The 110,245-nt window shown below is 42.4% G+C and overlaps 1 protein-coding gene across 8 annotated transcripts; it reads right to left on the bottom strand.

Annotated features, from left to right (window-relative positions):
• Positions 1-25,416: 25,416 nt before the first annotated feature.
• Positions 25,417-92,102, bottom strand: NKTR (natural killer cell triggering receptor). Of its 8 annotated transcripts, none has more exons than XM_067530465.1 (17): positions 91,982-92,102; positions 87,773-87,868; positions 76,653-76,727; positions 71,775-71,882; positions 70,443-70,487; positions 68,450-68,537; positions 58,795-58,824; positions 53,436-53,581; positions 51,006-51,228; positions 50,157-50,312; positions 48,574-48,661; positions 43,595-43,740; positions 37,044-39,989; positions 36,666-36,761; positions 30,978-31,037; positions 30,190-30,294; positions 25,417-28,058 (listed from the first exon to the last, which is right to left on the bottom strand). In XM_067530465.1, exons 2-17 carry the CDS (start codon positions 87,828-87,830, stop codon positions 27,980-27,982), a joined length of 4,449 nt encoding a protein of 1,482 aa, XP_067386566.1. In that variant the 5' UTR covers positions 87,831-87,868; positions 91,982-92,102; the 3' UTR covers positions 25,417-27,979. The 8 variants fall into 8 exon arrangements, with proteins under 8 accessions (XP_067386566.1, XP_067386568.1, XP_067386570.1 ...); XM_067530467.1 differs by having other exon boundaries at positions 30,190-30,291; XM_067530469.1 differs by having other exon boundaries at positions 51,033-51,228.
• Between the last annotated feature and the right edge of the window lie 18,143 nt (positions 92,103-110,245).

Raw genomic sequence — 110,245 nt, 5'->3', positions numbered from 1 at the left:
GATCAGTGAGGGGGCAACCTCCTCGCTGAATTCTTTCTGTCTGGCTGCAGTAGGGTGGGGGAAGCGGCTGGCGGAAACTGGTGGCCCTTCAGGGTTGTAAAAATGCCATAGCCCCTGCTGATGCCAGCCAAAATCGGCCCCAGCGTGCTAGGTGCTGCACAAATACAGAGTGGGAGACAGTCCCTGCCCTGAAGAGTTTACAATCTAAACAAAGGGCAAGTGGGCAAATGGAGGTGCATACAGGTGAAGTGACTTGCCCAAGATCATACCACAGTCCTGCTTCAGTAGCCTAGCTGCTAGACGAGTCCCTTACCGCCTTTACAAGGCTATTGCAGTGCTTCATTGGTAAAAGTTGATAAAGGGCTTTGAGATCCTCAGATGGGGAATGCCGTAGATGTGCCAAATACCGTAATAGGAAGAGCTCTGGTCACCTTGCATTGTTGACAAGGCTTGCAGGGAGAGTGCCTTCTTTCCTGCCAGTCATGGGGCAGAGGCATGAGGGCTTTCAATCCCATCTTGCCTGTTATATCGGCTGTTGTGTCCCTGCAAATGCAGCTTTGACTGCACCTGCTAATTACAAAAGGCCAACAGTGACTTTGTGTAACAAGATTTAGAGCATGTCTCAGAGGGATACGCTTGCTCACTTCCCCCTCCTCTCATTCCCAAAGTCGGAGGTGGATTTTTTTTTTTTTTTATTTTGCATCTCTTGTTCTGCTCTAATTTGTATGAGACTGAGGGGGCGGTGGGAATTTTTTTTCCTTTTTATTGTTGTCATCTTTCAAAAGGAACAGGTTATGAAAGCAGATTTTATCCTGCGTTATCTGTAAAGTGGGTCGTAAATATTCATACACAGAGATCCAGCATCCAAAGGCTAAGTGAACGGCGCTGAAATGACCTGGGGCCCAACTCTGTCCCGGGGCTACACACACTCATTGATCTCAGCACATAATCGAAGGCTGAATTTGGCCCTCAGTGAACCACTCGTGCACCCCCTGTATTCTGCCATGAAGAAGCCTGCCTGGCCACTGGTGCACATCAGAGCAACCTCAGGGCTGCTCTAATTTACCATCTACTTCCCAGGGGACAGCTGTAATGCAGTGCACACCAGCCACCCCTCCAACAGGTCTGGGAGCAGCCGAAAGTGTCTTTAGTGGAATCAAGAATCAGGCCCTATGTCCTTCCACCTGTATCTTAGTTCCCTGCTCTCCTAGCTGCTCCGCTCTGCTGGCCTCATGCTGGCAAAATTCCCCTGGTTTTCAGGGGGATCTTCCCTGGATGCGGTCTACAGTATGGGGACCTTTGGGAGCAAGCAAGCTCAGGGAAGAATTCAAACTGAGGTGACATTCTCCATAGGGGATTGCAGGCTGCAATGTGTACACAACAAATGGCAGGCAAATCTGCATGCTCATCTGAACAAGGGCAAAGGAATTCACCTTAACCTCCGCCCCGCCCCCTCCCCGCCCAAAACAGCCCGTCGATCTAGGACAGAGTTAAAGACATTTCTGAAGCTCAATAGGAAATGGTTAACAACACAAACAGTAGGAGCTGGAACAGACTGTCTGGGCTAACATGCTTGCCCGTTATTTGCTTTATCATAGCCCCACCTTCCTGTTGTGTTTTAACCACGCCCTTCTCTGACACAAACATGGTTATGTCTTGCATTTGTTGAGATTCTGCTTCGCTTGCCTGGTGCAGTAACTTATTCCAGATGTTTATTACTCTTTACATGTCATTCTAGCCACGTCTTGTACTTATTGTTTCCTGATTTTATTTTTATGCCCCTTTGTTTGTTTTTTTAACTCTGCTCCCATGGGGGGGGGGGGGGGGGGGGGGGGGGGAAAAATCCTCCTTAGCTTTATCGATAGCTTTCACCATTCAGAAAACTTTACTGAGTCTCCCAATGAGACAAATTGTTTGTATGCACTGTTTTTCACTGTGAAACCCCCCCAAGGTGCTTTGTAAGCTACATACAGACATATCATTGAAATGCAGCCACCTCTGGGGTGGAGGGTGGCAGCCAATTAGCACAAGTGATGGTGAAGGTAACTGTTAATGGTGCATGAGCCACAAGGGAATCCAGCTCATTCTGCCATGGCTATATGAGCTCTACAGAGTACAAAGCCAACCAAGGGGTATAGAGAAGTCCAACAAAATAACTCTCTTTGCCTCTTTATTATCACACTTTCGATTGGAAAGCATGTAGCTACAGCAAATAGAGGAAGATGCAGTCCCTGCTCTGAAGCATTTTCAGTCTAATCTCTCTTTTGTGCAGGAGGCAAAAAAATAAAAATGAACTCATCAGGCACCCAGATACCACCGTGTTGGGCATCAACAGAGTGAAGCACTGACTTCCCAGGGCTATGGCCCTGCCTGCCACCAACTTTTTCTGAGCAGTGGATCATCAGAACATGCAACGCTCCGATGTACTGGCTGGGCCATGTGCCTATTTTGTCTCTCGCCCTTGCTGCCCTGGTCAAGTACGTCATGGTTTTACAGGCATGGATGTGACACATACAAAGCTCAGGAGAGAGCCCTGTGCTCTTGAAAGCAGCGAGGCTCTGAGGAAGCGGTGTCACAGCCCAGCACGGGGAAGCGGGAGAGCTTCATTCTGTCCCTGGCAGGCTGCTACTCTGGCCACGTCACTGATGATCACACACTTCCCTCTCTCGGAAATGTTCAGGTCTCTACAGCGCATGTGGACCCTCAGGGGAGAAAGGCAAAGCCCTGGTATCAATGGGGCAGCCTTGCTGGGTTATTCAAAGCCCTTTAGGATGTGGCTGAGGCAGACTGAGGTGACGCCCACCCCTATAGTCCAAGGCCTACGGTTTATAATTGCCTCTTACTGCCTTCCACTGCTCCCTGCCGAGGGGTAAGGAAAGCAGCTGCCTCAGAGGCCGTTGCCAAGGCTGGTTCCCAGGAGCCTGACAGCAGGAAGTGCGGATGCCCCCACTGCACAGAGAAGACGGTCGTGCCCTGAAAAGCTCTCCGAGGATCTGGTGGTTTCCATCTGACACAGCGAGGGTGACCAGATGTCCTGGTTTTATAGGGACAGTCCCAAGAGTCAGGGCTTTTTCTTATTACCTATAAGCACCTATTACCCCTCTCCCCCTTTCCCTGTCCCAATTTTTCACACTTGCTCGCTGGTCACCTTAGCCACAGCCAAGTTACCTGAATCCGTTTTCAGAATCAGCTTCTCGAGAGCCATTTCAAGACCCAGCCTAGTGGCCTGGGCAGACAGGGCTTCAAGTGGCTGGCACCCTCCTTCCCTGCTGGGTGCTGGGGCACAGAGCGGCGCCAGCCTGAGCTTGCAGGCACAGGGGAGTAACCGCCAATGTTTGTACAAACGGAAAGATTACAGCCCAAGCACGGGAAGAGGTCATCACGCTGCAATCTGAAAGGTGGCCATGAATGTCAAGTCTGTCATCCCCCTGCTGCTAATCACAGCTCAGGCTGGCCCGGACTCTTGCTGTCTGAGTAGGTAGCTGTGACCGCCCAACGCTGCCGAGTTCATATCTTATTCCAGGGGTTTATCCTACCTCCATCAACGTAGGATCTGAGCGCCTGCCATGTAAAATCAAGTGATGTCCCCAGGGGACTCCATGGTCTCAGACACGTCTCCCTTTCTGGGGTGAAAACTGCTTGGGGAGAGTTTTTCGTTTTGGTTGGTTGCGGGTTAGCGGTGGAAGGGGAGCGTCACGGTCGTGAGCAAAGGCCTGATTCGCAGATGCACTGAGCACCCATGACTACCCTCAACAGCCACGAGAGCTGGAGGCGCTCAGCAGCTCCAATTTAGTTTTAAGCGGCTGTCATGTCTAGCTCGTTGTGCCTGGCACCTGGATCCTGGGGCGGATGTGTCCAGTGAGAGAGTGGATTTCTGGGAGGTTTTTAGGATCCCAGGTTCTCTTTCCTAGCCAAAGAATTTGTAATGATTGTTTGTTGACGTCTAAGACGCCAGGTTCAGGAAACCCAGGTCTGCCTTTAGGCACGAATCCACAGGTCACAGCAAGAGGCCTAGCTCAATTAGTTGAAAAACGGGAAAGTTTCTTGCCAACATTTTGGCTCTTCTTTTTTTTGCCATAGAAAAATTTCTACATGGGAAATCTTTCAGCCGTCTCGAAGCCCAGCCGCCAAGGATCCATCTGTGAAAGTGGGAGCACGAACAGACCTCTCCCACGCCCGGACTGAAAATTAGCCCAGCTGTTGGATTTCAAGGCCATCATAAAAAAGCTCAAACTCAAGAGGGGTTGGGAGCCTCGTTTCTCTCAGCCACGCAGCTGTTTGGTGGGTTTTAATCTGGGGCTTGATTTAGATATTTAATATTTGCAGGACAGGAGGGCACAGAGGTCCGAATCAGGAATGGAGTCCCCCTTCTGCTCGGAGCTATACAAATGCAGAGGGAGAGCTTGTGTATTTTAAGGATTTTTGCACCAACCTAGCAACACCAGCATCCCGTGATAGATGGGTTGCATCATTGTAAAGTGGGGCTTGTACTGGTGTGATTTATCCTGCTTTCAGACTTGTGCCTGCTTGTCTCTGGGGTAATTCACACCACACCAGCACCGCTAGGCAGGGGGTTGCACCAGTGCAAATATTCTCTGATGCAGATGAGGTTCCTGCACTGAGGAAACAAGCTTACTTACCGGTAACTGACGTTCTTCGAGGTGTGTTGCTCATGTCCATTCCACTATAGGCATGTGCATGCCTCCATGCACGGTTCTCGGAACTTTTTTCCCCTTAGCAGATCCCGTAGGGCCGGCTCCGGTGCCCCCTGGAGCCCCATGAACTTGCCGCGGTATATTAGGTGCTGCCGGCCCTATGTCCCCTCAGTCCCTTCTTTCTGCCAACTCCGGCAGCGGGGATAGAGGGTGGGTTGTGGAATGGACATGAGCAACACATTGCGAAGAACATCAGTTACTGGTAAGTAACCTTGTTTTCTTCTTCGAGTGCTTGCTCATGTCCATTCCACTATAGGTGACTAACAAGCAATACCTTTGGAGGTGGGTAGCAGTTACCGGTGAGCTGCCTTCAGCACCGCTCTGCCGAATCCCGCGTCCTCTCTCGCCTGCTGAATGATGGTGTAGTGGGACGTGAAGGTGTGCACCAATGACCAGGTGGCAGCTTTGCAGATATCCTGCAGAGGCACTCTCTCCAGGAAGGCTGTAGACAAGGCTTGAGCTGTGGTTGAGTGCGCTGTGATGGTTCCTGGAAGCGGCACCCTCGCCTGCTCATAGCAGAACTTGATGCATGATGTAATCCATGAGGAGATGCGTTGGGTGGAGACAGGTGAGCCTTTCATCCGGTCAGCCACTGCGACGAAGAGCTGCGCCAATTTCCGGAACAACTTTGTACGATTGATGTAGAAGGCCAGGGCTCATCTCATGTCCAGTGAATGCCGTCTCCTCTCCTCCTCCGAACCGTGCGGTTTGGGAAAAAACACAGGGAGAAAAATATATTGATTACAATGAAATTGGGAAACCACCTTGGACAGGAAGGCTGGATGTGGCCTCAACTGCACCTTATCCTTAGAGAATACTGTATAAGGGGGTTTCGAGGTCAAGGCCCTAATCTCGGAGACCCTCCTAGCTGAGGAAATGGCCACCAAGAAGGCTACCTTCCATGAAAGCATGAGCAGAGGGCATGAAGCCATGGGCTCAAAGGGGGGCCCCATGAGTCTCGAGAGGACCAAGTTGAGATCCCAGGGAGGCACCGGGTCACGGATCTGCAGATAAAGCCTCATATACCGCGGCATGTGAGCGGGGCTCCAGGGGGTGCCAGAGCCGGTCCTACGGGATCTGCTAAGAGGAAAAAAGTTCCAGGAGCCGTGCATGGAGGCATGCACACACATATAGTGGAATGTACATGAGCAAGCACTCGAAGAAGAATCTTAGATTCTAATTTAAGCCAGGGTGGAACAAGGAGACGTGACAGGCAATCGAAGGGGTGGAGGGAAGATGGGTGTAGCAGCAGTAAAGGTGTGTGATGGCATGGGCCAACTAGGTGCATGACTTGACAGTTCTGAAATCCTACCGGAGTTGTGGTATCTGCAATCTCGCACTGGCATCTGCAGGCTTTGGTATCTGCAACCTCTATCCAGCTATTAGGAGCTACAGTTGTTTCCTGTAGGAATCACTTAACTTGTATCATGTTCAAAGTACTTGACAGATGTTAACGAAATAAACCCTCTGACCCCCTCCCCATCAAACAACATGTTCATTTCATGTTATGTATACTTAATCCTGCCTCAGTGAGGGGGCTGGACCAGATGACCTCTCGAGGTCCCTTTCAGCCCTACATGTCTATGATTCAATGATTCAAACCGAGGCAGAAAAATCCAGTGACTTGCCCAAAGTGTCAGAGTCTGAATTAGGATTGGTTCCTAGTTCTTTGCTCCGAGCACTAGATCATGCCTCTTCATGTCTGTAAACATCTGGATTTCATTCTTCTTCATTATGATTGCATTGTTATTGACTGTAAAGCACGTTAGTGAAAGAGTAGGGTGCTGTACAAATGGTATTGGGGGACTCCCTGGGAATCAGCCCTCCTCCCACAAAACAAATTTCCCTGTTGACACTTCGGAACAAAGACCCAGATTCTAAAAAGTACTTAGAAGCCTAACTCCTACTGCTATACATGGGAGTTAAGCAACTAAATACATAAGGATCTGGGCCAAAGAATGCAGGCCAAACTTACAGGGCGAGGGATCCTAGCATGGGAAACCGTGACTCTGAAAACGTCATGGAGGGCAAGGTGGATGATCAGCTGAACGTGACTCCCAGTGCGATGCTGTGGCTGAAAGGGCTAATGCCATCCTGGGATGTATAAACAGGAGAGCGTTGAGTAGGAGCAGAGAGGCTATATTCCCTCTGTATTTGGCACCGGTACATCCGCCGCTGGAATACTGTAACCAGTTGTGGTGTCCATGCTTCAAGAAGGATGTTGATAAACTGGACAGAGTTCAGAGAAGAGCCATGAGGATGATTAACAGGATTAGAAAACAAGCTTCCTAGTAAAAGACAAAGGAGCGCAATCTATTTAGCGTACCAAAGAGAAGGGTAAGGGGTGATTTGACCACAGGCTATAAGAACCTCCAGGGGGAACAGAAGTCTGACAATCTAGGGCTCTTCAACCTAGCAAACAAAGGTGTACAAAGAACCAAAGCTGGACAAATTCAGACTGGAAATGAGGTGCACATTTTTAAGTGAGGGTAATTAACCATTGGAACAACTTATCAAGGGTTGGGGTCGATTCTCCATCACTGGGTATTTTAAAGTCAGGATTGGATATTTTTTTAACGATGTGCTCCAGTTCAACCACTGCTATTGGACATGAAACAGGAATTAATTCTTGGAAGTCTTATGGCATATGTTATGCATTAGGTCAGACTAGCCAATCGCAATGCTCCCTTACGGCCCTAAAATCTATGAATCTACGAAAAAGTCATCTCCAGGCAGAAAGAAAATGAGCTGGAATTAAGCTCTGGGTTTGGAGGAGTGCCTGTTTGAACATTAAGACATTTTAAAAATATTTTTGTTCACATTTATAGCTGTTTTGACATAGCTTTTATTTGCTGAGCTTTTACTGTCTTCTGCTTCCCACTAGTTCAACTACAAAGGAGACATCTGTGTACAATATCGCTCCTTCCAGCACAGAGCAAATCAGAGACTGCGCCATGCTGGGGGAGGGAAGACACATCACAAAAGAGCTTGTTATTTTATGTAGCTTCTCACTAGTTCAGGTCCCCAAATTCACAATTGCTGACCAAAAGAAAGGATCTTCTTTCTCTGCTTCTATTTATATGGCCCTTATCTCTGTAGTATCTGAGCACCTTGCAGTCATTAATGGATTTTATCCTCACAGCATCCCAGTGAGCTGGGGAAGTGTTATCCCCATTTTACAGATGGGGAACTGGGGCATAAAGTAGATTAAATGACTTGCCCAAGGTACCACAGGAAGTCTGTGGCAGAGCTGGGAACTGAACCTGCATTTTTAATTCCCAGACACACACAGATTATTAGATTGTCTCCTTGACAGTTCGTCATCTTGCTGTTTAAAATGAACAGTCACTTAGCTGCTGTCATGAAGAGGTTTGATCGTTTCCTTCTTTTATGCCCCAGTTCAGCAAAGCACTTAAGCATGTGCTCAAGTCCATCCATATTCAGCAAAGCAGTTCAGCACATGTTAAAGTCCCACTGACTTCAATGGGACTCGTAGCATGCTTAGGTCCCATGTTTTAACATTAAGCGTGTGCTTAAGTACTTTGCTGAATTGAGCCCTCAATGGAAAGGCCAATCATGCTCACAGGCAAACCACAACTTCCCTCTTTTTATGTGTTTAAAATACCTCCCTGAATGTCTCTGATAGTTCCTGACAGCTATCATGTCCACTACCATAACAAGCCACTAGAAAGAGCCATTCATGGTGCTTAACAAGATTTATTGGTCCTACAGAACTCAGGAGATATGCTACATATTCTTAAGTGGCACCTACTGGCATTTTAGCTAACTATTTACATATATATATATAGACATCTCTTTTCCAGAGCACTGCTGTAATGTAGTGACCGCTATAGTTAAGGTTACATAGCAGTTTCCATTCTAAGCACCTATCTTTGGTCTCTTAGGGCTTATTGAAATGTTCCCGTCAGGCTGAAATTTTTCTGTGTCAAGGGAAACACAGATTTTTGTAGGTTGCTTTTTAGAAAGTTGGAACAAAAATTCTTCAGCCATTTCAGAACAGGGGAGTGGGGAAATGATATATATTATACATACACACATTCTCCATTATAAAATAATTCTTGCAGCTTCCTTTTTGAACAGCTTTGCAGCTGAAGTGAGATGGGAGTAAAAATCTGAAATTTAGGCCCTGACCCTGCCATGAGATGATTGCAGTCATACCCTTTCACTCATGCAGAGGTGCTGGGAAATCGTCTCATTGCAGGACTGGGGCCATAGCAGGGAAACAGCCCCCCACTGAGAAGTGTCTTTCAGTGCTGTGATAAAAATTGGTCTTGATTTCAATGAGCGATGACCTCGTAGAAACTGCACTGTGCATACATGCCATGTATTTTGTAATAGATTTTTTCGCTGTGTTTAAGTATGTGCTTAATTATGTTACCCACACCTACTCAGTGTGGTGCTCTGTCCCCCTCTAGTGGTGGCCAGGCTGACTACAACCTTGACTAAGAGAGAACTGAGTCTTTTAGCTCACAAATAGAGAGGCTCATGCTTTAAGATCCAGGGTACCAATGTGATCCCTGCTGCTGACAATCCATGCAGGGGCATGACATTTAACTTAAAGCAAATATTTACGTGCTTGACTGAACTGAAGTAGCAAAACAAAGCAAAGCTGTGGTGTATGCTCAGAAATGTAGATGCACTGCTTCTGTAAGGGGTCTATTAGCCCCTTACTGAAACTTGGTGGGTCTTTTTGGTTAGCATCTCTGGAGGAAGCGGGACCCTCAAACAGACATAGCCCCCAGGGCCAGTGGGGAGAGGCCAACTCAGGTTAGCTTGATTGACAGGGCGGGCAGGCCAATGAGGGAGCCAGGAGGGTGGGGGGAGCCCCGCCCTCCATGTGAGCTGGAGCTGCCTGCCTGGGCATGCCTGGACAGAGCAGGTCAGAGCTAAGGACAAAGCAGCCAGCAGCTGGGAGGCCAGAAGAGGAGCACAGAAAGCTGAGCTGAGCTGACCCACAGCAGCAGAACCAGAGGGGCATCCCAGGGAGCCGAGCAGAGCAGAGCACAGCTGCATGGAGCAGAGCAGAGCAGGAGCTGGGGCTGGAGCCGTCTAGGGCTGGGTGCAGAGGCCAGAGAAGGAGCCCAGGGAACTGAGCTGGCCCACAGCAGCAGAGCCAGAGGGACATCCCAGGGAGCCGAGCTAAGCAGAGCCGAGCACAGCTGCACTGAGCAGAGCAGGAGTTGGGGCTGGAGCCATCTGGAGCGGGTGCGATGAGCAGCTGGGGAGAGCGAGGGAGACCCTGGGAGTGTGTGGCTACTGCCAGAGCAAGTGTCTGACTCTCTGCATCCCTGCAGCGCAGCCAGGGCCTGGACAGTGGGCCTGCGACGTGTGACAGACTGTGAACCTCCCTTACACCCCAGAGATGCTGTGTGTGGTGCCCCCAGGCCAGGGGGCAGTGTTGGGTGTTTTCTTTAACCTTTCTCCTCTTTTCTTATTTTTTTATTCGATGTTTGATTGCTGTTTGTGTAATAAATGGTATTGCTTTGCATGGTATGCAGTGATCAGTGGGTCAGGGAAGCGCCCAGTGCAGAGTTAGCCCCCGGAGTGGGGACACCCTAGCCCTGCCCTAAGGGACCATGGCAAGATTGAGAGTTGAGCCCCAGGAATCCTGGGCCCAGCCTTGTCGGAGTTACAGGGACCCCACCACACAGGAGAGTGGAAGGGGAGCCCTCGAGGTCAGGTGGGCCTCTGGATAAAGACTGTGGGAGCAGGGACCCAGATCCTTTTGCTAGCCAACTCCACCGCGGTAGTGTATAAGCAAGGAAAGTTCCCCACAATAGCGGGCCCATTGCCCCGCTTACACTTCCTCCATTAGGAATTTCTGCAGCCGGAATTCTCTCACCTCTCGGGTTTTTGAAGGGAAGGAGCGACGGATGGAGCATCGTGAGACTATGTGGGTCTCACCCAAACAGTATAGACAGCGTTGGTGCTCGTCTCTTACCGAGAATGACCAAGGGCCTGTGGCACAGTTCTTAATACTGGCTTGTCTTGGCATACTCCCCCGCAAACAGTGGGGGGAGAAACTTGGATAACTTCATCTAACTATTATTTTTTATATATTATATATATAATAGACTTTAACTATGCTCTAACTACTAACAAAAAACATTTCTTTTCTTTTTTTCTTGCTACGCAGGTTCGAACTATTATTTTTTATATATTATATATATAATAGACTTTAACTATGCTCTAACTACTAACAAAAAACATTTCTTTTTCTCTTTCTTTTCTTGCTACGCAGGTTCGAAGGAGAAGAGGGATGTTCCGACTCTAGCCATGCGGCAGTAAGCGTAAGAGTAACAGTAAGAGTAAGTAAGGCTGAAAAGGGACAGGGACGGATAGTGGGTGGGGGGAATGGTTATGAATGGGATGGTGTATCCTGAGTTGATTATTTCCAAAACCCATTTGTCTGTTGTTATTGCTGACCAATTGGGATGGAACGGTCTTAAGCAGAATTCGAAATTTTTCTTTAGTGGGGCTGGCACTGCATGCTGATTGGGGTTTCTTAGACCCTCGATTAATTTCTCAAAACTGTTGCTTAGATGGTGTGGGTAGAGAAGTGGCAGATGACTGTTGTGGCTGCCTGTGTCGGTGTGATCTTTGTCTTCCTCTTTGAGGTTCGTACTGTTTATGCTGGGGTTGGAAAGGATATCTGCGAGCATAGGGCTGAAACGTGTGTTGTTTTCTTTTTGTTCCAGGTGCATATATGCCCAGTGTTCTGAGGGTCACCCTGGAGTCTTCCACTGAGTGGAGGACTTCATCCGTCTTCTCAGCAAAAAGCTGTGTTTTGTCAAAGGGCAGGTCTTTTATTTTTGTCTGCAGCTCCCTTGGAAGACCTGCGGAATGAAGCCAGGAAGCCCTATGTATGACAATGGCTGTGGCTGTTATCCTAGCCGTGGTATCTGCCATGTCTAAAGCGGCCTGCAGGGATGTCCGTGCTGCAAGTTGTCCTTCATTAATCAGTTTTTTAAATTGTTCTCTTTTAGTGTCTGGGATGTCTTTGGTAAATTGTGACAACTTCTCATAAGTGTTGTGATCATAATTAAATAGGAGTGCTGCATAATTAGAGACCCTCGTTAACAAAGTAGAGGATGCGTAGACTTTCCTGCCTAATAAATCAAGACATTTCCAGTCCTTGTTGTGTGGTGTGGCTTTATAGTTTGTCTGCTTTCCTCTCTGATTAGCAGCATCTACCACGAGTGAGTTTGGAAGTGGGTGAGTGAATAAAAATGCCATCCCTTTGGCTGGAATGTAATATTTCCTATCATTCCGCTTGTTGGTAGGAGGAATGGTTGCCGACGTCATCCACATATTATTAGCAGGTTCCATTAAAGCCTTGTCCATTGGGGATTGCGATTTTGGACGGTGTTGCCATATGCAATATTTTCAGCAACTTGTGGGGAGATTGTGTTATTTCCTCTAGAGGGATCTCCAGATCTTGAGCTACCCTCTTAAAAAGATCGTTGAACTGTTTGGGATCATCGACAACGGTTAGGTGCAGGGGGAATCACAGCTTCATCTGGGGAAGATGATGATTCATTTGTGAGAGGAGATGTATCCTGATCCACGGTGAAGCTTGCCGTTTGAGGTTCCTTCCCCACTTCAGCCACTGTATATGAAGTTGATGGTCTGACATGGGAGCTAGTAGGTCTCTCGTATGCTCTTGAACGGGAGGACCAGGCATCCCAGCTATGCCATTGCCCGTGATATGGTGTAGGAGGGGCAAACCATGGTGGACCATAGCAGGATCTGGCTTGTGTCCTCTATGGTAGACACAATCAGGAGGCGGTAGTGAGGCTTTGGTAGGGGAGGTGTGCTCAGATGAGAATTGAGTTTCCTCCACATCACTATCATCTGCACTGAGGGACCGTACTGGTGAAAACGCCTCGTCATGTGCAAAATGTATCGGAGACTCCGGTGTGCCTTCTGATCTTGGAGACGAAGACGGCACAGGTTGTATGTGCTGTTGTTTGCAGCTCCTTTTGCCTGAAGGTGCCAGGGTCGGTGCCATGGTTCCCACCGGTTCCGCAGTGGTAGTCGGTGCCAAGGACAGAACCGTATCAGAGGTAGGTACAGTGAGCAGTGCGTCACTAGCAGTCGGTGTCGCTATCAGTGCCTCCCTGACCATTGGTGCCGCAGTTGGTACCTTACTGGTGATTGGTGCCGCAGCCTGTATATTGTCTATTGCCGGTGCCGTGATCAGTGTTGGTGACGGCGTTGGTACTGATGTGTCTCTCGGCATCGTACTTTTCTTTGGCCCCACTGAGTCTGGCGGTGCCACCGTTGCCGTTAACCGTTGGTCAGGTGGTTTCTGCCCCGTGTTTGTATGCGGTGCTGTACTGGAGGAGGACAGGTTTTATAAGTCGCTTGACTCCTCACGAGGACGTTTTCGGCACTGACCGAGTTGTATCTGAGGATCCTTTTGCCTCTTTGGTACTCAGGTTGGGGGACAGCCTCTTAGGGGAACATTTTCTTTTTGCCGCACAGCTAGAAGTAAGGGAGAGACCCTCTTATCTGGTGTTCGTTCTGCTTCAGGCTTGTCCGGTCCTGGGTCAGATGAAGGTCTGAGGGATTTTTCCATTAGAATTAGCTTCAACCTCAGGTCTCTGCCTCTCCTGGCCCTTGCTTTGAGGTTTTTGCAGTGTGTACATTTCTGTGGTACATGGGTTTCGCCCAAGCAGCGTACACAGAATGAGTGTCCATCAGACACTCTACATAGCCTCTCTACAAGAAGTACACCTCTTAAAGCCAAGGGAACCTGGCATGTCTTATTCCTTATTCATACAAGCTCCGCAACTCGTAGGAAAGAAAAAAATAATTCTTTAATTTTTTTTTTTTAAGAGATAAGTAACTGACTGACTAAATTAAACTTAACTAAACTAATAACTAATTCTAAAACTGTTAATGAGGAAAAAATGTCTGGCTCCTGGTAACGCTCCGTCTCGGCCTGTGGATGGTTGAGAAGGAACTGAGGGGGTCGGGCCACGCACGCGACAGAAGATGTGCCAATGGCGCCGTGAGACAAGAGCTGCATACACGCGGCCCGAGTGAGTACTGCTGAGAAGGTCTCTGACAGAGGCCCCGGGAAGTGATGACACCTAAAGTGGAGCACCCACAGGGACATCACTTGAAGAATCACTGAGTTCTACATTGCTGTCTCATTCTATGTCTGTAGGGTGCCTAGGACAATGGGACCCCATTCTTGGCTGGTCCCTGGGCATGAACATAACGTCAAAGCAAGGGACTAGTATTATACTGGTAGAGGTTCCATCTGAAGAACTCAAGGTTAGACCCATATTCTCATCACTGTTGTAAGTGGAGGACAATTTTAGAACAAGTAGTTGCTACAGTGATGACAAACCCTGCTGACATCCTCCACTACAATGATCTTAAGAAAATGCTGAATTGGATTTCCTGCTTCCTAATACTTGTTCTTCTGCACATAGGGGAATCTATGGTCCTAATCATTAAATAACATTTACTGGTTCTCTTTTGACCATTCTATTTTTTGCTATTTAATTGTCTCTACTCATCCTGATGGATGGTATAAGATGTAAAAATTAAAGAGTTAAAATGTACATAATGAATACTGTGAGCACTTAGTTTTCAAGTCTGTATTCACATGGACTCCAAAACTGGTAGAAGTGTTTGCTTGCAATTAAAAAATTCAGAACATAGACTAAAAGTCCTTAGAATCTATGCTCCAAGTGACAATGTCTATGACTTCATCAACATGCAAAATAATAGCAATGGGGCAAGAACTTGATGGTTAATGATTACTAAAAGTAGACTGCATTATGGATAGGGCAAACAATAAAATCCAGGCCACTTAGATCGATTTTTTGTAAAAACAGAGGCATTAACCTCAGCATACTGGCCATATTCCAGTTCAGATGACATCTAAAACTGCTGGAAAGGAAGTATTTCTTCACATAATGCACAGCAACTTGTGGAACTCCTTGCCAGAGGATGTTGTGAAGGCCAAGACTACAATGGGGTTCAAAAAAGAACTAGCTAAGTTCATGGAGGATAGGTCCATCAATAGCTATTAGCCAGGATAAGCAGGGATTGTGGTTTGCCAGAGGCTGGGAACAGCAGATGGAATGGATCACTTGATAATTATCTGTTGTATTCATTCCCTCTGAAGTACCGGGCATTGGCCACTGTTGGAAGACAGGACACTGGACTAGATGGTCCATTGGTCTGACCCAGTATGACCATTCTTATGTTTTTATGGTATTCTTCATGTCCTGTCCTAAAATGTAGCATTGTGATGTGCTGTTAAATGCTGCTGTGTTCCTCCCTAAATAAGCTGCATTATAAAGATTTAATAGCTGAAGACTACTCACTTGATATCCTATTTGTCAATGTCCTCTCTTCTTCCCTGCCACCTTCCCTTGTGAAGTGTTGCTTGGAGTAATTTAATCTAATTTTCTATTATTCCTCATTTGGAAGTTACTTCACAAAGAAGAGAGATGAAGAAGGCTTATTTAGTACCTCTGACTGACACATCTTTTCTTCCAGCTTCTGGAGTTGGGGAGGCAGGCTGGTCCCTTTAAAGGGGAGTTTGCTTGATAAAATGGAAGAAAAAGGCTATAACAAACAGGATTATAGATAAACAATCTTCACTCATTTTTATACTTTCACACTTATAAATTATAATCCTGAGCTGCTGTCAGCTTTGGTGCTGGAGTCATCAAAGAACTCTAGAGGACATCCTACAATATCCATAAAGATGACATCTCTAGTGTGTTTCCTTGGGAACTCTGATCCTTTATGCCAGATTATCCACAGTGGTTCTAAAAGAGATATAAACCCTCATGAATCAACTATTGCAGATTATGAGGCTTCTCCAAGAGCAGATCATTTCATAACTGCCTATATCTGGGCTTTGTACACCATCCTCTGAAGCACCTGGTGGTGGCAGCTGTCAGACAGGATATTGGACTAGTTGGATCAGGGTCTGATCAAATATGTTTCTGAACTCAGATGCATGGTCAGAGACATTGAAACTTATTCTTGTCACATCTGTGCATATTGTTGAGTGTAGTGAGCTGCTCCTTGTCCTGGTTTAATTATTACAAGGCCTTCCAAGCACCCCTCTGCATTTCGAGATTTATAGATCCTGCTGGACTCCCGAATTCTCTAGGGAAGAATGTTGACCAGCTCCTGGAGCAGTGAACTGATGGGCTGGAAGGGCCTTAGAAACATCAGTTGTCTACAATCAACAAAATATTAGCTCTTAGATGTCCCTTTTCTTGATGTTGTTTTCACAAAACATCTTGATTTATAGATGCCCTGAGACAGGTAAAGCACAAAAGGAAGGATGGTGTGGTGCCATTGCCTGGGACACTGACAACCTGGTTTCAATTCCTTGCTCTACCACAAAGATTGTGAGGTGCTCAGATACTACAGTAATAGAGGCCATATTGATAGAGAGAGGGCAGGAGACAGGAGTGATGGGAGGAAGTTTCCAGATCACAGGCCCTGGTTTTAATGGGGGACTTCAGTCACCCTGATATCTGCTGGGAGAATAATGCAGCAGTGCAGACAATCCAGGAAGTTTTTGGAGTGTGTTGGAGACAACTTCCTGGTGCAAGTACTGGAGGAACCAACTAGGATCCATGAGCATCTTGACCTGCTGCTCAGAAACCAGGAAGATTTGGTAGGGGAAGCAGAAGCCTCAACTGCACTTTAACCTTATAGAATACTGTATACGGGGGCTCCGAGGTCAAGGCCCTAATCTCGGAGACCCTCCTAGCTGAGGTAATGGCCACCAGGAAGGCTACCTTCCATGAAAGCATGAGCAGGGGGCATGAAGCCATGGATTAAAGGGGGCCCCATGGGTCTCAAGAGGACAAAGTTGAGATCCCAGGGAGGCACCAGGTTACGAACCTGCGGATAAAGTCTCTCCACCCCCTTGAGGAACCTGACTGACATGGGATGGGAGAACAGCAATCTCCCCTCTAGAGGCTGATGGAAGGCCGAAATGGCTGCCAGGTGAACCTTCAACGAGGCCAGCGCCAGACCCTGGAGCTTTAGCTGGAGCAGGTACTCCAGGATTGCCTGTATAGGAGAGGCTGGGTGGGATACCCTGGGACTCCGCCCAAGAGGTAAACCGTTTCCACTGATACACGATCTGTCTGGAAGGTTTCCTGCTGCTAAGCAGGACTTGTTGGACCTGCACCAAGCAGGCTCTCTCTCCATCAACCAGGCTCTCTCTCCATCAGCTCCAGAGCCTCTAGTCCGTCAGGTGCAGGGAGTCCAGGTCTGGGTGCAACAGGCGACCGTGGTCCTGGGAGAGAAGGTCGGGTCATCTCGGGAGTTCCATGGGCAGGGCGATCGAAAGGTCCAGCAGCATGCTGAACCAGTGCTGTCTCGGCCAGGTCGGAGCGATGAGTATAACATCCACCCTGTCCCTCTTGATTTTCAGCAGGACCTTGGGCAAGAGTGGAATGGCCGGAACGCGTACATGAGGGTCCCCGTTCAGTCAATGAGGAATGCGTTGGAAATGTACCCAGTCTCGAGATCCCAGAGCGAGGAGAACCTCGGGCACTTCATGTTCCAGGCCGACGCGAATAGGTCCAGTTGGGGAACGCCCCACTTCTGGAAGATCGTAGCCACCACCTCTGGGTGCAACAACCAGTCGTAGTGGGGTAGAAACGACCTGCTGAGGTGATCCACCTAGTCGTTCCTCACTCCCGGGAGGTGAGAGGCAGTCAAGTGGAAATCGTGCCTCACGGCAAAGTCCCACAGATGGGTAGCTTCCTCGCAGAGTGCCGAGGAGCGCACTCCCCCCTGCCTGTTTATGTAGAATATGGCTGCGGTGTTGTCCATCAGCACCTGCACCACTCTGCCTGTCAGGAAATGGAGGAACACCTTGCACACTAGGCGAATGACCCTCAGCTCCTTCATTTTGATGTGCAGGCACCTCTTCTCCCCCGAGCAGAGCCCCTGAGTGCCTACGTTGGCGCTGATGTGGGCTTCCCATCCTACATCCGAAGCGTCGGAAATTAGGGTGACCGACGGGACCAGTTCCCTGAACAGAACACCCTTCATCACTGCCCTGGGAGCCCGCCACCAGTTCAGGGAGGCTAAGATGGGCAGGGGGACTGTGACTGCCTGGTTCAATGTGTTTCTGCTTGGCACATATACCGAGGCCAACCATGCCTGAAGTGGTCTGAGCCTCAGGCGAGCTAGTCTCACTACAAACGTGCAGGCTGCCATGTGGCCTAACAGCTGTAGGCAGCGCATGGCTGTTGTCATGGGGCATCGGTGCAGTTGGGAGATGATACAGACCATCGCCTTGAAACGTGGCTGAGGCAGGAAGACTCTGGCCTGGGAAGGGTCCAGGGTGGCCCCAATGAATTCTATGCATTGCACTGGGGTTAGTGTGGACTTCTGCTCATTTATGAGCAGTCCCAACCTGCTGCACTTGGAGTAAGTGAGGGTCACGCTCTCCTGCACTTGGGACCTGGACCTGCCCCTGATCAGCCAATCTCCAGGTAAGGAAAAATTTGCACACCTTTTCATCTCAGGTGGGCAGCCACTACCGCCATGCACTTGGTGAACACCCTTGGAGCTGAGGATAGGCCAAAGGGGAGGGCTGTGAACTGGTAGTGGGAGCCAGCCACCATGAAATGGAAAAAATGCCTGTGGTTGGGGAGGATAGACAGATGAAAGTATGCGTCCTTGAGGTCGAGGGCAGCATACCAGTCTCCTGGATCCAGGGAAGGAATTATGGAGGCTAGGGAGACCATGCGAACCCTGAGTCGTTTGATGTATTTGTTTAGACGACACAGGTCTAATATGGGTCTCAGACCCCCTTTGCCTTGGGGATGAGGAAGTACCTCGAATAGAACCTCTTCCCCCTTCTGCCTTGAGGGACCATTTCCACCGCTCCTATGTTGAGGAAGGTGTCCACTTCCTGCAAGAGGAGTTGCTCATGAGAGGGGTCCCTGAAGAGGGACATTGGGGGAGGGTTGTTGGGTGGGGGTAGATGTAAACTGTAGGGCATATCCCCCTGAGACTATCCCAAGGACCCAACGGTCTGAACTGATCTTTGCCCATTCGGGATAGAAGGGTCTTAACCTGTTTAGGAAGGGGCGGGGCAGATCCAGGAGAGCAGTTGGGGCGCCGCCCTCAGGCACACCATCAAAACTGTCTCCTCCGATTGCCCGACCCCTTGGGGGCCCCTGCTGGGGAGCTGAGGATGAGCTGGGGGGCTGGTTTCTCCTTCTAAACCCCCTATTCCTGACCCTATTCCTATAGGGTTGAAAAGGCCTGGGCGGAGGCCTTGACTGCTGCTGCGCCTGGGGCCATGACTGACGCCTGGAAGCCTGGGGCGTGTACCGGGCCAGGGAACGAAGAGTGGCCCTGGAGTCCTTCAGACCATGCAGCTTCGCATGGATCTGGTCGGAGAATAGGGCCGACCCATCAAAGGGGAGGTCATGAATGGATTGCTGCACCTCCTGGAACAGGACCGAGGATTGCAGCCACGAGTACCTTCTCATGGAGGTGGCGGAAGCTATGGCCCTACCCGCCAAGTCAGCAGCATCACAGGACATCTGGAGCGCTGCCCTAGCCACCGTGGTTCCTTCCTCCATGATGGTATTAAAGTCTGTGGCCTGGTCCTGGGCCAGGGCCTCAGCGAACCACCTTAGGGAGTCCCACAAGTTGAAGGGCTTAGTGCCGGGGTGCGGGAGCTGCGTGCACTGCACGAGGCGGACTTGGAGCGGTGCTGCTTGAGCGCAATGCCTCCGGTGCTGGGGACCATCCTCGATGTCGCGTGGAGGAGGAGCTCGATGACTCAGAGTCGGAGCTGTGAAGGGAGCTGCCGTGCTCTACCCTCTCTGGCCATCTGGTGGGAGACCTCACCCCTGACGGGGGTCTCGACCATCCACCGGAGGCACCCAGCCCGGGTTTGCCCCGGGACACCGGTCCCCGCACCCTTGGCCAAGGGGGGACGGAGGCGTGGGCATGGTCAGTAGGGCCCGTGCCGCGTGGAACGCCTCCGGTGTCGACGGTCCTTGCAGGGGCGCTCCCCCACCCCCAGGAGTCGGGGGACGCTCCGTGCTTAGAGATGCAGGCACCGGAGCAGGCTCAACGGGCCGCGGCTGGTTCATCTCCTCACTCGACCCTGGTCGCGCAGGCGGTGCGAGGGAGCCTGGGTGCTCCGTGCCCTGGCGCCGTTTCTTCTTGGGCGCCGGAAACGGGCGGCGTCGGGTAGACTCCGGTGCCGGTGGAGCGCTCCGCACCGAAATGATGCTCAATGCTGAGGTGGAACGCGGCGGTTCGGAGGCCGGTCGGAGTGCCGCCTCCATCAAAATAGCCCTCCGCCGAATATCGTGCCCCTTTTCAGTCCTCGGCTTGAAGGCTTTACAAATCTTGCACTTATCCCACCGATGCTGCTCTCCCAGGCATTTGAGGCAGCGATCGTGCGGGTCACTCACGGGAAGAGGCTTGCCGCAAGCGGTGCAAGACTTGAAGCCAGGTGAGCCGGACATGGCCCGGCCCTAAGGGCGTCTATTCTAATTCTAACTAACTTAACACTACACTTCACACTAACCTATTCAAACTATTCAACAACGATTAACAGAGTCAGTAAGGGGAATGCTACTTGCGAAAGGCAAGAGGCAAGACGTTCCAGTAACCGTCACGGGCGGAAAGAAGGAACTCAGGGCCCGTAGGGTTGGCAGTACCTCATATACCGTGGCATGCACGCGGTACTCCAGGGGGCGCCTAAGCCAACCCAATGGGGTCTGCTAAGGGGAAAAAAGTTCTGGGTACCAGTGCACGGTGGCATGCACTCAGCTATATTGGAATGGACATGAGCAATCACTCGAAGTAGAACTGGGGGTAACAGTGGACAAGAAACTGGATATGAATCAACAGTGTACCCTTGCTACCAAGAAGGGTAATAGCATATTGGACTGCATTAGTAGGAGCATTACCAGCAGATCAAGGGAAGTGATTATTCCCCTCTATACGACATTGATGAGGCCACATTTGGAGTATTGTGTCCAGTTTTGGGCCCCCCACTACTGAAAGGATGTGGACAAGTTGGAAAGAGTCCAGCGGAGGGCAATGAACATGATTAAGGGGCTGGAGCACGATTTATGAGGAGAGGCTGAGGGAACTGGGCTTATTTAGTCTGCAGAAGAGAGGAATGAGGGAGGATTCGATAGCAGCCTTCAACTACCTGAAGGGGGGGTTCCAAAGAGGATGGAGCTAGGCTGTTCTCGGTGGTAGCAGATGACAGAACAAGGAGCAATGGTCTCAAGTTGCAGTGGGGGAGGTCTAGGTTGGATATTAGGAAAACTTTTTCACTAGGAGGGTGGTGAAGGATCCAGAGAGGTGGTGGAGTCTCTATAGTTTGAGGTTTTTAAGGACCGGCTTGACACAGCCCTGGCTGGGATGATTGGGATTGGAATAGATGACTTCCTGAGGTCCCTTCTAACCGTAATCTTCTGATTCTATGAGGGAAAGGGTGGGGCAACACTGATTGCAGCACTGAAAAATCTTACAATCTAAGGCCAGGGCTGTGGTGAAAGTTCAGAAGTCTCTTCTCTCCTCTGTTACATAACATCCGTCAATTCCCTAGCAACAGAACAGCCACAGATGTGAGCCATCTGATTAAGCTAGGCTGTCTTCCCCAGGTTTTTGCCTAAGGTTTCCTGCCATCAGGAGCTTTCATCATACTCTGCACAGAAGATAGACAGGGTCCTTGCTGTCACTGAGGGCCAGCTTGAGGAGCCCTTCACTCATATTAGTGAGCTCTCGGTTTGAATGGAACTACACGCATCCGTAAGTGATCACCGACACATCATAATTTAGCTGTTGGAGCAAGCTAGAGTAAACACACTGAACAATTCGGTGGGAGTTGGAATTCTAAACCCCATCTGCTCCTTTAATAATCCCAGCCATAGTTCCATCCCATTTTACAACAGGGTAAACAGAGAAAATCTGCTCTCCTGTGTGTGACGATCTATTGCGCCATGAGTGCTGAAAGCTAACAAGAAATGCCTAGGGGCAATGCAGGGGATCATCAACACTTCCCTTAAAGATCGTTTAAAACTTTTTCACCTTTTTTTTTTTTTTTGGTGAACTGCAAATTCAATGACAATTAACACTTTGGAGAAATAAATCCTTTGTTAAAGAATCAACCCCTTCATTACAGTAAGATGCAAGCACTAAAGGTCTACTACATTCTCCAACATCCCCAACAAGTCTTCTGGAAGACCAGTACTGCCATTCTTGATACCCTTAATGGGCAAATTAAACAACAAACCGAAACAAACCAACAAAACAAAACACACCTTAATAAACCCCAGATAGTACTTTGTATATCATGGGGAAACATAAAAAGGGCCATTACCATGTCTCCCCCATGTGCTTGCTTGCCTCAGCCACCTGTTATATCTTGTCTTCTGGATTATAAGCAGTTTGTAGCAGGGACTTTCGTTTTCTATATCTGTATACAGCACTTAGCATAATGGGAGCCAAACAGGTCTGGCCCCTGGGTACTATCACACTCTAAATGTTAAATAAGTTCAATTTAAAAAAAAAGTAATTTGCTGATCACCTTCTTGGGCTTTAAATATGATAGACTGCATAACAGTAAGGACTTATATATATATGAATATATATATATATAAATATATATAAAAAATACAGAGGTATATAAAGCTAAAACACTTGTACACATTCTGACTGGCTACACCCATGCAATTCCATTGACTTCAAGTTGCATGGGTGTAATTAAATGCAGACCTTGGTCCCTTTAGTTAACTGCTTATGTTTTAATAAGAGATTTAACTTCCTATAAATAAATAGCTAAAAACCATCCTAAAATGCAGGTGGATAAGCATCACTGTTTCACTACCACATTAATGTAAAAAGTTATTTATATTGGTGTATGACTGTCGGAGGAGCATTTGAAGCTTTATCTTCTTGTGATTTGAATCCTAGGCAGCCTTCATGTTGGAAATTACAGCAGATGGGTTCCAGCACTGCAGCTCAAGGTCATCTACATGCTGTGTTCTGCTCCAAACGGTAAGCATGATCATGATGAACCGCATAAGGCCATCAACAGAAATTTAATACACTGTCAGATCATGGGTGATCTTCAGCGAGAGCATTTTAAAATGCTTCTTACAACCATGGACAAGGACACAAATAGCCCTCGTGTAAGGGGGATACTGGAGGAACTAACAACCTTTTCATGTGCAAATTATTTAAAAAAGAAAAACTGCATTAATGTCGCTGCTCTTTAAACTGTCTATAGCACAAGAGCTAGTGATGGATGTGATGGATTCCATTATGCTCACCAAAGTTATTTTCCTCCCTTAGGCATATTAAAGGAGAAATTGCTTACTTGTAATTCTAGATTCCTGAAGATAGTATTCTCTACAGAGCTACACTGCTGGAGCATTCTGGATGCAATGTAGCTGATAATCTAATAAAAACAGCCATAAATACAAAGACGTAACCCACTTAACCAAATTTGTTTCTCTAAAAAGGGGTTCTACTATATTTGAAACATAGGTACTTTGTAAGACTGTGATAGGAGTTTAGATTTCAATTTTATGGAATGATGCTCTAAACAAAACAATCCTGCATTTTTTAGCTGTAACACCTGCTCTTTCTGTCTGCTCTGCACTGACTACCTGTTTATTTCCAGGTACAATTCACAGTGTTGGTTGTGAGCTATGGAGCAACATGTCCTCAGCATCTTTGAATATCAGGGCACTTATTTTGGTGCCTAAATAGAGACTTAGGTGCCTAATTTTAGGCACTTGAATTTGAAAGTGTTGGTTTAAGTATTTAGTACCCTGAGGAAAAATATGTTCTTGGGAAATTAAAAAAAACCTCTGCATGCTGTATTATTATAAAAACAAAGTCCAACAATGTTATTAGTTTTTCAGATTTTAGGACCATCAAAGGGACCATAATGATCATCTAGTCTAACCTCCTGCATAAAAGGCCATACAATTTTGTTCAGTTATGCCTTCAAAAAGACAGATGTATCTTACTAGTAGACCCTGGAACTAGAGAAAATTGTCTGTGTGTTTTTTAGTAGTGCCTATCTACAAAGTAGTGTCAACTATAGTAGATTTGTAAATTAATTTTATATTATGAAGTGTCCCCTTTCCAATAGAATCATTAAATGCTAATTTTATAAAAAGTAGTTAAAGAGAAATAAATATGCAGGGTTAGATTTTAGTTTTACAGTGGTGTAATTTTCAGACAGGGAACAAGAGGTAAAATTTTTAACAGCGTAATTAGCCATTGGAACAATTTACCTATGGTTGTGATGGATTTTCGATCACTAACAATTTTCTAATTAAGATGGGATGTTTTTCTAAAAGGTAAACTCTAGGAATTATTTTGGGGCAGTTTTAGGGCCTGTGTTATATAGCAGGTCAGATAAGATTTGCACAGTGGTCTCTTCTGGCCTTGGAATCTGTGAATTCCATTGACTTCTGTTTGTGGGTTACACCAGAATAAGACAGAGATCATGTTTCAGCCCACAATGTAGAAATACAGGTTAGGCATCTTGTACCAGAGACTAGATCAGTGGCTCCCAACCTTTTTGGCTGGAGGGCCACAGATATAATTTTTACAACCCTAAAGGGCCACCTTCTCCACCAGCAGCCCCCCCACTGCAGCGAGACAGAAGGAATTCAGCGAGGCTGCCTCCTTGCTGATCTCCCGTACCCCTGGCTGCAGCAGGGAAACCGCATGCCTCCTGTAGCCCTGTGTGCTCCACCAGTGGCTCCCTTCTGCAGCCAGGGAGATTGGAGATCAGTGCTCCGCTCCTTCTGGCTCCAGCACAGAACTCAGTGCCTAGGCTTTGCCGTGATCCCTGCTACAGCAAGCGGGAGGGGAGTGCTGATCTTTGGCTGCAGCAAGAAGCCTGCACCAGTCTTGTAGCCCCATGGTAACACACTCCACCTGGGTCATCAGGCAGTGCTGCCTTCTGCAGCCAGTGGGAGGGGAGGGGCAGGTCACTTTGAAAGAGCCCATGAGCCTGTTGGGAACCACTGGACTAGATCTAAAAACAAAAGTGTGCTGTTATTTGCTCCTCCCCCCAGGAAATCCATTTTTCCATGTAAAATGGCAATTAGCCTTTCCATTAAGACAAAGCTAGGGTGACCAGATAACAAGTGTGAAAAATTGGGATGGGGTGGGAGGTTATAGACCTCCATATAAGACAAAAAGTCCCCAATATCAGGACTGTCCCTATAAAAAAATCGGGACATCTGGCCACTCTAGACAAAGCCAATATTTCCAATGAAATCCAGTTTTTCTGGAACAGAAGATCTAAAAGACTAATAGCTTAATCTGCTATGCCATTATATTTGCTGATTAAAACTAATATCACCTTTTCCAATGTTACACAAATTATGAGGCAATGCGTATTTGGGAAAGAATATTTAGTTCAGCAGTTAAAGCGAGACAATTTCAGCAACGATCTGTAAAGTATATCCTTTCACAAAGAATATGTACCTTTTACATATCTTGATTTGGTGTCTGACCACCTTCCTCACTTCAAAACTCCTCAAAATATTTGTTCCTCATGCAGCTATTATGTAATCTCACTACACAGACATAGGAATCCTTTCCTATATAGGTCAGGAAGAGAAAACAACCTGCCATCTTTTAGAGAGAAAAAAACACAGAGATGGATATAGAACTTGAAGTATACTTTTAATTTCTTTAACTTCCCCTCTTAAATACTAGGGGAATTTTTTCAAATGTAAAGAAATCAGTGTTTGCAGATATGTACAAAACTTTCATGGACATTTTTAACCACCATCTGTTTCTGAATAACAAATTTGCAATAAGTAAACAGAACATTATAAAAACACTCAATAGTGCATTCTCTATTAGGAGGACAATTCAACATAATACGGTATTTAAAATAAAAATCCTAAAATACAGAGTGAATCCCTTTATAAAGCTGACAATTGCTGATGTGAACCATAAAAATATCATAATATTCTAGCAGTATGCTTTGGACTATTATAATTATTAGTTGATCATAATTCTATTGCACCCCATTTTTCTACTTTTAAAAGTCAACTCTAGTCTGAAACACAAGTTATATCTTGGGAGCACTTTCTGTTTTTATCCCATGTGATATGGCAATGTAAGTTTTTGGATGCCTTATTTTATGTTTAACACTCAAAACAGTGAAAATTTAACATGGATTAATCCCTTCCAAATAAGGGGAAAAAATCCACTTACTTTTGCATTTAATATTATGGATCTACACCAAATAACATTGTTGTTTTGAGTTAGCAATGACCTATTCATTCATATTCTGATTAGCAGGTTGCAACTTTATTAGAAACATTTCTGTAAACACGTATGACCTGCTAGAACACAACTATTTATAGCTTCAATTGAATATGTATTTCAGGATGTAAAATTTGGGTGTGCTTTATTTTTTAAAGCTACCACAAGTGTTAGATGGTTTAATCCTAATTTTTGGAATTAAGAGCCTGATTTGGACCTATGTTTGAAAGCTGGATATTCATATCTCAATTAATTGAGTTCTGGATATCCCCGGACCTTGCAAAAGAAATGCCCCGTTACCTATGCACGGAAGGTAAGTGGAGTATGACATTAGATTTTCAACCTTCTTTTTGAATTTCCTTTGCATGTTTCAATTGAGCATCTAAAGACTAATTTTTAGTAATTTAATACTATCAAATAATAACTGAATTAGACTACTAAGAAAAAAATTACAACTTTTATACTTCAAAGCTCCTGGCTGATAAGATACAAAAATTAATTTTCACTATTGCAAAACATTTGAGAAAAGTAAACCATCTCAAAAAATTACAGAAAGTTAATAAAGCAAGCTATTATATTACATTGCCGTACTCATTAGCACTGATAAAGCTATATTAGTCAGCTTTTCCATTAGAAACCCAGATTTCTGGAGTTTATTACTGCTATTTAAATAAAAAAAATAATTTCTTAGTATACAAATTTTTAAACAATGAAAAATGTATTTATTTACAAGTAATTTTAAATCCATTGAATCAGAGTTTTGCAAAAATTATTCAACATTCAACTTTTGCAAACTGTCCTTAATGTGGACTCATTTTTTGGTATTAAACTTCCAAAGTAAAGTACTGTCGATACCTTTTATTAAGCATATCAATTTTTTATAGCAATGCCATATTACAGATTAATAAACAGTTCAATAACTGAACAATGACATCTCCCAAAGACAGAAGGGATACATCCTAACTTAGAAGACCAGGTTTTACCTACAAACAGTTTGGAATGGGCCATTATGATTCATTTCCGTCAAAACTCCTTTTCATGTCTATTTTCACGGACTCATAATGTGACTCAAAGATTTATAATGTTCAACTTCAAAGTAAACTGATGTGCTCCATACACAGCAGCATGAACTGAAATAGGACTGCCTAGAAACATTTTTTCTCGAGTCTTAAAAACATTGGGCAAATTACCATGAAGAAAATCAATTAAAAACATTTAAATTCTTAGACAAGTTGAATATTAAGAATCAAGTCCGATTCATCACCCTTTTCTCTGCACATTGTGCTCAAGTATTACAATCTACATGGTGTACAATATCTCACCCTTTTTCTCATACCTCTGCAATATCAAGGTATAATGGGGTGAGAGTTAAGACAGAGTGGCAGTCTTTGTTTTCATCACCTCGCTATTGTTAATCAAAACTATGTTTATAATAAGTATGTACAAGACACCACTGACCTGATGTCCAGCATTTAAAAATAAGCATTTTAATAAAATACACAGATGGCAGCCTTTACAAGTATTTTTCTTCAAAGTTTTATAGTTATCAGCATTTATTTCAAAATAATGGGCTAAGAGCCCTGCAGTATTTATAGGGATACTTTGAGACAGTACAGATTGCTGCACCCAGAAATGGGATACCAGCAAATTTACATAAATGTAATTTCATGGCTTGGAAAATTTGATTCAATGAAATAAAGTTAGTCTTCATAGTTTGTTACAGCAGCATTTGGCATAATTAAAAATACCTAGCTGAGTTGTGCTCAAAACTTCAGTTCGTGTATATGCAGCCAGTCAAATGAATCCACTGCTAATAAGCAAAATTTCACCTCACTCAGTAAACATCCTTCACTTTCACTTGTGACACTGATAGAACAAAGGTATTTTACAACATTTACACAGAATTACTAAATACAATCTACATTGCCAAGGAGACATTTTCAGCTATATCTGCTGCTTTCACTGGGGCTTCGGTTGTTAGAATAACTGCGATCACTTTCACTGTCAGAGCCATAAGATCTACAATAAAAAAGAAAAAAAAAAGATTAAAACTACTTGCAAATCAGATTTCAATCTTTTTGTTTCAAGTTCAAAACTGTGGCAATCCAACTCTTAGGAGGTAAGTATAGGTGAGAAGAAAAGAATCTGTGGAAAGTTCTACAGGAACATAATGTATATCCATTAAAATTGTGATTATTTTCATAGAGGTTCATCATTTCAAAGCCTATTCATTACAATCCAAAACGTGTGAAATTTCCAGAGTGAAATCCTGGTTGCACTGAGGTCAACAGGGGCTTTGCTACTAACTTCACTGTGACCAGGATATCACCTACAGTAACTAAATTTTGGAAGCAGAACTAAAAAATATGTTTTGTTTTGCTTGAGTTCAGTGAGCTAGCACAGACTGAACAGGCAGTGTCTTCTTGAATGGATTCCTAGAGCTGTTTTACTTGTGTTTTCTCCAAGGGCCTAATCCTGCAAAACCCTTACCTTCTGTGATTAGTATCAATTCAACAGGTGAGTAGGGGTTTGCAAGACTGAGCCCCCCTTGAAATGATATAACTAGGTTCTGGAAATATTAACTTATCAAAATGTGCATAGGTGCTTCCCAGCTGTGTAAACCAGAGGCGTTGAACACTTGGCCAATGGGCAAGATGCAGCTCACTTGATGTTCTTTTTTGGTCCTCTTGGTTGTGAAGAAAACCTTCCAAATGAAAACAAGTGTACCCTGATCCAATGTTGTTTTCCTGATGTTTGCAGGCAGCCTGAAACAATGATTCAGAAGTGTCTACTTTCCATCCTCCATTAACTTCATGAGGGTGTCAATCTTAATGAAAAATTAAATTTGGCTTTATGGGCTTGTCTTCATAGTGTGGTAATGCACACCAGTGGGATGTCAATTCTAAGATGCACCACTGTGTTGTACGCTAACTGACTGACGTAGAGCCGCTGGTGTACACTCAAAGTTCCCTAATGCACAGTGGGAACTTTGAGTGCACACCAGTAGGTCTACACAGGCCAGTTAGTGTGCAACACACTGATGAACATTAGAATTCACGCCTCACTGATGCGCATTACTGTACTGTGTAGACTAGCCCTATGTCAGCAATGGAAGGGATGGGAAAGGAGTTGGGAGTGATGTCCACAGGCTAGAAACTGGGAGTTGCTACAAGGAGAGAAATACAAAGGAAACAAGAAAACGGGGGAGAGAAAAAGGGCAGAAACAGTGATGTTACTGAAAACTGGCACATTCTCCCACCAAGTGATACTGATTGAGAGAATAACTAAAATATTCCACCCTGCGCTTTGTGCAAATCTCCCACAGGCATTAGGGAATTCTGTTGTGGATTGAGGGTGATATATAGTTCTAAATTTATACCATGGACCAGACTGTAGACAGCAACACCAGCAATGTACTAGGTTTGTAGATAATGGTTCTTTTTGAAACATGTGCTAGGAACATAACCTTTAAAAGCAGCAGGACTCTGAAGAATGTAGTCAAAGTCTGTAGAAGTGTAATTGTAATTACACTTAAGTTACTTTCATTATAGCTGTAATTACATTGGAGGAAGCATTTCGATTGTCACTCTTGTTAGCATAGTTATTTTTCATCTTCCTTTTCACAAGTTTTTCGGATTGGCACTGAGGTCTAGATAAAAAAGATCTACCATGCAGTGGAATCTTGACACTCAGGGGAGTTTTCAGTCCTTTATACCATGGCATTTAAGCACAACCATGATCAAATTTAAATCCTGCAATTACTATTCATGATTTAACCAGTAGGAATTAAATGACAGATTTTTTAAAAATATGTATGTGCATGTGTAGAGATGGACATATGTGCACATGCACACACACACAGGATTACATATAATAGTACAATGTTTTCTCTCTCTTCCCAAATCCCTCTCCCCTCCTCCTTCCTTTGGAATTCTTGAACTAGGGATTGTGTGTGTTTGTGTTACTCTCTCTTTATATTTCTGGTTCTTGATTTACTATAAAACAAGCTTGCTAGTCACAGTACATTTTATACTAGAAAAAGACTGCATATGTTGAAATATTGTTCCTTATAAGCTTCCAATAAAGTATCTACGGAAATTAATTGTGTACAGTTAAGTTTATGAAGTTGTGAAACTGAAAAATTACATACCTAGACCGTCTGTCATAACTTCGAGATCTGCGGTAGCTGTCACTCCTCTGACTTCTACTTCGGCTACGACTTCTGCTATAGTAACTATCATAAGTATATGACCTACTTTTAACAGGGGAAAAATAATTGAAGACTTTGGAAAGTTCTTTTCTAAAATGATAAAAACTACAAGAAACAGCCAGAATTCTAAAGACATTTATGTAAGGAAAGATTTTTGTTGTAGTATTCCAATTACTACTTGAAGGATTTAACAAATAAGCTAATGGTAAATTTAATAAAATGTTTAACTGGAAGAGTATAAGTTTCTTCACAAAGCAGCAGTTTACCCAAATAAGTGGTTTACTTTTAAAAATAACTCATATTTTAAAATCAAATAAAGAATACTTTACAAATCTGTCTATAAATTTTGCACAATGTATGAAGAATATCAAGCCTGGACTTCCCTCCTTGCCCATACTCTTGCAAAATAAATAGCATGAAAATGGGGGGCGGGGGGAGGAGGAGGAGGAGCGTTTAAAACTGCGGCAAAAAGCAGAAAGCAGCAGTAAAGGGCACCAATCCATTAAATGCTTTTTAAGGTCCATCATTATGGTATCTAGATACTTAAACTGCTCTTTTAATCTTTTAAAACAATTTGATTTAATTTCAGGAAGTTAAGTTTGCTATAATTTGGCTTACTATGGTGCTACATTTTAAACAATATCACAAGTTTATTACTTAAGGCACTGTCATAAGATATTTGCTCATTTTTATAAAAATTACTTTGTTCCCAGTATCGTAATCCATACCTGGATCGACTGTGATGACCATATGAACTGCTTCTGGACCGACTTCTACTATAGGTTCGACTGTGACATAAGCAAACAAGAAACACATTCTTATCATTAAATTAGGACCAAAACCTGAACTAGAAAAAATTTCAAAGTGACTTGCTTGATATTCCCTGTCCACACTGCATGATATAATTATTTTCCAAGAATGAGCAGTTACCAAAGTCTGTTTCTATTCTTAAAAGCATACATATTTCAGAGTAGATTGCTTAGAGTATGCACTTGAATAGCTACAACTCAACATCTCAAAACCAAACGTCAAACTAAATTAATTTACTAGGATGTATCTGATTTGCTACTGTTTGTGGTGAACACATATGCAGGGTGTTATCTCAATCAAAGAAAAACAAGGTTACTTACCAGTAAATGAAGTTCTTTGAGATGTGTTGCTCATGTCCATTCCATTATAGGTGTGTGCACACCTCCGTGCATGGCTACCGGAACTTTTTTTCCCTTAGCAGATCCCGTAGGGCCAGCTCTGGTGCCCCCTGGAGTCTTGCATGCATGCTGCAGTATATGAGGCACTGCCGGCCCTACGCCCCCTCGGTCCCTTCTTTCCCCCAACTCCAGCAGCAGGGACGGGGAGTGGACATGAGCAATACATCTCGAAGAACATCAGTTACTAGTAAGTAACCTTGTTTTCGTCCTCAAAGTGATTGCTCATGTCCATTCCATTATAGGTGACTAACAAGCAGTACACCTTGAAGGTAGGCCGGAGTTAGCGGTGAGCTGCCTGCAGCCCAGCTCTGCTGAAGCCTACTCCTTCCTGCGCCCTGGACAGAGGCGTGGTAGGACGTGAAGGTATGTACTGCCAGCCTGGCAGCTGCTTGCAGATGCCATGCCCTAGCACTTCTGCTAGGAAGGCTGTAGATGGAGCTTGAGCTCTGCTGGGAGAGCTGTGGCATCTGGAAGTGGCACCTTCACCTGCTCATGGCCGAACACGATGCAGGAATTTATTCGCAAGGAAATTGCACCAGTCGGCGACCAGGGAACCTTTCATCCGGTTGGATGCTGCGAGGAAGAGCTGCGTTGCTCTCCAGAACAGCCTCGTGTAGAAGCCAGGGCTCCACTTGCATTTTAGCGCATGCTGCCTTTCCCTCTCCTCTGAGCCATGTGGTTTGGGGAAACCTGGGGAGAATATATGATTGGTCCAATGAACTGGGCAACAACCTCGGGCCAGAAGGCCCAGTGCGGTCCCATCTGAACCTTATCTTATAGACTACAGTATGAGGGAGGAGCTTTGAGGTCAGAGCTCTGATCCTGGAGACCTTCCTTGCCAACTAATATACCCCCAGGAAAACCACCTTCCCAGAAGGCCCGAGTAAAGGGCATGATGCCGTGGGGTGGGGGGGCATGGGCCGGGAAGGACCAGGTCGAGATCCCAGGGAGGCACTGGGTCGCGGGCCTATGGGTAAAGCCTCCCACCCCCTTTCGGGACCAAACCGCCATCTGACGGGAGGACCGCGATCCCCCTTCCAGCGGCTGATGGAAGGCCAATATGGCTACTAGCTGCAGCAAGCATTTCCCGGATCGCCTATACTGGCGAAAGGCCGGGCAGAATGTCTCGGGACTGCTCCCGGCAGGCCACAGCCACTTCCACTTAGCCCGGTACACGACCTGTGTGGAGGGCTTCCTGCTACTCATTGGTACTCACTGGGCTTGTTATAAGCGGTTCACTCATTGCCTCTCGGCCACCGATCTATGACCCATTGAGGTGCTGAGGGTCCAGGTCTGGGCACCACAGGTGATCGTGATCCCTGGAGCTGGGATTGCGCTGGCTCGGAGACTTCTGAAGCGGCAATCGAGAAAACCAGCAGCGTGCTGAACCTGTGCTGGCGTGGCCAGGCCAGAACAATCAAGATGGCATCTGTTTAGCCCCTCCTCACTTTCAAACAAGGCTGTATGCAGAAGGGGGAAGGCGGGAAAGTGAATATGAAGGCCTCTGACTGCTGCAGACGAATGGCGTTGACGAGCGCACCTGCCCCTTGACCAGGAAGAGGGCAGTACTGCGGACCTCGTGCTGCAGTCCGATACTGACGGATTCCCTTTGGGGAACACCCCCCAGATGGTTGTAAATGCCCTTAGTTGGCGCAGCAACCCCTCGTGGTGGAGAAGAGCGACCCCTTGACGTAGTCCGCCTTGCCATTCCTCACCCCCGGGAGGTGATCACAGCCAGGTCCTATGGACTGATGAGTTCCCTTTATAAGGCTGACGAGTGGGCTCCCGTGAGGACTCTGTCCCACAGCCCGGCTGGGGCAAGAAGGTCTGGTTCAGAAAGCAACTGGTCACACTGATGCATTCCGTAGGCTGCACTTGCGTTAACATGAACTTGTGTGTTTACCAGCAGGATCTGCCAGCCGCAAGACATGCCTGACCAGCTCACACTGCTCTGGGCTTGGGACCTGGGCCTGCGTGGGCAGATCATGCACCGTCAGCACGTGGCTACCACCGCCAGGCCTTCAGTAGACACCGTCGGCCAAGAAACAGACCGCGGGGTAAGCTGTAAAGCATTAGAGGGAGTCGATCCCTACGAAGTGAGGGAACCTTTGAGGATGTGCATCCCTGACATCCAGGTCGGCATGCTTCCACTACTGGAGCTCGGGGAATCATGCGAGAGTTGAGCCCCTTGTTCGGTATTTGTGAGACGACATAGGTTTGCCACCATCCTCAAATCCCCCTCTTCTCTTCTCTTTTCTTTTTTTTTTGGGGGGGGGGGTCGGGGGTAGGAGAGAACGAGGGAGTACCTCAAGTAGGGCCTCTTCCGCCATCGCCTGTGGGATCTCTCCTGCTGCTTGTGGCTGAGATGCCCTCAACCTCTTGGATGTGGAAATGCCACTGAGAGAGAGGAATGGGGTGGCGTCAAGGGCCCGGGGGGAGGGAGACGACCAGGGCCCCTACCTCACCAAACTATCTCAAGGACCCACTGGTCCGAAGGCCTTCTGGCTCACCCAAGCATGCAGGAGGATATAGGCTAGGGCGCTGCCCTTACATTCACCATCAGAAGGGCCTTTCCTGATCGCTTTATTGCCAAGAGGACCCTTACTGAGGGCTTAAGGAGCCAGTCACAGGGCAGATGGTGTCTCCCAGACCCCCTGACTCTGTTTCATTGCCTGTAGATCGGGAAAGAGCCGTGGCTAGCAGCAGCAGGAGTGCCATCCCTGGAGACCTGCCTGACACCTGAACATCTGTGGCATGTAGCGGCCCAGGGAACAGAGCTTGGTTTAGGAGGCCCTGAGACCATGCAGCTTTGCCTCTATCCAAGCCAATGAGAAGGCTGACTCATCCAAGGAAGGGCCCCGGATAGGCTGCTGGACCTCTTGGGCTAGACCGGGATTGCAGTCACTAACCTCTGGGCATGCCAGTGGCGGGAAGGATGGCTCAGCCCACCGAATCAGCAGCGCCTGAGGGTGCCTGGAGCGCTGCTCAAGCTCCTGTGGTACCCTCTTCTGCAACGGCATACAGGTTCTGCACCTGCCGTCAGGCAGAGCCTCAGCAAAGGGGCTCACCAAGTCCCCCAAGGACTCCCTCTCCACTTGCTGGTAGCACTACTGAATAAAATTTTCTCCAACAAGTCTGGCTTTCAGTCACCCTTGTTCTCTGGAGAACAGCCCGTCCGCCCTGCCCGTCCCTGTGATCGGCGGCCACCACCACCAGGGACCTGAGGCGGGGTGGTGAACAGTATTCATACCCCTTGGATGGGTGTAATACTCTTCCCTCTAGGCATTGGGCTACGGAGGAGGAGGTTGCTACGAGACCTTCTCTATGCCTGGCACCCCTCTGTAGACCAGGAGGGCTATCATCCTGTGGAGCCCACCGATATCACATTAAAGGTAGTCCGCCGCCCCTTTTTCCTCCTTGGCCTCGAGCCCCAAGGTGGGGGCCGCCTCTTGAGCAATTCCCATTGTGCCCTAGAATCAACCAGGGCTCGGGCACGTGCTTCATCTGGCGGGGAGGAGAGAAGGGAGGGGGCTCTGCAAGCTGCAGCCCTCTTCTGCCAACAGGCAGTCCCCCCAGGAGCCTCTGCCCATGGGGCCGAGCCATCATCTGAGGGCGCATGGTTGTCTTTCCTTGTACTCGAGGCACTGACTGCATCCCTGAAGAGTTGACGGACCATGGTCCCGTCCCCCCTGGAAAACCCCCAAGGTATTCAGCCATTGGGGTGTCCATTGCCTCTGAGGCCATCCGCCTGGGGCGCTGGCACCTTCTGCTGATGGTTGTTCCCCCAGGTACTGCATCCCCAAAGGGAAACTGAGGCACCGTTGACAGACCACTGCTGGGGCTGCCCAAAAGCCTCTTAGTGGGTGGTACCGTCACTCCAGAGAGCGACCCCTTGGCGATGACGACATTGACTACCACGTTCGTTGTGGGTGCCGTGGCCGGAGCAGGCGTATGAACAACGCTCCGGCGGGCTGAGATGACCTGAGCATCATCCCTGCATCGAGAACTTTGCGTTCTACATGTGTCTCATTGCTGAATCAAGCTCTGGCGACCAACTATGCCCGGCCTCGGTACGGGGGCGAACCCCTTCAGTGCCGAGGCTGTCTCACAATGCTGGGTCCTGCACTGCCTAGCGAGCTCCTCGGTGCCGAGTCCATCTCCCGACATCCAGGGTTCAGTGTTGTCTCAGCGCGGGGATGAACTTCTCGGCACCAAGCCTGTCTCTGGCTACCGGGTTCTGTACCACCTGGCGAGCTCCTCGGTGCCGAGACCATCTCCGGCATCCAGGTTCTGCACCGCCCAGTGAAGTCCTCGGTACCAAGACTGTCTGCAGTGACTGGGATCAGCTCCGCATCTTTGTGGGCGAACTCCTCGATGCCGGGGCGGTGGGATGGACCTCACCAGGTGCCGGGGGATCGAAAATGGTGTCAGGCGGGCAACTTCGCTCTCCGCCTCAATGCAGGTTGGTCTGGCAATGCGACCTGGGATGACTTCTAGCAGAGTGTTCCTGTTCTACCCTAGGGAACCGGTCTGCAGGAGTTCTTCCTCCCCATACTGGGGATCTCCTGAGCCATTCAGGAGGTCCCAACACAGGCTTCCCCTTAATGCCAGCTCCTTCTCCCTCGTAGAGGCATGGGCGGCGGTGGCGTATGCAAGGCCAACAAGGCTCTTGCCGCCCTTCGGCCACCGAACTTGACGGTGCCGGTAGGTACTCCACCCCACCTGCTCGGACGGTGCGGGGGAGTGTCCGTGTTCCATCTTTGCGGTGCTGAGCTGGGTCGGGTCGGTGCCGACAGTGCCCTCTGCACCGGTGGCACGCTGGATACCATGGTGAAGCCATGACACTGGAGCATACCTGCACCCAGTAAAGTCTGAGCTAGACTATCTAAGTCTCTAACTACCACTACAGCAGTTATATCTAACCAACTAACACAAAAAACCTTGTCTAAAGTTTAAACATGGGGAATGAAATACTTGCAGTGCAAGCACAGGCAGTTCCAGTAACCGCCACGGGTGGAAAGAAGGAAATGAGGGGGCGTAGGGCCGGCAGTACCTCATATGCCACGGCATGCACGCAGGACTCCAGGGGGTACCAGAGCCCACCCTATGGGATCTGCTAAGGGGAAAAAAGTTCTAGTAGCTGTGCATGGAAGCGTGCACACATCTATAATGGAATGGACATGAGCAATCACTCGAAGAAGAACTTACCTATGACTCTTGTAACTGTGATAAGATCTACTTCGACTTCTTGACCGATCTCTACTGTACCATCCTCTGCTTCGGCTTCTTGAATAGCTTCTTGATCTACAATTAATAACAACTGTGAAAAGCATATACTAAAATATAATTAAAATGAATAGTGACAAAAATAGAATTAACACTTCAAGATAAATTTGAAAAATAAAGTGCTTTATTGTGAACTAGTTAGAGTGAAGAGAAATTGCTAGTTTCTAGCTAGCACGTTACTTTTGGAAAATGAGATCTCCTGTCAACACACAACTTGCACTTCTATCTTGTATTCGTTTTCTTACTGTGTAAGTAATACTATAGATTATTAAAACAGAGATTACATAACAAATTGCTAACCTATATGAGTAAGTGGAACTTCGTGATCGACTTCTTGAGTGACTGTAGGATAGAGATCTTGTTCTATGTCTGGATTTAGATTCAGATTTACTTCGTGACCTACTTATACTCCTGGACTGGCTGTTGTCATCTCTACTTGGAGACTGTTCATCGCTCGAGCTCTCTTGGTTCCTTGGTCTCCGATTTAACCGTGCTGTCTTTCTAACTTCATCAAACAGAGATCCTGGCCTGACTTTATTTTTACTTTTTATTTCTATTCTTAAACCTTGTGGCTTAGAATCAGGTGCTGAAGTACTGTTTTTAACTTCTGCAGCACTACTAGTAGTAGCAGATTGTAGATTACCTACACCCTGTAAAGGTTTCCATTTATTATCTATCATACTGCTTTGCATATTTTCAGTTATTTCAGTTTTCAAAGTGTTTTCCACAGTAGCGACCATGGTGACAGATCTACTGTCTTGTATTCCTATTTTTTTGACTTCTTTAACATTGATCAATTCTCTAATACTGTTTCCTTGTTCGACAGTGTCCGGTCCAGGCTTCTCATTCTTTAAATCTTTGTTCACACGAACATTTAAAGTCTGAGATTTTGCACTCAGGATGACAGGAGACAAAATGTCTACCACCACCTTCCCAGGTGAGTTACGATCTGGAGTACATATCTCCATGTTGTCGTCTGTCTGCATAACATCCTCTGATCTATTTTGTTTACTTTTTTCCATATGTTTAACATCTTCCTTTGAAGTAGCCACATTTATTTCTGGGTTTAATGTATTGGTTGAGTAGTTCTGATCACTGTTGTCTTTATTAAGGTGACTATGATCTGGCGATGTATTGCATGTAGTGTTTTTACTTGAGAGGTTTTCATCCTCACAAGACTTTTCATCATTTCCAGTTTTATCTTTGCAAATTTTGTTCTTTTCATAAGCTTGTTGGTTTTTATCTTTACCGTCTCTGGTAAGTTGCTTTTGTTTTTTATCATCTCTGATAACAGGCTTTTCATTCATGTCCTCATCTTCCTCCTCCCCAAACTCCAGTGGTGGCTGCCAATGAAACACCTCTTTTCGTTTCTGAACCTTATACTTCTTCTCTTTTTTCTCCTTTGATTTCTCTTTGGATTTTTTGGAATGTGACTTTTTGAGGTTCTTTTTGGACCCATGTTTGTGTTTTTTTGACTTTCCTTTAATATTTGCCAAACTGGAGTGGGACTTCTCAGATGCAGAAGAGGAGGATTGTTGCTTGCTTGTCTTCCAAGTATGGTCAGAAGAATCCAGAAAACCTTCTGAAGAATTTGATTTAGTTTTCATCCTGCTTTTAAGACTGAGCTCGGTATCAGATCCTGATGTGGCCTCACCTTCCTCTTTACTGGAGGAGGGTCTAGAATCTTCTCTACCATTTCTAGTCTCTCCTCTTTCTGAATTTGATTCGGAGTCCCATTTACTGCCTGAATAAGTCTCTCTTTTAGTCTTTGTGCCACTTCTAGGCTGCTCAGAAGTTTTCTCCCTTAAAGTTCTCTCTTTTGAATGGTCACTGTCCCAGTCAGACTTGGATTTCTCCTCACCTCTGTCAGCAGTCAAATTGTTTTTATTCTCTTTCTGATTGTCTCCTTCTGGTTGAGAATGTCCTACTTTTTCTGAGACTCTCTGTATTTTAACAGAACATTCACTATCTGTATAAAAGTCTAAAGATGATCTACTTTCACTCTCTTTTTGTCCTTGAAGAGACTCATCAGAGGCTTTACTCTTCCTGACAAGCGTGCTACTTTCAGAGCTACTCTCTTGCCTTTCCTTCAATGATTGGAAATTTTGCTCCCTAGATTCAGATTTCCTTTTGCTTCCATGTCTATCGTCATCACTAACAGAATAATAAGATGACGATCCACTGTAACGTGACTGATCACTGCGGTATCTATTTGGTGACTGAGATCTGCCAGTTGACCGAGATCTTGATCTTGAACTAGATGGACTCCTTGATCTTGTATACGATCTAGAGTATGATCTGCTTTGAGAGGACCTGCTTCTTGATCTTGGAGAACTATCTGAACTTCTCTCACTATGATACTTTGAATAATCACTTCGATCACTATCTGAACTCTTTTGTCGCTTACGGTGGGAGGAGGAAGTACTAACCTCTTTAATATTTGCTAAATTGTAGTTACTTTGCATAGGCATTAAATGGGTTGTGTTAGCTTTCATTTCCTGAATTCGCTCATAGGATGGTTTCCAGGGCTTTTGTCCAGGTTTCCACCTGGAAGGTGGAGGACTGTCACTTAAGGGTATAACCGGAATATTTTCAGCTACAACAGGTTGTACTACAACTTTATCACTCTGTGGTATTGCTGCTCTTACAGGTTCAGTCTTGTTTGGCTTATTTTCATTCAATTGTGCTGTAATATTCTGTGGTGAATTTGAAACTGTTCTGTGGTGGCTGGAGTTAGAGCTAGATCTTGATCTGCTGTGAGAATGTGACAATTTAGATGCTGTTCTTGATCTAGAACTTCTTCTGGAATAAGATCTTGATCTAGATCTGGATCTATGCCTGGACCTGTAATATGATCGAAAGTCTCTGCTTGATAGAGTTGATGAACTCTGGTCATCTTTGTCAGATTTAGACCAGTCTCTTCTGGATGAGCGTATAGAAGAAAATAAGGAAGACGACTTCCTCTCACGATCACAAGATGACTTTGTTCTCCTGGTAGAAGAACGAGAGGATCCTACCTCTGATGAGGGTGATGTTCTCTTTTTTTTAGTTTGTTTATGCTTCTTGAAATGCTTTTGCTTTTTGGCTTTCTTTTTGTGCTTTGTCTTCTTTTTTTCTTTTCGGTGCTTTTTGTGGTGGCTGGTATACCTCAGAGTACTGAGATCAGAATAGCCATTATGTGACCAAGATCTTGATCGCAGGGACAAATTTCTTTCATCCCATCTGCTTGTACATGGGTCACCCAACCTTTTAAAAAAAAACAAAAAACACACACAATATTAAAGGAAATTCCCTAAAACTAGTTTGCTTGATATCTACATCCAATATAGAATATCCATGCAACTGGTTCTCCAGAAAGCTGGATGAAAACAGGTTAAGGAAAAAGTTATATTTGATAATAAAAAAATTTCTGTCACAAGGGTACATATACATCTTAAAAAACACCCTGTTATACTACAAAAACTCCCTTTCAGATGTGAAATAGCTTTACTAACTATGAAGTTATTACACAGCTACTTCTCAACTGGGAGATATTAACTATCAAATATCAGTTAAAACCATTAGTTTTACAGCATGTAGATAAACTAAATGATGTGATTGGCCTACAGACTGCACCATCTTGTAGCTTACCAGTACAGTAACTGGTGTTCTTTGAAATGTGTTGAGCACATATACATTCCATTGAAGGTGTTCGTGCACCCAGTGCACTCGAGTTATACGTTTGCCAGCAATACCACTAGGTGTGTTGGTAAGGAACTTCTGTCACTCCCAGTTCTATAAGAGACTGGAGTTCTTGAAGTATCAGTCTTGTGAGAAGGGTCCCTGAAAAGTGACGAGGAAGGTGAGTTGGGAAAAGGAAGGGAGTTAAAATGGAGAACATATCCCTCCTTCACTGTGTGCTGAGCACCCACTTGTCTGAAGTGATGCTTTCCCAAGCACACTGAAAGTGGGACAGGCGTGATCTGGGGAGAAGATATAGTTGGTGTGGTGTCCTTGACCAAGAAGTCAAAATGTTTGCTTGGAAGATGAAGCTGTCCTGTGAGAAGAGCCTCCCATTGATAGCTGGTGATGGGACTTGATAGCAACCTTCAATTAACTGAACGGGTTTTTTCCAGGGGGGATAGAGCTAGGCTGTTCTCAGTGGTGGCAGATGACAGAACAAAGAGCAATGGTCTTAAGTTGCAGTGGAGGAGGTTTAGGTCGGATATTAGGAAAACTTTTTCAGTAGGATGGTGGTGAAATACTGGAATGTGTTACTTATGGAGGTGGTGGAATCTCCATTCTTAGAGGTTTTTAAGGCCCAGCTTGACAAGCCCTGTCTGGGATGATTTAGTTGGGGTTCATCCTGCTTTGAGCAGGAGGTTGGACTAGATGACCACCCGAGGTCCCTTCCAACCCTCATCTTCTCTGATTCTATGAGGGAAAGGGCTTGACCTTCCGTTAGACGCATACTATGACCTCTGTTGCAAAGAGGATCTGGAGTAAGATTGGGCCTATGGGATACATAAGTGAACAGGATTATGGTAAAGGCCAATTTAGGCTATATCACTGCTATAGTATTTGTGCATATATAAAAATAAAAATAAAATATATTGTGACAGGGTCAGACTAGATGGTGACTGGAGAGTGCTAGAAGGCCAGTATATCAGCTCCAGGCTCAGCAAGTCCCTTTTCCCCTAGTAGCTGAGCAGGGGTTACTCCAGGTTAATTAACACACCTGGAACCAATCAAGGCCCTGCCTAGGATTTATTAAAAGCCTTCCCTCCAGAGAAAGGGTGTGGCTGGAGTTGTGAGAGTGAGGGGAGCTACCAGAGTGTGTGAGCAGGCAAGACGTGGTCAAGAGCCTGGAGGGTTTAGGAGAAGGAGCAGAACACTTGCAGACGAGAACCCTGCAGGTACAAAGACTGGGGGAGGGAAAAACCTACCCGAAGACAGCAAAGGATCTTTCCCAGGACTGGTGGTCTGAGGAAGAGACCCTGCCAGAAGGGAAAGATTGAACTGGATATTTGGTTTGGCACAACAACGCCCAGTGGGGCTGTCAGGGGTCAAGAGCCTTCCCTGGCAAGAAGGCCAGGAAGAACCCCTATCCGAACAGGGTGCGGCCATTAAGTCAAGAGACACAGAAGAGTAACCCAGGGAAGCTAGCAGCTTTCAAGAAGCCACAATACGAGGCTGCTACTTCTAGGGTCCCTGAATTGGGGCCCAGAGTTGAGAGTGGGACCGGGCCCCCCCAATACCTACCAGCCATTCACTGGAAGGGCAAGAGCCCCAGCTAAGAGGCAAGGGCCTATGAGAATCAGAGATAGGACTGGGAGCCAGCAGGGAGCAGCCATTTAGAGAGGCTGTATTACCCTCCCCCACCACTAGAGGGTGGAAGAACACTAAAGGGTGAAGCAGTTCCTGATCTACCACTAGAAGGAAGCACTGGACCCTCGGTGGACCCTCAATATATATATGGTGCAGATAATACTATTATTGATATATATTTACATGCTAGCCAGTTTATATTAGTCAACAAGGATGAAGAACCTGTCATGGGTGAAGACACTGGTCTGGACAGCACCAAAGGAGCTGGAGTTGATGGTGCTGCCTCAGATGGAACTGTTGAGCACTTAGGTTTGTGAAGCCTCAAACAAGTACCAGAGCACTTACCAGGAGATTTTCTGGGGAAAGTCCAAAACTTGTTAGCACTGGAATGCGCCTAAGTCACTTTGATGAGACTGACAGGGAAGACAAAGTGTGACGTTTGTCACCATTTTAAAACAGGAGGAGCTGGATGGAAACTTCTGATTGAGTTTGAGTCCCCTGCCTCATGATCAGGGCTCAACTATGATGCAAGATGCATCGCCTCTTTCACAAGGTGGACCTTAAGTCAGAAGTCCTAGGTTTTTTTGGTCCTGGTGGGGAAGGAAGTACAAATAGAGCATTTGTCCCTCACCTGACCCTCACCCAGACAAAATCAAGCAGCTCTTGTGCCTATCTGTGACTGGGATAACAGTCCTGAAGGTGGCACTCTGCTAAAAACCTAGGGATTTTCCCCATACTAAAATCCACCAGGATAACTACTAAAACTATAACTAACCAGCTAGTTAGATTGCTCTTTACTATATACACTAAACTTTTAGAGATGCTGGCTAACTGAAGCAACTGCTACATGGAGCTCCAATGCTCACTGTGGGCACTGAGAAGGGAGTAGGAAGCCTGGCCCCTTTTATGCTTTTGCCTGAGAGAACAAGGAGAGCAGAGGCACATGCAATGCATAGTGGTACTGCTGGCAAAAGTCTCTGATTTGAGTACACTTGGCACACTAACACCTGCACTGGAATGTGTGTGTGTAAATCACTGGAAGGAGAACTGTGAATTCATAAGTTATGTTGAAATCCAAGCTTAATCATTTTCTCATACTTCTTTGTTCTTTTCTACCAAACATTCTTACAATATATAAACAGGCAGAAGGCGTTCCATAGCAAATGGGATGTTTTGTTTATGACTAATATGTTACTACTACTCAATAATCATCAAATACATAAACGTAGAAATCTGAACAAAAACTATACGTATGCTTTGATGGGATAACAAGGTTCATACCACAGTTATCAAATCATCAGAACTTCTTGATAAGAGCTGCTTGTGTTGAAACAATTTATAGCTGTATAAGGACAATTTACAAGATTTGATATATTTCATTTTCACTGTGCTCCCAGGAGAGACCAGTGGTGTAGTAACAATATGGAAAAGTTATGGAACAAGTCTTTTCTATTTTTATTACTCTGAACTTGAAGAAAACATCTTCTCATTTTACAAGACAAGTAACTTATGTAACAATTTTACATTTGTAGTAAAGATCTTACTTATCTCCTTTACTCCACTTCTCTCCACTGGGTGGTCTGTATGTTCTTAACCTCTGCATCTCCTCTTTCCAATGAGGAGGGGTTTCACTGCTCTCATCATCATCAGATTCAGAACAGGATCGTGATCGAGGTGGTGTGTGGTATCGCTGGAAGAGTACAAAAACAGGATTAAACAAAGGGCAAAATGCACACCAAGCACCCTATATAAGAGAACAGAGGCAAAAGTATTATTCTGCAGGTCTCAACAACACAAGCAAAGTCAGAAGCCTCATCCATAAATTCATAGATTTTATGCCCACAAGGGACCATAGTGAGTCTTGTGAATAACATAGGCCAAACAACCTTACCCAGTATCAAGCCCATAAAGAACTCTTACCCTACAGTAACTGTGGTTCTTCAAGGTATGTTGTTCACATAGGTTCCACTCTTGGTGCGCATGTGTCCAAAGTGCATGATATCTGATCGCTTGGTCAGCAGTACCCACTTGAGGGCCCCCACTTGAGGACATAATGGTTTAAATGAGCCCAACTGTCCCTCAGTTCTTTTGCCAAAACAGAATCCCAGAGCAGCAGGATTCCATAAGAGCAGAAAAAGAGGGCAGGCTGTGGAATCCATGTGGACGACACATTGCAAAGAACCACGGTTGCTGCAGGATAACATGTAGATTCAGTTGTATATTTGCTTGGAGGAGGGTAATAGAAGTCCTATTTAAATCTGACTGCAGTACACCTCTTCCAAAACGAACATCCAATGTGGAAGCCTCTACTAAGGAATAGTATCATGTAAATATGCAGACTGAGCTCCATGTAGCTGTCCTACAAAATTACAGATACAGGGACATTCATCAGACAGCAACAGCCTGAGCTCTAACAGAATGATTTCTAATATGGCTAAGTAGATCGAACCTGGGTAACTCATAACATGTCCTTATACAGTTGGAGATCTACCTACATCTGAGAGTATATACAGGTTGCTCCTTAACTCTATCAGCAAAGGTTACAAATAGTTTGGGTGGTGCTCCTAAATGATTTTGTCTTGTCAATGTAAAGAGACAGCGCCCTTTCTATGTGAAGTTTAGCTTCTCCCAGGGTTGAGTGAGGATGGGAAAGAAAACTGGGAGGTGAATGGACTGGTTTATTTAGAATTCTGATAGTACCTGGAGCAGAGCTCTAAAAACTACCATGTCCTTATGAAATACTTTATGAAGACCTGAATCTCCCCAACCCTTCAAACTGATGTAATGGCTACTAAAAAGGCAGTCTCCAGTGATAGGTGGCATAGAGAACAAATTGCTAAGGGCTCAAAAGGAGAACCCATCAGCTCTGCTAATACTAAGGTCCCTTGCAGCAGGGTGCTCCAGAGCTGGGAGAAAAACATGAATGAGGCCCTTAAAGAATCTTGTCCTTACAGAGTGGGGAAGAAACAGTATGGCCCTGGATAGGAGGGTGATGCTGATAAATAGACACTTATGGAACTGAGGAAAGCCCAGATTGTTTCAGGGCTAGCAAACAGTCCAACCATTGCTGAAATTATTCACATCAATGGAAGAAGCTGGTGCAGAAATGACCCTATACAAAACCTCTTCCATTAGCTTTATAAGTCTGTCTGGTTGAAGGTTTCTGGCTTTGGTGCAAAGTATTCCGAACCTCAGCTGAACAGCTTCTTTTGATGTGTGTCATGCAGCCAGGATCCAGGTTGTCAGATGTAATGAAGCTAGGTTCAAGTGACTGTTGCTCCAGAAGACAACATCAGCCAGCTGGGTGATAGGGGACTGCACTGAAAGGTTCATCAGATCCAAATACCAGAACTGCCTGGCCCATGCTGGGGCTATCATAACCAGATTCTTGCCTCAGTTTCCTCAGAATCATGATGATCAGTGGAAAGGCATAAATCAGTTTCAGTGTACAGGGGGTGGGGAATGCATCTATTAGGGAACCTGGGCTTGAACCCCTTCTGGAGCAAAATGTCTGACATTTCTTGTTCTGGCCTGGGACAAACAGCTCTATCTCTAGGAATGTGAAAGATGTTTTGCAGGATGAAGTCTGAAAGAACACTCTGGTTGCCTGAGAATGCCTTCTGTCTTGATCTGCCAAGGTGTTCTGAAGGCTGAGAAGGTGGAGAGCCACCGGTGTGATCTGAATCAGAATGCACCAACTCCAGAGACAAATGGTCTCCTGACAGAGCACAGACACAATCTTTCTCCCTCTGGTCTCTTGACATAATGCATAATTATGGTGTTGTCTGTCAGCACATATACTGGGAATCCCCATAAAAGAGACAGGAATGTTCTGCATGTGAGATGGATGACTTTCAGCTCTAAGATATTTAAATAGAAGCAAGCTTTCTGAGAGGACAATAGGTCCTGAATTATAAATGACCTAGAGGAGCTGCCCATCTCTGAATGATGGAGTCAGCCATCAGGGTTGTGGGAGACAGAAGCGTAGACAGGATACTCTGTTGCACACCTGAAGAGAATCTCTTTCCACCAGCTTAATGAACAGAAGACTTCTTGTGGAACTGTAATAATTATGTCCATGCAATGTCTTTTGGGTAGACAATTATTTCAATCACATGTGCATAGAGCATATGTGAAGTCTGGCAACTGCTTCACATGGGTACATGAGACTGCATGTTTCAGAAGCCTGAGGCATGTTTCCACTGATATTCTCGGATGACCCAGAAATTGGTTGATGACACCTACTAGTGTTTGGAATCTTTTTTGTGGAAAGTACACTATCACTTATCTGGAGTCCAGTATGATTAACTCTATGCTCTGAGTCCAAGTCAGTGTGGATTTTTGTCTCTTGACCATGAGGCTAGTGAGGCAAAGAGCTATGAATTACTTGAACTGATGACCAGTTGGAGTGATCTGCCTCAAATTAGCCTTGGAGTTGGATTCCTTGTCTTCTTAGATGAGCTCCTATAACTGCCAAGCACTTAGAGAACACCCATAGTGCAAAAAGACCAAAACAGAAGGACCCTGTAGTAATGTGATGTTCTATAGGAAATACCTCAGATTTCTGGTAGGGCTTGCTGGCTATATGTAAATAGACATCTTGTAGGCCAAGAGCTGCAAACCAGTCCTGAGGACTTAACCAAGAAATCATGGACATTAGAATCACCATCCTGAACTTGAAATGGTGGATATACATGTTGAGATATCAAAGATCCAGGAGGGGCCACCAATCTCCTTTATTATTTAGGATAAGAAAGGAATGGAAATCAAAACCCCAGCTCTGAACTCCAAGGGAACCTCCTTCAATGGTCTGAGTTGTAGAAGAGAGTCTACTTCTTGTTTTAATAATCTCTCAAGAGAAGTGTCCCTGAAGAGAGATGTGGAAGTGGGGGAGGAGAAGGAAATGGATTACAACTGAATCCTAGAAAGTAAAAAATCCTTTAGTGGTTCCATTAGGCTCTCAACATTGGCACCAAACTTGATGTCCGGTGGAAGCCCTAGACTGTGGGGCAACAGAAGAGGAGGCAGAGGGTCATCTACGATGGCAAGTCTCTTCATCAGAGATGGAGCTCTTCTGTGATTAATGGTAATATTGCACAGAGGAATGCTGTCTGAAGGATGGCTGCAGCTGTGACTGCTTCCTTCTTGGAACTTGGTCATAAAGACTCAAAAAATACTGAGTCATCTTTGAATCTTTCAAGCAGAGGGCCTTGTCAATTCCAAGGTTAAAAAGCTTGTTGCCCTCAAACGGGAGGATCCCCAAGGACTGAAGCCATGACGATATCCTCATAGCTAGGGACCTGGCCAGGCTCCATGGAGGCAGGGAAGCGCCACTCTGGCCCCACCCCCCAGCTGTAGTTCCCAGCTCGGCCCCCCGACCCTGCTTCTAGATGACTCAGGCCCCCCCCCTGACCTGGCTGCGGCCTCAGTCCCCGCCCCCCTTCCCAGCTCTGGCCCCACCCTGCTCACAGCCCCAGCTGGAGGGGGGGGAGAGGGGCATGACCAAAAAAAAGTTAGGTGATCACTGTTGTAGATTGTGATCAAGAGACCTCAAACTTTTTGGATAAAAATATTTTGAGCTTCTCTCTTTCATCAGAAAACATTTTTTTTCTAGACCGCAAACCATTTCTGCAATTCTCTGAATCCTTTCCAATTTTTCAACTTCCATAACTAAATTATAGATGAATGTGACTATGAGATATTGACCCTAAACAACATTACACTTCACCTCTGGCTCATGTTACTTATTGCATCATGCACCTAAGATGAGACCTATGTTGACCAACTGACTTACAACTACATCTCTTATCTGGACTATCCAAACCCATCAAAATAGAGACTGAAGGGCTAACACATCCAAAGATCCCTCCACTGGACCACTGAATCCCCAGATCCCAACAATGTCACTCTATTTTCTCAATCACATATATGCAGTAATCAGAAAGGAACAGTAACTACAACTTGAGACATGAGCAATAGCCCTCAGAACAAAATGCAAAAGATATTGTACAACTTCCTCATCTCTGTGCCTTACAATCCTGGGGTTTGATGAAGGCTATTGTAGGGCACTCTGGCAAATGGAGAAGGATAGCAACTATTGTAATTGTGTCTGGCTGCTCCTGTAGTCTATTGTCAAGACGCCATAAATTTGGTCCAGTGGTGATTATGGGATGAATCTAGCTGGCATTATTTCACCCTCTAAATACGTATTTCATCCTTAAGTGATTTTGATATCCACTCACGACTAAGGGGTAAATATCCTGCTTTTCCCATCAATCTTATAGGTAAGCCTGTTTTTAGTGTGAGGGTTGGAAAAATGTGATGGTTTTACAAATACACTGTTTTAGTTTTGCTGCAACATTTCAACACACCAACCAAGTAAGCTATGATCCTTCAACCTCAGTTACAGTAAAATCTCATACAAACCATATGAATCTTAAAACTCTGGGGAGTGTGTGTGTGTGTTGGGGGATACGGGGTAGAAGAGGAGGAGGAGAGAGGGAGGAGAGAAATATGCACATACTATTGTGCCTCTTCCTTTAATTTTTCTTCCAGATTTAGAGACTGAGGGCTTCTGGTCAGTCAAAACTGGTGCAGCATCAAGAAGTTTTCTAAAATAAGAAAAAAAAATGGGTTTAATGTAACACATTAATAAAAATATGAATTTGTTCCTAATGTATCATTGCTAAGCTAATAATGTAAAAAATATTTACCAAAAGGTCTGACAAAACAAATAGAGAAAGACACAGTCAATGTACTGAGAAAGTGATACTATTTTGAGGAGAAAAAGAAAAAAATAAGTGAGCAATGGATATCTTCCCTATGAAAGTTGGGTTACTATCATAGTCTAATCTTGTTAGTAATTTTCACCCACCTATCTACAGTAATTAATGCTGACTTAATGAACTTGCAAAATGCTCCATTAGAACAGTTCACCTTTCTTCTAGGACGCTGTCATTTTTATCACTTGTCTGCTAACCACATGTATCCTGAATAATGCCAAGATCCCTGCATCTGCCAATATATTACTTTAAGGGCTTGTCTACACAAACATTTAGTTCACAGCAAACTGGGGTGTAAATCTACCCCACATTAGGCTTGTCACGCATTATGGGTCCATGTAGACCCTAACAATGTGCACTAGAGAACTGTAAGTGCACATCAGCAGGATTCATATTAACCCTTGATGTGCAGTAAGCTAGCATGGGGTAGATTTACACCCCAGGTTGCCAGAAATTAAATATTTGTGTACATCACTAGATTACCAGCTATGGATAATCTACCAATTCTAGTGATTTTTTTAACAATAGGCAATTCAAATTCCTGTAAAGATACTTTAGTATGGTCAACAGAAATAAGTAGTTGTCAAAGCCTGAAGAAATTATTTATTATTTCAAGCAATGCTTTATCTGATACTGTCAAATTTATTACATTCATGAATATTGTATGAATGTAAATAGGTTTTGAAGATGATTGACCAGTAAGCCACTCAGCCCACTACACTGAGAGACTGCTATAGGAAAGAGCATTAGAACTTTGTATAAAACAAACATTTCTATTATATTTAATTTGAAACTATTTTACAAACCCATGATTCTTTGGTTTCTCTCAAAAGAGGGCTTTTTTTGAAAGTAGAGAGAAGCATATTAAGATCAGGGTCTTGACCAAATTCCAACTGATCAAAAGACTGAAACCAAATTCCTCTTACAGTTTAAATTGGAAAGGTAATACTTCATTTTCCCTCCTAAACTACTTTGTAATATTGCTATGCACTGCTAAATAATGACTGCATTTTATCCTGAGGTTTCATACTGAAGCAATGGATGAAGTTATCTATTCGTATTATTTGTATTTCAGTTTAGGTTGGTAACACATTTGGGATCCTTCATGATGAATGGCACAGTGTAAAGTTATTACATTAGATTTGATCTGAAGAGATTAGACACACAGGTTGAAGTAGAAATTCCTGTGGAGAATGTTACAAGCAGCTAAGTTACTTAACATTAAGAACCCTACTGGGTGTCCCTCCGAGAGTCAGTACAGAAAATCCTTTATTAATAGAAAGAACAACTGCACTATAATAAAAAAGGTGAAATCTTTGCTTACGGCTCAGGCTCTACAGTGACAACAGGCACATCTCTTCTCAGCAAAAATCTGTTTTCAGGCACTGGGGGAATTTCTTCAGGTCGAACCACAGGTTTGTCCCTTTTTGTGCTCAAGTCAACTGACCTCTCATTTGTATCACTCTTGTCAGAATGGTTGCTAGAGGGAAAAAACAATTTACAAAGCAAAAGTATTATCTAAACCTAGGCTGAAAGAGGTACAACTTATCAAAACTGATTTAAAAAAAATATGCCTAAGTGACTTACCCAACATTACGGTGATTGGGGTAAGACTTGTACCATATTGTTAACTCATTTAATTTTATGCCAACATCTAGAAGTCAAGCTATCACAGAACTAGAGAAACAAGGCCCTTTTCACATTTAACACCCCAAATTATATTTCCTTCTTAGATTATCAATTACCTGTTGACACTGTAATAAGTTATCTTTATATTCTAAAATATAGAAACATCATAATTGAAAATAAATATCACGTTTTAATACCAGCATCAGTACAGTAAATTTCCCTTTTTTTAAATTATCCCAAATAATTAAATTAAATCTTATCTCCAAGCATCTTTCTCCTTCCAAATGTATGTAAATATATTATGTCCCAAACGGCTTTGTGTGCGCAGAGATGCAGTTTATTACTTAAGTTATTAATGGCTTCTCTATATATTGTTTATTTAGTAAAAACCTTTCATTAAATCTACAGTAAACTTGTCTTTAATTTTAAAGGATGAACAAAATCAAACTTCCAGAATGGAATACACCTTCATAAAGTTTTCCTATTTGACTAACATGGTAATTTCACACATGATTTCTTTGGAATTCTTAACAGGATTAGTCACCCTTTTTGGTTTGGTTTCTGTTTGCACCTTGGCTCCTCTTTCTTCCTCTCTTCCCTTCTTCGCTTTCTTGATTGTTTAGTTTTAGTTCTTCTCTTGCGCTTTCTTCTTCTACTTTTATCATTTTCAACTTCACTTTCAGATGAGGATTCTGAAGAAGTTGATGAGCTAGAGGACGAATCTGAAGCTTCTGAGTGAGCAGACACTTTTCTCTTTTTCTCTAAAACTTAAAACAAGATTATTATAGAAACCTTATTCTCCAAAAGAGCACCGAGTATAAACTATAAACAAACATGATCAACTCCCTTATCTCCCATTTCATCACTTTTTAAAAGACACAGAACACTTAAATGTGCAATTACATAATGTACATGTTCAGACTATACATATTAAGTGACTAAAATATCAATGAACTGATTAACCTGAAGTATAATTTTTTAACTAAGGTAACTATGGGTGTGGTAAAATTCTTCAATTTCTACCAAGTAAACAACATGGCTTTCCAATTTACATCTCTGTAACCTAAAAACAGATTGTACCATTTTATAACTAACATTTCAATTATACATAACAGGAGAATTTTTTTTACATTTTAATAAACAAATCATAGTACATGAACAGGACGAAAGACTTGCCATATATAAAAATAAGTGTTTTATAAAGAAATTTTGGTAAGTAAAGGTGTGGATATTTGTTCATATAAAGAGAACTGTTAGACAAATTAAACCCTGTTCTTGTAGTTACTTTAAAATATGTTTTAGCTTGCAATATTGTGACTTCATATCTTTGGTTCTTGCTAGAACAAACAAAGATAAACAAGGATCATACACTGTCACCTGATTTTCTTTTGATTAATTCAGTGGTTCTTAACCTATTTACCATTGTGGGCTTGTGGGCCACATCCACACAACGCATATACCTGTATGGCTCTGAGGATGTCACATGAGTTGCAGCTGTATGCTGACTGGGCCGCAAGTGACTTGCAGGCTGAGAACCACTGGACTAAAACATCTTAGATGAGCAACAGACAAGTTGCATATGAAAATGAATATCAAGACTCTCAGACTCAATCCCAACGTCCATCTCTTCTCTTAGAAACCTCCCCAGTCTGCTCTATCATTCATTTTCATACGTGTATAGGATTTGTCCACCACCCTCTTGGACCACACTTAATCAACTAGGAAGAAACCTTTACAAAAGAGAATGGCACTTTAGTATACCACTCTCTCCGCACACCTCCTTTCCTACTGCAGCAATGCTGTAAACTGTCCCTCAGGCAACAAGACCAAGGTCTCTTTGTACTACACCCTTTGAAAATGAAATTTAAAGAGAAAGTGTTTCTTCCTTTATCTCACTTCCCACAACGACTTGGTGTTCACTTCCCCAACTAAGCCAGGAAGACTCAACAAATCCCTGCTAATTTTCACAAGATGACAGAAAGAAGCTGCTGAACCAGTAGTCAGATAAGAAAGACTTCCCCTCCAATTCAAAGAACCCTCCATCTCTTTTCCTGGGGTCAGTAGCAGGTGCAATATTTTTTGATACATCATCATTTTTTCAAAATAATGGAATCTTATGTTTCACGCAACAAAATTTAAAGGGTTCAGTTTAAATACACACAATCAGTTTTGTCCTTTTTCAATTTGGCAAGCTTACTATTGTTATTTATTGCTGGTAATTCAGAAACCTATGCTGACTGCCTTTAGTTTACTTAGCATGTAAAAACAATTTAATTGATGTCAGCAGGAATGTACTATGCACATGTGCTTTGCAGAGCATTGAGGAAAGCCTGCATATTATATTTTGGTATACTCTTAATAAAATGGCAATTAGTTTTGGTTAAGTTCAATGAAGTTGTGGAGAATTGGTTGTGGGAGAGGAAGAGGATGGATGGATGGGAAAATATTTAGAACCCTATCTTTTAACAATTTTGTAAAAGGTCAAATCTTGGCCTATACAAACTTACAGTGATGCTTTGGATACAATTTTTACAAATGATGGAATACCTAGTAATGTTTGGTTCTCATACATTTTCCTCCGATGATTTAAGGGGAAAAATTCTGTTCACATAAATCTAGTCATGAAATTAATATTAACAGTTGTTCAGGTATCCTGAAAGATCTATAGTTTGTGCAGTATCCAAGGTCTATATTTAGATCTCCATCTCTCAAACACTGGAAAATAAATTAGTGTTCAAATTCAGTATGGCAGTCACCAAAAACAAATGAAAGCAATCTTGACAGGAAATAGGCATGCCTTTTTTCAAGTGAAACAAGTTTCAGTTTAGAAAAAAGTATCCAATTCTCAGACATTCTTAAATCCAAATTAAAATGCCAGAGATCCATAAATTTCTAAAAATAAGTACTAATTTTGTATTCTTTCAACACAATGACAACTTTCAACTTGTTTCAAAGCAACAACATGTTGACTTACCTTTTTTTGCTGATTTTGTAACAAGCACCCCACAGTCAATAACTCGCACATCTGCATATGGCCTACTTGCAGTATCAGTTTTCAGATTTTCTATTTGTTCTATTACTTCAAAACCAGAAATAACCAGTCCAAAGACAACATGTACTCTACAGAAATACAAGATTCAGAAAGTACAATTGTTTAAGTATAGCTAGGATTCTCCTTCATTGACTTCTTCATAGACAAAGTCATATTCTTACATGGAAGAATTCAGTTCCATCTATACCACTAGGTTATTTATGTCCAAAATTTAGGATTAGTAAAAATATTTCTTTAAAAAAAATATCCGCAACATAAGTAATCAAAAGTGTCAGGATTTCATGCACCATGTTATGCATAGCTTCTTCTGGAAGTCAACAGCAGCTTTGGCACATAAATTCACCTTTGCATGTGTACTTACTTTCTTAAGGCAGAATTTGGTTCCTAATCACCATCAGGGGCAATGCCAGCTTTTTCCTGGTGGGAAGGCTGAGGTGGGCTAGACAGAAAATTGGGGGAATTGTGCCCTCATTCGCCATGAGGCCCCATCCGTCTCTGTGGGTCTGTCCCCTGCTCCTCCTCAATTCAGTGCCGGCCCTGCCACTTGCCTCCAAGGCCCTGCCTCCAGGCAAGATCAGAGCTGGAGCTGTTGTGCTGCCTGGTGCCATGGCACTCCCCCACCTCCTGCTGCTGTTTGGGGTGCTAGGGCTATGGCTGCTCCTGAGCTCCCCACCACCTTTCAACTGCTCGCAGTCCATAAGATCTGCCCAGATTCGGGGGAACCTGGCTCCGAGGCCGGTGAAATGTCAAAAATTGCTACCAGACATAATTTGCTGTTTGGCTCGTACTGAGCATTCTACTCACACAAACTGAGCATGCTCAGTAACATCTGCTGATGCCACTCCTTGCTCTGCCTTCACTTGGGATTAAAATCTGCTGCCTGCTGTTCACAGGAGTTAAAAGGATTAAAAGGGGGCAAATTGGAGGGGGGAATAGGCAGTCTATGCAGGGGTGGAAACTGACTGCATGGAGAGGTCAAATGGCTGCAGGCAGGGGAAGGAGAGGGGTCAAGGGGCAAAATCAGGTACAGGGGAATAGGAGCTGGGGTTAAGTCCAGGGTTGAGGAACTGCCAGACGGAGGTAGTGGGCAAATTCCCAGCACAGGGAAGGCAGAGAGGGAAACACAGTTATGCTAATGGGATGAGCCTTCTGCTGTGTTTGCAAAAATATGGTGGAAGGCAAAGGGGCTTTTTTATCTCCCCTCTCATAGAACTATGTTTCAGCACTCACCTCCCAAAGCTGTGTTTTTAAAGACACAGTGCACCCCAATGCCTAGACACAGCAGCTCTTCTCTATCTGACAATCTACTGAGGTGCTAAAGGAGACTTGATTCAGTGAAATATTTTGCATACACCACCCAAAATCTGTGTGTCATACACTGAGTTTTTAAGAGAGTCTCTCATCAGTTTATATGTCTGTATAAAGTCTCCTAGCAGTTCACAAATTTGTCTTTGCTGCTGCGATTCCCTGAATTGCACTCCCTTTCTTGTAGTCCATTTTAAGTACAGTTTTACTCCTTTGTTTACTTTTTAAAATGTTATTTTTCTTACTCTTAATACTCTTAGTACTTCATTTACCTTTGTTAACATTGTGCAGATGGATGTCATTGTGCTGTTTAATTTATATTTTAAGAGCAAATACTCATTGAAAATATTTATAAGTAAATAATTGCTAATAGTTTTAGCAATGACATCTGTATTTCTAGTATAGCACTTCCTATGTTTTTACTGTGATATTTAATTTGGAATTTTTAATTCTAAATTTTTCTTCTTATTTTTATAGCACACGTTTATTCAGTTGGAACATGTGACTTCCAGTCTGACTGATTTTCTGGCCTGGTGTCAAAACTTCATTTTCATTTGATCCACCTATGGGGATTGACTTTTGCAACTGTTATTTTGCCAGCTTAGTGCTTTTTCCCATGTCACTGCTTCCATGTAGAACTTGATTCTCTAATATTCACTAAGGGCAGTATACTATCTCATATTAAATCCTTTCCAAAGGCAAAAATCTACTGAAATATTTGCTGAACATAAGAATGGCCATTCTAGGTCAGACCAAAGGTCCATCTAGCCTGATATCCTGTCTTCCAACAATGTCCAATGCCAGATGCTTTAGGGGAATGAATAGAAAAGGCAATCACCAAGTGATCCATCCCTGTCATCCACTCCCAGCTTCTGGCAGTCAGAGGCTTTAGGGACACCCAGAGCATGGGGTTGCATCCCTGCGCATCTTGGTTAATAGCCATTGATGGACCTGTCCTGAGGAATTTACCTAATTCTTTTTTTAACCCAGTTTTGGCCTTCACAACATAAAGAACACATCTACAACTCCAAGATAGCTTGATAACCGAAAGCATTAAAAAATCATGAGTTATACATGCTCAAGTCATGAAATTTTAAAAAAGAAATAAATGATATTTGGTTCTTTTTATGTGCCTGTTCATTCCTGAGTCTTCAGGGTGCAGTAGGCCCAGATCCGCAAAAGTAGGAACCTAAAAATGTCAGTGAATCTTGGCCTAGCCTCCTACTTTTGCTGTTACCTCTCCCAAACAATTCATATACCTAAGGTTTGTAGTGTAGAGATTGCCTTTTGTTAACTCAAGTTATGTCAGCATAGAGTCTCCGCAGTTAATATGTTACCTTGTGCATGTGCCTACTTGGCTCTTTGTGTCAGCGGTAAGCGTACTCACCAGGAACACTTGTATAAATTCAGAGTGTGGTGCACCTACTGTGTAACTCGTGATGGTCCACTTCACTGCATTTTGGCAACACATGCTGGGGCCCAAACAGGTTGCACAGGGCTGACTGGGAGCATAGGATGAACCTCCCATAATGCTGTGTTCAACATCCCATAATTTTATATGTAGGCCACATGTAAAATTACATGTAATTTTCAATCCTTTTTTTCTTAATCCCACAACCCCCCGTGCCCTTCTCAGAGTCTGCCATCTCTGACAGAAGCATGGAGCCTGTACAGCTCTGCACTACTGTCATGAGCGTTGCAAGCCCAGGGTGCACGATCCTACAATAGTTGCAGAGATGCAAGAATAGAAGAGATGACAATTCCATACGGAACAGACTGCTATGGAACATAGCGACAACCAATTCAAGTTTGTTGGTGGCATTCACATAGCAGCTGCGGATGGTGGGCGCCATTTCAGATTGGGGGGAAGGGGGACGGCGCAACTTTAACAGTGATTCCAGAGGCTACTTAGGCACCTGAGAACTCTAGGTTTTGTTTTTTTTTTCCAGAGAATTTAAAAATTAGCTGACAGGAGCACTATTTCTAATTCCTATATAAAGAAAAAAAGAAAAATACAAACTCCAATTAAAGAAGCATTTTAAGCATATATGTAAATTTAGAACAATCAGAAGGTAATACAGCAAGATATTTCCAATCCCAAGACTTGAGATATTAGTTTTGGAGCCTTAACACAGATATCAGAAACACAAGTTTAATACTTGGTACACTATCTTTAGTAGAGATAAATAAAAATAAATAAAACCTGCTTACTTTCTCTAGCAGACACACTGTGTTACTGCCACTATCTACTCTATTTTAATCAACTGTTTTTCACTCCACTAAAAAAGTATTTACTTAATTTTAACATGGTTAAGTTAAGTGGTTAAGTTTTTTCTCTTTTATTTAGAAAAATAAATTCTTGTTCTTATTACTTTGGCATCTATGTTTACCGATCACAATCACATACGTGACTCTCTAACATTTCACTCTATCGTTACTATTGGTATCAGACTTGGAGCCACAACTATTTTCATATAAATTTTAAGTTATTTTTACAGATATAATTAAAAATACAATTTGAAAATAAGTGACCATCTGCACAGTGTCTAAAATTACGTATTTAGCTAATTTTTTTTTTTAACTGGCACTGCTTAGGTGAGTACAAGCTAAATTTACAGTCTAGAAAGACACTGTTATTTAACTGTACCACTTTAATGAATGACAAAGCACAATATGGTAATAAAAGTAATAATGATAATTACTCCAGTGTGTGTATGTGTGCGCGCGTTGGGGGGAATGGGTCAGCGTGCTCTCTTTACGCCAAGCACTCAGGAGCACGCTTGTTCAGTACAGCAGCAGCCGCAGCTCCCACTTCTAAGCCAGAGGCACCAGCACATACAGTTTCCCTGTCCTCCCACCCCAGCTCAGCAAAGACCAACCCATGCACAGCCACTTCTAGATTTGGATGAGCTCCCCCAATGCCATGTTAGCTGTGGATCAGTTTCCCAAAGAAAGGAGACCAGCGGGAGCTGGGTGGCCAGAGTGGTGGCTGCTGGCTAGGCGACCAGCTCTGAGAGGGGTAGCTACGGGGTGGAAGGGAGGCGCGCTAAGGCAAATTTTGGGGTGGGTACAGTCCCTCCAAGCCCACATCCAGCACCGCCTTCATCACTACCTGCTTGGATTAGGGATCATATCTGTGTTTGGCAGTATAGTGCTCTCTCTATCTATAGCATTTCGGAAGTCTTGCTAACGACATCTCATCATCTCTCTCTTGTCGGTCCCCATCTCTCCTTCCCACTCTTCCAAGTTTTCTTCTTGGGTAGATGCGGATTGAGCCTATTTTACAAAAGGGTTTGATAACTCAGGAAGATAGGGAAGGCATGGCCTGCTGAAAGAGGAGTACAACGACAACAACCCACCAACCAGCTCTGTATGGGCGGCCCTTGCCACTGACAAGCCCAGCAGGAATGGGTCATGGAGGCCCCATGTGGAGTGTTCATAGGGCTCTACATTGCCTTTATTGAGAGATATACTCAGTTTTAGATATTTGGTATCTCAAGGCATTGAAAAACTTATTTCTCACTGCATATCAATAAGGTAGGTAATCATCACCACCATTTTACAGACAGGAAACCGGAACAGAAGTTAAAGGGCTTCCCCAAAGACATATGGTAAATCAGCTGCTTAGCTAGGATTATTCTTTACTCTTGATCCATTAGAACACAATGACTTCTAAATTCTTCTTCCCATTTGTTAGTCCCATAATTAATATTTGCAGTAACTCTAAAGTATTTTGGGATACTATTTATGTGGAAGATAAAAATAAAGAATTTGATTATATTTATGACTAGGTAGGTTATTTTGTAAAGATGGTCAAAAAGGTTGAAAGAATGGCAACCCTCTGCCACATTTATCAACTAACCAATCTATTATTTTTGTTTCTAAGTTTTCTGTCCACCTTTAAATTGAGATGTCAAGTACTTATTCCTGAATCTTTGAATTTTATTACTGTACAAGTTAAAAATAGAAGTCTTACCCATCAAGATGAGGAGCAGGCTTTGTTGTTCTATTTTACATCAACATGGATATGATGGAAAAAATCAGGGATTCAGATGAAGAGGTAAAAAGCAGAATGGCATAGTAAACAAAAAAGTGAAGATAAAAGACAAAAAAAGTGAAAATCCAATTAATAATTTGATAAAAGTCTAAATAAAGATTAAAATCATACTAAGCACAGGGACACTGTTATATTCGTTAATATTAAAATATATATTTCGTTTTATATTTACAAGTCCTATTAAAAACTCATTAAATAAATGTAATATTCATCGATATGCAATAAACAGTTCTTTCATGTATTAATGTCTATATAAATATATACTCCAACGCATCTCATGGTAACATTTTTGATGATAAAAACTATACTATTTGGCAATAAGAAACAGTGGGTAAAGTACTTCTGAAATTACTATAAGAATAGAACTATTACTTTAAAGTCATTCCTATTAAGCAACACAAAAACAAAAAAGAACAGGAAAGTAGAGTTACAATAAATGAAAGCACATTTTTCCTATTTTCTCATTCTCCCTCTACTTTGCTGGCTCCATGAATCAGCTTTCAAAACAATACAGCTATATATACCATCAAGACTACAACGCTGCATCTCACATATTAAGTCTGCAGTCCTCCCTACAGCAGCATTGTGCTCTGCTGGTTAGGGAATCCGCTGTACGGTAACAGATGCTAACATTATCCATGATTAAATGCCTCATAGGTACCCACATTCATTTAGGTTAGAAACAGCTGGGTGTGTAGGAGCCAAGAGAGAAACAGTTACTGCACTACATTCTGTACAACAGAGCTACATCTACTGGCTATTGCTGTCTGACACATTTCTTATTTCGGTTCAAGATCAGAATATTAATTTAAAAAGATGTGACTCAAAATTTTATTACATTTTAATTATTAAATGTATTTATAAATTTTTATTTGAATTTAAATTAAATTGAGATTTAATTTTATCATTAAAGAACGATTCTGATCTTTTAATTCTCTCCTGGTGAAGAAAGGAAATTACTTCCAAGTTCAGAAACACTATCATGACATAATACTTGCATCCAAATTCACTTTGTTCAAAGCAAGTCTGCATTAAAAGTTACAAGAGGGACTGTGCTATCCAGACACAAATTCAACAAGGGACATCATTTAAAAAACAAACAAAAAATCATCATCACATTAATTTCCCTCATTAGAATATAAAAATGACCTATACTTGAGTTTCCTTTCTCAAATTATTCCCTGAACACCAGAAATCATGGTTTTCCCTTTTTATGTCCCTTCCATCAAGTCTTTTTAAATAATTTGGTCCAAAGTAGATGTTCCATTTGAAGTTTCATTAAAGCAGACTTGGTATCAAGTATTCTGTTCTTAACTATAATTGAAAAGTTACTTTGATTCGATCCAATAAAACCCAATGGGATCACAACTACCAAACAAACACTCCTCTCCTCCCTGACACTACATAGTGCAGGAAACCATTCTAGTGTTAACACCAAGGCAATAGCTGCTACAGGAAAGACATTTAGTTTCTTTTATGGTGGTGCATGTCCCTTCTGTTCTTCCATAAAATAAGCCCATCTTACTTTCTCAGTGAACTATAGTACTATGGATAAGCAATTTCTTATGGCCATTGTAGTTTGATAAACAAAAGTTAATTACATTAACAATTTGCATCCAAGTTAATATTTTATTTTAAGAAGGTTTAATTATAAATCTGTTCTAAAAGACGAATTGAAACAAGTGTTTACTGAAACCAGCACTGAAATGTACACCCTTAGTTTTTAGAAGTCAAAAAAATAATATCCAACACAATTAAAACACAATAAATATACTATTGACATTGTGTGACACAAAAGAAGACTTAGATACCGATTTGGCAAAGCACTTAAGCATGGGTTTAGGTGCTTTGTTGAATTGGGGCTTTAGAGTCTTGGATAAAGAAAGAAAAAGACAACCATTGTGGCAGAACCTATCTAGGCGTTTTTCTCCCTTATTTCACTGGCAGTTTGATCCTGCCAAAATGGATAAAGGTTTTCCTCATTTGCATGCTCATGAAATGAAAACAGAGTAAAAGCCAAGGGGCAGATTTTCAAATGCACAAATGGGGATTAGGTGAACAACACACAAACCTTCAATGGAAGCTGGATGCCAAACTGTTCATTGTGTCTTTTAAAATCTCACAAGACTACTTCAAATTATATTTCAGTTAATTTTTTTAATGTCTGCTAATATTTCTATAGGAAGAATACCCTAACCTTTCATCTGTCTCAATTCTTGCAGTATCACTTTTCAAGAGCAAAAAGTCGGCTCTATCTACCCACAATTGTGAATAGAATTCGTTCCCCAAGAAACATTTAATTTGATAGAGAACTGTATTTCTACATAAATTGTCAATAAAATGAAGTTAACAAACTTCAAAAACTGCCATAAAAGACAGTATTATCCAAGTTAATATTTACAGAAAAAAGTTTCCATAGAGTCAGTGAAGATAACGAATAAATTAATTAAAAATATTATTGCCATACAGAAGAGAATCCTTCTGATAAAGCAAGTTTATTTGTATTCTTAAAAGGACTTCAGCACTAACACAGGATTCAATACACATAACAACATGATCAGAAAAAGACAAGAAAGAAAGAGAAAAACAGGAAGAGAAGAAAAAAGGACAGAGCCTTAGAGGAATGAGACATTACCTTTGGAGCGCACGATGTAACACTGTTTCTGTAAATTTTACACAAAAATGGCAAGAAATAAATTGTAATACATTTTCAAACAAAATGGAGTCTATGTTTTATTAAAATACAAATTTAAAATTAATATTTTCAGAGTGTATGCAAAACAAGGATGCTCTTAAAAATAGAGGGCTCTAAATTTTCTTTAGAACAAAAGATATTTGGAAAGCTAGAGCAAGTTTTGTTTTTAAACACTAAAGAAATGCCCTGGCTTGAGCACTGAATTACAAAAGATAAACTGTTATAAATGGAGTCCATTCATACCTTTATTAAATCCTCAATCCAGCAAAACACTTGAAACCAACATAACTTTAAGCTAATGAGTAGTTGATTTCAATGGGACTATTCACGTGCTGAGAGTTACACGGGTGTTTAGGTGTTTTATTTAAGCAAGTCCTAATACTGTACTTTACAAGATGCCTTATTACTATATTTCTTATTTAAATAAGATACTGAAAACTGTTGATTTACCAGTGAAGCACATATCGAATCTCTAAATCTACACTTTCACAAGTTCCTCTCTCATGTTAATAAGTTTCCCTTAAAATGGGAAAACAGACACTATCACCAAAAAGCAAGGGAGAGCTATTATTTTACAAGACGTCTAACAAGGTAATCAAGATTGAAGATGCAAACTGAGGAGGTATTTTTACCATATAATTTTACATTTTTGTTTTGGACATACTTCTAAACTGCAGCATTATTTCAGTAACACAATTAACCTATTTGGAACAAAGAAGATATATGGAACAGCTAAATACAGCTTTGTTAAATTAATCTCTGAATTAATAACTAAACAAAGAGCAGCAATTTTTTTACTCTGCTTTTATACACATAAGCCACGATCCTGCAGTGCTTAAGTATGTGGTCAACTTTACTCATATGAGCAGTGCAAGTCAATGGGATTATTCATGTGTTAAAGTTAAAGTTAAGCACACATGTAAGCATTTTGAAGGATTGTGGTCAAAACACTGAAATATTGAATCCTCTTTAATCTATTTAGATGTTTAATATGTTACTGTAAAATTGTACAAATTAATAAAAAAATTTACTTCAAAGTAGTAATAATGGAAAAATTCTGAATGTTATTCGGGATACTCACATTACAAGACCTTAATTGAAAAGCTTAGAAATTAACTGTTTCCAATTTGTCATTGGTAATATACAGAAGTGGCTTGTAACAGTCAGTCATCATATCACACAACCCTCAAAATCAATTTTTTTCTTTGTCTAGGAGCTCAAAGATGTAAGATTACTCTATTTTTGTTACAAAACATGGCACTGTGCTTTAGAAATGTTACTTTCTGAAATGTAGAAATGCCATCAAGAATTTATCAACACGAAAAAGTATACAATTCCTGTGGAGCATAGCATTAAACTGATACTAAGTAATGTGTACCTATTATTATTAAAACTAGCATCTAGCCTATGAAAACAAAGAAGGTAGAGAAAAAAAAATGTTTTCTAGCTTAACATTTTTTTTTTTTATTTTGGGCCTGATCTTGCAATCAAACACATGGTCTTATCTTACTATTATTAATAGTCCCACTGAAATCAATCAATGAGGTCTGTCTGAATTGTTGAACTGCCCCCTGCAGCTCCGCACTTAAATGTGTGTGAGACAAGTAGTGCCGCCAACAAGTATTTGCAGGATCAGGGCCTTTGTGAATTTTATAGCATTTTGTATACACTCAGTTTCACTCTTTTGTTGGTCAGTTACACTTCATGTCTCATGTATTACTAGTATAATTATTACCACATTATGCCCATGTACCATTCTAGGGTGGCACTCACACACACGTTCTTCCCCAGGTATGCAAAAATATATTTACCAGTAAAACAGCAGCACAGCTAAAACTGAGCAGGCACTGGGAGGCGGGGACAAAGAAGAGTGGGGCTAGCATATCACAGAACCATAGAAGATTAGGGTTGGAAGAGACCTCAGGAGCTAATCTAATCCAACCCCCTGCTTTGCCAATCTCAACTAAATCATCCTAGCCAGGGTTTTATCAAGCCAGGCCTTAAAAACCTCTATCTGGTGCCGATTTCTGACCCACCCAAAAAACACTTCTGAATATCAGTGGGGGAGCAGGCAAATGTTTTTGTTTTTCGAGGTTTAAAAAAAAAAAATCAGGACATACTGTATTTAAAGGGGGTTCTCCCAGAAGCTTGAATTACCTGAAAATAGTTAATATAAAAAATTGAACTTGACAGTGGTCCTTTGAGAAAAATACCAATGGCTAAATTTTAGCTTTACACTATTATTGCTTTATGATTTGTTTTCAATGTGTAACAGCCAAATCTAAAGATCCTGAAGCATATTCCCATGAAATATTAGGCGTACCACCTTGTATATTTATTCAAAATCAAATGGTATAGAAAGTAGACTTCTTGAACACCTACCTAATTAAGCAACAATGTGCTTCAGGTACTACTGGTGAACAGAGTAATTTTTATTAGTATATTTAATGTTTGGTTATTCTGATAAATGTGATCTTGCCTTCAGCTAAATTTTTCTTTTCACCCTAAGTCATTCCCTGCATTTAATAGTCATAATAAAAAGTTAAATGGCAGAAAAAAGTCTAACAATAAAAATCTTCTATGCACCACTTGTGATAGAGTGCACACTTCATTATGCTTCCCTGACCATGTCTTATTCTCTACTAAAGGCTTTTTTGCCCTGTTTGTTCTTCTCTCAAATGGTTCCTCAACTTTTTCCTTTTTTAACCTATTTCTTCAACAGTCTTTTCCATATCCACTTCTCTACTAGGGCTTAGTAAGAAACCAGTTTCTCTGCCCTACTCATTCATACCTATGACATTCCTGTTCAATAAATTACAACTGAAGTGGTCTGAAATTAGTAAAATTTTCTGCTTATCATAAGATCAGAGCATCGGTGCCCAGTATCATCAATTTCAAGTAAATCACAGTATAATGGTCCAATTTAATTTTTTTTCATTGGGCCTTTGATGTAGCATCACACTGGACAGCAGCAACTATGTGTTATCATAGTCTACCAGTCAAAAGAATATTACTGTGGGGGAATTTTGCACCACTGCACAATGCAGAATTTCCTTTTTCCTCCACAGAACTGGCGCTGCAGAGCTCTTGGCCACCACTAGGGTTGCTGGACCCGGCAAAGCACAGCTCCCAAATAGAAGACACTGCCAGGAGAAACAACAAGAGTCCTGTAGCACTTTAAAGAGTAACAAATTTAATTTCTGCAGACATAAGTTTTTGTGGGCTGCAACCCACTTCATCAGATGCAAGAAATGGAAATCAGATAGGGGGTATATAGATATACATCCAAGGGTAAGGAACAACAATGGGGTGGGTAGGTGTTAGCAAAGTCCATTCAGCTAGAGTAGATGAAGCCTATTCACAAACACTGACCAGGAGATGTCAGAGTTGGAGGGTTCCTTCTAGGCAGCTGCAGTTTCTGGCACATCCTGAAGGAAGAAGGTGGCGTGCAGGAAACTCCACACAAACCTAGGACTCAGCATCAGACTTTCCCTCCATTGGGCTCTGGAAGTGAGGGGGTGTGGGTGCGTGGGTTGGGGGAGCCCCAGGGATAGGCACTGAGGATGTGCCCCTTAGCTTGGCTTGGGGGGTGGAGGAGGAACAAGGAAACAGGAACTGGGTTGTCGTAGGGGTTTCTTTAACTCTACTCTTGGGGGGACTTTGTGTGTGTCTGTATTGTTACAGACATAGTTGCTGACAGGTATTTTGAAATAAATAGCTAAAATAAATGAAAGTGGCATGATTATATAGCGTTATTTTGACAAATAAAATATTCAGAACTTTTAATTTTTTGGTACAGAATTCCCCCGGGAGTAGAATATTCACACCCTAGCAGGATACTGAAAAGTTCTCAATTATACCAAACAGCACTAATGCCTGATAAAAGAGGAAAGACCATCTTAAAGTGAGGCCAACAAATAAGTCCTTTTGACCAAGCATGTCGTTAAAGAAGTAGAAATAAAGGATTGCACTAAAGTCCCAATCCTGCAAACATGTATGTTTATGCTTAACTCCAAGCACTACCCATGTTGCTAGACTTAAGCACATGCATAAATGTTTACCAGAACAGGGCCTTAGTTTGTATGGAGAAATATAAAACTCTTGACTCCAAAACAAATATGTGCAATATCTGAACATGCTATCCAATCATGCACCAAACCCAGCATGTGCAGGTCTGAAAACAAAAATTAAGGAAGAGTTGACGTACGTCTCCTTCAATAAATCCAACAAGTTGAATGTATCATTTCAAAAAGGTATGACTGTGTTTTATTTAAAGTCTGACAATGTCCTTTAAAACCTACCCAAATAATCTTCAAATTGTCATCTTTGAAAAATGTAAATCTTTTTAGGGATATAAATATATTATATATTTTTAAAAGAACATTCTATTTAATATTAAATATTTAAATATTAAGAAGCAAAAAATTGCATTACTTTTGCCTTCCAAACAGCTTAAAGGATGAAGCAAGTAAAGGACTATTTTGGGTTTCAGGATATTAAAAGAATTGTGTATTTTAATAAGAGTAAATCAGGCTGTACAAACTTACTGGCATTTAGCCTGGAGGAATATTATAAATAGAGACAGCTTTGCTGAGCAAGAACAACTGCTTTCATATATTACATTTTTAACTTTCAATTTTAAACTATCTGTCACGATGAAATCACTGGGAATGAAATCTGAAAACAATTACTTTTAAGAGCAATCTAAACCTGAAACTGTGCATGTTAGAACCTATCTTATGAGTAGTTGCTATGTTTTGTGGGTTTATACCCATAAATGAGAGCTTGCATGAAAAGAAAGCCATGGTTGTATTTGGTGGTCTCATGACCCATCCTTGCCCAACCACGAATCAAATTATTTAATAAGACCATGCCTCTGCAACTGATCGTGCAAAGGCAGACTCCTGCACCTGAGCTGCGTTTCAATGACTTCAGTGCAGCCTGTATGATTATAGAAGTCCTGCCCTGTGAGCGATCAGTTATGGGATTCGTGCCTAATTGTAAAATTTTCTCTGAGAGAGAGGGAGAGAAACAAAACTGATATAAATTAGTTCAATTTTAAATATACAGGTGCTCTTAAAAACATTTAATATGTTTGAAAAGTATAAAGGAAATGTTTCTTTAAATATTGACATTTCCATGATTAAATCTAATCATCTAAATTTGGTATTTGATGTTACCTTAATGATGATGTTTTTTAAAAGAATCTAAATACACCAAACACTCAGCTTGTCTATTTAAGCACATATGATACGCATAACTGAATATAATATGGGAAAGATAAAAGAAACTTTAGAGCCCTCAGATGGTAGCTTCTTGATTGATGTAGCTCATTAAATTTTCAAGGTTACAGTTCAGATAAACTCAAAAATGGAAAATTATTACTTAAGAATCAAAAGGCAAGTTATTATACTTAAAAGCTAATAGTGAACTAATCAGTTTTAAACACTTATTTGTAAATTATGTACTTTTATATATATTATACACAGGTTAATTTATAAAGCATACTGTATTCCGTAATACATAGCCACCTTTCAGTCAAACTGACAGAGATAACAGCAGGTGGCACCACAAACCTGAAGTTTAAGTTTATCTTTTTGGAGAGCAGAGAGTTCTGAGTGTAAAATCAGAAGTAAATCATTTTTGAAAGATTTCCTCTTGTGCTTTCATTTGTTTTCCATTTTTAGGACATTCTTTAGGAAGCAACCTAAAAATGTCTCTTATCTGAACCTTATTAAATTATGCTGAAGATCTTTTTTCAGGCAAAGAAAATGAGCATCCTTTTGGACAATTTACTCCTTTATTGAAGACAGTGAAGCGCCATTCATTCTTATCCATCAAGAAAGATGGCAAAGACAACGAAGTTTTAACGTAACAAACTGTATTATTAATTTCCAAGCATGCCAATGTAAAGATACTTCACAATGAAAACCTCCTCCCCAACATAAACGCAAAGTTAGAAACCAGATTTTTTTCAGGTATGCACTGTGATATGTTAAAATAGAGGACAATTTTTAAAAGATAATGAAGTGGATGCATTGTCAAATATCAGTAAATTTTAAAAACTTATTAGTGAGCTTAAATTTGATTTCAGCCAAAAAAATCATTGAGTTATTTGTTTCATTATAGAACAGTTATTCCTTTATTAAGTTATTACTTTAGTCAAATATCTTGCATATCGTAACAGAAATATCCTTATGAACTGGAGTGCTTTTTAACAGAAATAAGAACTGTATGGGAAGGGCTCCTTTACAGTTTCTTCCACAGTCCAACACCCTTAATTTAAATCATGTTTAACCAGAAAAGTCATTTGTACACAGATAAATACTATACTATGCAGCAATACTGAAGGAAGGCACTTCAGGGATAGACTTGAATAGTAAATAAAAACACCTCACAAAAACAGAAAACAGACCACATTTTGAAAACACATGCAGCTGTTGACACAAACTGCCAATATATTGGACATCTTGTCCTCTTCCACATAACATTTTGAAGTACTGGAGTCTACAGGTCAATTATTTGTTTCATGTGCATGACGTTAAAGAACACAAAGCAAAAAACAATCAACCCACTACACTAATAAACACAAAAGCATAGGCCAATGTTATTTTAGAAAAACAAGCAATAAACAAGTAACATTCATATATGATCAATTCTTCTAATCCAGGAAAACACTAAAAATAAATCAAGACTATCATATTTAATGTTTCCTAGTTACAATAACTAAGAAACAGCAGGTACCCATTGGATTCTAGTCAAAGACTATATTAAGACTGATAACATCCATTTATATATTTAATTTAGCAATACCATCTTTCTCATGAACAGCGCTTCTCTGTTTAAGAAAAGCTCAGCTCTCAAATTACATCTACTCACATGAAAAATTGGGAACCATTGGTATGTTTCCCTCGGTTTGCCATTGACAAAAGGAAGGCTCTGTCATGTTTGAGAACAAAGTTTTCATCTGTTTGAAGAAAACACACATTAGTCAGTTTCCCCCATAAGTGAACACAAGTATAATTTTCTTAGCAGCACAGGGACAGTACAAGGAGAAATTCTTCTTCTGCTCACTAAAGAAACTTGAACACTTAAAAAAAAGAAATCTAATCAAATCTCTCAAAAATTAAGAGCGGAGACAGATTTATATTTGTTATGTCAGAAATACCAGGTATAGAATACAGAAGTTTTTTTGGGGTTTTGTTTGTTTTTTTTTTAAATAAGTCACAACTGCTTTAGAAACAATGTGAAATGTATTAAGAATAAAACATTTAAAATGCTTTGTTATTGTTTTCAATACAACTTAAGCTCATCATACACTTACAACATCTTAAACCCGACATTTCCTGAAAGAAAGCCACTTTGATATCAGACTCTCCCTCTCCCATCCTAAAACATGGCTGAACATATTCAATGCTGTCATTTACACATCATTCTGAGTATTACTTAGGTAGGAAGACACCGTTAAACAGTTTTTTCCCTGCCAGGGTGTTAACTAGTGCACTGCACCAATCTACGGAACCCAAACTTGAAGTTTCAAAATCCGAAAGGAAATTTATTTAATAGTGACACTTGCATGAGAGGAGTAAAACATGTGCTCCTCTTCAACCCAACTGTAAAAGACAGATTAGAGGTTGAAAAATAAAAATATATTATTTAATCCAATGAACTACGTAAAAAAATCCATAGTTTTACAATCAAAATACTTTCAATCAGCAAAATGAAATAACTACACAAGCAATTTACCACAGACAAAACCATATTAGACATAAGGTTGTACCATTAACGTCCATGAGTGCAGACAAATATACAGTACCAGACGTTTAGCACTTACCAATCCATATGTATTCTTTAGAAACAAGAACCGAGAACTTTTTAGAGTAGGGAATCTGTCATATAGCTGCTTCTGATTAAAGGCTGTAAAATTCTGACATCTAACTATGCTTCCTTATAACATATTCAAGAAACTTCATAGCATGCACCTAACTACAAAGAATTGCTCACAGCACACAATACTTGAAAAACCCAACGGTTTATGTATAGGCTTGTCAAGACCGGAATAGCACAGTAACTTCCCATTCTTTACATGTAAAAATTATACTGTATCTTGTCTCCTAAAAGCACTGATTACTATTACAAACTCTCACCTCTTTCTTTCAAAAAAGTTTTAGAAAGAAGGTGAATGGTGTACATATATTTATCTACTCTATGCAAGCAAATAACTAACTTGCACAGAGTATAAACACAGCCATATATTTTTAAAAACCAACACGAAATATACAAATCTTGGAGGGAAAAATGGACAGCGTTTTTAAAGAAATTGGGACTGTTTAGAACTGGGAATAATTCCAAGTATTTTTTCTCAAAATAAATAATTTTCCCACAAAAAAGTTAGATACAGAGTTCTCCATGTTGCCAAGCAATACAGATATCCATCCACAAACTGATATATTATCAGTTGTCCATATATTTACTAGGGAGGGTGCAAGGGAACAGAGTTTGAATTTGTGTTACTGAGCTTGTGTCTCTTACCTTTTCATTTTGCAAAAGACCACATTCTCTATAAACAAAAGAATATGTTGACAGTTTTAGGCAGGAAGATAGGAGTTTTCATGAATAAAGTTGCCTAACCTCCATGCTGAAAGTCATGTTTAACCAGTAAAGTTAGCCTTAATTAATTTTGTCAGTTAACATTAAATATTTCAATAAATGTATCTGAAATTCATGCATATAAAAATAACTGTCATGCAACATTAGTTTCATGCAAAAGGTGATCTATAAGTAGACCTTTCCACATTAAATATCTTGGGAATCAAAACTTGTTTCATCTCAGAAATGAAGCAATAGACCTTAAAGACATATTAGCCCTTACCTTTAAAATATCCACCATAAATAGATTCACCTCCCTTTCCATTACCTATGTAATAAAAGCATGCATTAAACCTTATCAGAAGATTTTAAAGTATGCTTTATAAACAATTTGTATATAGAATAGCAAATAACAAAATATAAAAATATGGCACTATTTACAGATAATATGAATTAAAGTATACATTCAAGTATCAAAGAACCAACATTTAGATTTTGTACAAAAGTTTTATAAAGCCTAACATGAACAGTTTCTTTTAATTTCATGAAATATTTTTGTTTTGCTTTAAATATTCCACTATAGAGTCTGCAACCCAGACCTTTGCACCAGTATGTAGTTTACAGTCCAATAAAGCTTGCCCTGGGAAAGAAGGGGACTGGAAAAGCTCCAGTGAGGCTCCAAAGGCTACTCCTCTCCCTTAGCACTTATTGGTCTCCAAACAGGAGGAAACAGAGGAAAAAGAAGCAGCAGGTATCAGAGAAGAGAGCTAACAAACAAGGTTGACAGCTTTCCCTGCCACAGAAATCCAGCGCTCAGATACCACAGATGTGAAAAACTAGCTACCAGTTCTTTCAAAGCCACCCCTACCCCCAATAGGTCACCTAGCTGCTCTCTTGGTGGCCCCTGGTACAACATACCTGGAGAGGTAGCCTTTTACCAGTTGAGAGTTACCCCTGCACTCATACTTACTGGCCTTGCAGATTGGAGGATAAAACCACTTTGGGGAGGGCAAATGTTTTAGGAAAGGGATGATGGGAGGGACACTAAGTTATGTGTGCATTGGGGGGAAGAAGCAGACCAAGTTGATGCTTTGAATTTGCATTTGGGGGCTTATTCTGCCAAGAAATATTTCCAATGCACCTGTTACGATTTTACTTATTCACATTGCCTTACAGAGATGTAACTATGTTGTATCAGCACAAAAGAATCAGAGTGAACATTACTAGCATTGCCCACACTGTGTAAAATACAAAAAGGAAAAGATTAAAAGTAGTTTGTTTTTTTAAACAATGAAAGATAGTGTTAGCAACTCAGGTAAGGAAATCTGTATTTTAAAACTATACATTTTTAACCTTTAACAAGAACATTTTAGAACCTCAGTATCAGAAAATACCTATTGGGAGTCTTACAGTATTTATTCCACAGACTCTACAACATGTGCAATTCTAAATGCCATCTTAACAACAAGATATAAGAATGAAAGATAAATATAACCTTTGGCTTTAATATCTACAAAGTATAAAAACATTTAAAGGAATTTCCTGACAGTAATTTTAACTTTGTAAATTAGAACAATTAAATCTCTTAGCACAGAGAAAGAATTTTATGTTTTACCTTCACTGAAGTCCCCACCCTGAATCATGAAGTCTTTAACCACACGATGGAAAGTAGAGCCTTTGTAACACAGCTTCTTTCCAGTTGTTTTTCCAATTCCTTTTTCACCTAGTAAAATGAAATATAAAAAATAACTAAATTTATTTGCTAAAAAAGTCAAACTACTGGTCAAATTACTAAAATGGGATTTTATTTTCTGGTAAATGGGGAACGTAAATGAGACCATCAAAATTGGGAACATAAGAAAACACATATGATCAAATCTACCTATTTATTTTTCCATTTCTTCACTCTTTTTTCCATCAGAAACAGATTTTAATCCTTGTACAAGACATCATCCATCCTCCAGCACACACTATGAAAGAATCCTCTGCTTCAAATGGTTTTTCTCTTTTCTCCACAAAAAAAAAAAAAGTGATCTATTTGGCTGTTTATTGAATACGGACCATTCTTGCAAAGGCACCCACTGGTATGCAGTCCCACTGAAGTTAACTAGACTCTGCACAGGCATAAGGTCTACATAAGCAGACCCCTTTGCAGAAATTGGGCCTGTTTAATATTTAAGTTGTGTACATTCTTTCCATACTGTTTTCTATATTTTCTTCTATTTTAAAACATTTCTATAAAATGTTCAATTATTTCAGGTAGCTTTAATTGAAACCAAGAACCAATTCATAAGCGTATAATGCATTTAAAAATCTTCACCCAAATTTGCACCAGACAGAAGATAAGCTATAGTAAAAGTTAAGTTACTCGAATTTCACAATTTATCTTGGTTGCCCCAGCCCAGCATTAAAGGTCAATTTCTTTGAAAAATGGGTAGGTGGTATACTCACAAATAAAATCTAATTAAATTTAATAAATAAGCAAAAAGATTACAAGGTGAAAATAAAGAGCATTTCAAAATTCCTTCATATTTGAGAAGAAATGGCAATTCAAAGTTTTATAATTGAAAGAAAATGACCTACAAAGTAGGTCATTTTCTTTTCAGTGAAGAAAGCCTCCCCCTCTTTGAAGTCCCATTTTTGGAGACTAGAAAGCTCAAGTAAGGTATCTGAAATAAAAAGGTAAAAACGGATAAGGTCATAACAGCGGACAAGAAAAGTTAATATATTTTACAAGATGAAAAACGCTTTTAAAAAAATCTGATCAAAGCACCTGGGCCAACCTCATGTCAGACTTATCACAAAGCCCACCTGGACTCCAAGATGCTTTCCTCCAGGAGCTAATAGCGTTAGAGTGAGAGGGGGGAAAGATACCTGCAAGCAGCTCATGCAGCCCAGCTAGTCTTGATACGTATCGATTAGTGATATCATCTTATAATATGAATACTTAAAGCCAATTAGTCATCCTTCTTCCTCCATCCTAGCAAGAGATAGTATCACATCAGTTATTTATTTTAAAATACTGATGCCCACTGAGCAATTTCAAGCAAAGCAATGAAGCTAGAGGTCACAAAGTGTCAACTATAAGAGGTACTTGAGGTTCAGTGCTAAGCTGGGGCCAAAAGAGGGTTAGAGAAAGCTCAGCACTATGTCAATGCTCTTGGGCATCTGCTCAAGGAGCAAAAAGTATATGGATCAATGCCTTGGGTTTACAGATGAAGCAGAGTTGCAATGCAAGACAGTCTCATACAGATGAGGAAAGAGGGATGAAGCCCTAGATACTTTGACAATGCAGACAGCGTCAGGTCACAACAGAGCCAGTGCAGCAAAAAGAAGTATTTTAAGGAGGCTGACCCAGAAAGACAGCAACATTGAGCACTGCTGAAGGCAGGAACTATCTGCAAAAGAGGTGATCATCTCCAGAGAGTTCAGAACTGCCTTTTAACAAAGAAAGGTGTATATACAAAGCAGCTACAGAAGGCAGTTCAAGCAAGCACTGCTGCATTGGGCACCTGCTGTAAAATGGGGCCGCACCCCACAAAACCACAACAGTGCAGAGAAACTCTTTTCTTGGGGTACAAGGACCCATGGGAAAGAAATCGTAAGATGAACCCAGCCAGAGTCTAAAGCCTGCACAGCAGCTATAGAATGTCATCAAACTGCTTTCTGCAGCTCTTTCTGAACATTCTCTTCCTGTGCAGATTCCCTGTTTGCTCCAATTCCATCCCAACTGCCTTCCTTATGGTCTCCAACCTGCTAATCCCCTCCTAACATAATGCTAAAGAATTTAAAACACCATGACACAACAAAAAAAAATTGCAGAACTAATGTTGGCAGCAGCCAACATATTGCTCACTCTGCTTGCATATTTTATCCCTTTTCACTCACCCATTGGTCTGTCTTGTTTGTTCTCACTATAAGATATTTGAGGCAGGAACTGTCCCTTATTCTGTTGGTACAGTGTCTACCAAAATGGGTTCTTATTCTCAGTTGGCCCCAATGCACTACCATAATAAACATGATTATTATTAATAATGATAATAGAAACCAGAGGGAGGAATACATGAGGCATCACTATAGATGGCTCAAAAAAGTAAAGTTTTAAAGCTATCAGTTCCCCACCTGGCCATAGACTAGAAGAATGGACTGAACAGAAAGAATCAATAGAGATGAATATTTTTGAAGAAAACAATTTTCTCAGAGGAAAACTATTCTAATACAGGGTTTATTGTAAAAGATTAAATACAATCATGCCCTACCAAAGACAAAAAAGTGAAAAAGTGACTGACAAATATTAAAATTAAGGTAATTTTCTCATTTCCCCACCACCACCACCTTTGGTTATGCGATTTTGGCCTTCCACTAAAGCATTTAACACTTCTAGATAACAATTGGCTTTTCTGGAGAAAGTGCTAACCTCTAATATGAATAACAATGCTGGAGTTTTCCTGTTGAGACAGTGTACAAAGATGTCCCACTGAGGGGAAAAAATTGGTCAACAGAGCAGGGCTCAACTCCACACTTTGAAATGAATTTGTCTAATGGAAGAGCAAGCAAGTCTTCAAAAAGACCTTGTATCTCTGGTTAACTAACCAGCTGTCTGTTTAAATTCAAAACAAAACAAAACAAGACAACTGAATCCAATTGTGTGAATGGAAAGTTCTACACTGCCTGCAAATAAGTATTCTTTTAGGTTAAAAAAGTAGTTAAGTGCACAGTAATCAGGATAATAGAAAATGAAATGATAAAATACTAGAGGACTGCACACTTCATTGCTTACATAGGCCAAGCTGCACATCCAATGAGAGAGCAGCATATTACACTGCTTCCTGTGATATGTATATACATAGAGAGGGGGCGCCAGAGAGATTCATCTGTCTGCAGCACCAAAAGGATACTATGTGAGCCTGATTTTCTTTTCACAGTAGTGGAAATTGGGCTTTTATTGACTTTGGTCAAAATCAATAGGGTTATGACCATTGATGCCCAGAATATTCCCTAACATTGCAAAATTGATCTGATGGATGGCACCACAACCCGTCAGGCCATGTGACTGCTAAGGAGTCAGCAGAATTTTATGTCACAGACCAGTGGTGGGAAGGGCAGGAACAGAGTCTCTATCCCTGAACCCGAATGCCTTACCCGTAGCCTTCTAGAGCACCACCCATCTGAGAACCTCAAAACACTTTAGAGGGCTGAGGAAATTCACTTTGCCCAGGGGGGAGGAAAGAGGAGAGAAAGAAAATTAAGAGTCAGTCAGTTTTTGACACCTTGATCCCCTCCTGCTCCCCCATGTCTCTGATGTCTCCATTACCCAGAATTGTAACCTCCATGATGCCTTTTACTCTCATGCACATTCACACCCCAAACATCCTGGCTGCCACTGAATCATCTTTGTTCTCCATCACAAACATAACCGCAAACAAATCCTGACAGTTCTGCACTGCTGGTACAAACATCTCTGGCATTTTAGAAACACGCAGTTGCTGATGTAGGCCAAGCTATACAGCCAACAAGAAAGAGCAGCCTATTAAGCAGCTGCCTGTGCTGTGTACACACAGCAGCAGGGGGTGACAGATTTATCTGTCTGCAACACCATATGGCATTCTTTGGGCCTGATTAGTGGAAATCAGGCTTTTCCAATTTTCACCAAACTCTGCCCAACGATGCCTACAACATTCCCTGAAATTTTAGAATTGATTGGATATGGTGTTCAAAAGTCATTGCATTATATACAAAGAAGGACGTGCCACTGAGTGGAGTACAGGGTCTCACTTTACTTGGCCAATAAGCCGTATAGACAAGCATAATGTTAGCAAGAAGCAAGCTGATAGTTCATTTATGTTAAAACACTGTCTTAAAATCTTCTTAGGAGGTTTATTTATTCAAATATATGAAAAAACCTATGTATTTCGCACAGTGGGATGAGATTTCAGAATATACCTTTTGTCAACTGCTCCATTCAAATTTAATCCTCAAAAGCTAGAGCAGGAGTATATGCAGTCTCAATTAAACAGCAACGAGTTACTTAAAATGAATAATTCATCTGCGCTGCCACCTCCACCACAACATAAATATGTTTAATTGCTATATTGCTAGTGCTCTGATCTCCATTTTCAGCTGTCAAACTCATGCATAACCTTCCTACAGTCCCCAATCAATTTCTTTTATTCCCTTAACGAGCACCAGGCAATAACCCACCTGCAATCTCCTCTACCAGTCTAGTATCCTGAATTTCCTTGAAACTTCTAAAAACACACTTGCTCCACAAAACTTACCAGTGACAAAACCCACTCACCACTATCTGTTCTCTGTATGGTATGTATTTATGCATTTAGATCCTTAAATTTTGGGGGTTGGAATTGTGCTCTCTGTTCATGATATTCTTCACATTATATACTACCATGCCATTATGGTGCTGTAGTTAATAATAAGAAATAACTAATGATAATTAACAATAAATTATTGATAATAATGGGGAAAAATTACTTACCTGAACATAAGCAAAGAAAGTTTTTGCAAGTCTTTGGACATACATCTGAGAAGAGCTGAAACATAATTCGACCAACTGAAAGAAAGATTAAAATATGTGGTTACAAAGTTTTCAGTTTGCCAATTTTTTGTCAGAACAAACAAGTAAGCATTTCACTGAAAACATATTTTAACAAACAGACTGAGAACTGAGCAAATTCTGAACATGTAGTATTAAAAATAAGTGGCTGAAAAGAGACATTGGAACAATTTACCTGAAATTAAAATGTAATAACTTCACCATATTTAATTTTTTTTAAATCCTCATCACCTAATACTGGCTTGAAATTAAGAAATAAAAGGTCAAATTATACCTGCAATAAATATTTTATCTGGTCTATAATAGCTGTTTTGAAACAAGGTCCCTAAATTACTTTATTTCTTAGATAAATACCTTAAGTATCACAGGGGCTGTGGGAATTTTTTTTTTTAAAGTAGCATACTTTGTACAAGGATAGACAAATTTGAAGCTCTAAATATTATTTATATTTCATCATCACCTAGAGGCCTCAACTAGATCAGGGCCCCACTGTGTGAGCTGTTGTACATATACAGTAAATCATAATTTCTATCCCAAAAAGATGAGTGCATCACCTGCCTAACTGCTTTGAGACAGCTTTCCTCTTTATGCAAAGAGAGCTGCACAACTCCCATGAACAATAATGGAAGATTCATAGAAACATAGGGCTGGAAGAGACCTCGAGCGGTCATCTAGTCCAGGGTTTCTCAATGACTGTTCTGTGAACCGGCGCCAGTCCATGGCAGCCTCCTTACCTGTCCTTAAGATTTCCCTGACACAGTTTAGGAAGACAGCAAGCCAGTCCCTGGTATCAAAAAAGTTGAGAAACAGTGATCTACTCCATCCCCCTACACTGAGGCACAGGCTGTTCACACACCATTCTTAGGATTAGGGCTGAGGAGAAGTCGTAATTTATGGTGCCTTATAACTGTACTTATCTAGGCATGTATTAATATGTTCAAATGTACCAAAAGTTTTAAAAAGAGGTTTTCATACTCTGTTTTGTACATTCCAAACTACCTGAAACTGCATTCTGTAAACCAAAGATCTACAAACTTTGTTTATGAACAATATAGTAAAATGCACAATTTGCAAAACAAAATTTGCTTGATAGACTTACAGCTTGTGAAATAAGAACCACAAAAAACTAAATCATTGTCAAATATCAAACAGATCTATGTGATAACCTATTAAAGAGTACCCTTTAGTGGTATAAAACTAGTAACACTTCAAACACTGACAGTAAAAGCAGCAAAAGATTGGATTGCTCCAAATTTGGTGAAAAGCTATTATGGAATTAGTTCTACTGTCCTGCCATAAAATAAAAAAAAGTCTCTTGAAATTGAATTATGTTTTACTCAATACTGTGGCATCTACAAATATTTCAGATACTCCTTTCTAGGAAATTAATCAACTTTTAATTCTGATGCCTGTGTACCGCAGAAGGCGGAAGGTTTGTGTTCTGAGATTTCGGTGCTAAGAAAGGAGCAGTTAGACAAGAGGGAAGTGCTTACAGCTAGTTTTATTTACGCAGCACTTAATGATTAGAATTACAAGAAAAAGGGCTGCAAGACATGAAAAGAAGACGCTTACCAACACAAGGATAGGGAAACCCATTCTCTATCCTGCAAGCGAGTTGCAACAAGGGAGCCAACCCACCCAGGGCATCCGCTAGGGCCTCGACGGATTTACAGAGAGCCTCAAGCGGAGTGGCGCCTGGGGGTCCCTATATACCCCTTTTTTTCTGATTTTAGCAATAAGTTTGCCAGCTACTGATTACGTACATCTTAATCCATTTAAGGATTGGGCCTTAATACTTGGTTTTTGTTAGTTTATTGGCTATTAGCTAGGAGTATTGGGGACTTTTCACCCAAAAGCAGTGGTTAGTTGTTTACAGTTAAAGCATTCTTGCAGCTGGCCTAAGTAAAAAAAATTGCTGTTGATTTAAGCAGATTTTATGCTATTTTTATCCAAGGGTATTTTCAGGCCCTGGAGATAGTGCCTTTTATCTTCTAGGGGCCTTTTGGAAGATAGTTCCAAATTTGGCCCTTAGGAGGCCTTAACATTGCTTAAAGAAAAGCCCACTCTGGATTTTAGGGCCTAGTCCTGCCAAGCTAAGCTGCTTTCGCGTTACAATAATCTTGCGTGCCCTATAATGCTCTAAAAATATATATAATTGTCAGAATGTCTTTCCAAACCAGTAAGTTATTGGGAAGTCAGGAGATTCTCTACCCTAGTATGGAAACAAAGGCCCACCAAAGACAGATTGGAATGCCCCACCTCCCTCCCCTCTCCCACCAGCAGTCAAGAAAGAGAGGAGGCCCAAAAATATAGAATACTAGAATATATGTTTTGTTTTTGTTTTTTTGTTTTTTTTTTTTTTTGGGGGGGGGGGGGGACGGGAGATGGATGGAGCTCACATTTCAAGCAAAAAGAGGAGAAAAATCTGAGAAGTTTGCTAAACTAAAGTTTCCTCTGCATGACCAGAAGCTGCTCCTGTATCTGGTTAAGGGCCTATTTTTAGTATTAACCTTAGCTAGAATGTATCTAGCAATTATTATTAACATTAGGTAATAAATTATTTTTCTTAGTTAAGAACACTGTAAAAGTCTTATTATATGTAACATTTTCTGGTTAGTTTAATCATAACAATCATTATGAAGTTCTTATTTTTAATTCCATGTCCTTCATGAGAACTGTCTCCCTCTCCCCAACATGACAAGGACAAAGGAGATGTATAAACGAATTTGTCTAACACATTAACCAGTGGAACTAAATGCCACAAAACATACCAATGACATCAAGAGTTTACATGGATCTGAAACCTCCCCCACCACCACCAGCACCAATATTGATAGTTACACTTGATACTATACAAAAAATGTTTCTAGGAGAGATAAAGGTTAAGAAAAAAAACTTGCTAGGGAGGTAAATTATTTCATAATTATGCACAACAGCATTTTTTTGACCTTGAAACATCTGGTACTGACCACTTGTTAGAAACAAGATATTGGACTAAATGGACCATTGGTCTGATGTGGTGTGGGAATTCTTCTATGAATATTAGAGTTCAAATTTGAGAATTTATAATCGAAAAAGACTACTCATCCTCTTAGTACCACTAGAATATATGTTCTTGAATTTAACTCAACTACTGTACATCCCAAATTTTGAACATGTTTCTGCACCAGCTTCCAATATTACACCATGATTTTAATTAGTTTAGAACACCTATAGCTGTGGCTCTTCATAGTTGTGGACAGATATTAAAAAGTACTTAAATAACTAGAGAGAGAAAAAAACCGCTTGTTTGTAGTAACATAAAAGTAAATGGTGTCCGACAAGGAAGCATTTTAATTCAAGTTGCATTTCAAACTCAAAGACAAAAATAAATATTGCACATTTCCACTACCAGATAAAATGTTAAGATACTCTAAATGATGACATGAGTCTGTCCCAATATTGGGACAGTTTTTGTTTGGTTGGTTGGGTTTTTTTTAAGTGAGGGTCAGTTACTTGCAACAAACACATGGGGAAATTGGGGCATCAATAAGTCTCTTCCTTAGATGCGCCCCACTCTAGGAGCTCACAAGGCACAATGCTGGGTACAGTATAACAATGCATTTTATTTATTTGAGCAGAACTTTAAAAAACAACATCTATCCTTTGATCTAAGTGCCTTGTCACAAGTTAAAAATACATTTCTTAAAACAAGTTATCTCACCTCCATTCACAACATTCGACCAACCAAAACTAAGACAAAGACAGCTCACTCTCCTCAACCACAATCCTCCCCCATCTCCCCTTACCTCCTTCAAAGCCAGTGAAAATTGATGGAGATCGAAACCAGAGGCAGTCAGCTTGAAACAGCCAGGATGGGTAATTATGATGCAAGGTTATCTGCTCCAGGGCTCCCTGGTTATGTCCACACTGCAATAAAACACTAACAGCCCAGCTGCAGCTCGTCCAGGTCTGCTGATTTGGGCTTCTGGGACTTGGGACTGTGGAGCTAAAAATTGCAGTGTATACATTCAGGCTTGGATTGAAGCCTGGTCTCTGAAACCCCACAAGAGGGAGTATCTCAGAGCCCAGGCTCCAGTCCGAAAGGGACTGTCAACACTGCAATTTTTAGACTTGCAGCCTCCCCCACCCCCCTCCAAGTCAGCTGACCCAAGCTCCGAGACTCAGTGTTGCGCGTTTTTTATTGCAGTGTAGATGTACCCCCGGAGGCCAGCAGGAGATCTGGGTCAAGGGCAGGATCTTTTCTCTATCCTTTTAGGAATTCAACATTAATATTAGGAGATGGAAGAGAGACATGCAAACTTCTCTCATCCTGCCAATCACCCACTGAGGTTTACCAGATAATGATTCAAGGAGCCAGAAATGAAGGTCATAGTTGACGGATACTGTGAAGGGCACAGATAGTTCCCACACCCCTGCTCTCTCAACCAACAAACTAAAAGGAGTTCAACAAGAACAGAGCTGGCAGCGGTACTTCTAACACCCTCCTGTACTGTGAAGCCAATCTGAACAGTTCGTGCTAGCATTTCTGTCCATACTGCCACATAGATGAGTCTGGAATGACTGAGGTTCAGCTGGCGCCTAGCCCTACAAAACCTAGGAGTTTCTGGAATATTACTTAGTCCTGCAAAATTCTTTACTTTAGGCAATACTAAAGATGTTCGTGAGATCAAGATCATGAAGCAATCCCCTGGATTAGGAGCTCCTATAGTTGAGGCAGTCATAATACTCAATTTGAATTTGCAGATAAACGGAGTGCTCTCCAGATGTGTACCCTAACCAGTGGGCTAAAAGTTATGAAGGAGCTCCTCCTTTTCTCCCTGCTCCCCCTGTCTGTTTTGTACCAATTCATCTCTAGGACCCTGATCTATTAAGTGTACTCTTAGCAAGTTAGGCACTCCGCCACCTATCTTCCCTGAGTTCGTGGGTCACAATGGGGTGTCTAGACACTAAGGCCTGGTCTACACTGCCAGGGTCGACGGGATATATGCAAACTACAATATGTAGCTTGTGTATCTCCCGTCGACTTACTAACGTTCCCTTAACGTGGAGTGTTCACTGTGCTGTGTCAGAGGCTCCACTGTGCTGTGTCAATGCAGCGTTACTCTTTTTTGGAGGGGCGGGAGGGAAGTGGGGGAGAGGGAGGATGGAAGGGGATTTACTGTGTCAGCCAGGGAGCATTTCCGGGATCAATTGTGCAGGTCTCCACTACCCACTCAATCCATACCGCTGCATCGATTCATGGAATCCAATGCAGCCCCAGCAGTGTAGACATACTGCTAGAGTGAGGTTGCAGTGTGTATATCCAGAGGCAGAAACATAGGTACCTAAGGAATGTTTACTGCAAAAATGTAGGCACTGAGCAATTTTAGGGACTTACAGAGTTTGGTGACAGCTGATCAGGAGTTTTGTGAATCCCAGTGATTTAGACACTCCTTTTGTGAATTGAGCCCTGGAACTTATACAGACACAGGAGGGTGTGTTCATAGCACAGCTTTTCTATGCCAAAGGATATGCTTGACTACGTACAGTGACAATGAGAAAAGTTCTCCTCCACATAAGCTATGCTGCTGCTTTATCTAAATATATCTTACTGTGATTGTGCATTATGTGGTTTTGCATACATTTAGGTATCCATCGGGGGCAGTCATACAAGTTGCACAGGTTTTATCACTTGTCAATGTGAAAAAAAATAAGCCCTCACCAATGCAGGCAAATAAGTGAGCCAGACAAGGATCTGACAGCAACCTTCACAGCTCAGACAATACACATAAATGCACATGCAATTATTGGTGTGACTTTAACAAGGAAAAATTAAATGTGAAATCTAATTGCCAGCCAATAAACTTCGACAGGAAAGAAACCCATTTTTAAACCTAGCGTCCACAGCCACATATAAGGCTCTCTCTCTCTTGCAAAGTAGATAAGAAAAGATTTTCCTAGGCCTATCTATCTTCTCTCTCAAGTGCTCCCTTCTTCTTCCTAACAGAATCGACATTCCAACAATTCTTCAACTTCTTTTCCAGTTATAAAGATCAGATCATTCAATTAGAGAACACAAAACATATGACTTTGGTTTCTAACCACACAGCCTGAATAGCAAATTCTGGATACTAAAGGATTATTTACTATGAACAGTTTGTGAACAATGTATTTTTACTTGTTCAAATAGGTTTTATAAGTTAGCTAAACATGAACTGTTCACAAATAAATCAGCTATGAATATTTCAGCTAGCTTTAGTCAGGAAAGTGGTCCTGAAGAGCTCTCACTTTTACAGGATACCTATAGCACAACGGGTTCATTGTCCATCACTAGGGCTCCTAAGTGCTACAGTAATACAAATGCTTAAGAAAAAAGAATGTTGAGGATCTAGTTGCTTTTTTCTCCTAGTGAACTCAGTCATCCAATCTGAGCTGCAAATCTGCCTGTTATCCACCTTTCAAAACCTCCACCCACCTTCTTGGAGTGAACAGAGTACTAGGAAAATTACAGAACACTCCTACCACCATTCAACAGGAGGCTCATGTTGAGGTATAGGCTCCAGATGTCAAGACAGTGGCATACAACTTCCACAGAATTGAGCATGTCATAATGGCAGCCTGCCAGAATACTGAGGACCACACACAATTTGCAGTTGTTTAATATTTTAATAAAAACAGATGCATGATCACAAAATTCCTCAGAGTTTGAGATTCGTGGGAATAAAAGCTTAATCAAAACTAAATTTTTGAATTGCAATAAAAGTGGCTAACTTTTCTTTTTCCACAATAAGTTATTCTATTAAAGAGAAATGAATAGACTTGTTATTTAAATTATTAGTTAAAAATCTTGTTCTGTCTCCCTCTGGTCAGGCATTTGAGGGAAAAAGAGTCTTAACATAGCAACACTTTAATAATTATTCTTTTCCCCTTTCCTACCCTGCATACTCTGAAACAATCTAAAGCCCCACAACAGATCTCTGAACTAACCCCATCCCCAGTAAATGCTTCTATCTTCTGTGCTGCCCACAAATGTATTTAAGTACTAACTAAAGGTGACTAGGACTGTCAAAAAATTACTCTTTTTCTGAGTAGTTGAATAAATTAGGTGAGACTACATTAATCAATCTTCAAGTCCTAGTTTCTGCTTAAACCTCTGATTAATTTGGTGCCTTCAGTTTGCTGTGTTCCTAGCCACAATTTGCTTTATTTCATCTCAAATCTCTACAGTCTTTCACTAATAACTAACAGTGAGCATAGCTCTATATAAAACAGTGAAGGATATTGTGCTTGCCCTGGAGATTTATCAAGTCAGCTCACAAATGAGCCCTCCTCATTCCATCTCTTTTATATTATGCTATGAGTGAGGGAATGAATGAAGACAAAACACATGTGAGAGAGATGAAAGGAGAGAGAGCGTTAATAAGGAAAATTCAGTAGAATTTCAGGGATAGAGCAGGAGTGAGACACAGCAAAAAAGAATAGTACATACAGTACGTTTTCTGGAGGATGAAGGAACTATGGTCGTAAGTACTAAGTCTGGGCTTCTTCAGCTTCTCATTCAGCAGGCGGGAGGGGGAAGAAATCAGAGGAAACATTGCTTTGCACTGCCATATAAAATAGTTCCAGAGGGGTAGCTGTGTTAGTCTGTATACAGCAAAAACAACAAGAGTTCTGTGGCACTTTAAAGACTAACAAATTTAATTTTTGTAAGCATAAGCTTTCGTGAGACTCAGCTCACTTCGTCAGATGCAGAGGTAGACGAAGTGAGCTGAGTCTCACGAAAGCTTATGCCTACAAAAATTAAATTTGTTAATCTTTAAAGTGCCACAGAACTCTTGTTGTTACTGCCATATAAGTTACTGAAATCTTGTAGTGAGTGAGGAAAAAAAAAATCACACTCCTATCCAGAGCTTTATATGCCTTTGACATGTTTAAAATACAATCTACAACACCACAGTGTTAAATGGAGTAATTCAACTATGCATGTGCTGGTATACCAGACTATTAGCAAAAACAGGTACTGCAACTAGTCTGTTCCTACAAATACATGTTTTGCATTATTTAAAAAATATTTTTCCATTAGATTTGCAAAAAGGTAGAAAGCATATCAAGAACAAATACACTACACTATTAATAGCTCTCTGCGCTACTGTCAAATGCAAAGTTCTCATACTTGCTATATTTCCAATTTATTTTGCAATTAGTGCTAAAAGCACCACACCAACCATAAATATAAAGAAATACAGACCAGAGAAAACTTACTTTGAGTAACTAAAGTTTCAGGTTGCACTGAAAAACACAGATCTCCAAAGCTTGCTAATAAAGTCCACCAAACAACACAATACAATTACATGGATTAAAAAGTTGCATTTCAAGATCCTATAGGTAAAATAAAAATAGGACACATCTATTTGTACAGAGCCATACTATATATAATTGAGATCAATGCCCTCCCCCACACATACTGTATACCACAACAGACCTACCCATTTTCAGCCAGGGCAGAAGTCATTTTAAAATTAGTGTGTATGTTTGTGGGTAGGGGGTGATTTCTTGCTCTCCACCACAGCAACCTTCGACAGTAATTACGTCACTGCACCCTGCCCCAACGTCTCTGCTACATCCAACAATGATGAATAAGCATGTTAGCCTGATGTTTTTGCTTTAATCATCCACAGCTAAATAGATGATTTTGACGTTTAAACAGTCATCAGATTTCTGAATTAATACTTCATTGATATGAACAGGGCAGTACACATCTCTCAGAGCCACTGTGTCAAGCTATCTGCAGCTTCAGGCAGATATCATTGTATAGTTTATATTTAAATCAGATTTTGAATGTCATCAAAAGGGATAGATAATAGATGGGTACAGGATTTGTAAGGGTGACATGGTATTACAAATAAATGCAATAATTATCTAATCTCAAATAATAGCCCAAAACAGTCTCACAGTACCGATACTGCAATGTTGGGATCTTCACTGCTAGTAAGCACTAGTTGTCTGTTCATTTTTAAGGCTGTTGAGTAGGGTTGAATAGTATAGACACAACAAATCCTGCATCTTAGCAGATGGTTAGATTAGATGACCTTATGGTCTCTTCTTCTAACCCTATGGTTCTATGAGTCTATGACCTTGCTTTCATTATAAAAGAAAGTTAAGATTCTGAAGTACAATTAAGTGATAAATTCAGAAAGGATAATTTTGTAACATGTGGTGCTGCATAATCACATTATACATCATCCCTGATCCTAATGTTAGCACAATTTGTAAATCAGCATGGTTTTCATTTGCACAGGAAAACATTAACCAATCGCAATAAATACAGCAAAGCTTTAAATTTGCTGTGCAGTTTTGGGGATCATTCAACTTTAAAGATGGAACAAGTTACGTTATACCACTCAAAGAAGCCAAAGCCCCACCTCTACTCAGTGCAGCCAAGTAACATCTGAGCTGAAAGAGTATAGATTCATATCCAACCTTCCTCCATTTGCACCAACAATATGAGAATCTCTAAGAGAGGGGCAACAGTTCTGTCCTCCCTTAGCTTGTCAGCCACTGAAGGCACCTTGGCAGTCTACTTCCTCTTGTGGATGCAAACACAAAGCTGAGGATGGGGCCAGAAAGCAAATAAGAGACAGGTGGAGCTGGGAGCAGAAGATGGAACAGGGTAGGGGAAATTAGGGAAGGGATCAAAAAAACAAAACACCATAGGATGAGGTCCAAAAAAAAAATCCCAGGATAGGAAAAATGAAAAGGGAAGAGATTTGAGAATCTATAAGAAAAGTTTTTGAGTGAGATTACATTGTGTCTCTTTCAATTTCAAATCTATTTAACTAACACGTTCAGACTGGAAACCAAAGATGCAGAATTGTAACCTTCCCCCCACCATCCTTTTCTGAATTTGATTTTTTGAATGCTCCCATCCTATCACAAAAGTGGATTTAAAGTTGTGGAGAATTGTGACATTTGTACTACAATAAAAGTTCTGTTTTTTATTTCTGTTCAGAAACGGAGAGTAAAAATGTGCAGTAGTGTGAACTTATATAATATAGTTGTGAGTTATGCTGCAGTGAGCTTATTCTTGTAACAAGCTATTGAAATTGTTTACCTTTGCTCCTGAAGATTTTATGGAAGAGTGAAAACAAGCCAAATTGCTTTAAAATGCACCTGAATATGGCAGAAATTTGGAAGTACAAACAGAGAAACTCTTATTTCAGTGATACTTCTAAACTTAAAGGCTTTCAAGGAAATGGGGAGACAGAAAGTGAAAGGAGCCATCACCTTTTAAAACATTTATTTGGGGAGGGTGTTGGGGGCAGTGAATAGTAGTAACACAACAAAGTGTTTTACAAACATTAATCCTCATAATAGTGTGGTAGACATATAAAAACTAGCATTTTACAGATCAGGAAATTGAGACAGACAGTGAAGACTGTGCAGCAACTCACATAGCATAATTGGGACTAGAACTCCGATCTTCCATGACTGGCAGACCATACTGTTTCTCACATGAGTAGGTATGGAAGAGACTTTTTAGACCATCCACTACTGGCACTTACATATAGCAGTGATAAGTGCCTTTAAGAACTTTAAACAAATAAAGCTCCACCATCCTCCCCAATCCCCTCATTAGTTTTCTCCATTTTCTATAGTTTGTTTTATTTGTACAATCAATCTTGAAATCACAAAAAAAAAAAAAAAAAAAAAATACATACATGATGCTATATTTGTATTTATTTCAACCAGTTAGCACTTATAACATACAGTCTTTTTCCATCTTCAAAATACTAAGCATTTGTTAACCCTACCATACCCCGGTAGGGAAGAATCCGGGTAAAGAAAAATTCCATAGTACCATGAAAGACATTCCAAACAACATCAAATTGCAAAGAATATTAAATTACTAAAAATAATAAGTATCTTAAGAACAGTTGATCAAACCCACAAGAAACATGCAGTTTGTTTAAATTAGTGGCAAGAGCCTGATCCAATATCTAAAGCAGAAATCTGAGCAAACACATAAATAAATACTTATCACACAAAGCCCCAAATCTTACCTGGTTCCCGATTGATTTCTATGTCAAAGAAGCACTGAGGCCGGTCCTGCGCCCCCATGGCAGCAGGGAGCTCCAGCCCCTCTTCTCCTCACCACCCTGACACAGAAAAGACCAGAATAAACCAGGAGACACACAGCATATCTTAAGATCCAGCCCCAGTGAGGGATTCTATCCTATTCTAGTCAGGTCTTTGAATTACAGTCCCCAAACCAAGCCAGGGCTCCCTCCCATCCAAAGAAGGGATGGAAACAACAACACTGTATCACTTCCAACCCTGGAAACAACAGTATCCCCCCTCCACCACACACACCCATCTCTCATCCTCCAAAAGCAGCCAATAATTACTAGTACTGTAAGCAGATGAGACCCAAAATGAAATAAAGGTTTATTATTAATAATGAGTATCTCGCACTGAGAAGTAGGGAGTGAAGTGTGCCCTTGCCCTCTTACCCACCCCAGAGAACTGGAATGGGATAACAGACAGGACTGTGATCACTGGAAATCCAGAAGAGCAAAGAATGTAGATTCCTGTCCCCAAATCATTTGGAGTTGAGGGCAGATTTGGGGAACCCACTGAAAATTTGGTACAAATATTGCAAAAAATAGGTGAGAACTCTGCTTACTGCCCCTTCCTCAGGAATTTGGGGTTGGGGAGTGAGGAATCTGTTTATGTGGGGAGATTAAGCTCTTTTCCTGCTGATCCCCTCCTTTAGGGAGAATCTAGGTGTGGGGGGGAGTTAAGATCGTTCCCTATTCCCCCAGTTTTTGGTGAATTTGGGTGGAGAGTTAAGCTCCTATCTTGCTGGCTCTCCCTTTTGGGAAATCTGGGGGGGGGAGTTAAGATTATTTCCTGATGCCCTCCCTCTCGGGGCAATTTGGGGGTGGATGCAAGACGAGGTGAAGATCCCTTCCTGCTGCCCTCACTCTGTGGAAGCTTGGATGGAGAGTCAGGACCCTTCCACACACACCTTTTAGGGGAATTTGAGGGGAGTGAGCACCCTGCTTTGCTATCCCCTCTTTTAGGAATGTGTGTGGAGCTTGGGGAAGACACTGCCCCCCTTGGGAATGTGTCATTGGGAGGGTTCGGAGGCCCCTTCCTGCTGCCTCCTCCTTACAGGAAGGTGGGGGTGATCACCCCACTCATCCCCCTCAGTTTTGGCTGCAATGGTGACCCTGCCTCACTGGGAATTTGGGGGGTGACCCATAGGAACTAGTATACCTCCCCTCCACCCTTACTGGGCAGGATTAGCAGTAGCTGCATCCTTCCCTGGCAGTTCCTGCACTTTGTTCCCCTTCCCCGATGAGGAGCTGCAGCTCGTGCATCTAGCTCCAAAGGCCATTAACTGGCTGACTCACCCTCCTATCCTCCCTCCTCCTCACACTCCTGTGTGCTCCCACTTCCCCCCACACCCTCATCACAGACCGGTGCTCACCATCACGCCCTGCACCTCTGTTCTCAAGGCATGTGCATAGGAAAGCTCATGCTTTGCTCTCCATTCCTTCCCCCTTGAACACACCAGGAGAGGAGAGAGAGCATTCCACACCGTAAGCCTGTGAGGACATGCACGTCTCTCGTTTTCCACCCTCACCATGATGTGGCAGTAAAAGGGCTGGGATAATAAACAGAAATGGCTAATGCAAATTTAACCTCTGACCCCACCTGTTCCCATCGCCAAACACACATGCTGCCCTCTCTAGTACCCCACATCCTCCCCTTGGCATGGGCTCATTTTCCTCATGTACAAATACCCTCTCCTCCCTGCTGTCCAGCCTGACATCGCTCAAGGTCAGCATCCTTCCCCCCCACCAAGCTCCACTCCTCCCACCCCAAGAAGGGACAGAAGCAGTCACACCATATCACTGCCAACCCAGGCACAGCAATGCCCCATCCCTGTCCTCCCAGCAATGACTAATGCTGTATCCAGATGGGAAGGTTTATTGTTCTGAACAGTAAAGAGCATCTTTCCCTTGCCCTCTGACCCATGCAGGGAATTGGAGGAGGGAGCAGACACCGCTTGGATCACTAGGAATTGGGGGGAGCAAAGACTTAAAACTCCTGCCCCCACATCATTGGAAGTAGGGGGCTGGCTTGGGAACCATGCTTCCACTTTGGTACAGACACTATGGAGAAAAAGCAAGGGGTCTGCTTGCTGCCTTCTCCTCCTTCCTTGGGAACTAGGAAGCAAGGAACCTGGGTGTATGGGGGAGGTTATACGCCTTCCCCGCTGTCCCCCTTTGGGCAATCTGGGTGAGTGTGGAAGAGAGGAATGCAGCAGAGTCCTTGTTCGTTCGTTCGTCCCTCAGGAGGTTGGGGAACCTAACCATGCCCATTTATCTACACTGTGTGGTCACACCACCAGTCCTGCTTCCCTATTTGCAAGGGAGGGTTCTGCCCTTTGTTACCCTCAACTCTCTCCCTCTGGGAGGGAGGGGGATCAAAATGGAAGTCACAAACCCCCCACACTTGCAGGGATCCTCTCTCCCTGAAGTCTCAGAAGAAGGGAAGTGGTGAGTCTACAGTGCTGCCAACAATCCAGTCCCTAGGTCATGGTTTCGGGAAAACTATTCTGGGTGGGTCTCTGTGGCAAGCTCGGCCTATCTGTCTTACCCTGGGCGTCCGCTGTACAGGCCTTTCTCCTTCCTAAAACTTCCCCGTTCCCTCTATCTGCAGTTGCGCCATCAGCTCAGCAGCAGTCACTCCTGCACTGCAGTCACCAGTCCGATCTGGTGTTTAGGGGGCAATCTTTCTCCTCCTCACCCCCAATGCAGTTTCCTTCCTTTCATGCATGATTGACGGGGCCAGAGAGGTGGAGCTAGTCCTACCATCAGGTCGGATCTCTCTGGCCCCACCTTGTGCATCCCCTAGAAGGCCCCGCCCTATGCACCCAGCCACAGGAAGATTGAAAACCCTTTACCGCTGCCCTCCCCACCCAGTAATTGTGAGAGCTTGGGGGGAGAGTCAGAATCCTTCCACAGGGCCCTTCCGGGGAATTCAGGAGGCAGGAAAGCGCCCTGCCCTGCCCTGCCCTGCCGCCCCCCCATAGGAACATGTGTGGAGCTGGGAGAAGACACCAGACACTGCCTCCCATGGGAATATGTCATGCGGGGCGGCCCTTTCCTACTTCCTCCTCCATACAGGAAGGTGGGGGTGAGGACCCCACCCTCTCAGTCCTGCCCCGCCACTGGGAATTAGAGGGTGACCCCGTGGGAACTAGCGGGTTGACACTAACTGGCTGACTCGCCCTCCTCCCCCTCAGGCACTGCGCTCGCCACGCCACGCAGACACGGCGCGCGGCCGCTGAGAGGCGCGCGCACAGGCCAGGGACAGAGAAGGAAAGGCGGAAAGCGCGCGCGCCCCAGCAGAGCCGAGTCCACCCCGCCGAAATCCCGCGAGAACACGCACGTCTCCCTCGCGTCCCGTTGGCCAAAACTCTGCCCGTGACGTGCCAGTAAGAGGGAGGGGCCTGGGGTGATAAGAGGGGGAGGGGCAGGCACTGGGGCAGCCGCGTACGTACCCGCGCCGCTGCCCCGAGTGTCCTCAATCCTGCCCCGCCCGACCTCGCTCCACGTCAGCGCCCCTTCCCCCCCCGCCTGTCACTGCCCAGCCGGGCGAGCACAGCAGCGCCCCTCCCCCCCCGCCATGGCTAGGGTGGGAACCTCGACTCCTGCCCCCCCATCTTTGGGAACAGCAGGGGGGGCGGTTTGGGGACCCCCCCACTGTGGTGCGGGCACTGCTGCGGCGGAAGGGCGAGGGCTCAGCTTGCTGCCCTTCCCCGCGAACTGAGGGTGGGGGGAGGCTTTGCGCCTTCCCTGCAGCCCCCCCCTTTGAGGAAGTTTGGGGTGCACGGGGGGGGGGCGGTTTAAGCGCCTTCCCTGCAGCCCCCCCGGGGGGAGTGAAGTATGTAAAGAGTCCAGACCCTTTCCTGCTGCCTCCACTGGGTGCAGTCGGGAGCGGGGGGGGCCCTGCTTTTGCTGCCCCCCCCCGGGAGGTGTGTGAAGCTGGGGGAAGACACGGTCCCTGTGGGGAGGGAGACCCTTTGCTGCTGCCTCCCCCTTCACAGGAAGGTGAGGGAGGACATCCTCCCGCCTTCCCCTCAGGGGTGACTGGACGGGTGACCCCCCCCCCCCGTGAAATAAGGGGTGACCCCGCGGGACGCACAGGTCTCCCCGCCCCCCGTGAGGTGGAATTCGTAGCAGCTGCGTCCTTACCTGGGAGCTCCTGCGCTTTGTTCCCCGGCCCGGCCCGGCCCGGCCCGCCCCCCGTGAGGCGCTGCAGCCGGAGCCACCGGCCCCAAACGTCATTTACTGGCTGGGCCCGCCCGACTCCGACCCGCCGCCGCTCCCTCCGCCCCCCCCCTCTCACTCACACGAGCGGCGCTCGCTACCAAACCGCGCAGGCGCAGGGGGCTCGAGGCGAGCTCGCCCCATCTCCGCCCAACGGTCGCCGCTCCCGTGAGGGGCGGGGCCGGGGGTAGGGGGTCACAAGCGCCCCTCCCCCGCTACACACGCCCCCGGCTGCTCCATGGCCGTTGATGCCTTCCCCGGAATGGGCGCGTGCTCCTCACCTACGAACACCCCCCAGCCCCACCTCGCTCCAGGGCCACGCCCCCCCTGCGCGAGCACCGCCCCTCCCCCCACCCCAGGTCTGCAACCTTCCCTGCCCTGGCACCTGTGGTAAAAACCTTCCCCTCAGGCATCTGCCTGAGGGGTTATTGGGAACCAGCAGGGCTAGTGTCTGCAAGGCAGGGGGAGCAGATAGCAACAACTGGGACAACTGGGACCGGCTGGGGGGGACACACACCTGTGTGAGACAAAGCACCACATATCGGGACAGCTGGTCGCCCAGCTACTGAACCACCTGCAACGCTTGCCTCCACGGGACACTTCACTGGGCATGCTAGTGGCATTGTGGGGGTTTGGGATACAGAGTAATTCTGATAAGGACAACTGGCTGATTTACTGTCCTCCCATTCCAATGCAGCCGCACGCTGACAGGTCCCCGCCCTGCCTGCCCTCACGGGCTCTGCGCTACTTACTGCGCCCAGCACCCCTCCCCATGCCCAGGAGGTGCAGGCACACAGAGACAGAATAAAGCCTGTACTTTGCCCCCTCCCACTCTCTTTTGCTCATGCTACAGGCCAACTGTCACTCCTGTATCCCCAGTTATTACAATCCTGTTTCAATTCACACTAATGGGGGATGGAGGTCTTCAGATTATTAAACAGCTTCTTAGCTAGTTCCCCTGTCCCCCCGCCCAACCTCAAGGGAGGCCAGGATGCACATGGGACTGGCCTCCCTTCTTGAATGCATCAGCAAATTAATTACCACCACACATCTCCCTGAAATTAATTTGAAAATGTTGGTCAGTATGATGCTCACTGGAGAATTAACAATAGAGCTAGGAAGAGGACATACGCATGCAGTGTCAAGAAACACGCCATTTCCTCTCATGCATTGCAAGGGGTGTTTGCTTCAGATGAAAGGGCTGCCACTGTTGTCTGCCTGAGAATCATGTGTAAAATAGGATAAAATAGTTGGTGTAAAATAGAGCTGGTTGAGTCCCTTATTCTTTGTTTATGGCTGTTTATTTGGGAAATATAAGCAATTTTACAAATCATTACCATCCACATACCAAAAATACAACATTATGAACAGTCACAAAATCAAACATATTATTTGTATTGTTCCTAATGTTTTCTTATGAGATGTCTTATGATCTTGTCTATTGGGGGGGAGGTTGTAACAACATAGCTACACGGGTGCTGTGTAGGTGCTGTGCACAGGTGTAAGATGAGGCTTCCACTGATGCATCTTATTCCAGTAGGTTACAAGCCCAGTTTTGTACTAGAACAGTGTGTTCACATTAGGGGTTTGACTGGTGTAGTTACACCAGTGCAAACTTCCCTAATCTAGACAAACCCTAAATTTTTATACCATGCTGTTACCAAACCCCATTGCCAGCTCTCATCTGCTTCTTAGTCTCACAGTGTTTCCATTCGTGTGTGCCCGTGTCAGTCTTTTGTAACACTCCATGAATCACCAGCCAGAATGAGGTTTTAATTGCCATAGCTGGCCATAGTTAATTTATCTGGTACCTGGATCTCAGACCTCTCAGGGCTTTACAAAGGGTAATTGGTTAGTAATCAGTCAGGAGTCAAGTCTGTCAGGAGGGAAGAGCACAATTATTCATGTCAGTCAACCTGCTCATACTTCCAGAAATAGCTACTTCACATTGGGAATGTGCAGAGACTTAACACAGGTATAAGCATAGACTTCCATATTTATTCCATCATTTCGTCTGCACAATCACGTGCATCACAGTATTTTGATTCCCATTCTTACAGTGACCAATATCTTGCATTGCACCCAGAAAGAAGTAACCAGTGCAGAGCTCTGAGCACTGATGAAACATGCTCACAGTAATAATAACCACACTTTCTGGGAGGTGAACTTTTGCTTTCTGCACTTGTTGACCCCCTTCCAAATGCTCTTCAAAGAGCCCATTGTCATACCTAGCCTGGAGATGAGAACTGTTTTGAAGTCCACATTGGAGAGGAGGGTTCAGAAGTCTCCTGGCAACCTTAGATAAATGTACTATGAGTAAACAGTGGTAAGACTGAAATAAAAATATATTTTAGAAGTCAGAAATAAAATTAAGTGATAGAATTGATTGGATTTAATTATGTATATGCTTTATGGCCTTCACCACTATAGTGTCTGAGAACTTCACTAAATAAAGAATCAGATTCTTTCATCTTGACTCATGTTTAGTGATACATTACTATGCAAATAGTCCCACTGGAAGTTCAGTTATTGTGTACTTTTACAGGTTTGCAAGACTATTGGGACTACTTGCATAGTATCATATTACTAAACATGAGTAAAGATGACAAAATCTGGCCCTACACAACAACCTCTCTGAGGTAGGGAAGCAATATTATCCCTGTTTTATAGCTAGAGAACTGAGATTCAGAGAGATTAAATGTCATGCTCCAGGTCACACAGGAAGTCTGAGCTGAGCCAGGGCTGGAACCCAGATCGCCTGGCTTTCCTTTATCTTCCTAAAGTAACAAATATCACCTAGTGGGTTTTTTTTTTTTTTTCATAACTGAAGTACATCTGTACTAATTCATTTCCCCCTTCCTTCATTATCTGATCTTCTAATGTTATTGGAACTTGAACTGTTGGCAGATGAACAGACAAATTTAAAAAAAACACATAAAGGACTTGCAAATATGCTAATTATTCTTAATTCAGGTAGCAAAGGATTGCCAGCAATTTTAAGAAAAATAATTTCAAGACCCAATTACTTTAATAAAGAATTAAATTAAGAAGGTCTGGTGCTCTGGGAAATGAACTCTCATAATCATATCTAGGACTGAAGCTGATAAATATGCAGCGCATTGGAGGAAAAGATATTATATGAAGAAAAAAGCTTACTAAGCAGTTTTGAGGCCATGCTTTTGAACCAGATCATGAAGTATGTACACCAGTTGCAAAGAATTATTTTTCATGTTTTCTAATGCTAGGTGCTACTGAAGGTGCTGCTTTAGTTGAATTAGGGCCTGATCCTATGCCCTTTGAAATCAGTAACAAAACCCCTGTTGATTTCAATGGGCACTATATCAGGCTACTAGAAGAGGATACACTCAGTGGTTCTTCTCTACAGATAAGGCTGCATAATTGTTTCTGTTATAAATCTTGTTTTCGGTTTGTCATAAATTCCTGAAACTTTAACTTTCTGATTGAAATTTTCTAGGCTTAGGCCCCAGTCCTGTACACCTCAGTAGTGCCATTGACAAATCTGCTTGAAGATGAATTTTTTGAGAGATTGAGCAAATTCAGTTAAGTTATTTTGAGAACAAGGAGGGTGAAAAATACCTTTTCCCCATTATAATACATACCTTTCTACCATTTATTAAACAGCTGTGCAGCCAAAATAGCTGAGGTTAGAAGGTTCAAATTTGGAAGCAAATCCTTATTGTGGGAAGTTCCTTTGTTCTGGTGACCACTGGTTTAGACCTGACCTCAGGAGCAGTAGCTAAATAGTTTTAGCTTGTGGAATTTTTTCCATCTTTTTAAAATTTGTACAAAAAAACTGTTGTGTGAAATTAAAAATGGGCAGCAACTTGTCAAATAGTGCTTGCTCTTAAATTTTTCTAAATTTGCCATTGCAGTTAGATAACTTTACTGAATTATTTGTGGTATTATGTAGACTTCCCTGGGCCTACCGTACTTGTGCTCTGTTTTTTGGATGCTGCATAAAGATCTATATAGAATTTGCACTTGGAGTGCTTTCTTAGCGACATAGGGCAGACAAGGAAATATTTGGACATGGACTTACAGTACCTGAAATTTATCTGTGTAGGGCCCAAATCATTTCTATGAGGTTGGTTCATTACTGCATATTCTGGAGCTGCTCAACACATAAAAGGCCAGAACCTCATCTGTCATAAATTGATGTAGCTCCATTGACTTCAGTGGAACTAAGTCAGTCTGCACCATGTGAGGAACTGACCTAAAACTTTCAGTGAGGCCCAGCAAAAGTACAGATAATCAAGGAGAGGACACACCAGACAAGAGGAATAGAAGTTTCATAGCTAAATCTGTAAACTTGCATAAAAAAGATCAAAGCAGAATCCAGTGTGTTGCCTTTAATTGTTTAGTCATGCAAAACCAGTTTTTTAATTTTTTCTTTATGGAATGATAATATTTCAGTGCAGAATAACTTACAAAGTAGTTTAATTAGGAAATGCTTTGCTGCTGAGCAAACAAGCAGTTAAGAGCAAAAAGCCGGCAGGCAGTTATCCATTAAGCAAATTCAAACAATAAAAAGGAACTTAATTAAAAATATCCTTGCCGGCTCTTGGAGTTCAGAATTTTAAAGGAAACTAAGTGACTTTGGGGTTGGTTCTTTCTTTCAAACGGCAACTTGAAAAGCAACATTAAAAGTCAACATCCATGTTTATCAACTCCGGTTTCTGGTGACTGAATCAAGGCTGTCCCTCCAGAGAAGGATCTTAGAGGGCAGCAGTTCACTAGATGTTCCATGGTTTGGATGTCTTCTCCACATTGTCAGATCCAGCTGTCCTTCATTTTCCATTTGTGTAGTAAGTAATTATAGCACCTGTCTGAGGTTCTGATGTGGTTCAGTATGATCCACCTCTTACATGGCATGGTGAAGCCAGATAGCTGATCTGTAGGATCTGTGATCAGATCTTGATCCTTCACCCCCACTCTTTTTCTACAGTCTCCGACTCTTGTCTTTTGATAATTGTTCTGAGTTTTTAAGAGCTTTGGCTGCCATCTAGGAGAGGTTCCTGGATTTAATGTGGCATCTCAGGGTGTTTTGGATATCTTTGTAGATGGGCGAGTCTGGGTTCATTATCATGCAAACATATTCTTGTATTATTGCTGCTTCTCTTCTGAGGGATGGTGGTAAGATATGCATGAGGATGGGAAGCCAAACTGTCAGTATGGACTTTAGCATTCCTGTGACAATTCTCATAGTAATGTTCAACTGCATGTGGACAAGTTTCATATGTATGCTAACTGCTCGTACTGGTGCACAACATTCATCTACTGAGGAGAAAAGGGCCAATGTGGTTGTCCACAAGGTGTGAGTATCTGCCCCCAACTGGTCCCAGCTAATTTGTGGATTATATTATTCCTAACCTTTATCTTGGTGGCATTCTTCATCAGATGTTGGCTACAATCCAACCTCCCCAAGATATTCTGGGAAATCCTCATGCCCACATCCCTAAAGAGCAATCCAGGTTTAGACCAGGAAAAAGTACCTGCAATCATGACCCACATCAAAACCAGCTATTGAGGTGGGCTCAAAACAATTGCAGCCTGTGTGGACTTGTCTTTGGCATATGACACAGTTTGGCAGAATGGCCTGCTTCTGAAGGTGTTGAAAATAGTGCGGTGCAGAACATCATTGTTCCTGCCGACAGTTATGCTCACCAACCTCATGTTTTGTGTACATTTAACAGACCAGTAGATCTCATCTACAGAATAATGGGCTCCAACAGGGATCTTTCTTGGCCCCATCACTATTTAATATTTATATCAGTGACCTGAGCTGGACATTTGGATATGTAGATGATTTTGTGCTCATCATCCCAGCAAGCACTTTCACCCAAGAGGAACGCATCATGACAGAAGATCTGAAAAAACTGGAGGAATATTTTGGTAATGGTGATTCCAACCAAACCCTCAAAAAACAGCTGACCCTACATTCCATCTGAGCAACCAACATGCAGAGGAGTACCTGAGTGTCACCTTCCATGGCACCAGTCTTTGGGTTGGTAAGAAAAAATAAAACCTGTCAAATCTAGGCTGCTGATTTAAATCCAGTTCATGTGGCTGATAGTTATTACTAACTGACAACAATTCAGTAGACTGTATGACATGCATTTGCTGGTCTTACTCCAGATCTCAGCGGACAGGTGTCCATGTCACAAAAACCATTACCACCTTCGGCACTAATTGGGAATCGCAGAAGAGAGAACATTATTGTTTCTAGTCCATCTCATTTCAGGACTGAATGGCAAGGAGGCTGAGTCAAGGTTGAGGCATTTTATTTGGGGAGCTTGCACTGTTATTGCCCATGCTTTTCTATCCTGTGGAGGAACAGAGAACTTCATTCTCCACAGCTGTCAAATAGACTGGTTCAAGTTTCACCTACACTAATGTCTCAGACAAAGATTTTCAGAAGAGAATGTGGACAAAAACCTGAATGCAACTGAGTTAAGAAATTGGATTAATATTGAACTTTAAACATAGCTCCAGGTAATGTGTTTTCTAGTATAGTTTGGTTGGCTAATGGGAAAGGGGTCAAACTGTGTTCTACTGTAGGAATCCATCCATCTAGCTGGGTACTTATTCGTGGTCTGAGTGCCTCCCAAATATTTAAACATAGAAATAACAACAAAAATCTCATTCTTTTTTTCTTCCAGCTTGCAGTAGCAAGAACTTTATAGTTTTTGGCTGTGTGTGATGTATTTGGAGTGTGTGTAACGGCATGGAGATCAGTCCACTGTGTGCCCCCTGTGGTCAAGTCTGGCACTGCAGGTGAGCCTCAGTTTCTCCTCACCCAGCAGTCCCAAGCAGGCCTTTCTAGTATTAAAGAGCGCCCTTTTCTGAGAGTCTCATTTATTTAACATAAAAGGACAAGGCAAAAACATAAACAAAATCTTTGCTCTGTTACTTCACTGACAACTTTCCACCCAGGGTTAATCAGTCTTATGTCTCAGTCAGGCTGAATTCCCTGCCTCTGCTGGGCATTCAGCCAGATTCCAGTCTGCCCCCGATAAGTCATTGCTCTTTGCTGAGCCAGTCTCCAGTAGCTCCCCAAGAGGTCCTACATCCAGTTCATTCTCTGGGCTGCTCCAGTCCCTTGCCTGAGAGCTTGTTCTCGCTGGGCCTATTATCTCCATGAGCCTCTTCTCTTCAGAGAGACACCACAGCAAGTAGCTTCCTAACCAGCTTCCCTGAAGAGTTTCTCTCCTCAGGAGCTTCCCGACTGAGTCCTAATAAGCCTTTATAAGGAGCACATCCAAAGCCCAGGGAAGTTAATGTGCGGGGGAGGGTTCCATTTATTTCACTGAGATCTGGCTCAGGGCCATTGAAGGAAAGCTAATATGAAGTCATAGTAGTCAACGGAACTGATCTAGCTGGAACTGTACCTTAGCTAAGGTTAAAGCCCACTGTAGATGGGACCTAAACAGCATCAGTTTTGATCATTCATCTTTGTTGTTCTTGTCTTCACTTCCACGGCCCCTCACAACCTATTCCCACCCTACCTAACAGCTCTCATTCAGTGTTGAAAAGTTGACTTCTGCCTCTGGTCAGCTCATGATGTCAGCCTCTCTCATCCACTTGTTAAATTTTCAAACAAGCCCCTTTGCATTCTCTCCCATGATGTCCTGCACACTTGGGAGAAGCTCCCCATAAGCATTTGCAAAACTAACTCATTATCCTCCTTTAAAACCTTCCTTAAAACTACATTTTGCTGTGAGGCCTACAATAACCCTGAGAGTGGGTAGGCTGCTGGAGTACTGAAACCACAGCCTATCATGCTGTCCAGTATTGTGTCATTGTTTCCTTGTACTCCTCCATCTGTATGTATCCATCTGTGGTCTCTGGTACTTGATTTGAGGCAGGGACTGTCTTTTTGTTGTGTGTTTGTACAGTGTTTAGCACACTGGGGTCTTGGTTCATGACTAGGGCTCATAGGCACTACCACCACCACAACAACTCATCCACTCGATGATATTTAAAGCAGATCAAAAGAGAGATTATTTTATAGAGTATATTATTAACCTATGAAACTCAGTGCCACAGGATATTATAGAAATTAATAACGTTAAATCTGACTTTTGTATGTGGAAACTCCTACAGAAACAGTGGGAGTGATGAACCACAGAGCAACAAGAGGTGAGCTGCAGCATTAATTTAGTCTCAGAACAGGATTAGACAGTTTGTCTCATTGTTTCCTTGAATTACCCAATCTGCCTCTCTGTATCCACCTGTTGTCTCTTTTCTTATACTCAGAGTGAAAGATTTTTGGGCAAGGGACCATCTATTGGTTCTGTGTTCGTACAGCACCTAGCACAATTGGGTTCTGGTTCAAAAAAAGAAAGAAGACAATTCTGGGTCTGTAGCCAGGCATTGGGTGTTCCTCCCGCTCTGGGTCGGAGGGAGTCCACACCGCCTCACTAGGTCACCATCTCTTGACCGGGGGAATTAGCCATTAGGCCGTTAGGAGAGCTCCGGCCCTGAGGCAGGGCAGAGCAGCTACGCAGTACAGAGCCCCTGGCCCTCAGGCAGGGCAGGGCCGGCAGGCAGTCTATAGCCCATGGCAGGTGTTTGAGCACCTCTGTAAGCTAAGGCCTAGGGTGGCACCAACCCACCATAACACACTGACCGGGGCGCAGGCCCCAACACTGCTGAATTGCATTTAACTGCCCCTGGGCTACTTCCTCCCTCTTCCCAGTGTGTACCTGGGTCCATGGGGCATCCTCTGTTACCTCGGGTAGGTGGTCAGCGGCAGTCCTGGCAGTTCCCAGGCAGGCACAGACTCATCAGCAAAGGCAGCTGTCTGGAGTGAACCAGATGCATCCATCTCCCTCGCTGCCTCAGCCCTTACAGTGAGCTGGAGGCCCTGTCTTTTATATTTCCTGCCCTGCTCACCCACTTGTGGTGGGAGGGGCAAGGCTGGTCTAGCTCCGCCCACTTGGGTAGGGAAGGTGGCTTCTCCTCCTCTGGCTCAGAGGGAGGCCACACCGCTTCACTACAGGGTCCTAATCCGAGTCAGGGAGGTGAGGTTCAGACAAAATCCATCCCGACTCCTCTGGCATGGTGGTGTCCCCACTGAAAATTTGTGGTATCCCAGAGCACATACTATGTTTCTGAGCCGTACCACCTTTTAACTCTCTGTGACTAGTTGGACCCAATCTCTCTTGCTTGTGGTCAGGTTCTTCTTGCCGAGCACTCACAGAAACATCTCTGCATCATTGTTGGCCCAATCCTGTTTGCATGAAATACATGAAAGAACAGAACCAAAAACACTCCCCCCCCTCATACACACCTCTCTTCCTACCAAGAGGCACTGACACATTGTAACTTTAATCAAAAGTTAAAACCTCAACTGACTCTTATTGTTCTGCCCTTTGAAACGTTCACTTCAGTCTTTTAAAAATATCCATTTACTGCATAATAATTCAAGTCTGTCTGTTCTTTGTATAATTCTATTTGGTTTAAGATTGTTTGTAAAACCACTCCACTGACCATTTTATCTGTTAATTTTATCCACTTTCAATATATTTGTAAAAACCCTATTTAACGTATGAGAAGCCACACTATGAAATGTAATTACATATACCTACCTAATTGTGAAAGACACTGGCAACAATGAAATAATGTTTACTTTAAAAATAATATGTGAATTCTTCAGCTAGGAGTTGGCACTGAGTGATTGAAGTGTGAATGGCTGAGCAATTGAGGTGGGTGTAGACAGGGAGAGTGATTGAACAATTGGTCTGAGTAAGGGATGTCGAAACAGATGAAGAAAACACCAGCCTCATCTAAAACGTTTGAGGGAGGAAGAAAGAAGCGAAGATAATAACTTTTACCACTCAACTGGCCGAAGAGGAGCCCACCCTGATAACTTTGGAGTCAGCCCACTTCAAAGAACAAAATCTGATCAGACTTGCAACAATGTGGGTGATTAAGGATCACACCAAATGCAGATGCAGCATGACAGAGCAAATACCCATAGACTTACATGGGGTCTTTTCCCTATAAAATGGGACAGAAAGATGAAGGCTGGAGGTTCGGGTCTACATCACCACACCATCCAGGAGTACCGATGTGCATTGGCAGAACCTTGCTCCTCACCCTCGTGCTAGTCACCTAGACAGTGACTACCACGAGCACCAAGAGGCTGGTTACTATAACATCTGTGAGACCCCTATGTATGTTTGTCTGTCTCCCTGTCTGTGTATGCCTGTCAGTGTGTGTAAGTGTGAATGAAAGTACCAATTGAAACGTGTCAATGAAGTATATTTTATTAACAAGAATCTCTGTAATTGTAGTATTAATACAATGTTGATACCGTTTTCCTAGTATTTACATTATTAATACTATTTCACTAAGTAAAGAACAATATTGATGTTGTTACAGTGTTGATACTCTTTTTTATTGATACCATTTACCAAATTTCTGTATTCACAATAAACGTGGCTTGTTGCCTTATCCCCTGAAAAAGATCCTGTGGTATTAATGTTATTTGAATAACATTATTTGTTTACAGCACGCTGTGTTTATTTCATTTCCTCCTTGGGTTGCCATCTTCACACTGGGATAATGCTGTTTATAGGTCCCACTCTCTATTGCATACGTGCTTTTAACATATACCAATTCTTTAGGATTCCCTGTCCATCTAGGAATAGCAATTATAATTGGCACAGTTGAATTATTAATTTCATGTGGTGGCCAAGGTCCAGGACCTTCCAGCCTTGCAAATTGCAAATTTTCTTCAGGGTCCAGATCAGTGTGCTGGTTTAACAGTCTTGTCCCATTCTCATCTCTTTATTTGTTCTATTCCATAAATTAAATGCATAACAAGCTTAGAATCATATATGCCGCAAGCAATTGCTTGAAAAACATTATTATTATTCAATGAATCAATTACAGTATTTACAGACATATTAACAATGTCTGCAGAATTCCATAGGGAGATCCCAACTCCAGCACCACCTAGTATGGTTGTCACTGTGTCCCTCTTGGCTCTACGGTTTCTGTGTCTATGAAATATGCCTTCTACCGGATCCTGCATAATTGAATTTGTATTGTTATATTGTTACTGAATCATTTCTTACAGGAGGTTGGGCAGGTTCTAAGCAATATGTATTTTGTAAAGTTTAAAATAAGTGGGAGGTGTATCCATTCCACATATTCCACCACTGTTTCATGAGTGGGGTGTATAAGAATACCATTTTCTGACCATGGAGTGGTCACTGGACATAGAGGAAAAGTGTAATTTTTGTGGCGGTCTTTGGCAGAGGTACTCATTTCAGGCTGGGCCATGGGGTGGGCCAGGCCTATAAGGAGAGATCCTGTCCAAAAAGTGGGAGAGAGACTGGCAGAGCCTCAAAGATGAGGAGGCTGTGCCCAGTTGAAGCTGGGGTGAAGAGTGCATGAGTTTGTATTTGTTTTGAAAGACTTTGTGTTGGATTACTGGGAGAGACACACTGAACTACAGTTGGGCCCTAAAAGATCACTGGGCACCTGAGGAATAAATAAATGAGATCCTTCTGGGGATTGTTTGAATTCCTTTGGGAATCTGAGTTTGCTTAAGGAGCCCCGAAGAAGGGAAAAACAGAGGCATGGCACTATAGAGCAACCTCTGGCCATGAGGGGGTGCTCTGATGGCAGCCAACTCTGCTACAAATCCAAAAAGAGTTGGCTGAGGAGATCTCCAGTCCATTGATGTTAATTTTTAATAAACCTTAGAATGCAGGAGAAATTCCAGAAGACTGGAAGAGTCCTAATGTTGGGTCAATGTTCAAAAAGAGCAAGCAAGATGACCTGGATAACTGGTTGGCTAGGCTGACGATCAATCTCAGACACAATAATGAAGAGCTGATACAGGATTCAAGTGATAAAGAGTTAAAAGAGAGAAATATAATTAATAGAGACAGAAATATAATTAATGTATAATATAATATTATATATAATATATATTAATATAAAGTTAATTAAGAGATATATTATAGATTATAGATTATAAACTAGATTATATATTATATATCAATAGATTATAAAGTATATATTAGTATAATTGATTACATTATATATTAATATAATTAATAAAGATAATTAATAAAGATAGAAATATAATTAATGCCAGTCAACATGATTTTATGGAAAATAGGCCTTGTCACAGAAACGTGATTTCATTCTTTGGTGAGATTACAAGTTTGATTGAAAGATAACTGCATAAATTAGATATACTTAGACTTTTGTAAGATGTTTGACTAAGTACTGCATGACATTCTGATACAAAAATTAGCACTATGCCATATCAATAAAGCTAAATGGATTAAAAATTGGCTAACTGACATCTCAAAAAGTAGCCCTCAATGAGAAATCATAATCGAATAGGTGTTTTTTAGTGGCGTTCTACAGGGATCAGTAATAGGTCAAAGACTGGCAGAGTTTTAAATAATGATGAGGATAGGTCAGTCATACAGAATGATCTGAATCACTTGGTAAAATGGGCCCATTCGAACAAAATGCATTTTAATACAGTCCGATTCAAAGTTGTACATCTAGGAAGAAGAAATGCAGGGCATACCTACAGAATGGAGGACTGTACCCTGGAAAACAGAAACTATGAAAAGAATTTAGGATTCATAGTGGACAAGCAACTGAACATGAGCTCCCAGTGTAATACTGCGGCAAAAAGGGCTAATGCGATGCTTTTATATATAAACAGAGTAGTGGGGATGTGATTTTACTTCTGTGTATGGCATGAATAAGACTGATACTGGAATACTGCATACAGTTCTGTTTTCCACATTTTAAAAAGTGTTTTTGTTGTAATTTGTTGAGAAATTAGAGACAATACAGAAAACAGCCACAAAAATGATTCAAAGGCTGGAGAAGATGACTTACCGTGAGATGCTTAAAGAGCTCAATCTTTAGTTTATCAAAAAGAAGATTAAGAGATGATTTAATGATAATATAACTTCATGGGGAAGAAATATTGGGTACTAAAGAGCTCTTTAACATAGTGGAGAAAGGCAGAACAAGAACCGACGGCTGGGAGATGAAGCCAGAGAAATTCAAATGAGAAATAAAGCACCCTTTTTTAATAGTGTGGGTGATTAACCACTGAAACAAATGCCTAAGGGAAGAGGTGGATTCTCCATCTCTTGATATCTTCAACTCAAGCCTGGATGCCCTTCTGGGAAATGCACTTTAGCCAAACACAAATTATTAGGCTCAACAGAGGGGTGACTGGGTAAAAGTTAATAGCCTGTGAGAGACAGGAGGTCAGACTAAGTGACCTATTAGATCCTACTGACCTTATACATTCATTGATTCATAGAGTCTGACTGGCACTACTGCAATAAATAAATAAATGGCTGTAATTACCCACAGATCAAAGAACAATTTGATGTCAGCCATCAATACCTCCCAGCATAATATACCCTGCCCCATCTTAGTTCTGCCCATCCTACCAAGAGAGTTTAAAATGTTGCCACCAGAATGTCTTATTCCTAGACAGAAATAAAAGAAATAACAACAACAATGGTGCGTGATGGGGGAGACACATACATGCCCCTGGCATGAAGGATGCTGGGTAGAGTTGCAGGGAGCCTCTGAACTAGAGAGGGAGGGGAGGGTAGCAGACAGAGAGCTTGTGGGGGGCATGGAGGAATACAAGAGGCCCATAGCATGTGCAGTGATCTCAGCCTACAGAAGCAACGAAGTGTGCAACCCTTTGACAGTAGTAGTTATAATAATAAGTATTATTATTAATAATATGAATAAGACTTGCAAAAAATTATGATCAGTTGGGACCACAAAGAAATTCTCCTCCATTGTTTGGGAATGAACAATTAGATTCAGAGTGAGCGTGTGTGTGTGTGAATGTGTTCTTCCCCCGTTGCTTGTGAGCAAACAATTAGATTCAATGTGTATGTGAGAGAAAGCGTGTTCTCCTCCATTGTTCAGGAGTGAATAACTAGATGCCAAGTGTGTGTGCGTGTGTACATGTACCTGTTCTCCTCCATTGTGAACAATTAGATTGAGAAAGTATGTGTACAGGTGGCTATAGGGTCCTCTGAATCATTCAGCATTGGCCATTGTGAGAGACAGGACACTTACTGCATTGATCTGTTTGCGAATGACAATTTCTATACTCTTCAGCAACAGCAAAATACTCGTTCAGGGAGTTCAGAAGCCTCGACCACACTTAATTCGACACTAAGAGATCTTTGTAGGCAGAAACACATAAACCTGTCAGCATGATCTAGTGAGAACCTTTGTTTATGTCCCTGCATAGGAACCATTTGTCTGATGATTAAGCAGGAGCTAAAAATAAAATCTAAATATGAAGATGCAAATAAGATGACTGGTATTTATTTGACACTGTAAATTCTAGATCCCAAAATATATGCAACCAATATAAGAGTTATCATCTGAAGTGTAGTCTGGGCTTCTAAAGGTTTGTTCCAGCACAGAGCAATGCTAATAATTCCAAAGATATTGAAATCAGTGCTGGCATGCCTCTTCAGCTGATTGCATTTGTTGTTATAAATGAGTGAGAACTGCTTTGGCCTTTAAAATCTATTGCAAACATCCTTTTTACATAGAATTCCATTTTCTAATGCAGGAGATACATCATCTTTCACTTTAATCAAATTAAAGTACAGAGGCAATTTTCAAAGAGAGTAATGAGGTTTCTAATTTTAAAAATGAATTATTTTCTGTGCACTGTGCATGTAGATCCAATTCTGCTGCCACTGAAGTTAATGACAAAACTCCCTTTGACTTCAGAGGGATCAGGATTTGCCCCATAGGGAGCAGGACTGGACCTTTGATATTGCAAGGGACCTTCAGTTTCCTTAGTATAAATCCAGACATATATTGGTGTAACTGAGGACAGAAATTGGCCTGAACCATATGTTAATAACCCTAGGGTTTATCACAATACAGGTGGTAATGAGTGAAAAATATTCCTCGGCTTGGATCCTTTATTTGGCTATAATTATTTCTGTAGCATCAATAAGAGGACCAGTGGCTCCAAGTATAAACCCAGAGCTGTCCCCACCTGAAGATAACCTGTGCCTTCTGCATACACTTGGGAAAGGTATTCCGATTGAGTAGCATGCCTCTGTCAATCAAATAAAGATAAATGCTGCTATTTTGTAAAGGGGAATGTAGATCAACTGGGAAATTAGATGTGTTATAGTCCTCTACAGTCAGTTAGTTTTGGTTGTGCTGCTTAATACTGGAAAACATTTATCTGAAAGTACCGCCTGGTCCTTGTGAGAGGAATAATAAATAAATAGACTTTTTACTATTACCAGTAATAAATGAAGTGCCAACGGGGGAATTAAAGAGCAAACCATGTGGAAATTCAGCCATGCAGTTATTAGTGTCAACTGGTATCATGCTATATAGCTAGATCTGTAAAACCTAATGTCACTAGAGGTGTGGTCTGAGTGATATAATGGCGGAACAGCAATAAAAATAAAGAAAAGATCAATACAAATATCAGACTGTATATATCCTGAAGGTGAATGCAATGGCTTTGCCTCTGCAGTGTTTCATTTGTTATTTATTTGATCAAGTGAACCATGTCCCAAAGCCTTAGTAACATATTCTAAACATGTTACAATATCTTTTTCCTGCAGAATCTTCACCAACTTCTAAGTCATATACATTTATTTTAGGAGTGGGAGACATGTTTGCCGTACCAAGTCTAAGATAAAAAGCTTTCCCCTGCATGAAAAAAAGTCTAACTTTAAATAATCTAGCCAGTGAATATATTTGTAGGAGGAAGCCAGGAAATTGTGTTCCTTGGCTGAACTAGAAAATGTTTTCCCCACATTCTTTTAAACTGAGCTTGAACATCATTAGCCAGCATCTGTAGATCAGGCCAAACTGCACTCAGTACAAAAGTAGCAGGTTTCAGATATGTTTTTTGAATCAGATGTTGACATGGCTAAGACTGATCTAAACATCCTGGCCAAAGTTTCGATCAACACCCATTGAGGTCATCTGGAATCTTTCCATCAACTTCATTAGTCATTGGATCAGGCCCATTATTTGTTCACGTTCAGATGTTTCCCAAATAGGACTCATCCTCTTGGAGTTGATGAGAGACCAGATTCCTTGCTGATGAAGGCAGGTGCCATGCCATTAGGTCATATTCCTACTGCAATAGAAATGGCAGAAGAACATGTCCCATAATCTCCACCAAATGTACTAAATAAAATTGCTCACCTGCTAAAACAACATCCACCTATACCACACTTTGTATCCTCTTCTTCTGATTTACCCTGCCAGTTTCTTCCCACTCTGTCCTTTACCAGAGCACTACATCAATCATTCTGTTCCCTTAAAGGCTCCCTCCACAGGAGATTCATCTCTAGACAGCTGCATGACGATGCTCACTGTTAGAGAAGGTCTTCCGATTCTTTGTATTTGTTGAACTGGAACTGTGCTGTGCCACAGACACACTAAAAACTTCTCCCTGCACACCATTTCTTTGTCCCAGTTACAGCAAAATAAAGGGGTAAACAAATGATTGTGCACGTTAGCAGCATCCTTAGGGAACAAACTGCTCAGTAGAAGAGTGCTGAATAAGCACCACAAGTGGGAAAACTTCAAAGCTAATGTAAAAACATAATGTGAGATGTGATAATTCGGCAGCACATGGAAAAGTTAGAGCAAAGCAAATGCTGAATTCAACTGATTTATCTACTTTTTCTATCTGTGGGGTTTTGCAATCCCCCCCCCTTTTGATATGTTATTTGAAATGATTTGCTGAAACCTTTCTCCCAATCAGACTCAGTCTGTATTTTGTTCATGAACAGCTCATTGTCGGTGTTTGATATTCAAACACTGAATGGGGTTGGTTAGTTTTGACTGGACACATAGGTCAGAAGGTACTGGGTCTGCATCGTGATTGGATGACCTGAATTCTCAGAATCCTATTTCTGGCACAAACACTTACAGTTTCCAGTTCAGATGTCATTTGCTGGCTGAAACTGACTCCACTTGCATTAGTCCCAAATACCTGGGCTCTGTGCAGGAAGACTGAGGAGTCCCCCAATGCTGTTCCAGCTCACGGGAACTGCATGTTTGCATGTGGGGCTGGGGCTGCTTTATCTATGTAAGTGTAGATTTGCAGCCACTTCCTTGGCCCATCCCAGCCTAGTACCCACAAAGTGGCCTTCTGTTGGGGGTGGGCATGTAGAACATTTCTGCAGCATGCAGAGGGTGTGCAGGTTTCCCTCTGTGGCCACTTAGAAGGCAGATCTCCCTTATATCTCTCCCTTATATAGGGCTTAAGCGATGTGGAGAGTCTTGAGCCATGAAACTTACATCCTCTGTGCATAATCTCCGATTGCTGATTCCATAAGCATTCGTACCAGGAAACTCATTTGCTAGAATATTTGTGGGCAACATTTGCATAGTTCCCAGGAACCAGTTCCTTTCTTGTCTTCTTATTAAGACATGTCATTTTGTGAAGGTGATAAAACCTGCTATAAAGCCACTCCTTTTTTGCTCCAGTAAAGAAGGTGGCAAACTGATTAGTGTAGGAGAGGAGATGAGTCACCTGAACTGTGCATACCCTTTCACAATGTACAGTTGCAATGTTGACCACCCCAAGTGTTAAAAATTCATGAGCCAGGCTCCAGAAAATCATGAGATTGGCTTAAAAATCATGAAACTTTAACGATAATAAAATGCTGGCAGGGGGGTTTATTTCACTTCTGGTTTTGAACATTTAGGATTCAAATTTTCAAGCTTTAGTCCACTGCCCTGATGGCTAGAGTCTTACTTATTTTTCAAAATGAAAGTTGAGGTTTTCTTTTTTAATTGCATGACTCTGGGATCTTTAAGTAAAACACCAACTATTGCAAGACTCGCGATAAAATTGTGAACTGGCAACACTGGATTGTAACCTCCTGTCTTCTCTCTCCCTAACAGCTGGAGCCCTGTCTAACCTTCAGACACCTATTTCAAAGCATCTGTTTCATAAGGGTAACTAACTGTAGCTGTAAACTGGACTGCAATTCAGCTGATCAGCCAGAGAGGCAATTGTAATTGTTAAACTAAGGCCTTTTCCTTCAAGGGGTTACTTCAGTGGGAGTTGAGGGCACATAGTACTTTGCAAAATTAATCTTTTAGTTTGCTGAACTGCTATTGAAAAGACCCATG

The sequence above is a fragment of the Emydura macquarii genome, unplaced genomic scaffold, assembly GCF_026122565.2.
Source record: "Emydura macquarii macquarii isolate MOO-44397 ecotype Brisbane River unplaced genomic scaffold, CSIRO-AGI_Emac_v2 contig_3080, whole genome shotgun sequence".
In the NCBI taxonomy this organism is placed as follows: Eukaryota; Metazoa; Chordata; order Testudines; family Chelidae; genus Emydura; species Emydura macquarii.
The sequence above is the reverse complement of the archived record's forward strand: the minus strand, read 5'-3'. Positions and strand labels throughout refer to the sequence as shown.

Bases quoted from the DNA above. Each gene is read 5' to 3' on its own strand.
- NKTR (XM_067530465.1), bottom strand. From the start codon at position 87,830: ATGGGGGCGCAGGACCGGCCTCAGTGCTTCTTTGACATAGAAATCAAT. The intron at 68,538-70,442 runs GTAAGGGCTAAT...TTCTTCAAACAG, and splicing joins TTATGGTGGATATTTTAAAG to ATGAAAACTTTGTTCTCAAA. The intron at 30,295-30,977 runs GTATGGATTACG...CCCTGTTAAAAG, and splicing joins GGTCATCACAGTCGATCCAG to TAGGTCATATACTTATGATA.